The sequence below is a fragment of the Pelobates fuscus genome, chromosome 12, assembly GCF_036172605.1.
Source record: "Pelobates fuscus isolate aPelFus1 chromosome 12, aPelFus1.pri, whole genome shotgun sequence".
Classification (NCBI taxonomy): Eukaryota; Metazoa; Chordata; class Amphibia; order Anura; family Pelobatidae; genus Pelobates; species Pelobates fuscus.
The window spans coordinates 98,612,310-98,756,488 of NC_086328.1; the positions used below are offsets into that span (position 1 = coordinate 98,612,310).

Genomic DNA, 144,179 nt, shown 5'->3' on the forward strand with positions numbered 1-144,179 from the left:
GAGTATGCTTTCCTGGCACTAGAGTGGTCCTTTAAATCCCAAACTATCCTTATATTCTTAACTTCACTGCGAGCAGGCCCCCTTTCCCTCACCACTATTACAACTACTCCTAGCAGATCCCCTTTCCATCCTTGCCATCCCAGCATTGTAATAATTCACTGGGCAGGTCCCCATTCCCTCCTCACCCCTCCACCTCATGCAATTTACCCATCACAGGTCACCTTTCTTTCTTTATCCCCCACCGAACTATAAATGTTCCTGGAAGACCAGTTTTCCCTTGTCATCCCCCAATATGGCAAATGTTCCCCATCCTTCTTTATCCTCCCCACCACAGTAAAATGCCCCTGTAAGCTCTCTCCACCCTGTAAAATAATTGTACTTTTCCCTTCTTGTTTCTCCCTCTTCCCGCATGCCATCATCCGTTCTTAATCCTCAACTCCTCAGAGTATTCACCCACCATTGTTAACATTTAGAAGGCAGGGACTTCATGGTGGCAACATTTAGCTGGTCCGATTTGGCAGGCAGGCTAATGTATCAGATGGTGCATATACCTGCTAGAAGAGGAAAGAGAGATGACATAAGTCATATACTGCTACATGTGAAAGATTTTGCATACCCCAGGTGCTTAATTCAGTTTCTGGCCAAGTTCTCATTTGCTTCCAAATATTTCATCCAGCCCCGAGTTGAATAGAATATTTATACATATTTCATATGGATATTTCAGCAGCATTCTGCTATCTTATACTTATTATGGAGATTGCTGTCAAGTCTATTTTAAAATAAAATATCCTCACTTATGTGAAACCATGATTTTTCATAGTACAATATTATATCATTCAGTAATGAAGACAATGAATAAATGCACAGTTTTATCTTTCTCTATTAGCCCTGTTCTGTGATTATCATAATTCCATTGGTGAATGTGAATGGCACTACAAACCATGCGGACATCGATGCATGAAAACCTGTAAGAATCCCCAAGGTGAATGCCAATATGGCTTACCTGGTTGTGAAGGTAAGAAACAACATCAATATAGATAAATCAAGAAAAAAAACTAAGAGGCTTTTTCCAAAACTCAAGAGTAAGATTATTCACCTGTTTTTCTCTTCTCCCTTTCAACTAATTTTTACCAGTGGTGGCTGGTGAAGTTTTAAGATGATAGTTCTCCAGACTCCACGTCCCCACTTGACTTGAGTATACAAGATAAGACAATAATGGAGGTTTACCTGGAAACTTGTTTTAGTCTGGCAGTATGATTTAATAGACACACACAGAGTTATTTACTAAAGCGAGAATTGTCAGGAAATCAAAGTGCATTCAAAATGAATTTCACATTCAAGGTTAACTAGAAACATAGGAGACTTGGAGATTTTTTTCAGGCTGAGTATTTTAATTTAAATTTGAAAGGCAAGTCACTTTTAGTTCAGTTTGAATTCCTGTCAATTCTTACTTTGGTGAATAACCCTGACAGTGCTGGGACAAGGAGAAACTATTTTAGAAGGCACCTAGTGCTGGAAATTGTGAAACACATGATCATCAGACATACATAGATAAGGGATACATTTCTAGAAGGAACACATTATTGACTTTGGATCACATATTAATAGAAGACACACACAGTGTTAGTGAGTTATACTGGTTTACATGTTTCCCTGTAATAAAGTAAAGTAAGAACTTTTACATTTCAGCCATGTATCCAAGGATTGACTCTTGGTATGGGAATAAAATAAAATAAAGTTAAATCAAGAATTTTACCAAATCAGCTCAAAACATCCCCTGTTTCAATGCAGTAAATACACATGTTTACACGGACCAACATAAAGTAAACCTATCAACTCTAACATGTTCACTCCACAGAAACTAAATAAGTGAACTTAATCTAGTTTGTCCAAATTTCAGGAAGAGCTTTCACTAAAAATATGTAGATAATCTTAATTGTGTTAATTACATTGTGGAGACAAAGAATGAGTAGAAAAAAAACACACCAAACCCCCCCCCCCCCCCCAAAAACAAACAAAAAAAAAAAAAAACACATTGTAATGCAGGGATTAACCCCTTAAGGGCCAAACTTCTGGAATAAAAGGGAATCATGACATGTCACACATGTCATGTGTCCTTAAGGGGTTAAAATCACTAGCATTTTAATAATAAAAATAAATCACCATGCAATATTTGAACACTCAACCTTTTTAGGTTATTGTACATTATAAAATGGGTTATATTATAAAATTGGTGCTCACTTCAGAAAACTGGAGATTAAATATGGCACTTCGAAAAACATGTCTAGGTGCAACTGAGCATGTTTGATGTGCACAGGTGTCCAGGTTGAGATGCTCAGACTCAACAGATTTCATACATTCTCCACATGCCCAGCTGCTCCAAAAAGCTTATCCAGACAGTCTTCATTCATTATCAGTGCTGTAGTTTGTGCTGTAGTGGAGGAAGGGAAGGGAAAGTCATAGCACTTTAGTACAGTATGGTATAAATTTACTATATATAATGGAGAGATGCAGGTTAATATATGACCAAATATATGACCAATATTACCGCACACTTACAGTGAAAACCAGGTGCATCAAAGACCGGGTTGGCAAAACTCAATTTAGTAGATAATAGTAGAAAGTAGGTCCAGGCACTCAAGGTTTCTTCAAAGAGGCAGATTTATTGAGAACTGAATTCTCATAATTTCGGCCTTCGCAGAGGCCTTTGTGAAGGCCGAAATGTTGCAAATTCAGTTCTCATTAAATCTGCCTCTTTGAAGAAACCTTGAGTGCCTGGACCTACTTTCTACTATTACCTAATATATTCCCAAAGGGAAACAATGTCAATAGTGGTCGTATATATATATATTCTTTTTTTTTTCTTATAACAACAGTTATAAGCAGCAAAAACCTCTACAATATACCCAATCAGCAATATGCACCAGACTTTATAATGTGAATGTTGTATGTTATTAAAAAAAAAGTGACCTGTTGGAAGATGAGATCTTGAGACCATAGACATTTAATAATGTATTTTGGCAGATGGCTTTCTCTAATCGGCCACTACACCTTTTCTTTGTCTCCCTGTATTTCTTATAGGCTGCTATCCAGATTGCCCTGCCTCCAGACCCTATTTCAATGAAGAAACGTTAAAGTGTGTTGCTCAGTGTGGCTGCTATGACAAAAACAAAAACTTTTATAATTATGGTGAAAAAGTATTGTCTGAAGAAAACTGCCAGTCTTGGTAAGTGCTATAAATATAATAGAGTTAAGAAAAAATCATAATAATTGTAGTATATTTTTCATATTTATGTTTGAATGGAGTGCTTATTGCTCTTTATACTTTCTGTTCTTAATGTAAAAATACTTATCACCTTGCTTCTGTGGCTTGGGCTTATTCCAGAGCTAGAGAAGCGAGAAGATTAGTGATGTCCCGAACGGTTTGCAGGCGAATAGTTCCTGGCGAACATAGGTTACTTAATCCACCAATCAGAGTGTGATGAGTCAAATTACGCTGTGTAAAATGACACAGAGCACTCTGATTGGTGGATTTCAAACCAACCAATCAGAGTGCTGTGACAGGTAAATGTAGAGACTTACCTGTCAGTCTCTTCATTTACCTGTCAGAGCATTCTGATTGGATGGCTTAAACCCACCAATCGGAGTGCTCTGAGCCTAATTGCAGGGCGGGGAAAGGCTTTGTAAGCCTTCCCCCGCCCTGCAGAGCTCAGTCTGCGCAGAGCCCTCGCCGGGTGAAGATGGATTATTATTTTTTTCCGTCAGTTTTTTTTTTTTTTATTGCGTCGGTTATTATGGATTTTAATTTGGCTTTTTCTGGGGCTGAAAAAAAACATTGAATGGTAAGTGTATTTTTTTTTTTAAAGGTACTTAGTTAAATGGTCCCCCCTCATTATTTTTAGGGTGAGGGGAATAGCTAGGAGTATATTTTTTTGGGGGGGAGAGGGTGACTAGGGGTTTGGGGACCCCTAGGCACCTGGGGGAGGGGGGTTAAATATATATTTAGGGCCCCCAACTGCCGCTCAGGGGTGGGGGCCAGGGTGGAGGACATTAGGTCCTCCCCCCTTACTTTTGTTTAGGGCCCCCACCCACCGCTCAGGGGTGGGGGCCAGCGGGGAGAACATTAGGTCCCCCCCAATTTGTGTTTAGGGCCCCCACCCACCGCTCAGGGGTGGGGGCCAGTGGGGAGGACATTAGGTCCTCCCCCTTACTTTTGTCTAGGGCCCCCACCCACTGCTCAGGGGTGGGGGCCAGGGGGAGGACATTAGGTCCCCCCCAATTTGTGTTTAGGGCCCCCACCCACCGCTCAGGGGTGGGGGCCAGGAGGGAGGACGTTAGGTACCCCCATTTGTATTTAGGGCCCCCACCCACCGCTCAGGGGTGGGGGCCGGGGGGAGGACATTAGGTCAACCCCCAATTTGTATTTAGGGCCCCCACACACCGCTCAGGGGTGGGGGCCAGGGGGGAGGACATTAGGTCCCCCCCTTATTCTTGTTTAGTGCCCCCACCCACCGCTCAGGGTGGGGGGACCCTTTTTTTATTTATTTTTTAACAGTGAGCAGCCACAGACTGCTCACTGTTTAATAGACGTGCCCCTACTCGCATTATAGCAAGTAGGGGCATAATTTACTAATACTAAGTAATTTTTACTTAGTATTAGTAAATTTGTCTGAAAGACCAATTCAGGTCTTTCAGCCTTTTAGTAGATAGCTCCCTAATACCGTGGGAATTAGGGAGTTATCTACTTATTAATTCCTGTCATTACACTGACTGGCTTAGTAACTTAAATTTTATATGAATGTGTGTTACTTGATTGTTGTAAATGTTGCAAATGCTTACAGCTGAATCCTGTCTATGTTTGTATACTTTTTATTTGAAATTGTATACAGTGTAACATTCTTCTTCTTTCACTGGGTAAGTATATTCGTACTTAGGCAATACTGTGCTTCGGAACTTCGGCACTTTGACACCTCGGAACTTCGGCAACTTTGGAACTTCAGCACTTCAGCAATTCGGCACTTCGGCACTTCAGCAATTCGGCACTTCGGCACTACACTTCGGAAATTCGGTAATTTCGGCACTTCGGGACTTCAGCAATTCGGCACTTCGGCAATTCAACTATTCGGACATTCGGAAGCACCTGAATGTCCGAATTATCTGAAATTCAGCCGAATTTTAATTCGGACCAAAACAAATTGCACATGTCTAGTATATAGTGATCATGATTTTTAGCGATATTTTTAAGGTGGTCCCAGTGCCACCAGTCATATCTGGTGTCACAATAGCTTGCATTTAAAAAAAAAAAAAAAAACTTTTTTGACTGAAATATAATAGCAGTCAGTTTCCTTCACACGTGTGCGTTTCAGGGCCTGCCAGGGCACAGTGTCACACCAGTGCAACTCATATCTGGTGTAACAGTAGTGTACATTAAAAAAAAAAACTAGAAATTTGACTGTGAAATAATAGCAGTCAGTTTCCTTCACACGTGTGCGTTTCAGGGCCTGCCAGGCCACAGTGTCACACCAGTGCAACTCATATCTGGTGTAACAGTAGTGTACATTTAAAAAAAAAATACAGGGGGCTTGTTGTCACCTTTCGTGGACCCATGGTGTTGTACGTGGCTGGGTAGAGGAGGAGACCTTCAATGACATCAGTGAGGACAAGGAACGGGACATGGCTAGCTTGGTATCCAACCTTGTGCAAATGGGGAGTTTGCGGTTATGCAAATGGACTGTTTGCGGTTGTTTGCGGTGCGTTAAACGGGGAGTTTGGTCTGTCACTGTGAAGCGGGCATAACCCTTACACTACCTGATCAATACAACATCATACCTGATGTTTTTTTTTTTTTTTTAATTCTTTATTTTTGTAGTGCGTAGGCAAATGACAGCTTGCTTGTGAGGTACCCCAAAGGCAGTCCTCTAGCACAATACAAACAATTGAACATGGGTACATGGTAGATCGAGCACATTTTTTATATATATATAACAATAGAAATGGTATAGCTTTACGTGTTTAGGTATTTGGTAACACAACATAGTGATATCGTTTAACTTTCTAGGCATGTGATGATTATGCAGTGGCAAGAGCTATTGAAGCTATGAGTAGTTCACCACATGCGGTAAAGTGAGGGGAGTGATTCAGGTTTAGGTTTCACGTTTGGTTGGGTGGGCAACATGCATTGATATTCGATTACAGGAGCAATAGCTGTGGCACATGCAAAGCTTCTGGCTTGTCTAACTGGCGTTGTGCAGGCTATGTGAGGTGTGTGTGGCTAAGTTAGACTGCAGGCTAATTGTGTTGCGAGTGACTTAGCTGCTAAAGCACCCACACCGGAGCGGGAAGACAGCTTGGCCGCACAGTACAAATGAGTCCAGCGTGTGGGTTGGCCCGCCATCTTGCTGTGCTTTTTTGGGGGTTATAAAGTCCCGGCCAAGCCCGTGCCTCATCTCGGGATCGGTGTGGGAAAGTGCGGGGCAGGGTATTGTCAAGTCCCCCCTATAGCCCCGGGCTTGCTTGAAGGCCTGCACCTCAGGTCCGCGAACCGGGTAACTCACGTGGGAAGCCGAGTTCTTCCCCTGTGCGGGGCTGCTGTGGGTGTTTTCCAGCATAGGCGGTCGGTGCTCTGGGATTCCACCCTCTTCGGTCTTCAGCCCAGATGGGCCCGTTATGTGTGTCAGCCTTGTTGCCTGGTAGAGAGTGCCCAGGGAGGTCCCGTCCTTCCCCCGCTCTTCCTCTATCTCCGCACACTCCCCCGTTTTTTGCACGGGTGTCGCCAGATGGGCGCAGGGCTTGGTGAGGGAGCCGCTGCTGTTCTCCGTCATGAGGTGACCACTAGACTCACTTGTGCGCTCTGCTCGGTGGTTGTGTCTTGTGGCTGTTGGTCGGCCATCTTGGTGCACTCCGTCCGTTCCTTAATGCTCGGTCGGAGTGGAGATGTTGCGGTTTGCGGTGGTGGTCGCCCGTGGGGACCGGGATGACCCCCCCGGCCCAGAGGGGGGGGGGAGGGGGTTGGCAGACCGCCGGTCAGAGAACTGGGTGAGCGGCCGTCCCACCCAAGCTCAAGCTGTAGGCCTCAGGCCTCGATCGGGTGACTTTGGTGCCTTTGGGGGTCCTGTCGGGTATCCCCGGAATCGCCATCGCCTGGGGGATTTAATGATCGTGTTTTCAGGCTATGGTTTGCTCATGGCCCGCGGTTGGCTCCGATTTTCCTAGCTCCGAGGCAGGAGCTCAGACACAGCGTGTCTGATCCGACCGGCGGCCAGGCCCCGCCCCCATACCTGATGTTTTAAAGCACGTCATTCCAAACAATTTAGGAATGTTAGGTTATTTATGCCCTTTATGGATTAAAACCAGACTCTGCATCAACTATGTAATTTTCCATGGGAGTTTTGCCATGGATCCCCCTCCGGCATGCCACAGTCCAGGTGTTAGTCCCCTTGAAACAACGTTTCCATCACTGTTGTGGCCATAAAGAGTCCCTGTGGGTTTTAAAATTCGCCTGCCTATTGAAGTCTATGGCGGTTTGCAGGTTCGCCCGTTCGCGAACGGAAAATTTAATGTTCGCGACATCACTAGAGAAGATATATGTCCATCAAACTTGTGATTTTTCCATGTGACATTCAGATGTACAGAAGTTGGTTGATAAAGGAGGAAGCAAATTCCTGCTTTCGTGTCATTAATCCAGGAGGCAGTTGCATTTATAAGCCACTTTGTTTAATGAAAGAACTATTGATGCAAATGTGATATGATGCTTAGAGTGAACATGTAATAACTAGGATCTTTACTTGCCTAGAAAATGTAAATGGCAATAACTTGTTCACACATTCCAAAATATGTATGTTCTGCGGAAACCCTTTGTAAATTTGATCTCCTCTTTGTCGGTCTATCTTTGTCTATGAACTCTGATGTCTTCTGTCAGTATAGATTGCTTTTAATGGTGATATTTTCTTTGTCTAGTTTCACAATACTAATATGCATACGTATACTTTGATAAAAGGGACACTATAGTCACCAGAAAAACTACAGCTTACTGCATTTGTTCTGGTGAATATAATCATCCCCTTAAGGCTTTTTTGCTGTAAACACTGTCTTTTCAGAGAAAGTGCAGTGTTTACATTACAGTCTAGTGATAACTCCACTGGCCACTCCTCAGATGGCTGCTAGAGGTGCTCCATTCAGTGTCTCCACCCTCTGCATGCAGACACTGAAGTTTCCTCATAGAGATGCATTGACTCAATTAATCTCTGTGATGAGATGCTGATTGTCCAGGGCTGTGTTTGACTTGTGCTGGCCCTGCCCCTGATCTGCCTCCTTAACAGTCTCCGCCAATACAATGGGGAAGCATTGTAATTGGCTCAGGCCACCACTTCTGATGATGTCAGCAGACGGGGCAGAGCCAGCAGCTGCAGTCTTGAATACAAGTACGATTTTACTAGGGAGGCAAGAGTAGGGGTCTAGATGGTGGTTTTAACACTATCGGATCAGGAATATATGTTTCTGTTTTAAGGCTAACTTCATTTTGAATGCAGAATATTGCCATCTGTATCTCAATAAAACTATAGCTGACATATGAAATAAAGATGTACAAACACTATGATCACTGTAAATAACTGTGTCTAAAAATACTTTAATCACTGTGACAGAAGCTCTAATATCATGGCCTCCTGGAAAGGCCACAGACCCACAGACTATGTGTCACGATTCGGGGAACCCAACACGCTAACACACACAAAGACACACACACAGAAAGTGTGCAGTACCGGACCTTAGAGTGGCCGGGCTAAGCACACACAGAATAGTCAGGAGATAAGCCGAGTAAGGGGAACCAGAAAACAGAATAACGAGAAACAAGCCGAGGTCAAAGGGTAGGAGAAAGTCACAAAGTCAGTATAACAAGCCAGAGAGTACGAAACCAGAAAGCACATGTTCAGTATCAATACATAAAGCAAAGACCACAACAGGGCACTGAGAGGCAGGAAAGGTAAGTATAAATATCCTAACCTTAATTCTGATTGGATAACTTCCAATCAGAATTAACAAACACACGTGGGGGGTATCTATACCCCCCACTGTGATTTTTGTACTGTCGCTTTAACGCCGGGTCACGTGAGTGACCCCGGTGTACTGATATGGGTGCCGGCTCCCAGCGTGCAGCATTAGACATGCTGCCGCTGGGGGGAGGAGAAGGAGAGGACGCGAGCGGCGTGTCAAGAGGAGAGGACGCCGCTCGCCGAACGGTAAGAGGAGGGGGGACCGCGGGCAGCGACGGACCGAGGGTGAGTGCTGCGAGCGGATTGCAGCCTCCCCTCACCGCTGCCCGCGGAGCCCTGACACTATGGACTTAGTCACAGGAGAACTTGAAAGAAGTGTGGAAATTTGCATTATGCTGGTACTCAGGCTACCGGAGTCCGAAAGGTTCGAGTGCATGGGAGCGCATTAGAACGCATTAGTGACACCATCTACATAGTAGCCCAATGTAAAGTTCAAAAGGCCTTCCATGTACACATACTCAAACTATACCTAGACAGAATGAAAGGAAGTTGCGGCTGCAGGTGTGCCTGCTTCAGAAGATAGTGAGAACCTCCCTCTACCCAACTTCCCCAGTGACGACCCAGAGTTAATAGCACAGATCAGTCTAGTGGTCGAACTCAACCCTGAGGAAAGGGAACATGCCACCTGTCTACTAAGGGATCACCAAAGTATGTTTTCTGCCGTACCAGGATACACCATCCTAGATGTCCACCAGGTAGAGACCCCAGGACAGACCCCCCTACAGAGGTAACCATACCGCATCCTAGAGTCAGTGTGGGAAAACATGCTTAAACAAAATCAGGGAAATACTTTGGAAAACCGGTTTTCAGTGGAGCCTGGCCTTGCAAGCCTACAATTTTACTATACAGTATCGGCCAGGCAAGCACAAACACAATGTGGAAGGTTTGTCCCATCATACTGAGCTGGAGAATCAGACTTGCCTGTTCCTGGACAACCACACGCTGATCTGCCAAGGTCTAGCGGGGTATGCCAAGCCATGGAAATGGGAGGGGAGCAATATAAAGAACTGCATCTAGAAAGACTTTAATCACTGTGACAGAAGCTATCATGTCATGGCCTACTGGAGAGGCCTCAGAACCACAGACTATGGACCTGGTCACAGGAGCCCCTGAAAGATGTGAAAATTTGCATAATGCTGGTATGCAAATGAGGGCAACCACATGATTAAATGTACATATTATTGCTTTTTATTGTGTTTGGAAATGTTATTTGTTTTATATAGTTTATGTATTAATTCTAACTGATTATTTTCTAATGTTCTATGTATTTGTTTTTTATATGTTTGTCACCACATGTTTTAGGATTAGTCCCCAAAGGCTAGTCCTTGTCCAAAAAATAACATTTTGTATGTTAGTTCCTTTTGGAACTTTGTGTCCTGTGTACATTTTTAGGGATCCCAGGACCTGTTGGCTGGCTGCACAATCTTTCTAGCCCTGGGATAAATCAAGAGAGCTAAGCCTGAGAGACGCAAGTGCCTTTGTAAAGGCAATAGCAATCACTATAAGCAAAGCTGCAGAGAAATAGGCAGAGGGGGCGACACCTGCCTGGAAGGAAAGCATCAGAGGAATAGGCAGAAGGGACTATACCTGCCTGGACGAAGAGTCTGGACAGGTGAAAGAGTTCTGGAGAGACCCCAGTCAAGCTTTAGCGACAAGGGAAGAAGCGTTCCAGGCTCCCTTCCCAGCTGCTAGGAAGCGGATTTGGCGGAGGTACTCGGTCAAAGTACAGGAGCTCCGTCACAATCACATTAATGTCTGACGATGTAATGCCACATAATTAGGGCCCCCACTGACCACTAATCAGTGGTTATCAGTTGTACACTAGGTCCTCCCCCATGAATATTAGTATATCCCCCACCCATTGCTCACAGGTGAGGGCACAGGTGGACTGTGCCCCCTCCTATTATTTCACAAGCCCCACCCATATAGGATGCAAACTAGCGAACAGTTTTAAAAAAAATCTGCGGTAGGTCCGAAGCCTCCCGGCCCAAATGTAAAAAAAAAAGCGTATAATTTCTTCTTGATGTAAAAAAATATCTAATAACAAAGTATATAATATAATGATGAGCTCAGCGTCCTTACAGAGAGAACCACGTCGGTGTCAGTACCATTCTTTCCCTATGCTACATTATCTACTCTGGAGCAATAAGCAGGCAAATAAGCAGGAAACGTACTTCGCAATCTTGTTGAATATAGGGAATACAAGGGAATGACTGAATTGCCTTTACTTTTCTCATTTCTTTTCGGGGGACTAACACTCTGATTGTATTACAAGGCGATCTAGCGGCATAACTTTAATTAGCAACTGCTATCAAAGTTACAGGGAGAAGGTTGTCAGTATTATTATATTAGATAGTTTGTTTTTACATACATTTTTTTACAGCAATAAGAAACTATATTTTTGTTTAAGCTTTTATTTTAACTCTATACATTTTGAAAAATTTATCATTTGAGGTATATACCTTTTTTAAGGCAAATAATAACAGTTTTTTTGTTTTTTTCCATAGCATTATTCTTCCTATTGTTTCTCTCTATTTAATGGAGGGTTTGGAATCCCTATTTTGCTAGATAGCTTTCTAGTTTAAATTCTTCACTTTATTCATTGACAATTAGTTATTTATCATAATAGAAATAGTATAACTAAATATGATAAATAAGTTTCCAAAATTATTGGAATTCAATGATGAATATTAAGTATTTGAACACAGAAGTGTGCAAAGATGTAAATATTACATAACAGAAACAGTTATCTACATAACCATATATAAGTACCAAGCAAATCTGCCAAAAAAGACCAATAAAATTCTCAAAATTCTCAATTAATAGAACTGGTCAGACACTGAAAACATGATATATTAGCACGATTGATAATGGAACAATTTGTACAAAGTACAAGAGAACAACTGTTTCTCCAACAAGTTTTTATAGGCTAACGTAATAATATTTAATCAGAAGAATAGATTCAGTAGGAAAAGAACAGTCTCGGATCTATACAATAAAATGAATGACTAAGAGCCAAATACAAGATTGTTCTAATGCTGTAATGTAAAACATTGCAGTTCCAGAGAAACTGCAATGTTTACATTGCAGCACTAAGTCTGCCTCCAGTGTCTGTCTCCCAGACAGCCGCAGGAAGGATTTCCTGGAACCTAATAGGCTTTTGGTTCGGTAACTGAAGCTGGATGTCCTCATACTCTGCAAGATGGAATCCAGCATCAGCTATTTCCGAAATAGGAAAGCATTGATTCTATACTTTCCTTTTGGGAGGCCTAATGCGTACATGGCACTCTCCGCACATGCGCATTACCGCCACCACTCATTGAGAGCCGTCAGAGGAAGCGGAGCAGAAACCCAGACTCAAGCAACATCGATGCTGGAATCAGGTAAGTAAATAAAGGGATGTAACCCTTTATTAATCGGTGCCAGGTGGGGCACAAGGGAGGAGGGGGGCAAAGGGAGCCATAATGCCAGGAACACAGCTTTGTATTCCTAGCACTATAGTATCCCTTTAAGAAAATGAGTAATGAGAACACTTTATATAATATTCATATTTTTATTCAAACTAATACCTTCTAAGCAAGTAATGATATTAATGCAAAAACATATATGTTTTGCTTCCTTTTTAGTTGGTGTACCATGGAAGGCATTTCATGCAATTATGATATCACAGGTATGCATCTAAAAAGCTATTGCACAAATTAAGGTGTAGAAATGTTTTTGAATACTAAATTATGAAGCAAATAGATAATATTGCAAGACAAAACTCAGCATAGAATACCTCCAGTATATCATCTGAGATAAGACATGCAACATTTACATTTGTAGCTGCATAAATTGAGCAACATACACACACTTTTCTTCTTAAGTTTCTTTTCAAGTTGTCATGGGAAAAGTAGATGTAGTAGGGGGCAGGGCAGGGCAGAATTGTGACCTTTTATATATCATGATAATGTGAAATTTGCTTCTCAAAATATAGTTATTTTTCAGATATATTATTTACTCGTATGATTGTAATGCTTGCAGCATGCATAAAGGAACACTATAGTCACCTAAATTACTTAAGCTAAATAAAGCAGTTTTAGTGTATAGATCATTCCCCTGCAATTTCACTGCTCAATTCACTGTCATTTAGGAGTTAAATCACTTTGTTTCTGTTTATGCAGCCCTAGCCACACCTCCCCTGGCTATGATTGACAGAGCCTGCATGAAAAAAAAAAACTGGTTTCACTTTCAAACAGATGTAATTTACCTTAAATAATTGTATCTCAATCTCTAAATTGAACTTTAATCACATACAGGAGGCTCTTGCAGGGTCTAGCAAGCTATTAACATAGCAGGGGATAAGAAAATCTTAATTACATAGAACTTGCAATAAAGAAAGCCTAAATAGGGCTCTCTTTACAGGAAGTGTTTATGGAAGGCTGTGCAAGTCACATGCAGGGAGGCAGGCCTGGACTGGTCATCGGGCAAACCGGGCAAATGCCCGGTGGGCCTCGATGGCCACGGGCTGGGGAGATCCAGCCGGTCTATGCAGGGCCGGCGCTATCCGAGCGCCGGCCCCGCTGTGTTGCATGAAGGGCCGGTGGGGAGATCAAAGATCTCCCTCACCGGCCCACATGCAATCAAACGCGGCCGCCGGCGGGGGAGAGAGGGAGGGAGCCAGCTTGCCTGGAGAGAGGACCCGGCGGAGCTCTAACTTGCAGCTCCGCCGGGTTTCTCTCGCGAGATCCGTCCGTTGCCATGGCAACCGGCCGGGTCTCGCGAGAGTGAACTCTAGCCCCAAAGGGCTAGAGTTCACTTACCACGAGGACCACCAGGGATGGATGTCAGCAGCCCCCCCTCCCCTCCAGGCTATAGGTAGGAAATTAAGGGGGGTATAATGTCTGTTGTTTTTTTTTAAACTTTTATTATAAAAAAAAACACATCAGTATTGGCATTTACCTGCCTCCCCCAACACATTAGTAATACTAATGATTTAACTACTGGAGGGGTTAAAATATATGTTTATTATTATCATTGTATGAGGGCGATGCGTGTTAGGGTATTATTTAGGGTACATCACCCTCATACAGCATCCTAACACACATCACCCTCATACAGCATCCTAACACACATCACCCTCATACAGCATCCTAACACACATCACCCTCATACATCACCCTAACACACATCACCCTCATACAGCATCCTAACACACATCACCCTCATACAGCATCCTAACACACATCACCCTCATACATCACCCTCATACAGCATCCTAACACACATCACCCTCATACAGCATCCTAACACACATCACCCTCATACATCACCCTCATACAGCATCCTAACACACATCACCCTCATACAGCATCCTAACACATACCACCCTCATACATCACCCTAACACACATCACCCTCATACAGCATCCTAACACATACCACCCTCATACATCACCCTAACACACATCACCCTCATACAGCATCCTAACACACATCACCCTCATACAGCATCCTAACACACATCACCCTCATACATCACCCTCATACAGCATCCTAACACACACCACCCTCATGCAGCATCCTAACACACATCACCCTCATACAGCATCCTAACACACACCACCCTCATACAGCATCCTAACACACATCACCCTCATACATCACCCTCATACAGCATCCTAACACACACCACCCTCATACAGCACCCTAACACACACAGCGTCCTCACAAATCACCCTAACACACATCACCCTCATACAGCACCCTAACACACACAGCGTCCTCACAAATCACGCTAACACACACAGCACGCTAACACACACAGCGCCCTAACACACACAGCGCCCTAACACACACACCACCCTAACACCCAACACACAGCACCCTCACTCACACACACAGAACCTTCACACAGCACCCTAAAACACATCACCCTCACACAGCACCCTAACACACACACACCACCCTCACACAGCATCCTAACACACAGCACACACACACACACACACACACTGCACACCTCACACACACAGCAGCCCCCAAACACGCTGCACCACTCACACACACTACACACCAAACATATATGTATATATACTACAGAACCCCTCTTACACATACTGCACCCCTAAACACATTAAATTCCAGACAAACCATAGATTCCTACCCAACTCTGGATATCTACAGATATACACACACTAAATCTCTATATACACTCTGAATCCTCTATACACGCACACACACACACTCACTAGATCTCCTATACACACTCCTGAGTCCTTCAAAGACACACTAGATCCCCTACACACAGACGCTGCACCACCTACACACACACTACATTTCTGACATACACACTCTGGATCCCCTATGCACACACTAGATTCCATGAAAGCAAACACATAGTGTCTCCATAAATGGGATACAGTGAGTGGGAGACAAGTTTCAAGCAAACAATGCAAGCATGTTATTAAATTTGCTTGCACTGTGCAGAACAAATACAGGGCCTTTTTCTCATGCCCTGGAAGAGCATTGAACCAACATGCTCACTTTGACATGGGGCGTGCTTGTCATTGGGGATGACAAAACACACCCTATCTGGCCCCGCCCCCTTTTCAGTGGGCCGCTGTGAACAAAAAATGCCCGGGCTGAATTTTTTTCCCAGTCCGGCCCTGCAGGGAGTTGTGACTAGGGTTCATAAACAAAGGGATTTAACTCCTAAATGGCAGAAGATTGAGCAGTGAGGCTGCATGGGGCATGTTCTATACACCGAAACTGCTTCATTAAGCTAAAGTTGTTCAGGTGACTATAGTGTCCCTATAATTAGAAGCATGTCTTTGTAAAATTAAGGACACCCTAGTGGTTTATTTATTATAGAGTGATTTACTTGTGGTAAATTGATAAATATATCTGCACATTTTAAACCACAATAATTCAATTGAAAAATATTCTTCAAATTTTGCTTTATTCCAAGTCTGGCCATTTTGAAATACATTTTGAACATTACTACAATTCACAGATTAACACATGGATACTGTTTAATTTTCTTGTATTTCAGAATGTCACTGTAACTATGAGGGTCAATCATTTCCACAGAATGAAAGCATTAAAATAATGAATGATACAACTGGAGAATGCAAAAATGTTACATGCACTGACAATGGAACAGTTATAATCTACACTAGTCAATGTGCAAGTGTTTTTATAAGTGAGAAACCAATAAAACTCTATACAACTTCTCATAAAGATATTTCAGAAAACACATTATCTTCCAGTAAAGTCTTGTCAACCGACATGAAATCTACAGAAACCGCATCCAAATATTCACCTTTTATAAAAACACAGAAAATCTTTTCTACAACTAAGTCAGCAAATGAAGAAAAAACAACATATCATCAAACAGACACAACCAAGGTTACTACCTCAGTCACATCATCTTCAAATGCAGCATCCACTATTTGCCAACCAGTGTGCAATTGGACTGAATGGATTGACGAGAATCATCCAAACTCACAAAATGAGGGAGACAGAGAGAGCTTTGAGATAAGTCTAGGAAAAGGGAAAAGAGTTTGCAAAAGCAAAGTGCACCTTAAGGATATTAGGTGCAGGGCAAATATTTTTCCTGAAGTTCCACTTACTGAATTGGATCAAGATATAACATGTGATTTACCATCAGGACTCACTTGTATGAACCACAAAAATGCAAGACACAAAACGTGCTTTGATTATGAAATTAGTTACTTGTGCTGTGATGATGACCGCCTTTGTTCTACAATTTCACCACCAGTTTCTACTCCTTCCACTCCTGTTACAAAAACACTCTTTCAACAAGGATTAACCTCCTCCCTGTCTCCACCACATATAAGTGGTAAATCTACAGAAACCTCATCCAAATATTCACCTTTTATAAAAACACAGAAAATCTTTTCAACAACTAAGTCAGCAAATCAAGAAAAAACAACATATCATCATACAGACACAACCAAGGTTACTACCTCAGTCACATCATCTTCAAATGCAGCACCCACTATTTGCCAACCAGTGTGCAATTGGACTGAATGGATTAACGAGAACCATCCAAAATCACAAAATGAGGGAGACAGAGAGAGCTTTGAGATAAGTCTAGGAAAAGGGAAAAGAGTTTGCAAAAGCAAAGTACACCTTAAGGATATTAGGTGCAGGGCAAATATTTTTCCTGAAGTTCCACTTACTGAATTGGATCAAGATATAACATGTGATTTACCATCAGGACTTACTTGTATGAACCACAAAAATGCAAGACACAAAATGTGCCTTGATTATGAAATTAGTTACTTGTGCTGTGATGATGACCGCCTTTGTTCTACAATTTCACCACCAGTTTCTACGACTTCCACTCCTGTTACAAAAACACTCTTTCAACAAGGATTAACCTCCTCCCTGTCTCCACCACATATAAGTGGTAAATCTACAGAAACCTCATCCAAATATTCACCTTTTATAAAAACACAGAAAATCTTTTCAACAACTAAGTCAGCAAATCAAGAAAAAACAACATATCATCATACAGACACAACCAAGGTTACTACCTCAGTCACATCATCTTCAAATGCAGCACCCACTATTTGCCAACCAGTGTGCAATTGGACTGAATGGATTAACGAGAACCATCCAAAATCACAAAATGAGGGAGACAGAGAGAGCTTTGAGATAAGTCTAGGAAAAGGGAAAAGAGTTTGCAAAAGCAAAGTACACCTTAAGGATATTAGGTGCAGGGCAAATATTTTTCCTGAAGTTCCACTTACTGAATTGGATCAAGATATAACATGTGATTTACAATCAGGACTCACTTGTATGAACCACAAAAATGCAAGACACAAAACGTGCTTTGATTATGAAATTAGTTACTTGTGCTGTGATGATGACCGCCTTTGTTCTACAATTTCACCACCAGTTTCTACTCCTTCCACTCCTGTTACAAAAACACTCTTTCAACAAGGATTAACCTCCTCCCTGTCTCCACCACATATAAGTGGTAAATCTACAGAAACCTCATCCAAATATTCACCTTTTATAAAAACACAGAAAATCTTTTCAACAACTAAGTCAGCAAATCAAGAAAAAACAACATATCATCATACAGACACAACCAAGGTTACTACCTCAGTCACATCATCTTCAAATGCAGCACCCACTATTTGCCAACCAGTGTGCAATTGGACTGAATGGATTAACGAGAACCATCCAAAATCACAAAATGAGGGAGACAGAGAGAGCTTTGAGATAAGTCTAGGAAAAGGGAAAAGAGTTTGCAAAAGCAAAGTGCACCTTAAGGATATTAGGTGCAGGGCAAATATTTTTCCTGAAGTTCCACTTACTGAATTGGATCAAGATATAACATGTGATTTACCATCAGGACTCACTTGTATGAACCACAAAAATGCAAGACACAAAACGTGCTTTGATTATGAAATTAGTTACTTGTGCTGTGATGATGACCGCCTTTGTTCTACAATTTCACCACCAGTTTCTACTCCTTCCACTCCTGTTACAAAAACACTCTTTCAACAAGGATTAACCTCCTCCCTGTCTCCACCACATATAAGTGGTAAATCTACAGAAACCTCATCCAAATATTCACCTTTTATAAAAACACAGAAAATCTTTTCAACAACTAAGTCAGCAAATCAAGAAAAAACAACATATCATCATACAGACACAACCAAGGTTACTACCTCAGTCACATCATCTTCAAATGCAGCACCCACTATTTGCCAACCAGTGTGCAATTGGACTGAATGGATTAACGAGAACCATCCAAAATCACAAAATGAGGGAGACAGAGAGAGCTTTGAGATAAGTCTAGGAAAAGGGAAAAGAGTTTGCAAAAGCAAAGTACACCTTAAGGATATTAGGTGCAGGGCAAATATTTTTCCTGAAGTTCCACTTACTGAATTGGATCAAGATATAACATGTGATTTACCATCAGGACTCACTTGTATGAACCACAAAAATGCAAGACACAAAACGTGCTTTGATTATGAAATTAGTTACTTGTGCTGTGATGATGACCGCCTTTGTTCTACAATTTCACCACCAGTTTCTACGACTTCCACTCCTGTTACAAAAACACTCTTTCAACAAGGATTAACCTCCTCCCTGTCTCCACCACATATAAGTGGTAAATCTACAGAAACCTCATCCAAATATTCACCTTTTATAAAAACACAGAAAATCTTTTCAACAACTAAGTCAGCAAATCAAGAAAAAACAACATATCATCAAACAGACACAACCAAGGTTACTACCTCAGTCACATCATCTTCAAATGCAGCACCCACTATTTGCCAACCAGAGTGCAATTGGACTGAATGGATTGACGAGAACCATCCAAAATCACAAAATGAGGGAGACAGAGAGAGCTTTGAGATAAGTCTAGGAAAAGGGAAAAGAGTTTGCAAAAGCAAAGTACACCTTAAGGATATTAGGTGCAGGGCAAATATTTTTCCTGAAGTTCCACTTACTGAATTGGATCAAGATATAACATGTGATTTACCATCAGGACTCACTTGTAAGAACCACAAAAATGCAAGTCACAAAACGTGCTATGATTATGAAATTAGTTACTTGTGCTGTGATGATGACCGCCTTTGTTCTACAATTTCACCACCAGTTTCTACAATTTCCATTCCTGTTACAAAAACACTCTTTCAACAAGGATTAACCTCCTCCCTGTCTCCACCACATATAAGGACACAACCAACATATCCACTATCTATTGCATCATCTGCTGTTTACAAACAGACATCTGAAGCAAATACCTTTCAGACTGGGACAACTTCTACAGGTATGGTTTACATTTTCTTCAACACAGTGTAAAAAAAGCAATATATTTAAACATATGCAATATAAACTTTGAAATTAGATTATCTGAACTATAATATATAATCATAAAATATGTTAAAGATTTTGATATGCATAAGAGCTGCATGAGTACCACTCATATATCATTTATTGAAAATCACAAAATGAGGGAGACAGAGAGAGAGCTTTGAGTTAAGTCTAAGAAAAGGGAAAAGAGTATGCAATAGAAAAGTACACAATAAGGATATTAAGTGCAGGGCAAATCATTTTATGGCAAGACGGGAGGCTTCATATTTGCTTATCTTTCTGTACTGAAACTCCCAACAGCAAATAAACAGTTAACAGTAGTGAGAAAAAAACATTAACCAATCAGAGTGTACAGTCATGGAATATATTGTCATCAAGCTCCTCCCAATTCCTCTTTCTTTGCTGCTTGCCTCCCAGGTGAGTCTATTCCAATTACATTCCTTTGACAAATGTTTATTAATGTGTATATTAAACTGTATATATCAATAGTTTTCACATTTTGTTGTGATTTACTTTATTTTACCACTCTGTCTTTATAATTCACCTTAATTTCTACTTAAATGATTTTGTCACTATTTTAATCCACTTCCCCTTTAATTTGACGGTCCTATTAGGCTCCGTGTTTCTCCCCACACATCTCTGTGCATCTATGTTTATACAGAGACCGCAACCCACTTCCTCCTCAGCCGCGGACTCTATTTCCCAAGAGTCCGCGGCTATTTTCAGTAACAGCCCTCTTGCGTCTCGTAACAGTTGGAATCTGCTCCTCAGCCGGTTTTAAAGGTAAGTGGTTAATTTTTTCCTAAGCACAAATTTTGTGCTTTACTTCAATTAGAGGGATATTTTCCCCTCACCATTTGCTAAAAAAATTCATCTTTTTCTTACCAACTGTAACAGAACTCCCCATATTCCAACCAAGTACCTTCTGTTGATGGACGCTACCTAGCTTGCGCCGAGGACCACAAGCACCGCACCGGACACCACAACCGCCGCAGACTCCACAACCGCCATAGCTTAACTGGAGTCTCGCCATCTTCCTTCCACCCTGGATCATCCTCTGTCCTCCAGGACCATGTGGGAAAGACCTTAACTCCAGGAGAGCGTATCAGGAACAACTCTTAGAAGAGCTAAGTGATTAAAGCTCAAGGGAGTATGCAGAGCATAGCAATCCCCAGTGTGAATACAGCTGTCCCCTCCAATCACGAGACAAGACTAAGTGTTGAGGGTCAAGAAGATCTCTTTTAATCAGCACCAAAGGACTTTCTTTTATGCAGGTTCTTCACACATAGTCCCACCCATAGGGTTCCATAAAACAACCAATAAAACATGAAACACACAGCAAAACACTCCCACTCATTCTCACAAAATCCTCCCCCTCCGCCTGTGACACAACCACTGCACACAATGGGTAAATGCAATCATCACAGGCAGGAAAACACACACTTCCCACACATCCACTACAACTCCAAAACTATACATGCAATCTCCACAAAAATCACACATTCCCACTCAGCACACTATAAACACAAACATCCAAAATCCAGGCAATTCCTTCCAGGGGTTAAAAAGCCAGCAGGAAGTCCTTTGTGACCGACCGCAAGCACATTTTCCTGCCCAAAACAGTTCCATACATTTGGGCTGTGCGGTCAGTCAATTTCACCCAGAAAAATGACCAAGTCCCATTCACATGCACGAATGAATATCAGGAACAGCTCTTAGAAGAGCTAAGTGATTAAAGCTCAAGGGAGTATGCAGAGCATAGCAATCCCCAGTGTGAATAAAGGGGCACCGTTCGTGCAAATAGCTTAGTCCCACTGTGTGTTCAAATCGCCGAATGGGACCTAGACGCTGCAGCTGAAAACTGAATGGAGGAGAAGGCAAGGGTCAGCAGTGTTCGTGCAAATGGGTTGCCAATTTCAGTTCCACGGATTTGGCTGCACAAACCGCTGACCGCGTTCGACTAACAAAGATTGCCGCCGTCACGTGTTCGCCTGCACGAACGGCGGCCACCCAGTGGTCGGCAATCCACCCACAGCAGCCTCCCAGCCTGGGAGGCAAACCAGCCGCACGCCTCCACCTCTGTGCAGTCTGCCCATGTAATAAATGGGTTGGTAAGCCCCAATTACCGAACCATATGGGAAAAAAACATGTACAAGTTATTTTTAAGGTCTTGGGACTCAAAGGGGCACTGTTCCAACAAGTCTCATAAGCCTAAATACAGTTGTTAAAGGCCATGCACGGTCCAATAAAAGTCCATAAGCCCCAATAATGTTTCCAAAGGGCCATACACCCCCGGGCTACAGCCACAAGGCAGGAGGCTGGCAAGCAGGCCTCTCCAGGACCAAGCGGTGAAGGGCACCTCGTCACACATCTCCCCTTTGGGGGGAGACCAATCAGGCACCTGACCTTCTGTCGGTCAGTGCCTAAGTTAGTCGATCCACCCACCCTCAATAAGCAAGCGCGAGAGCAGCCCACCCACAATAAGCAAGCGCAAGAGCAGCCCACCCACAACAAACAGTCACTGCATCTGGGTATTCCTCTGGGGTAAATGGACAACACTCTGTGGGGGCCTGGGGGCAGAGGTCAGCTTCGCTCTGCCCCAATGCCAGCACCTCCGCTGGGTAGCCTGGCTGGGGAGGGGAGAGATCACTTACCCCTTCCTCCTGGTATCCCCACAAAGGTAGCTGTAGGTCGGGCACAGAGACTACGGTCCCATCTGCGCCATCTGGGAGGTCGGCATCTCCCCTTGCTAGGGTAAGCTGCCGCTGGGGAGACAGGGTGCTGTGCTCCTCTCCCTGGAACATAGGCTGCCGCTGGAGAGGGAGACCGACTGTCTCCACTCCCATAACATTGTCCCACTGGTGGGGAGAGAGAACGACTGTCTCCACTCCTCGCAGGACACACCGCCGCTGGGTAGCCTGGCTGGGACCTGGCTGGGGAGGGGAGAGATCACTTACCCTGGTATACCCACAAAGGTAGCTGTAGGCCGGGCACAGAGACTATGGTCCCATCTGCGCCGTCTGGGAGATCGGCATCTCCCCTTGCTAGGGTAAGCTGCCGCTGGGGAGAGAGGGTGCTGTGCTCCTCTGCCTGGAACACAGGCTGCCGCTGGAGAGGGAGACCGACTGTCTCCACTCCCATAACATTGTCCCACTGGTGGGGAGAGAGAACGACTGTCTCCGCTCCTCGCAGGACACACCGCCACTGGGTAGCCTGGCTGGGACCTGGCTGGGGAGGGGAGAGATCACTTACCCCTTCCTCCTGGTATCCCCACAAAGGTAGCTGTAGGCCGGGCACAGAGACTACGGTCCCATCTGCGCCGTCTGGGAGATCGGCATCTCCCCTTGCTAGGGTAAGCTGCCGCTGGGGAGAGAGGGTGCTGTGCTCCTCTCCTTGGAATATAGGCTGCCGCTGGAGAGGGAGACCGACTGTCTCCACTCCCATAACATTGTCCCACTGGTGGGGAGAGAGAACGACTGTCTCCGCTCCTCGCAGGACACACCGCCGCTGGGTAGCCTGGCTGGGACCTGGCTGGAGAGGGGAGAGATCACTTACCCCTTCCTCCTGGTATCCCCACAAAGGTAGCTGTAGGCCGGGCACAGAGACTACGGTCCCATCTGCGCCATCTGGGAGATCGGCATCTCCCCTTGCTAGGGTAAGCTGCCACTGGGGAGAGAGGGTGCTGTGCTCCTCTCCCTGGAACATAGGCTGCCGCTGGAGAGGGAGACCGACTGTCTTCACTCCCATAACATTGTCCCACTGGTGGGGAGAGAGAACGACTGTCTCCGCTCCTCGCAGGACACACCGCCGCTGGGGGGCGAAGGACGCATGGGATGCATACTGCCGCTGGGGAGGGAGACCGATTGTCTCCGCTCCCTGTAGGGGACACTGCCGCTGGGGAGAGAGACCGGTTGCTTCCTCTCCCTGGGACTCACCCTGCCGCTGGGACGTGAGACCGATTGTCTACACTCCCTGTAGAGAACATTGCCGCTGGGGAGAGAGGCCGGCTGCCTCCCCTCCCTGCAGAACACACTGCCACCAGGGAGAGAGACCGGTTGTCTCCTCTCCCTGGGGCTCACCCTGCCGCTGGGGAGTGAGACCGATTGTCTCCACTCCCTGTAGGGAACACTGCCGCTGGGGAGAGAGGCCGGCTGCCTCCTCTCCCTGCAGAACACACTGCTGCTGGGGAGAATGACTGGTTGTCTCCTCTCCCTGGGACTCACCCTGTCGCTGGGGAGTGAGACTGATTGTCTCCACTCCCTGTAGGGAACACTACCGCTGGGGAGAGAGGCCGGCTGCCTGCTCTCCTTGCAGCTTACACTGCTGCTGGGGAGAGAGACCAGTTGTCTCCTCTCCCTGAAGGACACGCTGTCGCTGGGGCACAGGGACGGAATACTTTGCCATCTCTGCCCACCATTCTGCTTCCTTCTGCAGATCCTCGGCCAGTTCTCTCCTCATTTTCTGTACACGTTCCCCCGTTTGGCTGGGCCCATAGAGAGCCAACGGCCCCTTCAGTATAGCGTCAAACCATACTTGACTGTACCAATACTCCAGGATTGCTTAGTGTTCCCCTGGATGTTGCTCCTCGCACTAGGAAAGCCATCCCACCGCTGCCACCACTGTAACAGAACTCCCCGTACTCCAACCGAGTACCTTCCGTTGATTAACTTTTCCTAGCTTGCACCGAGTACCACAAGCACCACACCGGACACCACAACCACCGCAGACTCCACAACCGCCGTAGCTTAACTGGAGTCTCGCTGTCTCCACCCTGGATCAGCCTCTGTCCTCTAGGACCGTGTGGGAAAGACCTCTCCTCCAGGAGAGTGTATCAGGAACAGCTCTTAGAAGAGCTAAGTGATTAAAGCTCAAGGGAGTATGCAGAACATAGCAATCCCCAGTGTGAATAAAGGGGCACCGTTCATGCAAATAGCTTAGTCTCACTGTGTGTTCAAATCGCCGAACGGGACCTAGACACTGCGGCTGAAAACTAAATAGAGGAGAAGGCAAGGGTCAGCGGTGTTTGTGCAAATGTGTAGCCGATTTCAGTTCCACGGATTTGGCTGCACACACCGCTGACCGTGTTCGACTAACAAAGATAGCCGCCACCACGTGTTCGCCTGCACGCCACCCAGTGGTCGGCAATACACCCACAGCAGCCTCCCAGCCCAGGAGGCAAACCAGCCGCACGCCTCCACCTCTGTGCAGTCCGCCCGTGTAATAAATGGTTCGGTAAGCCCCAATTACCGAACCGTATAGGAAAAGTAAAGGAGGAGACTATATTTAAAAGAAGAAAAACTACCACAACAAGAGGACAGTCTTAAATTAGAGGCGCAAAGGTTTAAAAATAATACCAGGAAGTATTACTTTCATGAGAGGGTAGTGGATGCATGGAATAGCCTTCCATCTGAAGTGGTAGAGGTTAACACAGTAAAGGAGTTTAAGCATGCGTGGGATAGGCATAAGGCTATCCTAACTATAAGATAAGGCCAGGGACTAATGAAAGTATTTAGAAAACTGGGCAGACTAGATGGGCCGAATGGTTCTTATCTGCCGTCACATTCTATGTTTCTATGTTAAAAAGTTATTTTGAAGGTCTGGGGACTCTGGGGACACCGTCCCAAAGGGGCACCGTTCCAACAAGTCTCACAGTCCAATAAAAGTCCATAAGCCCCAATAATGTTTCCAAAGGGTCATACACCCCCGGGCCACAGCCACAGGCCTCTCCAGGACCAAGCGGTGAAGGGCACCTCGTCACACCAACAGATATCAATTAACACTTCAATACTTCTGCTTGCATTTATATGCATAATAAAGGAGGGTTTTTGTGGGTGACCCCCACTTATTGATTTAACTCTGTGTATTATTGTGGGTATAATAATATTGTGGGTGAGCCCCACCTTTTTCTGCGCATTCAAGTACCTTACAGTGTATTTATACTTACTGTCGTTGAACCCCACAATTTCTTCATATTAACTATTAAATTACTTTCTTCATTTTGTGTATATGCACACTCATTTACATTTGCAGTTAACCATACTGCAGGTTATTAATAGTGGCTAAACCCACTCAGAATAAACCAGTGGCTAATCCCACTATTTTACAGGTGTCGCACTTAATATTTCTTATATACTAGTGGGTGACCCCCATTATATCGCATACTGCCTGTTCCTCAACTTAGTGCCAACCAACATAAAATGTCTGACCAGTCTGAGCCCGCTATTTCTTAGGAACCTCGTTCCTGGCTCATGTCTATATCTGCTGAATCAATCCCAAAGGCGCAAGCAGCCTTTCATGGAAAGACCTCTACAGAGGCTAACCCCACTATACGATTGCCCTCATATTCCAAAGACTCCCAACCTTCGGATCTGGAAGAGGCATCACGCAAACGCCCCTGGAAAGGGGATAGTAGGTCTGCTGGCAAGGCTCCCGCTAAAGCCCTAAAATTATCTGTCTCTCGCCCCTACTACAGACCCCTTGGAGGATACTACATCTATGGCAGACAATGTCTATCCTGGCTATTTGGATGGGGAGTCTTCAGCGAATGCGCTACGAGACCCCTCATCCGAATTTATCAAGGAAACTTATATTGATGTTTCTGACTCCAAACACTCAAGACCCACGGAACCCGAGTCAGACACCCTGCTGGATGCTTCGGGCGTTCCTTTCTTCGACCCAAAGGTCATTAAACACCCACGCTCTGCCGAATGGGCTCCACGACCTCACGTCTCTAATTTCTGTAAAATGTGGCTTCGTAAGCCTTTGGATAAGGAGATCAGAGCCAAACTAAAAGCCGAATGCCCTTGGCCGACTATACCAAATAAAATGGCGCTTACGCCAGAATTTGACCCTTTGTTGGTAACTTTCTTAACGAGATCAGGCAAAGACCCCTGCAAGGGAATCAAACAGGGTCTTAAAACAACACAGAACAAGCTCATGGATATTGCAGGCACTATTGTTCAAATTTTTATTTTGCCCGATGACGCCATTACCAGTGGAGATTTTGATCCGCACACCGTTCGAGAGTGGGCTCAGAGGGCTTTATGCTTTTTAGGAAATGACAATGTGGCCATGTCCACAGAAAGGCGTAAGGCGGAACTGTATAAGATAGATGCTAAGCTTGCTGACTTAGGTTCCTGAGAATTGGGACCAGAGGTCAATGGCTTACTGTTTGGAGACTCTTTCATAAGAGATCTGTCAAAACATGTTTCGGTCTTTACGAACTTGAATAAAGCCCAATCCTCCCTATGCAGAGAATTTCGATCACAGCCCCATCGTTTTTCTGGAAGGGCTGATCGTTACAGGGGCCGAACGACCAGCAGAGCTGCCTTCACAGGCTACAGGTCTCACTCCACAGACAGCTGGAATATGGGAACCACCCGACCATACCACCGGCAGCTGTTCACAAATAGGGGATCCATCTGAGGACGTGGATCTGCTTCCCTACGCGGACGCACCGCTTCAGGTAATAACTTTACCTTCTTTCAATGTTCCTATAGCAGGACGATTAACCCATTTGTTCCAACAGTGGGAACTACTTTCACAGAATCTATGGATCCTAAACACAGTCAGGGGTTTAACCCCTTAAGGACACATGACATGTCTGACATGTCATGATTCCCTTTTATTCCAGAAGTTTGGTCCTTAAGGGGTTAAAGATAGACTTCATCTCCACCCCTTTCCAAAACACACCACCTACACCACTATGCATGTCTATGACAGACAACCTCAAACTACAAACCGAATTACACATACTAATAGAGAAGGGTGCGATCGAAAAATCGCCATTCCCACAAATCTTTCTTAGCAACATCTTCTTGATTCGCAAGAAGACCGGAGATCTTCATCCGATCATCAATCTAAAAGATCTGAATCAACAGATCACATATCGCCACTTCAAGATGGAGTGTATCCATCTTCTCAGGGACCTCCTTTGTGTGGGAGACTGATTCTCCAGATTCAACCTCATAGATGCCTATCTCACAGTTCCCGTTGCTCGCACCCATCGCATGTTCCTTCAGTTCCTCTGGCAAGAGGAGATTTGGCAGTTCACATGCCTCCCTTTCGGTCTTTGCTCAGCGCCTTGGTGCTTCACAAAACTAATGAAGCCAGTGATTTGTTCCATCATTTATTTGGACGACGTCCTGATTATGGCCCAGTCTCCAGACCTACTGCGACAGCACACAGTAACGGATCACCTGGCACCCCGGCTGGGTACCTCCGTTATTGGATGCTCCTAGCGCTTCCTGAGGGCTCCAAGCACTCCAGCCGACACCATAACCACTGTAGACTCCTTCCGAGAGCAAGACAGGAACAAGCTCTTGAAAGAGCTTAGAAGTGATTATCCAAGGGAGCATGCAGAGCATAGCAATCCCTTGTAGTGATATAGCAATTCCCCCAATAAGAGACAGGACTCTAGATTGAGGGTGAAGAAGAACTCTGGTTTAATGACACACACTCTGCTTTTATGCAATTGTCCCATGCAAGGGAGACGCCCACAGACAATTATACATTAGCCAATCAAGCAAGCACATTTTCCTGCCCGAAACAGTTCCATAGATTTGGGCTGTGCTGTCGGTCAATTTCACACTGAAAAAATGACTAAGTCCCATTCGAACGTGGTTTCGAATCTTCGAACGGGACTTAGTCTATGTGGCTGAAAAAAGTGCAGGAGAAGGTAAGGGTCAGCGGTGTTCGTTGAAATGTGTAGCTGATTTCAGTTCCATGGATTTGGCTACACATACCGCTGACCTCGTTCGAATTAACAAAGATGGCCGCCGCCACGTGTTAGTTTGTCGAATGGTGGCCACTTCGACTACTTCGGCACTTCAGCTGTATCCGAAGTGCCAATTTAAAGTTGCAACACTGCTCCAAAGTAATTAAAGGGCCAGAAACAGCATTATAAAAATCCATTATGCCCAAATACAGTTCTTAAAGGGTCAATAACAGTATAATATAAGTCCATAAGCCCCAACTCAGTTCCTAGAAGGGCAATACATCCCAGGGCCATAGTCGCAGGGCAGGAGGCTGGCACACAGGCCCCTCCAAAAACCAGTGGCGAGGTTACTTTCGCCACACACACCGACATGACAGCCTCCCTACTACAAAACCTAGGGTTTGTCATAAATTTTCAAAAGTTGGAACTAGAACCTTCCCAGACGGTTCAATTTCTTGTTTTTTTTAATAGATTTGATACAGGCAATTTGCAATTATGCCCCACAAAAATCAAATCCATAAAGAGAGACATTTGAAAGTTACTCTCAGCCAAACAGATTCGCTTATGCGACTTGGCACATACGATAGGTCTCCTTTCAACCTCTATCCAGACTATCTAACCGGGACCCTTACACTACCGGGCCATGCAATGTCTCAAGACATTCTACTTACACCGGTCAACCTCCTACAACCAGTTGATTTCTCTGATGGATGAAGTCCGTATAGAACTTCACTGGTGGCTACACAACATGGAGGCCTGGAATGTCAAAGCTTTATTCGGCTTGCAACCAGACTTTGTTCTGGAGTCCGATGCCAGCCTTCTCAGGTGGGGTGCAACGTGCTTGGGAAATTCCACCGGGGGACTTTGGTCCCCCTCAGAACGGGCTCTCCATATCAACTGCTTGGAATTAATCGCAGGATCTTTTGCAATCTGCAGCTTTGCAAAAGATTTCTTCAATTGTTAATTGGTCCTACATATGGACAATGTCTCCGCAGTGCGTTATGTAAATCGATTGGGAGGATCCTGATTGAAATTACTCTCCGGCCTCACGAAGGACCTTTACTAATTCTGCCTTGAGAGAAATCTCTCCATACGAGCGGAATACCTGCCGGGCATGAACAATTTTGTTGCAGACTGGTTCTCCCGTCATTGGAGGGACGTCAGCGACTGGAAGCTGGACCCAGTCCTGTTTCATCAGATCCACTGTCTTCGCGGGCCCCTTACGCTGGACCTCTTTGCGTCTCGGCTGAACCGCCAGACAGAGGCCCACCATTTTCCATGATCCAAGTACCCTCTATCGGGTTAAATCTCTAGCAGTGACAATAGTCATAGTAACATCTTTGTGGAGGGCCCAGACCTGGTTCCCGACCTTGCTAGAACTATCGGTGAATTATCCGATCCTACTGCCTCAATTCCCCAACATCCTCAAGAATCCAACAGGGGACTGTCATCCACTCGCTTTCCAAGAACGACTCCAACTAGTAGCTTGGACCATTTCTGGGGATCTTGCAATGTCTCGGGACTTTCAACAACAGCTCAGTCTCTCATATGGGACTTCTGGGCACCAGGCACTAGACGGGCCTACCTATCCGCATGGCATACGTTGGTCGGCTGGTGTTTGGAAAGGGATATTGATCCCTTTTCAGCATCTCTCACAGCCATTCTAAAATATATCTCTACCCTTTTTGATCAAGGTAAATCCTATAGATCGATCAACGTGGCTCGATCCGCTATTTCCGCAGCTCACAACTCTATTGACAACTTATCAGTAGCGAAACACCCTTCGGTTTGCCGACTTTTATGGGGAATTCGCTTAGCCAGACCCCCTAAACCTAAATACTCCAACTTCTGGGATGTCAACCAGGTTTTTTCCTGTTTAGAGTCTTGGCCTTCTAACGAGACCTTGACACTACGCCAACTTTCGGCTAAAGTGGCACTACTCCTTTGTTTGGTATCCTTCCGTATGATATCGGATATTTGAGCATTTGACTATAATGCCATTGTCTTCACGTCTGTGGGATTTAGGTTCCATATCACCAGACGTACGAATACTAATTCCTCTTTAGTCTTCTTCCCTTACTTTCCGGACAGACCGTCGCTCTGCGTGGCACGTGTGTCCGACACTACTTAGATACCACAACTACTCTATGTCCCTCTATGGGACCCCTTCTGGTTTCCTACGTCAGACCGGTCAAGCCGGTCTCCACTCCCACCATTGCACGATGGATCAGGTGAATACTCGCCCAAGCGGGGATCAACCCCACCTTTGGAGCACATTCAGTCAGAGGAGCAGCCGCATCTTCAGCCTTTCATTAGTATTTCTGAATAAACATACAACATATCACCACTTATATTTGATGTCCACTACTGAGAATGACTACTCATCGTATGTGTTTCATAACCTTGTACCTCTAGTTAGAGAACCTATACTCTCATGGAATTCTCTCTGTTTCCTTCTAGTGTGAAGACCCAAGGTGGTCACTACAACCCTACAAGGGAGTCGACAACCCAACCCTCAGTTTACATGGTTGACTACAACACGGAATCTGCAGTTTGGTTTCCTGTTTACATGATTCTTCGGGTTACACGGTTGATATCTACTATAATCGGCTACAGCAAGAAAGAGGAATTGGGAGGAGCTTGATGACACTATATTCCATGACTGTACACTCTGATTTGTTAATGTTTTTTTTCTCACTACTGTTAACTGTTTCTTTGCTGCTGGGAGGTTTCAGTAAAGAAAGATAAACAAATATTTGCCTCCTGTTAATAAAATGTAGATTATTCGGTTACTAAAGCTAGAATAATCCCTAATTATCCTGAAGTTCCACTTACTGAATTAGATCAAGATATAACATGTGATTTATCATCATGACTCACTTGTCTCAACTGCAAAAATGCAGGACACTTCAAAATGTGCTTTAATTATGAAATTAGTTACTTGTGCTGTGATGATGACCGCCTTTGTTCTACAATTTCACCACCAGTTTCCACTACTTCCACTCCTGATACAGAAACACTCTTTCAACCACATATAAGGACACAACCAATATATGGATATCCACCATCTACTGCATCATCTGCTGTTTACAAACAGACATCTCAAGCAAATACTTTTTCGACTGGGAAAACTTCTACAGGTATGGTTTACATTTTCTTCAACACAGTGTAAAAAAAGCAATATATTTAAATATATGTAATATAAACTTTGAAATTAGATTCTCTGAACTATAATATAAAATCATAAAATATATTAAAGATTTTGATATGCATAAGAGTTGCATGAGTATGACTCATATATCATTTATTGAAAATCACAAAATGAGGGAGACAGAGAGAGCTTTGAGATGAGTCTAGGAGAAGGGAAAGGAGTTTGCAAAAGCAAAGTACACAATGAGGATATTAAGTGCAGGCCAAATAATTATACTGAAGTTTCACTTACTGAATTCGATCAAGATATAACATGTGATTTATCATTAGCACTCACTTGTCTCAACCGCAAAAATGCAGGACACTTCAAAATGTGCTTTAATTATAGAATTAGTTACTTATCCTGTGATGATGACCACCTTTGTTCTACACTTTCACCACCAGTTTCCACTACTTCCACTCCTGATACAGAAACACTCTTTCAACCACATATAAGGACACAACCAACATATGGATATCCACCATCTACTGCATCATCTGCTGTTTACAAACAGACATCTCAAGAAAATACTTTTTCGACTAGGAAAACTTCTACAGGTATGGTTTACATTTTCTTCAACACAGTGTAAAAAAAAAGCAATATATTAAAATATATGTAATACAAACTTTGAAATTAGATTCTCTGAACTATAATATAAAATCATAAAACATGTTAAAGATTTTGATATGCATAAGAGTTGCATGAGTTTGACTCATATATTATTTATTGAAAATCACAAAATGAGGGAGACAGAGAGAGCTTTGAGATGAGTCTAGGAAAAGGGAAAGGAGTTTGCAAAAGCAAAGTACACAATAAGGATATTAAGTGCAGGGCAAAGAATTATACTGAAGTTTCACTTACTGAATTGGATCAAGATATAACATGTGATTTATCATTAGGACTCACTTGTCTCAACTGCAAAAATGCAGGACACTTCAAAATGTGCTTTAATTATAAAATGAGTTACTTATGCTGTGATGATGACCGCCTTTGTTCTACACTTTCACCACCAGTTTCCACTACTTCCACTCCTGATACAGAAACACTCTTTCAACCACATATAAGGACACAATCAACATATGGATATCCACCATCTACTGCATCATCTGCTGTTTACAAACAGACATCTCAAGCAAATACTTTTTCGACTGGGAAAACTTCTACAGGTATGGTTTACATTTTCTTCAACACAGTGTAAAAAAAGCAATATATTTAAATAATGTAATATAAACTTTGAAATTAGATTCTCTGAACTATAATATAAAATCATAAAATATGTTAAAGATGTTGATATGCATAAGAGTTGCATGAGTATGACTCATATATCATTTATTGAAAATCACAAAATGAGGGAGACAGAGAGAGAGCTTTGTGTTAAGTCTAAGAAAAGGGAAAAGAGTATGCAAAAGCAAAGTACACAATAAGGATATTAAGTGCAGGGCAAAGAATTATACTGAAGTTTCACTTACTGAATTGGATCAAGATATAACATGTGATTTATCATTAGGACTCACTTGTCTCAACTGCAAAAATGCAGGACACTTCAAAATGTGCTTTAATTATGAAATTAGTTACTTGTGCTGTGATGATGACCGCCTTTGTTCTACACTTTCACCACCAGTTTCCACTACTTCCACTCCTGATACAGAAACACTCTTTCAACCACATATAAGGACACAACCAACATATGGATATCCACCATCTACTGCATCATCTGCTGTTTACAAACAAACATCTCAAGCAAATACTTTTTTGACTAGGAAAACTTCTACAGGTATGGTTTACATTTTCTTCAACACAGTGTAAAAAAAAGCAATATATTTAAATATATGCAATATAAACTTTGAAATTAGATTCTCTGAACTATAATATAAAATCATAAAACATGTTAAAGATTTTGATATGCATAAGAGTTGCATGAGTACGACTCATATATTATTTATTGGAAATCACAAAATGAGGGAGACAGAGAGAGAGCTTTGAGGAAGAGTTCAAGGTCTTGCCTTGACATCCAAATTTCACAGATCTCAATCCAATTTAGCATTTCTGGGATGTGCTGGGACAATAAAATCCATGGTGGCCCCACAGCGCAATTTGCAGAACTTAAAGGATCTGCTGCTTATATCTTGGTGCCAGATATAACAGAATACATTCATTGATCTTGCGGAGTCCATGTCTCGATGTATCAGAGCTGTTTTGGCAGCACAAGAGGAACCTTTACAATATTAGGCAGGTGGTTATAATTTTGTGAATTAGTGTGCTCTGGTGCAACAACAGCTACAATGTTGCCTAAAATACTATCCTAAAGGTTAGACCATACCAGGCATTTCTACAATACCAAATCTTAGTCTATTAATCACACCACAAGATTTGGCTGGCAGGATGAAACCACTACAATGATTTTTTTTGATTTTTTTAAAATAAATAATGAAATCAAAACATTTTACTAACAAAATTAACAGTTTATTTATAAAAAATAAAATCAGTTTAGTATAACTTAGACTGAGTATTTCTTTAGAAATTTAACTTTTAACAATAACAATGAAACAGGCTGCAGTATTATTGATGGACATGATGGAAGGGGTCCCGGAGAGGCAGTTCATGCTGTAAGATGGGTTGAGTATGGGTTCTTACAGAAGAGAAGAAAACATCTATGGTAATACAGTTCCAGGTTCATTCCATCATGAATTTCATAGTCACGTACAGGGCTATCCACAAACATCAGTGCAAATTATTGAATTCCAAAACCCAATGGCAATTTTCATATTTACTAAAGACAATTCAGTTGGGTCTAACAAATTTGAAGCAATTGCCTAGATGGTTTTGGTGTCCAGATTTAATAAATATCCAGATGTTAAATGGACACTGTACGCACCTAGACCACTTCAGCTCATTGAAGTGGTCTGGGTGCTGTGTCCCTTTTGCACTTTATGCTGCAATGTTAAACATTGCAGTTCCAGAGAACTGCAATGTTTACATTGCAGCTCTAAGTCTGTCCACAGTGGCTGTCAACTAGACAGCAACTAGAGGGCTTCCGGAATCGTAACAGACTTTTGGTCCGTTATCTGATGCTGGACATCCTCATGCTCTGCAGCGTGAGATTTTTTCACCATAGGAAAGCACTGATTCATTGGTCTAATGCACGTGTGGCATTTGCTGCGCATATGAATTAGACCCCGCTCATTGTGGGACAGAGGAAGGGGCGGAGCTTCGACCCATTGCCAAGGGATATTGGCGCTGTGATTAGGTAAGTAAATAAAGAGTTTTTAACCCTTTATTTAACAGGTAGGAGGGGGTGCGAGGGAGGGGGGAGGCAGAGGGATACAGCTTTGAATTCCTAGCACTACAGTATCCCTTTTGCAGTCAAAATCGCCCTATACAAAGCAGAATGTTTTGAGGCTGCAATGATGTTTTTAATATTGTTACAAAATGCCTTTTGTAACTGTCTCTTTAAGTGACAAATTGCCCTACTTCCCTGTATTATGGAGAAGTCTTATTTCCAGCCTCCTTCCACATGACTATGGCCCTGGTGTGTATGGCCCTTTAAAAACAGTCTGTGAGCTTATTGGGGCTTATGGACTTTTATGGGACCTTTAAGCACATTTTTGGGACATAGGGAAAATTGGGACAATGCCCCTTTAAGACGGTGTCCCCAGACTTGTTTAGGACACTGCTCCTTTAAGCATGTGTCCCCAGTGTCCCCAGACTTGGTTAAAGTACTTTATTTATGGCTTCTTTATACTTGGTTCAGTAAATGGGGCTTACTGAACCAAGTACTACACAGGCGGACCACCCAGAAGTCGAAGATGCAGATAATTTACCTCCCAGGCTGGGAGCCTGCTGTAGGTAAATTGCCGACCGCTGGGTGGCCGCCATCTTTGTTCATTCGCACGCGGTCAGCGGTGTGTGTAGCCAAATCCATGGAACTGAATTCGGCTGCACATTTCAACGAACACTGCTGACCCTTACATTTTCCTCCACTCAGTTTTCAGCTACAGAGACTAAGTCCTGTTCCGCAGTTTGAACTCACTGCTATACTGAGCCAATTGCACGAATGGTGCCCGTTCGTGCATTCGAATGGGACTTAGTCATTTTTCTGCTTGAAATTGACCGACCGCACAGCCCAAATCTATGGAACTGTTTTCGGCATGAAAATGTGCTTGCGGTCGGTCAGAAAGGACTTCCGACTAACTTTTGAACTACTGGAGGGATTTGTATGATTTTTTTTTTTTTCAATGTATGATTTTTATTGAAGAATTTTTCATACAAAAATATTAGTAGGGGGGGGGGGTACAGAAAGGAAAAAGGGGGGGGGAGGGGGGGCAATAGATGTAACAAAATACACACAGTGAAGCGCATTGTTCTCAAATCACAGATGTAAGGCAACTGTTAAGCATAGAAATTTACAAAACCTTTTTTACTATGCAGGGGTTCAGCCTGCATCATACAACCTTTGTACCTCTGGTGAATAAAATGAAATAACATTCTAATACTAGAAATTAAGTTAAGTCCGTAAATTAAGTGATGTCCGTTAACGAGTACGGATTACCAATGGCTTCCCAGTTATACCACATTGCATTAAAGGAATCCAGGTTTTTTCCCATTACCCATTTTTTTTCAAAGACATAAATGGAGTTGACTTTGGTTATTACCTCCTGAACTATGGGACATTTTACACTTTTCCAATGAGTGGCTATGCTAATTTTTGCTGCTACCAAAATGTTTAATACCGCTGCTCTTGATGAGAGGTCGCCTAAATCAGGTAGTAAATGGAGCAGGTAATTGGCTGGTTTGAGTGGAATATTGTTGCCACTAACTGATTTGATCAAAAGTCGTATTGAGTCCCAAAACGTGTGTAGAGCTGTACAATCCCAAAATATATGTTTCAACGTACCATTGGGATCAGCACATCTCCAACAGTTAGGGGTTGAGCCTGGATAAATTAATCCTAACCTGGAAGGAGTCAAATACCACCTCATTAATATTTTGAAATAGGCTTCCCAGTGAGTAACACATTGTGAAGATTTTTTAGTGTATGTGATAGCGGTTTCCCAAGTGGATAGGGGAAATATTTCACCTAGGTCTCGTTCCCATCGGACCATGTATGGCAATTTGTTCTCGTTTGGATTGGATGATAGGGACGAGTAGCAAAAGGATAAGGATCTTACAGAGGGTGTGCTTTGGCGGGCCAAGAAGCACAAGTGCCCTAGCCTGCTCCACTCTCGTGGGTTGATGTATTCGATGGATCTGGATTGCAGAATATGTTTCAAACGTAAGTACACAAAAAGGTCTTTTGGTGGCAGCTGGAAGAGTTTTTGTAAGGTAGGAAATGGCATTAAACCTGTCTTTGTATATAAAGAAGACACATGTGAAATACCGCTGGAGATCCAACGTGATAGTGGCAAGTCTGGGGAGATAGCCGTGAGCGCCTGCAAGGGAGCCGCGAAGAGTAGCTCCGTGCAGGGCCCCAGCAATGAGCTCCAAGACCTCCATGATTTCAATAAAAAAGTTGTAGTAGACAGCATGGTTGGTGATGTTGGATGTGTCATTGATCATAAGTTGTAACTCAGGGGGAGTGAGGTACCACATTTAACTTCCAGATCTAGCCATACAGGTGTCGACTTGAGTGTCATTATATCTATACCTTGAGCCAGAGCAGACGCTATATAGTAGTTTTTAACGTTAGGAATTTGAAGGCCACCTTTTTTAATGGGATACCACAGGGAACGGAAGGATACCCTTGGGGGCTTTTTTTTCCATACATGAGCATTTAAGGTCATTTGAAAACGTTTTAGCAGGGCATTAGGAAGGGCTATAGGCAATGTTCTGAATAAATATAGGATATGCGGTAAAGCCATCATTTTTAGGGAGTTAATTCTGCCAATCCAGGAGGCATTTGCCCCATCCCATGATGCAATTTGTTTTGAGATTTTCGCTAGTACCACTTCGTGATTTTCTAGGATAGTTTGTTTCGTTGTTCGAGCTATTTTGACACCTAGGTAGGAGATAGAAGTTTTGCGCCACTCGAATGAATATTGGGTTTGAAGTGTGTGTAACAGCTGTGTATCCAGGCTAAAGGGAAGAATTTGTGTTTTAACTATATTGTTCTTATAGTACGATATTTTGCCATACTCTAGCAGTTTGTTTATAACATGCGGAATTGAATGAGACGGTTTGGTAAGAAATAACATGATATCATCTGCGAAAAGTGCAGCCTTCTTTTCACCTGCTGGCGTGAGTATGCCAGGTATTAAGGGATCTTGTTTGATCGCTCTGATCAGTGGTTCCAGGCATAGGATAAAAATGTGGGGAGAAAGGGGGCATCCTTGCCTAGTCCCATTAGTTATAGGAAAACTGCGAGAAAGAAAACCAGTGTTGAACACCTTGGCAGAGGGCGCTGAATATAGGGCTTTAATGCTATTAATGAAGGGGCTGGAGAATTGAAATGCCAATAGCGTACTTTCCATGTATGACCAATTTAGGCGATCGAACGCTTTTTCAGCGTCTAATGCCATAAAAACGCCTTGTACTTTTTTCTTCATGGCCCATTCTAATATATCTACGCAATACCTGGTGTTATCTCCCACCTGTTTACCTGGGACGAAACCTGCCTGTTCTTCTGAGACTAGATTGGGCAGTAAAGGTTTCAATCTGTTAGCGATGATCTTGGCATATAATTTAACATCAGCATTTAGGAGTGAAATCGGCCGAAGGTTACTGCAGATCGTAGGGGGTTTGTTTGGTTTGGGTAGAGTTATGATGAATGCCTCCAGCATTTCTTGCGGGAAAGACCCAGATTTTTGGACTGCATTGAACATGTTTGTAATGTGAGGGGACAGAAGTGATGCCATTTTGATGTAATAATAATTGGAGAGGCCGTCAGGGCCAGGGGCTTTATGTTTGGGGAGGGAGCGGATAGCCGTTTCAACCTCTTCGGTCGTGAACGGTGTGCTCAGCAACTCGTTTTGCTGCGATGTGACCTGCGGGAGAGTTATATTTGTTAAGAAATGCTTAATTTCTCCTATAGTGGGTGTGTGCGTGTCAGTGTGTTTACCCAGATTGTAGAGGTCTTCGTAGTAGTGGGATAGTTCGTTAACAATATCGTTAGGATTAAACAATTTCACTCCATCTCTGGATGTAATATAGGGAATTTTAGTCTGGATGTACTTAGATTTTAATTGGCGCGCCAGCAATTTGCCGGCTTTATTACCCATATGGTAGAAATGTTGTTTCAATTTTCGAGCATGGTTAATATATTCGTCTGCATGTAGATGATGAATGGCCTCTTGTATTTTAGCTATTTGTTTGGATATGGACTTGGAGGGGGAAGTTTTATTGGATTTTTCCAATGTTTCCAGCTGTTGGGTAAGTTTAATCATGGAGTTTTGGATGCGTTTTTTGTTTTTTGAGCCCAGTTTTATAAATGCACCCCTAATGACTGCTTTATGGGCAAGCCATTGTGTTTCAACGGAGGTGTGTTCGGTAGAGTTAGTCTGAAAATAGTGGTCTAATTCAGCAGCAATTGTTTTAAGGTTATTCGGACAGTCTAAAAGTGATTCGTTTAACCTCCACTTTCCCCGACCCTTGGCGGGGTACGGGACCTCGATGATGGTTTCAATTGGGGCATGGTCGGACCAAGTGCGCTGGCCTATGGTTTGGCTGACTAGATGTGGTAGAGTAGATTTGTCTATGATACAAAGGTCTATACGCGAGTAAGTTGTATGGACGTGTGAGAAATAGGAGTAATCTCTGCCCGTAGGATATAAATTTCTCCAGGCATCATATAAATCAGATGTGTGTAGAAGGTGGGTAAATAGTTTGCCATTCTGTATAGATGCCTTAGTGGGGGGTTTTTTATGCGTGCGTTGGGTGTCCAACTGTGGGTCTAAGGCGCAATTGAAGTCACCGCAAATTATTAAATGTCCTTGTTTAAGCTTGGAGATTTTATTAAAGGCTTTTTTTAAGAAAGGATATTGAGCTTCGTTAGGTGCATATAGGGATACTACTGTAGCTTTTATTCCGTTCATTTCACCCACTAAAATTAGTAATCTACCCGCTGGGTCTACATATTGCTTGTACAATGAGAAAGCCCAGTCTGAGTGGAAGAATATGGCAACTCCCTTGGTTTTGTTTGGTGCATGTGCGTGAAACCCAGTTGGGTAACGTGGCGAGTATAGTCTAGGCGGGCCTTTTTTTTGGAGGTGAGTTTCCTGTAAGCAAACGATTGCAGCATTAGAGGCATGCATGTCTCGTAATACCTGCCGCCGCTTGTTTGGGCTATTAAGCCCTTTAACGTTGAGGGACATAATCTTCATTGTATTACGAGTCATAACAACAACAGTATAGAGAAAGTGCTAAAGACAAGACCGAAATGTCCGATGGGCAAATGAGAGAATGAACTGTAATTTGAGTGGGTGTTTGTTTTACAGATAAACCGCCTTGCGAAGTGATCGGGATGCGTTTGTGCCTCCCTCGCAAGCCAATAATGATGAATGCATCTTCCATTGGTAGCGTGTACAGGAGTGTGGAAATTGCGGGGGGAAGGGGAAAGAGGGGAAAAATAAAGGGGAACAGCAAACAAAAGTATATACAATTATCTCCCTTCAGAAGGAGATGAGAGAGGGTCATATAGAGTGCACCGAAAGATGCACTCAAGAGGTGACCTGAAAAGTTGGTGGGAACGTGGGAACGTGGAGCTCCTACCGTCCTGGTGGTATATAACTCAAAAGCAGAAAAAGAGAGAACGTGTTTTCCTAGCGGGTAGTATCATGGCGGGTATGCCGCGCCCTGCTCATGTTAGGAAACATCACTATAAAACATCAACATAACAAGTGATTCGAATAAAGTACGGTTGGTATCCACAACAAATATATATGAACCTGGGTCCAACTGCAGTACATAGTAACAAGTTAATTTTGGTCTTAGTTCGGAGTCGTTATAATCGTTAGGTTGTATTGGTCAGGGTGGTTGTATAACCGAGCTTAGCTTTAAATTTAGGTCAAAAGTATACACTGAAGCTAAACATTAAAATTTAAAATGGAAGTCTGGATATCAGACGGAGCCTACGGTTATGACACGTGAGTCGTAGAGCGACCTGTGCACATATAAAGCACATTGAAAGGGCCAATGCTACATTAATCACGGCAGTAAAAGAATAAACAGTATAAATAAAACATGAACATTGTGTTTAAAGTTGAACCATCTGCATGGCCAAGGGTGCGGGTCGACTTAAGCGTCTGCACGCCTTCTAAGGGGACAATACGTGTGACATAGCCCATGATGGTAACTTCAGACCCAAGGCCTGCAAAGTGATTAATATTTCCGACCAAGACTAAATAAATGGTGGAAGTTGTAACCATATTGACAGGGTGTAAAATGCTGACATTCGCTTTTGCTCTTTTTTCTATGGTCCTATAGCAAGACTTAGCCGTGGTATATGCACTAAGTTACCAGGTGGGTGTACACATACAATATAGGGACCTCTATGGAGCATACAGTGGAATACTATACCAATATTGCTCGAAATATGTGGTGCATGATAGCTGTAAAAGTTCATTTCGCTGTGTTTCGGTCTCCTGCCATGTGCCACTCATTTTGGATTTTCTTCGGAGATCTCTCCCCGGATGCCACTTGATTTTCTCCTGTTGGTCGCCATAGTCCCCATTCGGAGAGAGTCTTCATACCTTCTTTAGGGTCGCTGAAAATACGGGTTGATCCCTGTCTCCAGACGATCAACTTTGTAGGGTAACCCCATTTATAATTCACATTATTGTTCCGCAAAGTTTTTGTAATGGTAATAAATTCTCTGCGCTTCGCCATGGTGGCAGCAGACAAGTCTGCATATAAAGCAATTGCAGAGTGTGGGTCTGGAAGGTTCGCCGTTTTCCTCGCTGCTGACAATAGGGATTCTTTATGTACATAATAATGAAATTTTACTATCACGTCTCTGGGCGATTCAGGAGGTAGACGAGACGGTCTAGGGAGTCTATGCATACGATCATAGGCCCAAGCAGAGTCTGGTAAGTCCGGGACCAGGGCCTTGCAAATAGAAAGAACATACGCTGGGAGAGCATCGTGGGAAATGTCGTCGGGAATACCCCGGAATCTTATATTTTGCCGCCTGGATCTGTCCTCCAGGTCAGCCAGCTTCAGTTTTAGTGCTTCATTTTCATCTGATAGTAATTGGAGCTTGTCCACAACTTCGTTATGGGCGTTGCATAGGTCTCCTGTTTTATTCTCCAGGTGGCTAGTCCGGTCGCCTAGGCTCGTGATTTCTTTCCGCAATTCTTTGTCGATACGCTGGAAATCAGCTTTTATGGTAGCTCTCAGTTCTTGCAGCATTTTATGGAGGCTCTTCTCCGTTACTGGAGAGTCCGTATATTTGGAAGAGATGGATTCTTGATCGGAAGCTCCGTCCGACATAGTTTCTGTCTCCTCGCCGCCATCTTGGGTAAGTACTTGGCGGTCTTTTTTCTTTATTTTGGCCGATTCTCGAGTTCTCGGCTGCTTGGGATATGACATGTTTCTTACACCGAAGTTCTGCTATGATAAGGTAAGGTAATCTGTTGAGTTATCGCTTTAGGTAGCTCGAATTGTAGCTTTCAGGACGGTTTAACGCCGGAGCTCCTACTCCATGCGGCTGCTCACACCGGAAGCCAGACACGCCCCCGATTTGTATGATTTTTGAGAGTGTTTATGTTTAAAGTATGATTAATAATATGTGGAGATTGGATGTGTAGTTTTAAAGTTACAGTGTATATATTAAAAGTATATTTTCCCTGCCTGTGATAATTACATTGTGTTCAGTAATTATATCACGGGCAGAGGGGAGGATTTTGTGGGAATGAATGGGAGTGTTTTATTGTATATTATGTGTGTTATTGGTTGTTCTGCAAAACCCTGTGGGCGGTACTGTGTCTGTAAAACCTGCATAAAAGAAAGCCCTTTGGTGTCAATTAAAGAGAACTACTTGACCCTCTAACTCGCAGCCTCGACTCGTGTTTGTACGAGACAGCTATAATCACTACAGGGATTGCTATGCTCTTCATACTCCCTTAGCTATTGAGCTCTTGTAAGAGCTATTGTTCCTGATCCTGCTTCGCTCTACAGAAGGAAGAGGTTCACCCACTGGAACCTGGAGCCGGGTCATAGGTCCAGGGTGGATATCAGATGGTGAGATACCAGCCCAGCAGCAGCGGTTCGTGGAGTCTGCAGTAGCTATGGTGTCTACGGTGCTGATGGTCCTTTGGTGAGCGCTAGGAGTATCCTTTCTATGGTCCAACTTCCAGCCAGCCTGGAGGCAACCTTAACACATATCTCGAATTGTGTTTTTTTGTTGTTGTGCTTAACTCAAACTTTCTTCCTCAATAACTTAATAGAAACACCTGTGTGGTGAAAGTGGCCTTGCCACTGGTTTCTGGAGGGGCCTGTTTACCCGCAGGCAACCCCAGCAGAAGTGCTGGCAACTGGTCAGAGTGCAGTTGCCTTCCTCTTGTCCTTAATCCTGGAACTGGTGTCCCCCTCAATTACCCAGCTGGAATGCTGGCTGCGGGGCAGAGCACTGCTGGTCTCTGCTCACCAAGTAGCTACAAGAAGCCAGGAGTACCAGTATTCACTTATGGGTGGGCTACTCGACTAACTCAGGCACCAACGGACAGGAGATCAGGTACCTGGTTAGTCTCCCCTTAGGGAGGGAGATATGTGGCGAAAGTGACCTTGCCACTGGTTTCTGGAGGGGTCTGTTTGCCAGCCTCCTGCCCTGTGACTATGGCCCTGTGGTTAACTTTGGGCTAAAAACACGGTTCGTGCTTTTTTCCCCTCTATGGTGCAGTATATGGGGCTTACCGAATTGATTAGGCTTATGGTGTTCGTTTACTGAATAAAATGTTGAACAAGTTGAGTGTGCAGCCTGTTAACCTTCCAGAAGCTGTGGTTAACCACAGCTTAATTGACGAATGGCTGGATGGTCGCAGTTCGTATAGTTGAACAGGTGGCGCGGCCATCTTGTTTAGTCGAACGCGTCCAGCTGTGTTTTGTCGTCAAGAGTATGGAACTAAAATCGGACACTTGACGGCACAAGTACTGCTGGGACTTCCACCTCCAGTTAGGTACAACTGGAATTGCACCAACGGAGTGCTGTTCGGTAGATTTAATCTACCGAACCAGATACACTCACTGACTCTGTGCACGAACGGCTCCGTTCGACTATTTGAACATTACTTCGACTGTTGAAATAGACCGGTCACACAGCCTAATTCATGCGTGCGGTCGGTCAAAATGAGACTTCCAACTAACTTTTGAACCCCTGAACCTATTTGGGTGATTTTTAAGTATGCTGTTCCCCCAGATCAGTGACCTTTATGGTGATATGCTGTATTTTGGGGTACTTATTGGACTTTATAAAAATGTGTTTTTTTTTCTGCCTGGGGATAATTAAGTTAATTCATTATCTGCCTTAATTATATCACAGGCAGAAGGGAGGGATTGTGTACTGTATGTGGGAGTGTCATTCATTGTTTTCATAACTTTTTTCACTTTGTGTCCTTGTGCCCAACAAGGTTCACCTGGGCGTCACCCTTGTTGGGAAACCTGCATAAAAGGCAGTGTGCCGTCATTAAACCTCAGTTCTACTTCACCCTCAATCTAGAGTCTTGTCTCTTATTGGGGGGAATTGCTATATCACTAGAAGGGATTGCTATACTCACTATACTCCCTTGGATTCCCAGAGCTCTTGTAAGAGCTATTCCTGCTTGACTCTCTGGAGGAAGAGAGGTTCACACACTGGAACCTGGAGCCTTGCCGTAGGTCCAGGGTGGGTAGGAGACAGCGAGACCCCAACTAAGCTGTGGCGGTTCATGGGGTCTGCAATGCTGATGGTGTCTGGTGGAGTGCTTGGGGGCCTCAAGGAGCACTAGGTGCATCTGTCGTCAGAGGTACCGAACCGGGGTACAGGAAGCTCTGCTACAACCTCATTCATGACAGATTCTGATTGCCATACTCTTCCTCCCAAATACCCACAGTCTAAGCTTCTAATAATGCTACCCCCATCAGACTTGTGCCTTGTCATCAATCCTTTATGAAGTCCCTTAAAAACACCATCTTCAGAATAGCCTATGGACCCCAAAGGTAAATACAATGTATGTACTGAACATATATAGAATTTATGTTTATAAACAGCATGTAGAATATAAGTGATATGCACAGGATAGCAAATTATAGAGTGAACTTCATGTAGATCACTCCATATTCTACAGTATGCATGTAGAATATAAGTGATATGCACAGGGTAGCAAGTTATGGAGTGATCTTCTAAACAGCTGAAAGATCAAAATTAAGAAAAGTCCATTTCTTATTTTGATCTTTTAGCTGTGTTTAGCGATAGCTCCCTAATTTGGCATCCTTATGTGGGATTGTCATTTTAAGGATACCAAATTAGGGAGTTATCTACTAAGTGCAGCAGCTCCATAATTTGGTACCTTTATGTTGGATTGCCATATTTAAGGATGTTAGGGTGCTGTTTAACAGATAACAGATTTAACTGATATCCTAAAGTATGACAATTAACGTCACAAATTGTTTGCCTATGCACATCCCTAACATACATATTCTGATGCTTCCGAATTTGGAGTCACATTTTAGTCATCAGAAAAAGGGGGAGGGCAAGGGAGGACACATAAGGGGCTTAGTCTGCCCAATGATATGAGCTGCATCACCTTTACAATCAAAAGGTGTTAAAAAAGATTGATGGTTAGGGATCAGTCACTGAATACTGATTTTATTCATAGATCAGATAAGGGCCAATATATTGAAAAAAAGGAAACCATTAACAGGCACACTCACCCATACCTTTATGACCGACTTCAGATACGCCCAAATCAAGGATTATGTCACTGCAATACCACAACAACCTGATATCTATAGAGATCTCACACCCTTTGAACAACTATGTCAGGATCCGGATCCTATCCCCCATAGTGTCTCCTACCTATATTCGATGATGCAACAACAACAGGGGCTCCCTCCACCCCCTTTCATGTTTAAATGGGAGATTGCCCTCAGGGAAACATTCATGGGGAACCAATGGCATAAACTCTATGACATAGTGTATTACTGTGCCATAGCTAGTAAAAAAACAACAACAGGAAATGACCTATAAGGTTCTTACACAATGGTATTTGACACCGGAACCCCTGCAGAGAGTACACGCTGATACCGATGGTTTTTGCTGGAGGTGTGGGAGGGAAATGGGATCCTTCTTACAAATATGGTGGGAATGTCCAATCATAGTACCGTTCTTGAAAAAAATTGCGTCCATCGTGGACCTGTTTACAGATAACTCACCACCTTTCTGACCAGTTCCCTATCTACTACATCACACAACACCCCCCGCATCCCGATACAAATGCTCCCTGACCATTCGCATCCTTAACATAGCAAAACATGTAATACCATTGTATTGGAAAAAAGACACGGCTCCACCTTTGACCCTATGGTATACCAAAATGGAGGAGCTATTAGGTGGTACTAGGTCAATGACCGGGCACACGTGCACAGAGACATATTGGCACCATGGTTAGTGCGGTCTCTTACAGAAGAGTTCCGGGTCGGATATCTTGGGTATGATGGGGGGAGGGGACATGGCCCTGGGGAGTCCAGCTTGCCACGGCCGCAGGAGGTGGGACTTGATGATCCCTCACTGGAGGACAAAGGGAACCGGGTGCACTGATCAGCACCCGCTCTGACCACGCACTTTCCTTTTGCTCTTCCTTTCATTCCCTCTTTCCCTTTTTCTAATGAATACTTCTCTTCGCTTTACCTATACTCTGGGGTTTGGAGTGTGGCCCAATTGGCAATCACAATGCGGCAGACCCACTTGCTCAATGAAAAACGCACTAAATATATGCTCTATCGGAAACAGAGTGGCTGGGGTCACACCGTTTCACCTTCAAATAATGTTGTTAGTAACCGAATTTGATATCATAATGATGTTGAATGCACTTGAAAGTATATGTATAATGGGACCTGCGCATCCATTCTCATAATACTGTGGGAATTGTGAGTCCTAGGTTATACTCTTTAAATGTAAAAAAAAAAAAAAATGTCATTAAAAAGAAATTTAGAAAAAAAAACCAACATTTATATATTTTGAAAAAAGGAAGAGTAGCAAAACAAAAACTATACTTCAAAGCAACTTCAAGGAAACACTTTGACTTTAAGGGCACTATAGGCACAAAAACAACTTTAGCTTCATGGAGTCACTATGGTATAAAGACCTGTTGTTCTTTGCCATTCAGGAGGAAAATCACTTTGTTTTTGGAGACCTAGTCATACCTCCTCTTTATTGACTTACACAAACGTTTTATATATTTCCTGTTAAGATAGATTTATTGTTTAAACTTAATTTATTGTATCATTCACAATTTATTAGCTCCTGCTCTGTTTACAGTCTGTTAGCGCATGCAGAAGCCTGGTGTGTGAGTAAAGGAACATGAACACAAACATGTATTCCTGATCCTACAGCATTAAAAGTCCCCGTTGCCCCTCTAAATATAGTAAAATCTTACCTTTATTCCAGTTTGCAGCAGGGGCGGATCCAGAACCTAATCTCTGGAAGGGCAATAACCGCTTCATCTCTCTGTACTGGTTATGATGCCAGGAGTGCCATTGCACCCTCCCAGATTAAGTAGTCAAACCAAAACACAGATTGACAACTTACCTGGGGTCTACTGGGATAGGGGCAGTAGTGTGTGTTGGTGTGTGCAGGGTGAAGTGTGTGTGTGATGGGTGCATTGTGTGTGAGGGGGCAGTGTGTGAGAGGGTCAGTGTGTGTGAGGGGTGGAGTGTGTGAGTGGTGTAGTGTGTGTATATGTGGGACAGTGTGTGTGAGTAGTGTAGTGTGTGTTTGAGTGGTGCAGAGTGTGTGAGGGGTGTACAGTGTGTGTGAGTGGTAAAGTGTGTGTGTGAGGTGTGTAGTGTGTGTGAGGGGTGTGAGGGATGTAGCGTGTGTGTGTATGGGGTGCAGTGTATGTGTGTGAGAGGTGCAGTGTGTAAGGGGTGCAATATGTATGGGGAAGCAGTGTACGTATGGGGGGCGGTGTGTGTATGGGGGCAGTGTGCATATATTTCGGGGCAGTGTGTGTGAGGGGTGCATTGTGTGTGAGGGGGCAGTGTTTGAGAGGGGTGTAGTGTGTGTATGTGTCGGACAGTGTGTGTGTGGGATGCAATGTGTGTGTGTATGAGGTGCAGTGAGTGTGTGTGTGGGGGGGTGCAGTGTGTGTATGGGGCAATGTGTGTGTGTGGGGGAAGTGTGTATATTGGGGCTCTGTGTTTGTGTGTGGTGCAGTGTGTGACAGTGTAAGGAGTTATTGTTTGTGTGAGGGGATAGGGGGACAGATTAAAGATAACGTGTATATATATATTTCTTGATTAAAATAAATATAGTTTATATCCTCCCTCCCTTCTTACCTGTGGCCTGGGAGGTGGGACAGTGCTTCCAAACCCTGGTGGTCTTAGTGTTAAGAGTGAACTCACACGAGAATGGAGCGTTGCCATAGTAAATGTGGTAATGTTCCGAGCTCGCGAGAGGAGAACCCACCAGAGCTGCATTAAAGAGCACTCCCTTCCCCTCCGGCTGCCCAGTAAGGTGCCTGTGGGTCGGCGAGGGAGATCGATGATCTCCCCGCCAGTCAGTGAAGGCAAACAGCAGGGCCAGCACGTTGATAGCACCAGCCCTGCATGGGCCAGCATGGGAGACCCTTGTCCTCACTATTTCCTTGGAGGGACTGGAAGGGGTGGGCAACTGGTCTGCTGGTGTTGACTCTTCCCCTGATCTGCCTCCTTGGCTGACATCATCAGAATAGTGATCTTAGCCAATCACAATGTTGTCCCATAGAAAGCCTTGGATTGGTTGAGATTGTCAAGGAGGCAGATCAGGGTCACAACCACCACCATTACCACCCCCATCAACATCACCAATACCACACCATCAACATTTCAATTAGCATTAATAATCTAAGTGCTAGTATATAGGCTAGTGATGTGACAACTTCCACTAGTGTTGTGACAGCTTCCACTGCCCCTGGTACAAGTCCACCTGCATCTTCAGCAGCCACAAGGCAAATGGTTCAGGTTAATATATTGCAGCAAAAAAAAATGTCACAATCACGTTAAGTGCCACTAAGAAAGCCAACTTGCAACATGCAAATCCCATGGAAAGGAAATGAATAGAGGAGTCCACTAGTTCTGTATCTGATTCTTCACAACCAAATACCAACAGCAATACCTCCGGCCATTACTACTAAGGCCACCATTAGGCAGAGCAATGGAAAAAGGGAGAATAGTCATAGTAGTTGGCAGAGACAAGTTGTACAAGAACAGTTGGACCCACTTCATCTAGTGAATAAATTGAGTGCGGCAAGTATTTATTTTAACGCTCTGTAGAAAAAAAAAAAAAGGATACTAACTTGGTGGTTGTTGTAACGTTTTAAAATTGTATTCATTATAGTTATTTGGTTTAGGGCTGCCTGTCTTGTGATGTAACTACACGTATAACATCCACAAGTTAGGAAAAGCTAAAAGGACACTGTTTTTCCCCCACACTGAAGGATGGTTACTGACGATTAGAGATGTCCCGAACAGTTCGCCGGGAACTGTTCACCGGCGAACATAGCTTGTTCGCGGTCGCCGCGGCGGGCGAACATATGCGATGTTCGGTCCGCCCCCTATTCGTCATGGAGGTGGGAGGATCTGGGAGGGAGGGTCTGCTACTGATTGGCTGGAATGTGTCTGCTGACTGTGAGGTGCAGGGTCAAAGTTTACTCAATGATGACGAATAGGGGGCGGACCGAACATCGCATATGTTCACCTGCCGCGGTGACCGCGAACAAGCTATGTTCGCTGGGGAATAGTTCCCGGCGAACTGTTCGGGACATCGCTACTGACGATACATACTGGATGTGTGGGATAGCTTTCATTCTTCTATTGGTGAAAGGCGTGAGTGGGTTGACAGTTGCCCAGTGCCCACTGACTCATTCCTTTATTTTTTATTAAAAACAATGTTTAAAATTGAATGACTCTTGTTGACACTCATTTTTTTTATCATGCCTTTCATTGTAGTGGTTTTACATTGCCTGGTTGAGTCTTATAGTGTGACTATGCGTGCCACCTCACTCAGACTCGGATAATCTGATAGGGCAATGTTTTTTCCACGCTGAAAAGTTTGTCACTTCTTTTTTACAGGACAAAGTGAGTGGACATGGGCAACTGTCAAGCAACTGAGAACAAAGCTTTCTCACACTTCCAGGCTGTAGCATGAGTGACTGTTCTTCAGTTTGAAAGAAAACAGTACCATAACCTCAGCTTCACTTGATTGTGTCTGTGGAGGTAGCAGGCATTACAAAACTCAACCAGGCGGTTTAAAACCACTACAATTAAAAGCAGTTTAAAAAAAGTGGAGCAGTCACAGTAGTCATTTATTTTGAAAAACAGAGGATTTTTTTAATTAAAGAAAATGTGCGTTGGCAACTGATGGCCCAATTTTTCAAAATTAATGACTCCCTGCTAGTGAACAGTTTTTTTTGTTTTGTTTTGTTTTTTAAAGTGAAGAATGGTCACTGATGCTACAGACTGGATGTGTCCAAAACCTTTGGTTTTCTCAGGGTAGAAGGGGCGAGTGGGTTGTCAATTGCCCATTTACCTTTTTTTTTTAAGTTTAAGTTTATAGAAAGACTTCCCTTTTTTAAACCTAAAATTACTCCTGTTGCAACTGCTCCCCATTATTCATTAATATAAGTTCCAAAAGAAAAAAACTATTATCATTCTAAAACAAAGTTCTCTCAATTTGTATAGAGATATAATGATGTAATTATGGCATGTTGACAACTCAGAACTGTAAATGTAGCCATTTTTGCATTGCAACACATTAATAGTCACTTTTTTTCCTCACGCTTTTGGCATGTCTGAATTTGTTCCCGAACCATCACAGGGACAAGTGTCTGATGTCTTGAACAAAATTTAAATATGAGGAAAAATTATATTGCCTTACCGTACTGTTGCACCTTGCTATTCTGCCTAGTCTGTACTCACTGTATCACTCCCAGTAAAACATAGAACAAAAGAGACTTTCTAATGTACTCATAAGCTAAGAGCTGTGAGGGATTGGCACAGATTTCTAATTGTTTGCCAAGGAGGCATGTGAGGGTACTCAAATAGAGTCTCTCTCTCTCTCTCTCTCTCAATAGGGAATGGGTACAGAAAAGAAAAGGGGGAAGGGAAAGGGGGGTGGGTACATTGCATCTTGCATCTTTGGGATATTGCAATACACTTACAGCTGAGCAGCAGTGCTCTGTGTATGCTTAACAGTAAAGTAATAAAGTAATGAAGTAATGAAGTTTCGCCCTCTGTTTGGTTTCAACATGGTACTTAGACAGGTAAGTTCGAGATTAGGATGATAGAGTATACAATCATCATGTGTTACCAGATTTCCATGTGCACCAGAGTTCCCATGTTTTCAGATAGAGTGTAGAAGGAGGGATGAGGGGTGTATAGGAAGTCTCATATATCCATTGCTTATGCAGTTCCCCAAGTAGGTCCTCTTTCTTGGGGGGTACAGGAGGCTTCCATTTCCTTGCTATTAGTTGCTGTGCCATCAGGGCAATGTGTGAGATCGGTTTTCTTTTGTGCTGGGGTATCTCCACTGGGAGATCCAACAACAGGTATATTTGGTGGTTAAAGAGGAGGATGTTGGCCGTTACGTCTTGGGCTAGATTGTGTACTTCTGTCCAGTTGTGGCTCAGCTGCGCATATTGTTATTTTTTTAAACTATTTGCGTGGACATATTTAAGAATTCAATATACTAAAACTATTTTTGAAACTGTGATAAATGCAATAATGTATAAACAATTCTAACAGTATATTTTCTAATAAACAAAAATATTCAAGGGAAACAGACATAGTATTGCATTTTCTACTTAAAAACATTTTGTCCTACAATCATACAAAAATATATCTTTATTAACAGAGCAGTCAGGTGTCTGTTTGTTCAATGGCTCTACTATTGCGGTAAGTACCCTCTATAAGAAATATCTCTATAAATATCATTACAGTTTTATCAGTTCAATTACTTTTTATCTTGCAAAAATCATTCTCTGAATTTCTTATCACAATGTCTTGTGTAGAATAATCAAAGAGTTACTCAAACCAAAAAACATAGATTTATTCACTAAACACCAGATTACCAGAAAATCTGGTAAAAAATTACTGAATTCTGACCACATTGGCAATTCACAGGTTTACTAAAGCCAGTTCTGATTGAAATTTAGTTGGTTCAACTAAATTTGACGTAATGTCCTGGATACATTTGGTTTCCGGATTTAAAATGGTCCTTTCACATCTGAATCCTATGCAAAGTATAGAATTCATTTGATTCACAAATCTAAAATTTAACAAAATTTTAATTCATGTTCCAGGCTGGCTTACAACACCCTAATGACACCGCCTGAGATAAAGCTTCACATCCAGCAGCAATCTGCTTAAACTCTGTATGTGCAGCATTTAATGGCAAAATGCTGCACATACAGACTCTGGGCACCTTGGCAACTTTAAATCACTGTAGTGGTTATGGTGCTTGGAGTAACCTTCTAAAGTAAGACTCTGAGCAATGTAATCATATTATGTCTTGAAGATTATAATGCAAGTATTTCTATATGTCTCTGTCACCACACATTCTGTTGTTTAACAGTCCTAAAAATGTTCGAAAGAAAATACAACTCTTTATTACATCACTTTTTTACCCAAACACGGTTAAACGATTGCCTGTCCTTGGTGGTGAAATAATGTTCTAAGATTGTACTAGACCATTACATAAATTAACTAAAAATAATGCAAAACAATCAAACATCAGCTCTAATTTGAGTCTGTTTATAATATAAATTTGGCCTTCCAATATTGTGCAAGTAACATTGTTATAATTACCTTTGCATTCTATGTATTTGATTATTATTGGGCAAAAATTCATTCGGATTGCACACATTATTTACCTAATTATTTAGCTTAGTATAATAATAGAGAAAATTTATGCCAAACTTACCGTAATTTTCTTTTCCTGGCTATTTCTCATGGCAGCATCACTTATGGGTAGCTCCTCCCTTAGCAGTCACAGGACAGGAATTAATTAGATTAATTAATTAATTAGACTGATAGGTATAAAGAGTCCCTCCTCCCCTTACACCACAGTCCAATTATAAAGCTGAAAATAAAAAATGGGCGGGAACCCTGATGCTGCCATGAGAAATAGCCAGGAAAAGAAAATTACGGTAAGTTTGGCATAAATTTTCTCTATTCCTGGCTAATCATGGCAGCATCACTTATGGGTAATACCCAAGCTCACAAAATTAGGGTGGGAATAAAATTATGATAAAAACACACAGAACAAATTATTATGCTATGACTGAATTTAATATCCACGGGACAAAGAAACCGTAGACAAGACACTCTTCCCAAATGAGGTGGAAGGAGCATCCACATCAAGTTTGTAGTGTTTCATGAACGTCATCGGGGAAGACCAGGTGGCTGCCTTGCAAATGTCATCGTATGGAACCTCTGCCCAATTAGCCCATGAAGTTGACAATGCTCTGGTTGAATGAGCCTTTATCTTCAGCGGAGGAGAGCGATCTTTATTGAGATAAGCCTTTCTGATTACAAGAGCAATCCAACGCTTCAATGTAGATAGAGAAGCTGCCTCACCTCTCCTGGCCCCTGAAGGCAAAACGAAAAGCTGGTGAGTTTTCCTGTAAGGAGCAGAACGTTCAAGGTACATAGACAGGCAGTTCATGACATCCAAACGTCGCCACTTGATCTCCTCTGGTGAAGAAGGATTGGGGTAGAAGGATGGCAGGACCACCTCTTGAGATAGATGGAAACGAGAGACCACTTTAGGCAGAAATGCAGGATTAGGTTTCAGGCACACCCTATTGTGGTAGAACTGGAGACAAGAAGGCAGGGTGGAGAAGGCCTTGATCTCTGAAATTCTCCTAGCGGAAGTAATTGCTACTAAGAACAATGTTTTGTAAGTTAGGAGGACAGCATCCAAATTCTCAAGAGGAACGAATAGATCCTCAGTCAGGTAGTCGAGAACAAGCGGAAGGTCCCAAGGAGGGGTAGTGGATCTCGAAGGTGGTCTCAACTTGAAAGCTGCCTTGAAGAACCTGGAGATCAATGGGTCTGATGACCAAGAGGTGTTGCACAAAGCTGACAGGGCCGAAGACTGAACTTTAAGAGTGCTGATGCTAAGACCCTTATCCAGACCTTCTTGCAGGAACTCCAAGATTTCAGTGTTGCGAGGGCGTATGAAGTCAACTCGCTTGGCCGAAGCCCATTCCTGAAACACATCCCAGATTCTATGGTAGCATGAAGACGTAGAAGCCTTCCTTGAGTGTAAGAGAGTATTGACCACTGCTTCTGAAAGGCCTAATTGTTGAAGTCTTTCTTTTTCAAGACCCACACCCCCAATTTGAGGCGTTCCGGATGAGGATGGGATATTGGACCCTGCGTTAGCAGATCCTTCAATATAGGCAGGGGCCGAGGCTGTTCCTGGCTCAGCGTTGACAGTAGGGGAAACCACGGCCTTCGAGGCCAAATCGGGATTACGGCAATAACCGTTTTCCCTTCTGCCCAAACTTTTCTCAGGAACCTGGGTATCATGGGTAGGGGAGGGAACGCATACCCCAGATCGAACGACCAAGGAAGAGATAGAGCATCCTGGCCCAGTGCCTGACTCTCTGGGTGGAGGGAGTAGTAATTCTCCACCTGGCGATTCCTGAACGAGGCCATCAGGTCGATCTGGGGCATGCCCCACCGACGGGTGATCCAAGCAAAAACTGACTGGTGAAGTTTCCATTCTCCCGGGAGAATTTCTGATCTGCTGAGAAAATCCGCCGCTACGTTCTCCGAGCCTGGGAGATAGATAGCCTTCAGTCCCTGGAGATAGGTCATGGCCATCACCATTAGAGGAGCTAGCTCTTTTAAGAGCCGCTTGCTCCTTGTGCCTCCCTGGTTGTTTACATAAGAGGCCACCGCTCGGTTGTCCGTCTTGATCAACACCCAGGAATTCCTGATCTTTGGAAGGAACACCTGAATGGCCTTGGAAACAGCTCGCAGTTCTCTTAGGTTCGAGTGAAGCCGACTTTCTTCTCGAGTCCACCACCCTTGAGTCCATGAGGAATCGAGGTGGGCACCCCAACCAGAAGAACTGGCATCCGTCGTAATAACGGTCCACGGAGGTTCTTCCAAGGGAAAACCCTTTGCTAGGTTCTTCCCGTTCCTCCACCAGTCCAACTCTCTTCTTACTGGCAGGGGCAGAGAAATTTCCTGATCCCAATCCGTTTTTTCTCTGTCGAACTGGAGAAGAAAACAACTCTGTACAGGGCGAAACTTCCATTGGGCCCACTTCACCAAACCTATCGTAGACGTCAAAGAACCCAGGAGACTCATGACTTCCCTTGCCGAGGCCTTTTCTAGAACCTGGAGCTTCTTGACTTTGTCTTGTAACTTCATGACCCTCTCTGGAGACAAAAACACATGAGCAGAAATTGTATTTATCACCGCTCCGAGGAACACGATGGTCTGAGATGGAATCAGGGAGCTTTTTTCTATGTTGAGAAGCCACCCGTGATCTTGCAGGATGTTCATTGCCATTAATGTATGAAGCTCCACTATTCCTTGTGAAGGCCCTACGATGAGTATGTCGTCCAGGTAATGGAATATCTCGATACCTCTCATCCTTATGACGGCAATCAGAGAGACAAGGACCTTCGAGAAAGTCCTTGGCGCTAAGCTGAGACCAAACGGAAGCCCTCGGAATTGGAAATGTCTTCCTAAAGCCCAGAACCGAAGGAACTGCATGTGATTGCTGTTTACAGGGATTTGGTAGTAGGCGTCTTTTAAGTCTATGGAGGTCATCCAATCTCCTGCTTTTACGCACTTTAGGATAGTCTGTAAGGATTCCATTTTGAATGTCCTTACGTCTAGAAAGGCGTTCACTCCTTTTAGGTTCAGGATGAGACGCCACTTTCCCTGGGGCTTTGGGGCCAAAAACACAGTGGAATACATCCCCTGGAATCTTTCGTGAGAAGGGACTTCCTCCAACACCTTCTGTCCCAACAGAGTGGAAATGCAAGTCCTCATGGCCCTTCGTTTGACACCTTCTGACACTTTTGATTTTCTGAAATGGGCAGCACGTGGACGAGAGGAAAATTCTATCCTGTAGCCTTCTTTTATGATTGAGGTGACCCACTCGTCTGTGACATTTGCGGCCCACACCGGGTAAAAGAACTGCAGTCTTCCACCCACCGTACCCGGATGGGCCCGAGGACCTTCAGAAGGTCTTCCCGGAGGTCCTGGCACCTCTACCTCTGGAAGCCTTATTGGAAGAGGAGTGAGAGAAGGACTTCCACGAAGAGTTCCTGGAATACTCCCTTCCGGGCTTGTAGCTTCTACTGTCCCGAAAGGACCGATCCTTAAATCGCCTGGTTTTCCAGGAGGAGGAAAAACCCTTTCTGCTGACTTGTGGAAGAAACGCTTTTTTCCCATCAGCCGCTTTCTGAATGGCATCCTCCAGGATCTTACCAAACAGGAGGTCCCCTTGGAACGGTAGACCACACAAGGACGCTTTGGAGGCATAGTCCGCCCCCCAGGAATGAAGCCATAAAGCCCTTCTGGAGGCCACCGATAGGGCCATACCTTTGGCAATCATGCGAGTGATGTCCAGGGAGGCTTCAGAGCAAAATTCAGTAGCAAGGCACAAATCCTTGAGACTTCCCAGGAGATGTTCTCTACGGACACCTTGATCAATATCTTCCTCCAAATTAGCGAGCCAAACTCGTAAGGCCCTGGAGAGAGTGGTCAGCGCCACTGCCGGATGAAGGGCAGAGCCTAGCGCCAGATAGGCTTTAATTAGGTCACCATCCATACGCTTTTCCATAGGTTCTCTTAAGTATGCCATGGAGTCTATAGGAAGCGTGGTCTTTTTAGCCATATGGATCACTGCGGCATCAACCTTGGGAACCGAATTCCAAAGGCAGCAGTCCATGGTAGAATAAGGATAAGTCCTCACGAACTTGTTTTTCAAGGTGGGCTTCCTCTCCGGCTTATTCCACTCCTGAAGGATCATGTCCTTTATAGAGGAATGCACTGGGAACGTTGGTCTATTAGGTTTCAAATCCTCAAAGAACCTGTCAGCCTCTCTCAATTCAGACTTCTCTTCCGTGAGGCTAAGAGTGTCTCTGAGGAGGTGTAATGGTTACTTATTGACAATATGGATCACAACTGTAGATAACTGAAAATTGTTTATTAATGTTATAATTGAAATAAAGTAAAATTCAAGTTGAGCTGTCTCTTTAATTCCTTGTCAGAAAATTAAGCAGCAGCAGGATTTGCAGAGAAGATTAGGGTGAGGCAATATTTAGTCTGAACAGAGATGAGATTCCAATGTAGAATTGTTAATTGGCAGCAGAACAATTAGTTAGGGTGAAGCAAAAGAAGGTAAGCAGAGATGCAGGATAACAATACTCCTGTTTAGGCAGATGAGTTCTACTTAGCTTTGTAGGGGTGGTAATCCGGTTTGATGAGAGATGTTTCTCAGAGAGGATTAAGTAGGCTGCAGACAAAAGAGTATCCAAAGGCAAGTCAGTGGTCGAGGAGAGGAGAAGGCAGGTAAACGATAAACAGTCCGGGTCCGATACACAGGAGAGGTAAACACAGATACACTTAGCTTGAAGTTTTCGCGGGAGGCTTTCAAATTGATCCAGCACTGAGGTGTTGCCGCGGTCTCCCTTTGTATCCTGGGAGTGACCGCGTCAGAGGAGGGGGAGTGGCCGCGCTCCGTCTACCCGGAAGTCCCCGGAGTACGGATGCCGGAAGGTCTGACAGGAGGGTAATAAGCCGATCCACAGACTTAGAGTCCAGAGACCTGGAGGCATAGTCAGCCTCCTCCTCCCCCTCATCAGAGACCTCCCACAGGTCCGGATCCTCCTCAGAGCTGGAAGACTGAGGTTCCGCTCTGCGTCTCTTAGGAGGGCCGCCACATCCCGTGGTAGACTTAAAGCCCTCAGCAATTGCACGGGAAATCCAAAGCTTAAGGTCGTCCTGCGGTGAAGTCTTACTGGGGACATTAGCCGCTTCCGACAAGCATTCCCTGCAGAGGTTCCTTCCAGGTGGAGCAGGTGATGAACAATTGATGCATCTGTTGGTCTTTTCTCTGGATTTTCTCGCTGGAGAATCCAACTGTTTGCTGGGGCTGAAATAAAGCCATATATAACATATATTACAGGCTCAGCATGGCACTCTTTTAACAACCCCCCCCTGAACAAAATAAATGGCTCACCTATGTTTTCTAGAGAGGGATCTAGCAGAGGCAGAGGGAGAATCCATACTATAAAAGGAACAAAGGCAAATCAGAAACACATTCCTAATAAGTCCAAAAGTGCAAACTGGAAAGCAAACCCAAAGCCCCCAGCAATAACCATGGAAACAGGCAATCCTACCTCATAACGGCAGAAAACACACTCCAGGCAGCCAGGAGACAGCAAGAAGGAGAACTGGCAAAATACAGACCGAAAATCAGAAGTTCCGAACAGCTGACAGGCAAGTGTCAGTATTCCCCTGTTTAAATACCTCTGCGCCCGGTCCGCGCATGCGCAGAGCGCTGGAACGCACGCCATGCGTTCCAAGCCTCGCGGCCGGCGCGAGGCACTTCCGGGTTCGGCAATTCCGCGGCTGGAACGCACACCTCGGCAAAACAGCAATGCTGGCCGAGGAAGAGCTGAACACAGCCCCCACAAGGACAGCAACTCCCAGAAAGCCCTCAGGGGCAACCCAGGGCGTGCAGGCAAGAAAACACAACTCCCAATAGAACACAACAGCACCCTTCATTAGGCAGACAGCAGTATGGATCCCCAAAGCACTGCCAGCAAGGTAAGGGGGGATTTCAACCCCAATTACTAGGGGCACTTCCAGAACAAGGGGAAATTTTTAAGGATAACCAACCCCAGGAAGCTTAGAACAGTGTCTCCCTCAAACACTAGATATACATCCCACGCAGCAGTTCAGTACTTACTCTGAACCTGACCCAGTTAGTCCTGCTCATGCAGGCTGTTTACTGGGTCCTTCAAATGAAGAGAGGCTGAACTTCATTTGGAACGAACCCACGACAAACGCAGGAAGGTGGCCATAAAATAAAAAGTAAAAAGTCCTGTAGAACTTGCTAAGGACAGGAAAAAAGACTGTGGTGTAAGGGGAGGAGGGACTCTTTATACCTATCAGTCTAATTAATTAATTAATCTAATTAATTCCTGTCCTGTGACTGCTAAGGGAGGAGCTACCCATAAGTGATGCTGCCATGAGAAATAGCCAGGAATATATGAATATCACTGCTAGTTTGTTTTATAGAGATAGGTATATTTGTGTGTTAAAGACTAAACATAAGATGTTAAGTATAACCTAAAAATAACATTATCTAAAAAAATAAAAAAAAAAACCCATCTGTCTGTCATAATTATCAGGGTTATTCCGTAAAGTTAGAATTCAAAGTGAATTTCAAATGTAAGACCAAATTAGCTGAACTGGAAGCATAGTAGACTTAGAGAATGTTTCTAGTTTGGCTATTTCTGCCTTGTATTTGAAATTCCCTTTGAATTCTCACTTTAGTAAATAACCCTGTATATCTATACTTTCTTCATCTACTCCCTTATTGATGGCTGAAAATTATGCTCAGGGGCTGAGCTATTAATCACTGTTCCACCATCATTAAACTGCAACAGTCACCACTTATTTGAATATGTATCTAATCTGTTCATGTATTTCACTGTTGTAAGAAGTCTTGCTTATCAGAGAACTGCTACAGTGGGGGTGCCCAAAATGTAGATCTCCAGATGTTATAGAACTACACCTCCCATGATGTTTTGCATGCGTTTAGAATGACAAAGCCTCATGGAAATTGTAGTTTTAAAACATCTGGGGACCTACCTTTTGGGCACCCCTGTGCAACAGTAACAGACTGGAGAAAATAATGAAATATTCAAACAAAAACATAGCTCATTGTATTCTTAGCATGCAGGAGGGGGCGAGGGGAGCACTTGCCCTCCTCTGGATTTTTCCACTTGTGTTAGTGTGATTGAGAATAACCTGCAATACCAGTGTGTGTGTGGAGAGAGGCAGGGATAGGAAGGTACATCTTATCCCTGCTTCTCTCTCCTGACTGAATCCGTGGGGGAGCAGCACAGAGTGCAGCCAGCAACTACCAGACTGTAGAGACAGCCTACAGATCAGGTAAGTGAGGGATGGAGGGACAGCCTACAGATCAGGTAAATGAGGGATGAGGGGCAGCCTACAGGAAGGGGTAGCAAGGAGCACGAAGGTACAGAAGGAGCACAAAGGTAAAGGAGCAACAAGAATAAGAAGGAGCACAAAGGTAAAGTAGGAGAATGAGCAGAAAGGGGGCAGAAATGGGCAGCAAGGAGAAGAAAGGGTCTGCAAGAAGCAGAAACGGTCTGCAAGGAACAGCAACGGTCTGCAAGGAGCAGAAGGGAGCAAAAGTACCAGAAAGGGATCAGAAAGGTAAAGGACCAGAAGGAATCAAGGAGGAGAGAAGACAGTGTCAGAAGAAAAAGAAGAGTGTGTTCATAGGCGTGTGCATGGGGTGTGCTGTGTGTGCCTGGGCACACCATAATCAAGCCTCAAAAATCACCTCCGTGCTGCACTGCCATCTTTAACGCAATATTTTCCTCCCATCCGATCCTTCACTATGCAGGTTTAGTTGCAAGGAAGAATTCAGAGCAGAGGTTGTTGAAATTAAATTTTCCTTTATATATATATATATATATATATATATATATATATATATATATATATATATATATATATATATATATATATATATATATATAAACAGTACATGTGCTAATCCAGTAGTAATTAGTCAATTGTAATTATAATAATTTATATCTTGCATTGCATTCAGGTGGGATCAAATGTGACATATGAAAAAGATAACTGTGAAGTCTGTGAGTGCATAACAACCTCAAATAGACCTGTTATGGCATGCAAGCCAATAGTATGCCAGGAAAACTGTCAACCTGTAAGTATTTTTTTTTTTTTCATTAAAGAAAACAGGGACGTTTAGACTATTTCTAACCACAAAAGAGAATAGAACATCTAAAATCACATAGATTTCAAGATCAGAGACAACATGGGTATACTTCAGGGAGGTCATACCAAACTGATATTATTGATTTTTTGATTAGGTAATTAAAATAATACATCAGGATGGTGCAGTAGACATTGCTTACCTATATTTCAGTAAGGCACATAGAATGCTTAACAATAAACTGCAATCTTAAAGTTTGGATTCCAATATTGTTGAATGGGTAAGGCAGTGGCTGAGTGACAGGCAACAGAGGGTTGTAGTCAATGGAGTATATTCGAAGCAAAGTCTTATTACCAGTGGGGTATCTAAGGGATCTGTACTTGGATCCATTCTCTTTAATATTTTTATAAAGGATATTGCAGAAGGTCTTGATGGTAAGATCTGTTGTTTTGCTGATGATACTAAGATATGTAACAGGGTTGATATTCCAGTAGGGATAAGTCAAAGGATTTAGGTAAACTAGAAAAATGGTCAGAGTTGTGGCAACTGACATTTAATATACATAAGATAATGCAAGATAATGCAACTTGGATGTAAAAACCGAAGGGCAGAGTATAAAATATTTGATAGAGTCCTCAACTAAACATCTGAGGAAAGGGACATAGGGGTAATTATTTCAGATGACTTGAAGGTAGGCCGACACTGTAATAGAGCAGCAGGAAATGCTAGCAGAATGCTTGGTTGTATAAGTAGAGGTATTAGCAGTAGAAAGAGGGAAGTGCTCATGCCATTGTACAGAACACTGGTGAGACCTCACTTGGAGTATTGTACACAGTACTGGAGACCAGAAGGATATTGATTCTGGAAAGAGTTCAGAGAAGGGCTACTAAACTGGTGCATAAATTACAGGATGCAATTCACATGGAAAAGTTAAAGGAGTTTAACATGTATAGCTTGGAGGAAAAATGAGACAGGGGGGATGTGTTAGAAACATTTAATTACACAAAAGGAATCAACAAAGTAAAGAAGTAAACTGTATTTAAAAGAAGAAAAGCTACCACAACAAGAGGACATAGTATTAAATTAGAGGGGCAAAGTTTTACAAATAATATGAAGAAGTATTACTTTACTGAGAGGGTAGTGGATGCATGGAATAGCCTTCCAGCTGAAGTGGTAGAGGTTAACACAGTAAAGGAGTTTAAGCATGTGTGGGATAGACATAAGGCTAACCTAGCTATAAAGCCGGGACTAATGAGCATATTTAGAAAATTGGGCAGACCTAGATGGGCCGAATGGTTCATATCTGCTGTCATATTACATGTTTCTATGTTTCTATCACACTGCTTTCTGCTGTGGCACTAGAGTGGTAAATAAAATCAACAGAATGTATGGCAAGTCTGAAGCCAGACCGGTGTTGTATATCTTATGGCATGACTCATTTGACAGATGAGTTAAACAGAACACTGTATTTTCTATTTCTTGACATTGCAATGTCACACTGCATAACTCATTGTAATAGAGAATTTAAAAAACAAGCCTATTCCTAGGTTCCCGGACAATGTTATTATGCATTTGAATATTGAAACATTACAATATAAGGAAGCATTTATATTCATTCAGTTTATGTTAGCAGTTAGAATAATTATAGCACGCAACTGGAAAATGTCCACACCCTTTTCTTTAGATAAAGTGATAACACAAGTTAACTTTCAACTAAAGATGGAAGCAAAAAACTAAAAGAATACTCTCGCTACGGGATAGAATATCCAGATGCTTACAGTATGCACTGGAATAAATTAGAATGAAATACTCGTAATAATGGTTAATAGTAAAGAGATAATTACAGTACAGCATAGAAACCCATTACTCATAGTCAGAGTCCAATGAGTAATAATCTTGCCTAATGGCACACCTCCACATACCCTAGTCACAGGAATATATAAATATATATCTCTATAATGCTACAGACAGCAGACTTTAATTATATCACGTGAGGTCAATGTCTGAAAGCTAAGAGATTAAATCGTCATGTCCCTGAAAAAAACGGACATAAAAATATATCTAGGGAACTGGTCAAGAACCAAAAAGCTAGTTGTATGCCTGAAAGACTGTCGGTAGCTATAATGAAAAAAATCTCAAAAACTACCTTATAAGTCACAGATAGACTAATATAGTTGGATGAAAAACCAGGTTTATAAGAGCATAGCTACAAAATGCACCAGCATAACTAGAAATTAAACTGCTACAATTGAAACAAAAGTCCAACTTAAATATAATGTATCTTGTTGTCACAGTTTAAAGTTAAAGGACCACTATAGTGCCAGGAAAACATACTTGTTTTCCTGGCACTATAGTGCCCTGAGGGTCCCCCCACCCTCAGGGATCCCCTCCCGCCGGGCTCTGGTGTGAGGAAGGGGTTAAACTTACCTCTTTCTCCAGAGCCGGGCGGGGAGCTCTCCTCCTCCTCTCCGCCTCCGACCCTCCCTTTCGGCTGAATGCGCATGCGCGGCAAGAGCTGCGCGCGCATTCAGCCGGTCTAATAGGAAAGCATTTACAATGCTTTCCTATGGACGCTTGCGTGCTCTTACTGTGATTTTCACAGTGAGAATCACGCAAGCGCCTCTAGCGGCTGTCAGTGAGACAGCCACTAGAGGATTTGGAGGCTGGATTAACCCTAATATAAACATAGCAGTTTCTCTGAAACTGCTATGTTTATAATAAAAAGGGTTAATCCTAGAGAGACCTGGCACCCAGACCACTTCATTAAGCTGAAGTGGTCTGGGTGCCTAGAGTGGTCCTTTAATGGCTGAGCTGCTGCAGCACATCCTAACATTGTATCAGCCTTAAACGTTAAACTTCACACAGTTATGTTCAAGACCAGTGAAAGGAGGTGAAAAAAGTAAAATTACAATGTGCTAATGTGCAGAACCATACTTAGAATGTTGGTTACCTGCACATATCAACAGGAGTGTCCAATTAGGTGTTTTCTCTACAAGTGTGGGTGGGATCGTGTTTGGACCACCACTTGTGGATCTTTCACTTTAAAGATGGAAGCACAATTATATAAGTCACAAGGAATGGACCCAAATAAAAAAAGATATTAGTGAGTTTTGGAATGAAAAAATGAAAATATGATAGGTAGGCATCAAGTACCGAATGGGAGCCCACACACAGAGGGTCGTGTGGCTCCCATTAACCGATTGCAACATTGTAGCAATCGGCTGCTAATTGATTTCCCGGGTGGCCGTCGTTCGGATAGCGACCACGAGGCGGCGGCCATCTTGGATTTTCCTTTTGCCCAGCTGTGTTTGGTTAAATTAAATTAAAATAAGAAAAACTGAAACTTTGATGACAGCTGTCATTTAGGAAAAAGTACTACAAACCTCTAAAGCATATTAGCTGGTTGAAACACTTTAAGCATTAACAGAGTGTCCCTGCTTTCTCATTTTAATTAAAGGGTTGAATTCAGGAAAAATTGCCATGTTTTAGTAAGTCTATTGAGTTTCACCTTATCGTCAGTCAGGCAGGAAGGAGCATGCTTTTCCTTATGACTTTGAGCACTAGCACAAAGTGGATGAGAGGTCTTCTCCACGTGAACTTCTCTATAAAGAATTGGATTGGCAGGTATATTATCTAGAAATGATCTCCCAGAGGTGAAGAGAAGAGGTGGTGAGGGACTTTCTCACCTCTGAAAAGGTGGTTAATTCACTGCAGTGTGTTCCTTTAATAGATTTAAAAGAAAATGAATCACCTCATTTTATTTAATGGTATAAATTCCAGAGAAGTTACAATCTCCCTTTAACACATTCTTTTTAATCCTTGGTCATAAATTGTTGTATCAAAATGACAGAAATATGTATTCTACTTGTCCTGCAGGGATATACATATGTTACAAAAGATTCAAAATGCTGTGGAGAATGTGTAAAGACATCGTGTCTGCTAAATGACACAGTGGTGATCGAGGTATGTTTGATTTTATTAACATTGAGGATTGTTGTAGTTGTATGATTATGTAAACTCAAACCATTTCATTTTATGATTTTTTTATTTTTTAATAAAGGAAATGCTATGTTATATTGGATTCCTTAGGGGACATTCAAAACCACTTTAGGTTTACATAGAGCACGAATCATAAGACATTGAAGGACCACTATAGGCACCCAGACCACTTCAGCTCAATTAAGTGGTCTAGGTGCCAGGTCCCTCTTGGTTTAACTCTGCCTGCTTGGTTTAACCCTGCCACAGTGAGAAGACGCCAGCGTCCATAGGAAAGCATTGAGAAAGCTTTCCTATGGACTGACTGAATGCAAGTTTGTTTTCCTGGCACTATAGTGGTCCTTTAAGCTGCAATTTTGTTCTAAAATGTAAATGATAATCATGTAGCCATTTCTTTTGAATGAGACAAAAAGGATGGGAAACAAAGAATATGCTTATGTAGGAAAAGTTTAAAAATGAAATATACTTATGATAGAAACAAAAATCACCACTATAATATTTTACAAGTCAATTTTCAACTCAACACAATTCCAGGCTTATCCAATAACATAAACTTATACAGCAAGCCTGTCAAACTCAAAGGCTAACATGGGCCAAATAAACCAGGTTTAAGTTTATGTGGGTCACAAAAAAAAAAAATATTTCAGTTTTCAGTCCAATGTTTCAGTCCAACTATTTGACATATTAAGAAAAGTTTGGTAATGGGACTGAAATGGTCAATGTATGCTGTTGCACAGCTGTAAAAAACAAATGACATTATCTTGTTGATTTTGAAATCCTATGAGTATGTTTTTCACATCAGCTGAGATCATCAAACTTGAATGTGGGCTACCTATTAGTTTTTTACATTATTCTAGCATGTCATATTCATATCCTACCTCTTAGACATTATTGGGTAGCCTGTGCTGTTTATTTAAGAAAAAAGAGGGAGAAATGCAGCATTTTCATCATGTCATGTTACTTTTACACCTTCTTTTTCCTATTTTTTTCCTACTCACTCTTGCTCACATGATCTTATAAGCATGTTTGTATACCAATGACATATTCTCTGATGTGTTTATTAGCTTGTCGTACACCTAATTTACGGTACTCAGCTTGCCTGCTAGAACACCTTAACTATAAAATGTGTGCAATTGCTCTGTATGCCATGTTATAATCGTATACTGTGTTTTTCGTTTGTCCTGCTGTTGTGGTGCAACAAACTTGTATGTTACTATTTGCACAACAAAAATAAAGAATTTAAAAAAAAAATCTCTTGACACGTCCTCCCCTTCTAACTATCGTCCCATATCCCTGCTCCCATTTTCCTCAAAGTTTCTGGAAAGACTGGTCTTTACCCGTCTGACTTGTTTCCTCAATTTCAACTCTCTCCTTGACCCTATTTAGTCTGGCTTCCACCCCCTCCACTCTACTGAGCCTGCTCTTATTAGAGTCACTAATTACCTAATCACAGCTAAATCCAAAGGGCACTACTCCATTCTAATTATTATTTACCTCTCTGCTGCCTTTGACACTGTTGACCATGTTCTCCTTCTCTAAACTCTTCAATCACTCGGTCTCTGGACACTCTCCTCTCTTGGTTTTTGTCAGGATTACAAGTTGATCCAGCACGCAGTACTGTGTCACACCTAGGACTAAGGATAATGTATAACCAGACCTTAGAATGGCCAGACTTAACGTCTCCAAGAATAGTCAAAATACTTGCTGAGGTCAGAGACACAGAATCAGACACAAAGATGAGGGAAAGCCAAAAGTCAAGGATACCATATATCAGGGAAGTCAAAACAAAGTCAAAATCAAATACCGGAAAATCAAGATCCATAGGCATGAAACCACGGCAGGGCAATGAGCAGGAGGAGAGTTGGGTTAAATATCCCTCCTCTGGATCCAATTGGCTGTAACCGGCCTTTGACTCCAAAAGCAATTACCAGGTGTGCATGATTGCTGATTGACACAACTTCTCCTGTCAGGACGGTAATGTTGCTCGGCACAACTTTTCCTGTCAGGACAGTAAATGCCAATAACCACATTTTTATGTGTGGATGACTAAGTGACAATTTTCCTCCTATCTCTCTCAACACTCATTCAGTGTCTCCTTTTCTAATGATACCTCCTCCCTTCATCCTGTCTCTGTTGGAGTCCCCCAAGGCTCCTTAGTTGGTCTCCTTTTATTTTTTCTTTACACTGCCTCTCTTGTCAAACTTATTACCTCATTTGGATTCCAATACCAACTGTACACTGATGACACTCAGATATATCTCTCCTCCCTGGACCTCTTCCATGCCGTTCTGCAACGTGTCACTGCTTGCCATTCTTCTATCTCTGATTGGATGTCCTCCTGCTTTTTGAAACTCAATCTCTCTAAAACTGAACTCCTTGTATTTCCTCCTCCTAAGACTCCTCCTAATATAACGCCAAGTGGGGGAACACTTGGGGGAACCTATTTTCAGTGTCCACACTGTTCTATTTAGTGAAGGTTCAGCACATTCTCTCCTTTTTCTTTAGTAATGGTTAATTTATTATAATTGAGCCAATAGCTACAGCTGATATCTACTTCTTTCTGATACATCCCTACAATTGGGAATACAGGTTGCTACTGAGTTTCAAACAATATTTACTTATTATTGTCAGCACCTTTTAGATAGCTATAGAGATTGCTACTGTTACATCTTGTTAAGGGCTCTCTCATTTGTTACTTTTAGCATTTAGATTTAGCGGTCTTTTTATTCTCCACTTGGGAATTACTGGGTGGTTTTCACTGTTTTTTTTTTTTTTTTTTTTAATTCTTTATTTTGGTCACTCAGCAGATTGTATAAAGTAATCATTACAATACGAAATGTGGGCTAGTGCCCATAACGTTCTCATGCATGTACAAAAGCAGTAACACTAGGTTTAGTGCAGTGATCTGCCGAGTGTTTTTTTTTTTTTTTTAAAAGAGGTAACATGTTAAATGACATAATATACAAACTGTAATACAAAGAAGACCCCTTGGGACATACATATGAAACAATCGAGAGATGGTCTACTGGCTATGGTGACCCAGGGATCATAGGAGGCCCCCTCTGGGGTGACATCGGGTTCAGTTTACGGAACGAGCTTAGTGAGGCAGGGGGGAGGGGGGTCTTGTAACAATGTTGTGGTGGGCGCATCTGGGTCATAATAGCATGGCTGCCCATGTAAGGCCCTGTGTGGCTTGGTCGGGTACTGGTGTGTACTCTGCAGATGGATATAATTAAAAAAAATAAAGGAAATAAAAATAACAACGGAGAATAAGGGTATAGGACTATGGGTGCAAACAGCAATCATTTACATAGAGTCCAATAAGCAAATTAACAGGTTAATGCGTGGTGTGTATAGTCACTGAGTGAATCGGCGGGGTCTGCGGCATTCAATGGGCTTCCTGCCTATATTCCACCTTCAGGTTGTGCCGCCCGTGATGTTGGCACGCCGGGGTGTTCTGGGCACAAACTCCTTGACTGTTGTGGGGTCCACTCTGGCCAGAGCAGTCGCAGTGTCCTTGTGTGGTGGTGTCAGGCTCAGCTGTGTCAGGTGGGAGTCCAATTCCTGTAGGCTTCTTGCCCTGTAAGTGGTTCCTTGGTAGTTGAATGACACTAGCCTCGGTGTACCCCAGCGGTACTGGATATCTTGTGATCTAAGGTGTTGCAGGCTCGGTTGTAGCCCTTTGCGCCAGCTGAGTGTGCTCCTGGTTCGATATGGGAACAATTGTAAATTTGAGTCCTCAAACATTATTGGGGTTTTCCCCCTGCAGGCTGCCAGGACCGTGGCTTTATCTCTGTGAGTTTGAAATCTCACTATGAGGTCAGCTGGGGCATTGGAGGGTGCCGTGGTTGATTTGGGTAGTCGGAACCAACCATCCAATTTCACTTGTTTGGCTTGCTTGGGTTGTAATAGCGTAGCCATAAGGCGCCGCACATAGTGTGGGAGGTCGTCGGTCCCGACGGTGTCCGGAACCCCTCTGATTTTCAGATTTGTCCGTCGTCTGTGATCCTCAAAGGCTTCAACTTTATCTGCAGTATCTTGTTGCAGTTTGTAAAGGTCTGTCATTCTCTGCTCCAGAGTAGTGAGCCGGCCGTCGTGTGCATTGGTATTTGTTTCCAATGTGGTAAGCCGTGTATTAGCCCTTTCCATAGCCTCTTTGAAGGCAGTTCTGTCTGCCGCTAGGTCTCGCCTGAGGTCAGTGAACATCTTTGTTAGGAGGGCCGCTGTAACTGGTTCCCCGGCTGGGGGGGTTTTAGTTGTGTGTACCTTAGGTTGGTTTGCCGTTGCACCTTCACCCAGGTCCGGGTAAAAGTCTTCTGAGGAGTCAGAATACTCAGCTTCCCCCAGCGCCATTTTCTCCCATGCGCCTTCTGTGAGTTCCGCAGGAGTTCGCCTATGTCATGGCTGAAAGGGGGCTTGTCGGGCCTCGGTTTTTGGTTTTTCTTGCCCATTGCCTCTTCCCCTGCTAGATGGTCGAATGTGGGGTAGGTAAATGCCCAATCTCCGCCGGTAGATCGGTTAATTTGTGCCGTTTGGCTCGGAGCTCTGCACGATGCGTCCGTTCTGTTCAACAGCTGGCTCCGCCCCCGGTTTTCACTGTTTTATGCATATATATATATATATAACTATCAACATTCGCTAACTTTCAATCTTCTGGGATTACTCCTGTTAACAATGATTGGTTAAATAAATCTGTTAATGGTTTTGCTAGTACACCACTAAGCTCTTTTAATAACTTTGGGTGTATTCCATCAGGTCCCATTGACTTATTTGTCATTACTTTTGACAGTTGAAATAGAACCTCTTCCTCTGTAAACTCACATGTAGTAAATGACTCATTTGCCCTTTTTCCTAACTGAGGTCCCTTTCCTTAATTTTCATCTGTAAATACTGAACAAAAATATTCATTGAGGCAGTCAGCTAGAACTTTATCCTCTTCTACATACCTTCCTTCTTTGGTTTTTAATCTAACTAATGCTTGTTTTACTTTCCTTTTCTCATTTATGTATCTACAAAATGTTTTGCCCCCTTTTTTTTACTGACTGTGCTATTTTCTCTTCTGTGTGTGATTTGGAAGCTCTTATAACTTGTTTGGCAAAATTAACATTGCCACTTGGGCCTGGAGAGGACTAATGGCTAGCCTCTTGCCTTCTGACTATGGCCCCTGTGTTAAATTCTGCATCAGGACTGGGGGAAAAACTGTTGTTCGTATGTTTTCCCGGCACTGCTTCAGTGAATGGAGTCTGTCGAATGGATTATTCTAATGTGGTTCATTTTACCGAACAAACTGTTGAATGACCGACCTCCCTGCATGTGGAGCGTGCTGCCTGTTAACCACCCAGAAGCTGTGGTTAACTGCAGCTTAATTGTCGAATGCCTGGGTGGCCGGCGTTCGTATGAACGAACACGTGGCGGTGGCCATTTTGTTTAGCCGAACGCGCTCAACGGTGTTTGGTCGTCGATCTCTTGGAACTGTTTTCTGCTACTAGTTTCACAAACACCGCTGAGCCTTCTATCTTCCATGCGTTCGGCTAAAACCATACGAACTGAGCGCTAATTTCAGGGAATAAACTGTCGAATTAACTGATTGCGATGAAAGTATGCACAAACCGATACGTTCATGCAAAGTGTACTTTATCTGAAGGAGAAGATAGACCAACCGCACCGCCTAACCATATGGATCTCTTCTTGGGCAGGAAAGCCATGCTTGCGGTCGGTCAAAAGTGACTTATATCTATCTCCCGAACCCCTGAACCGATTCAGGTTATTTTCTTTTATATATTTGTCCCCTGGTTATGCTTGTTCTGAAAATGTAAGTTTTATTTGAATGTGATGTGTACATTTGAAGTTATAAGAATTGTATAAAAATTGTATATGTTCCTACCTGTGATAATTACTTTAGCCCATTGTGTTTAGTAATTATATCTCAGGCAGAGGGGAGGATTTTGCTGTAATGAATGGGAGTGTCTGACTGTATTGTACGTGTTTGATTGGCTGTTCCACAAGACCATGTGGGTGGTACTGTGTGTGTAAAAACTTATATAAAAGGATGCCTTTTGTGTCCATTAAACAGACCTGCTTGACCCTTTTTTGAAGCCTTGGCTCATGCTTGGGGGATGGGATAACTACACTCTGGGGATTGCTATGATCACACTATACTCCCCAGGGTAAGCTCTTGTAAGAGCTGTTCTTGTTCCTGCTCTCTGGAGTAAGAGAGGTCTTCCCACTGGAAGCTGGATCCTGGCCTTGGGTCCAGGGTGCTATTGTTGCCTAGATTGTGGCTCCTCAACGACTTGTTTTAGAGACGATCCCAGTAGGGAGTTTAGAATATGTGTGCTCCTGGCACAAGCAGCTATTTTTGTTTTCCAATTTACATCAGGAAGATTAAAGTCACCCATGATGATAACTTCCCCCTTCATTGCTAAGGATTAACTCTGCTAATATTGATTATTTTCTTGTCCTGGTAAAATATTTTATTAACAAACAAACAAACATACAAGTAGTGTCTATGAAGAGCCATAGACCTCGATATGGAGTTTTTTTCCAGTTCCGCTATGTGGTTTAAACTTTAAAGTTCACCTTGCATTCAGTTTACATTTACAGCAATTCACACTTCATTAAACAAACTAAATTGAAAATGTAATTTAGAAGTAATAGTAGAAGTAGTAAACAAAATGTTTTAGTTGTTTTTATCGTAGAGCAGTTATGTTGGTCTAGCGTTTGCACATTTGCAGTCAATTACTAAAATCAATTCTGATATGAAAAAAGGGTTTCCTTGTAATAACAATAGATTATGGACTGTGCCCAGGCCCGGACTGGCCATCGGGCACACCGGGCAAATGCCCGGTGGGCCGCGATGACCGTGGGGCCGAGGCCGGCAGGGGAGATCACAGGATCTCCCCTGCCAGCCCCTGCAGGGCCAGCGCTACCCGAGCGCCAGCCCTGCATAGTGCCTCCATGGGCCGGTGGGGAGATCAAAGATCTCCCTCACCGGCCCAGAGACACTCAGGTGCGGCCGCCGGCTGGGGAGTGTGGGAGGGAGGGAGGCAGGAGAGAGGACCGGCGGAGCTCTAGCCAGCAGCTCCCCCGGGTCCTCTCGCGAGGTCTGAGCGTTGCCGCGGTAACCGCGGCAACGCTCAGATCTCGCGAGAGTGAACTCTAGCCTGCAGGGGGCTAGAGTTCACTCTCACCACAGGACCACCAGGGAAGAATGGCAGCACGGCACCCCTCCTCCCCCCAGGCAGAATGGACCCCCCCCTCCTCCCCCCAGGCAGAATGGACCTCCCAGGATAAAGGTAAGAAGGGGGGGGGGATATAACTTTTTTTTTTTTTCTTAATACAAAAATATATTTAAATAAAATATACATTCACATTCACACACACAGCACCCCCAGACACACACAGCACCCAAACACACACAGCACCCACAGACACACACACAACACCCAAACACACACAGCACCCAAACACACACAGCACCCAAACACACACACAGCACCCAAACATACACAGCACCCAAACATACACAGCACCCTCACACACACACAGCAACCAAACATACACAGCACCCAAACATACACAGCACCCAAACATACACAGCACCCAAACATACACAGCACCCTCAGACACACACAGCACCCTCAGACACACACAGCACCCTCAGACACACACAGCACCCAGACACACACAGCACCCAGACACACACAGCACCCAGAAACACACAGCACCCACAGACACACACAGCACCCACAGACACACACAGCACCCAGACACACACAGCACCCAGACACACACAGCACCCAAATACACACAGCACCCAAATACACACAGCACCCAAACACACACAGCCCCCACAAACACACACAGCCCCCAAACACACACAGCACCCACAGACACACACAGCACCCAGACACACACAGCACCCAAATACACACAGCACCCAAACACACACAGCCCCCACAAACACACACAGCTCCCAAACACAGACAGCACCCAAACACACACAGCACCCCCAGACACACACAGCACCCAAACACACACAGCACCCAAACACACAAAGCACCCCCAGGGTTCTGTGTGTGTGTTTGGGTGCTGTGTGTGTTTGGGTGCTGTGTGTGTTTGGGTGCTGTGTGTGTCAGAGGGTGCTGTGTGTGTCAGAGGGTGCTGTGTGTGTCTGAGGGTGCTGTGTGTGTCTGAGGGTATTTTTATGTGCCGTCACATTCTAGGTTTCTAATTTTCTTTGTCTGTTAACTCACTGAGGGTTATTTTATATATTATATATATATATAATATATAAAATAACCCTCAGTGAGTTAACAGACAAAGAAAATTGCACAATAGTGGATGTTTTAAAATCTCACAAACCCCCAAACGATTATATTCAAGTTACCAGTTTTATGCAGCTTTTCTCTCTGCTACCATTTACAGATTATATTTTTATTAGTGTTGCGGTCTTTATCACTCATTCTAATTTGCCTACCTAAATAAAGGGGGGGGGGGGGGATAATATGTTTTGTATTGTTTTTTTTTGTTGCATACAGGCTGTTTAAAGGCTCTTCTGTGTATTTATTTATTATGCGATGTGTACAACACACACAGCACCCAAACACACACAGCACCCAAACACACACAGCACCCAAACACACACAGCACCCAAACACACAAAGCACCCCCAGGGTTCTGTGTGTGTGTTTGGGTGCTGTGTGTGTTTGGGTGCTGTGTGTGTCAGAGGGTGCTGTGTGTGTCTGAGGGTGCTGTGTGTGTCTGAGGGTGCTGTGTGTGTCTGAGGGTGTTTTTATGTGCCGTCACATTCTAGGTTTCTAATTTTCTTTGTCTGTTAACTCACTGAGGGTTATTTTATATATTATATATATATAATATATAAAATAACCTTCAGTGAGTTAACAGACAAAGAAAATTAGAAACCTAGAATGTGACGGCACATAAAAACACCCTCACATACAGCACCCCTCTTACATACACACACTGCGCCCCTCACACATACAATACGTCCATATATATATATATATATATATATATATATATATATATATATATATATACACACACACACACACACACACACACACACACACACTACAGCACCCCTCACACTGCACCACTACACACATTACGCTCCAGATACACGCTAGATCCCTTACCCTATATGCACTCTTAAGCCTCTACACACACACACACACACACACACACACACACACACACACACACACACACACTCTCCTATACACACTGGGTCCTTTACACACTAGATCTCCTACACACACACTACATTCCTTGTCAGCAAACACATACAACATTCTCTAAACACACCCTCTCTACAACCCCTACACACACTACGTCACCTATACACACACACTACAGCCCGTATGCACACACTCGCTACATCCCCTATAACACTATGCCCCCTATATACACGTACGGCTTTTTACCTTCAGAGCGGGTCATAGGCCCTCCTTAATCCTGTTACCCGAGCAAGGCAGAGCCCGTTTGTTCCATGAAGGTCCCCGTATCTCCTGCCACCTAAATATGGGAGAAACTGTCTGAGCAGTTGTTCACAATGGTCTGGATATCCAAAAACAGAAAGCAATCCTCTGCTTTTTATGGTGCAGAATATACCCAAACCTGCACTCACATAATACCTGAGTTCCATCCGATAGCCGTACCATCTCCAGGCATGTGTATAAATAAGTGGGAGTCACCCCTCGTTATACCACTGTGAGAATATCCCTCCATTACAGGAGATAGACTAGAGGGATCCAGTCTACCTATGGATATCTTGCATGACCAGGCAGTCCTCTATATCGAAATCAGTAGCACGGACGTCAGAACTACTTGAATGCAGGAGGGACGCCCCTCCATGTAGTCATCGGTGTCTTGCACAGGTACAAGTCTGTGTGATGAACAAATGGATGGCACCGTAGAGCGTCGAGTGTATGAGAGAGCCGCGCTCTCTACTAATGTGATCAAATATCGTGCTAACGTCCGGCTGATAGCCTGAGCGGGCCGCACCCGTAAATAACCAAACAGTAGAGTCTGCATTCGTGACCGTTCATCTCTATGAGAATGCTTCCTCCAAACATGACCCCTGTATCCAGCTCAGTCTCTGGCTGAGGTTGAGGGAGGGCTGCGCCCACTAATAACAAATCAGTGTCCGGTAACGTATCTGAGAGTGGTTCGCTCTCTGTTCCAGAAGATAAAATATTCTCGGATCGAAGTGATGGAGGGTCGCACCCTCCTGTGATCCAAGCTAGAGTCCCTAGAGACTCAGGGTGACCAACTATAGGGTACACCAAATACGAGTATCAGCATAAGGCTGAGGGTAATCTACGGGAAAACTATGGAAAACTATCAACTGACCGTCCGGATCCCGTGCGCGCGCGCGGGGTCCAGGCGGATAGTCGGTAGTCTGAGGAAAGCTGGAGACATTCTCCGCAATCCACGAGCACCCGGGAGGTCGGAGGAGGTCAAGTCAGGCCTCTCGACGACCCGAGCGAAAGGAAAAGGAAGTCACGAAAACGAAAAAGACAACAATAATGTAGATACGAGTAAAAACGCAAATTCTATCTCAGCTAGAAGGCAAAAAGCAGGCCGGAAGGCAAGACAAGTAAGCCCCACTGAACAGGGCCAGGAGCTAACCTTACGCAGGAATAACTACCGATAGCCATATGGATACCGGGAGGCAGATACGGAGTTAGTTGATAAAGACAAGGAAAAAAACACCGCGTTCTCCTGTAGGTGTCTGAGTACCGGTCCTTGCCTGTGTAAAATTCTCCTTGGAGATGTGCCGTCGCCGGTCTGGCGCAAACCGCGGGTGTGTGTCCGGGGTCTTTATAGGAAAAACTTGCCCTTCGGGTCTGAGGTTTAGGGCCTTCACCCTACCTACCATATCCAGATGGCCGTATATTGGCGTCCTCTTGGATAGTATGGCAATGGTGCTTGTCCGGACACCTGCCCATTTCCATGTCACTGGTGGGCACTGGCTTCTCCTCAGTGATATACCCCCAGGCCTGCGGCCAAAAGGGGTTCGGCACCAATAGAGCAGGCCCAGCAGGCCAAACTAATGGACACAGAATAGTTGGTCAAGCAAATAGGCACCGACATAGTAGGCCGTTCAAATAGGCACCGACATAGGAGGCCAATAAAAGGGGGCACCGGCATAGCAGGCCGTTCTTATGGGCACAGACATAGCAGGCCGTTCTTATGGGCACAGACATAGCAGGCCGTTCTTATGGGCACAGACATAGCAGGCCGTTCTTATGGGCACAGACATAGCAGGCCGTTCTCATGGGCACAGACATAGCAGGCCATTCTTATGGGCACAGACATAGCAGGCCGTTCTTATGGGCACAGACATAGCAGGCCAATCTTATGGGCACAGACATAGCAGGCCAATCTTATGGGCACAGACATAGCAGGCCAATCTTATGGGCACAGACATAGCAGGCCAATCAATGGGGCACAGACATAGCAGGCCAATCAATGGGTTGTGTATTGCCATAATGTTATTAATAACATGTATTTATATATAGCGCCTTCCAATTCCGCAGCGCTTTACAGTGGGCATCGAATGAGAAACGAGGACCTCTGAGATCGGGTAGAGGTCCCCAAAATGGTAGATCCACAGGGCATCTTGTGACCTAGGAGCCTTAGCCAATCAACCCTTTTTGACAGCGTAATGCTGCGTGAGTAACTTGAAACCGGGACCGGCAGTCCCTAAATGCCCAGCAGGTAAATAGTGGTATTCCATCTGTATTGGGTATGAGGGGAAGTTGTACCAGTGACTATCACGTCCATGAATGTAAGATACACTAGCGATACTGCCCTTGAACTGCGAATAGGCATATGTTCACACAGATCTGTTTGAAATTCCTCAGCATTCTATAGACACCATCATCATACCGCTTGAAGGGTCTTGTAACCATGGACTCATCCCGGAGTAGGGGATAGACCATAACCCTCAATGAGCACCCCCAATGACCCGATAAGATTGCACAGAATCAGCGCAGACTGGTCTCTCATATCAGTCTGAGTCAGAGCCAGGTCTGTTAGCTTATATATACGCCATGGACAGATAATGTATCTCAGGGTAGTCCCATCTGAGGCCTCAAAGCAGGACCAGAAAAAATATCTACTGAGAGGGATATGAAGCCTGGAGTTAACTGACACAGCATACACCCTGTGCAGAGCCTGTATAACCGAGTTCATATAAACCTGTAACTCACAGAAATCTGTGATTTACCCTGACAGAGAACGCACAGTAGACAGCAATATGCACTGCCCGCAAAACTCTCAGTAAAACACATTGCCGTTAAATCTCACAGTAGCCTGTGATGTACATGTCAGGAGAACTAAATCTTGAAGCACACTGGCAGGAAAAACTAAATCTGTGACATACCCTGTCAGTAGAGCACACCGCAAAAGTGTAAACTTAAACTGTGATACACACTGTCAGAAAAAAACAACAGCAGTCTGTGGAATACACTGTCGGCAGAGAAAGCACCGAATCTGTGATATACCCTTGTCAGCAGGATTCACTGCAATTTAGGAATATAAAGTCAATAAAACCCACAGCAGTCTATATGAAGTCTGCTATCTAAAAGGTAAAAGGATGAGCTATACATGTAAGAACACACAATGCATATAAAAATGTGGACTATAGAAACATAAAGATTGAAACACAAGTCCTAATGTGGAATGGCACAGAAAACGTATCCCATAATAACTAAAAATGCCCCGTGTGGTTTGCAGACTCTGCCAGATAGGGGGAGACTAATTAAGCTGATCCGCGCTCAAATCAGCATTGACACGTGGCAGAAGTTGCATGGTAATATAATTTACTAGAGCAACCAGTATGCTACTGTGCCAACTATAGTCCTGAAATAAAAAACAATATACACATAGGGGAAGTGAAGGCAAACCTGATAGTACTCCGCCGGCCAGCAGGGCGACAAAAACGAGAACCGATCACCGTGGGACGGAGGAGGGGTCGCGGGAAGGCGCACTCTCCTCCACCCGGTCGGCTGCCCGCGGCTCCGAGAGGGGGCTTCGTGCGGCGGCGGCCACGTGGCGCGCGGGGCGGCCACGTGAGAGAGCGGAGCGGTCGCCGGTAGATACAAAGGTTTTCGGGGAAAGCCAGAGGCTAGTCTCCTGATAACCCCGACGCAGTACATACAGCCCGCAGATAGGAAAGGCGGGAGAAAAGGAGTGGGGTAGCGAGGGGAGGGGGAGGAAAGAGATAGGAAGGAATCCCCAAGAAAAAAAACCTCAAACCCCTTACAGAAAAGGAAAAGGTCTCCCCAAAGAGACAGGGGGAGCAACAATCTGAAGGAAAAGGATCTCAAATAAAATCAATATATCTATATACTATACAACCCACATAAGCAGGAAGAAGTAAACATATATAGCATAAATATACAGAAGGAGATAAATGATGTCAAATATCAATTAAAAACAGTATAACAAAAACGTAAATACACTAAGATAGCAAAAATTAATCCCAATAAATCAAAATAAAACCCAAATCCACCAACTAGAAGCAGGAGGCAGTGGTACTCTGACCTGTACTGATGCGGAGCAGCAAAGAAAGAGGAAATGATGCATGGGGAGGGGAGTTTTATAGTACCTAACTTTTTTCTGATTGGTTGTTTTTCTGTGCTGCTGTGGAGTTCTAGTAAAGAGAGACTTAAGCAAATACGAAGCCTCCTGTCATGTTATAAAATTAGAGATAACAACACATGAGAAGTATTTGGGAATTGTTATAGACCACAAACTAGGCAACAATATGCAATGTCAATCTGCAGTTTCTAAGGCCAGTAAGGTATTGTCATGTATAAATAGTGGGAATTAATTCTTGGGAGAAGAATATAATTTTGACCACGCATTTGATATGTTGTGCAATTTTGGGCACCTCTTCTAAAGAAGGATATTATGGCACCTGAAGAATTTCAGAGGCGGGTTACATAATTGATAAAAGGAATGGAGCATTTTAGTTATGAAGAAAGGTTAGCACATTTAAATTTATTTAGCTTGGAAAAACAGCACATCAGAGGGAATATGATTGCATTATACAATATATTTGGAGCCAATACAAACCATTGTCTGGTAATCTGTTCATAAACAGGACTATACATACAAGGTTATGCATTTAGACTGGAAGAAAGGAGATTTAGCCTAAGGCATTCTGGGGTTAAGAAGAATTATTTTCCTAGTTTGCTGTGAAATTGGAAGTGCTTCAGACTGTTCTTTTTTATGCCTTCTTTTGGCTCAACAGCAAAAACAAATGCGAGAAAGGCTTAACTTGATGGACACGTCTATTTTCAGCTACGTAACTATGTATGTAACTATTTAACTAAGTTTGTAAAATATTAAAAAGTTTAAAACTTGTATGTCTAAGTATGTTATATTCTTTACAGCCTGGAAATTTATGGAGGCCCTCTGGAGATAAGTGCACTTTTTATGAATGTGAACCTGGCACATTAATGGTTGTCAAGAAGGTTGTTGTTTGCCCAGAGGAAAGTTCTGTAACATGTGAAGAGGTACAGTATGAAGAGAATATATAAATAGCATTATACATCAAAATGAACTATGAAAAATCAAACTTTCTACTTTTTACTTTCTATAGAAACAAACTACAGTTTGTTGTTACATTAATTGTTAGCATTACATCAGCATTCCAGAGATCGATACAATGGCTTACAAAAGTCATTGGCACTTTTTATACTACATTTATTTTAGAGATATATGATTTAACTGTATTTATTGTATGTGGCCATTATGCTTTTTACATTCCATTGCTATTTTCAGTAAGCTGTACTGTGTAAAATATAGCAAGATGAATGACATTCTTTACACTATACTCATACCTATCCACCTTTTCTCACTTTCTATGCTTCTGCTCCTGGCACCTGGTGATATCTCTCCAAACCCTGGTTCCGCCCCTCCCTAACTATCTTGTTTCCAACCCATAAACCTCTCCAATCTCATATTCATCCCATGTAACTCTCCCTTTAAGCCCTCCTTCCAATGTGCCCTCTGGAATGCACACTATGTGTGCAACATAACAAAATCTACTTCTATCCATGACTTATTCATCTCATGCCCCCTAAACGTAATTGCTTTAACTGAAAATTGTCTCTCTCCTTCTGACACTGCTACCCCTGCCTCACTATCCTATGGTGGTCTACAGTTTACGCACAACCCAACACAGTCTGACAGTAAAGGTGGTGGTGTAGGGCTTTTCCTTTCTTCCTACTGCTCCTTAAAACCTCTGTCCATCCCCCTTCCCTCTCTTTCTCCTATTGGCGAGAGTAACCTCGCCACTGGCTTTTGGAGGAGCCTGTTTGCCAGCCTCCTGCCCTGTGACTATGGCCCCTGTAATAGACTTTGGTTAAATAGTGTGTGCCTTTATTTTATTATGTATGGCTACACTTCGAGCTCCCGAAGCGGCACTTCGAATTATCGAACAACCGCACAAACCAGAGACCACCCTGGAGCTTGTTAACACCTATTAACAACTTGGAACGTTTCTCACCGCAGTGTTCTAATTGTTCGTCTGGGTGGCCGTAATTCCTATGGACAACCACGGGGTGGCGGCCATCTTGTTTGCATGAACGCAGGCAGCGGTGTTTGGGCATCTCATGGAACTAAAATCGGACACAGAAACTCCTGAACACCGCTGGACTTCCATCATCATCTGCGTTCATTTCTATACAACTTAGAAGGGCACTGTTCGGTAAAATCATTCATCTGGATGAGGGAAATAAGCTCCAGGGTAAGACTGTTTGGTAGTTTGTTCATTTTCAAACTACTGAACTAGACCGACCACAAGCCCTGATTTCTTTGGAACTGTTTTGGACATGGGACCATGCCTGCTGTCGGTCAGAAATAAGGCTTCCATCGAACTTCCGAACCCCTGAAACGATTTGGATGATTTTTTTTATATATTGCTCACCCAGATAGGGGCTATCAGGGGATGTGTTTTTATGGGGATTATATGAGTTATTGGGGTATTTTCATGTTGTCTCTAAATTATGTTCTTTATTGCCTGGAGATAATTGAGTTGATACGGTAATTGACTCAATTAACTCCCAGCTAGAGGGGAGGGATTGTATGTGGGAGTGCCATACAGTGTAACCCTGTTATTATCGGTATTGTAGTTCCCCACAAGGTCCATGTGGGAGTACCCTTTGCATGGGGAATTGCATAAAAGGCCAGTGTGGTTACTATTAAAACCAGTTCACTTAACCCTCAAAACGCAGCCTCATCTTGTGATTGGTGGATACTGCTATAACCGCTAGCTCTTATAAGAGCACTACAGCTCTATTGGATTCATGGTATGCTTGAATATCGACTGGAGAATACTGCAGCGATACTCATTCTAGAGGGAAATTATATATCTGGCGGTAGCTACCCCTCCTCACTCCATCACACTGCTCCTCACTCCATCACACTGCTCCTAAAATTCACTTAATTTGCTTATTCAAACCCATATCTGTAAAGATTGCAGTTATTTATCGGCCCTCAGGTTCTCCTCATCTCTTCCTTGACCATTTTGCTGCCTGGTTTCCTTACTTCCTCACAAGCAATATCCCATCACTAATTTTAGGGAATTTCAACATTCCCATTATCCCATTCTTGTCCTCAGTAGCCTCAAAACTTATTTCAATCTCCTCCTCCTTTGGGCTATCACAATGGGCTAATTCACCCTCACATGTAGCTGGCAATACCCTAGATCTTATATTTTCAACTGCATGCTCAGTCTACAATCTTTGTAATTCTCCATTTCCTCCATCAGATCACCACCTCCTATCATTTTTTCTCGAATGCCCCAACACCCAATATCCTCAACCTAACCCCCCTGCAACTCAGGAGGAATCTAAATTCTCTTGTCCTCCAGCAACCCTCAGCTGATTTCCATTCCAAACTCTCATCCATACCTACCTTCTCCTGTCCCTCTCTGGCTATCTCTTCATATAATGCTACCCTCACCTCTGCCGTAAATGCTGCAGCCCCACTCCAAGCACGCTCCTCAAGGAGGGCGAGTATCCAACCGTGGCACACTAAGTCAACCCACTACCTGCAGAGATGCTCCCATTCAGCTGAATGCTGCTGGAGGAAGTTTTGCAGCCAGTCAGACTTTCTACACTATAAATGTGTCTTGTGCTCATACAGTGCAGCCCTTATCCTTGCTAAACAGTCCTACTTTTCTTTTCTCATTAGTTCATGTTCCCGCAATCCTAGGCATCTCTTTAATACATTTAACTCTCTTCTTGGCCCTGCTGTGGCCACCCCACAAACTAATCTTTCAGCTGATAGCTTTGCATGTTACTTTAATTACAAGATTAAACAATTAAGGAATTCATTCTCCCCCCTTCTTCCCTTTCTATCTCAACCTCACTTGGACCATTTCATCCCTACCCTCCAATACTTCCCTCCAGCTACTGAACAGGAGGTGGCTGCACTTCTCCTCTCCTCTCATATCACCACCTGTCTGCTTGATCCAGCACTTCATCAGAGCTCTCACCCCTTGTCTTGTACCATCCTTAACACATATCCTAAACTGCTCTCTTTCATCTGGTGTTGTCCTTGCTCCCCTTAAGCTTGATACCGTTGTACCCATCCTAAAAAAAGCCATCCCTAGACCAGTCTTCCACTTCCAACTACCGTCCCATATCCCTGCTTACTTCTTTCTCAAAGCTCTAGAAAGACTTGTCTTTACTCGTATGACTCACTTCCTAAATTCCAACTCCCTCCTCGATCCTCTTCAATCTGGCTTTCACCCACTCCACTCTACTAAGACTGCTCTTATTAAAGTTACAAATGACCGGACCACAGCCAACTCCAAAGGCCACTACTCCCTACTAATTCTTCTTGACCTCTCTGCTGCCTTTGATCATGGCCTCCTTCTCCTAACCCTTCAATCTCTTGGTCTCTTTGACACAGCCCTCTCATGGTTCTCCTTCTATCTCTCCCAATGCTCCTTTAGTGTCTTCTTTTCCAACAGCACCTCCTCTCCTCGTCCTGTCTCAGTCGGAGTCCCTCATTGTTCAGTTCTTGGCCCCCTTTTGTTCTCTCTCTATACTGTCTCTTTTGGCAAACTCATTAATTCATTTGGATTCCAATACCACCTGTACGCTGATGACACCCAGATATATCTCTCCTCCCCTGACCTCTCCCATGCTGTCCTACAATATGTCACCATTTGCCTTTCTCTGATCTGATGTCCTCCTTATTTCTGAAACGTAATCTCTCTAAAGTTTGAGTTTCTTACTTTTCCTCCTCATAACACTTATCCTCGTCCGTTACTCTCCTTGCAGGTTGACGGTACCTTCCTCACCCCATCCTTTCAAGCTCGCTGTCTTGGTGTCACTTTTGATCATGGCCTCACCTTTGGGCCTCATGTCCAGTCTGTTGATAAAACTTTTCAATTCCAACTTAAACACATTGCCCGCATACACCCCTTTCTTACACAAGATGCTGCCAAAGAGCTTGTTCATGATCTAGTAATCTCTTGCATTGATTACTGTAATTCTCTCCTAATTGGACTTCCTAGAAGTCATACAGCACTCCTACAATCCTTGGTGCATGCTGCTGCCAGACATATCTTTCTCTCCTGTCGCTCCTCTCACACCTCACACCTCTGTCGACCCTTACACTGGCTTCCTGTGTCAATTTAAAATATTAACCATTACCTATAAAGCTCTAACCAACTCTAGCTCCTCTTACACATTCACTAATTCATAGGTATGCCCCCTCTCGGCCTCTCCGCTCTACTGCAGTAGCGGATCCAGAGCCTGACTTCGGGAGGGGCACTTGCAGATTATTTAGATATATAATCCAGACACAATACCCACTACAGCTCAGTGTAGTGGTTATGGTGCCAGTAGTGTCGAGACCCCCTCCCAGAGTAAGTAGTCAAACCGTTTAAGAACAGTTTGACAACTTACCTGAGGTCTGCTTGGAAATGGGGCTGTAGTAGGGCATAGGAGCAGGGGTGCAGTGTGTGTGTGTTTGTGTAAGAAGGACTGTGTGAGCAGTGTGTGTGTGTGTGTGTGTGTGTGTGTGTGAAAGTTGCAGTGTGTACGTGAGGACGGCAGTGTGTGTTAGGGGGGCAGTGTGTGTGTGTGCGTTGCAGTGTGAGTGGGGGGCAATGTGTGTATGGGGGAAGATTGTGTGTATGGGGCAGTGTATGTGTGTGGGGGGCCAATGTGTGTCTAGGGTGTGTGTGTGTGTATTGGGGGGCAGTGTATGTGGGCAATGTGTGTGTATGGGGGAAGTGTATGTGTGTGTATGGGGGATGTGTATGTGTGTGTATGGGGGCAGTGTATGTGTGTGGGAGCAGTAGTGTATGTGTATGGTGGGCAATGTATGTATGTGGGGCAATGTGGGTGTATGGGGGCAGTGTGTGTATGTTGGGGCAGTGTGTGTGTATGGGGCAGTGTATGTATGTGGGGCAATGTGTGTGTATGGGGCAGTGTATGTGGGCAATGTGTGTGTATGGTGGAAGTGTATGTGTGTGTATGGGGGATGTGTATGTGTGTGTATGGGGGCAGTGTATGTGTGTGGGAGCAGTAGTGTATGTGTATGGTGGGCAATGTATGTATGTGGGGCAATGTGGGTGTATGGGGGCAGTGTGTGTATGTGGGGGCAGTGTGTGTGTATGGGGCAGTCTATGTGTATGGGGGCAGTGTATGTATGTGGGGCAATGTGTGTGTATGGGGCAGTGTGTGTATGGGGCAGTGTGTATGGGGGCAGTGTATGTATGTGGGGGCAGTGTTTGTGTATGGGGCAATGTGTGTGTATGGGGGCAGTCTATGTATGTGGGGGAAAATGTGTGTGTGTGGGGGCAGTGTATGTGTAGGGTATGTGTGTGATAAGGATGGGGGGCTTTTTAATGTTTTTTTTTTAATTTGATAAAAAAAAAATATATTTTATTTAAAATATACATAATGTCCCCCCTCCCTTCTTACCTTTGTTTAGGGAGGAAGGGGGACATTTCTCGATCCCTGGTGGTCCGGTGGGGAATCCCTGGTGGTCCATGTGGTGAGAGTGAACTCTAGCCCCGGTCTCTAGCCGTGTCAATGCTCCGTGCTCGTGAGAGAAGGACCGGGAGGAGCTGCAGACTGAGCTCCCCTGGGTCCTCTCTCTCTCCCTCCCCTGCTGGCGGCCAGCAAACAGTGCCTGCGGACCGGAGAGGGAGATCATGAAGGCACATTGCAGGGCTGGCGCTTAGACAGCGCCAGCCCTGCATTAGCCGACAGGGGAGAGGGAGAACCTCGGATTCTCGGGGGGGTAGGCAATTGCCCCGTTGCCCCCCCTGGATCCACCAGTGCTCTACTGGTGACCTTCTCCTGTCTGCTGGTCACACCCTTACTGCAAATTCAAGACTTTGTCGATCCTTACACTGGCTTCCTCTGTCAATTTAAAATATTAACCATTACCTATAAAGCTCTAACCAACTCTAGCTCCTCTTACATTTCTTCACTAATTCATAGGTATGCCCCCTCTCGGCCTCTCCGCTCTACTGCAGTGGCGGATCCAGAGCCTGACCTCGGGAGGGGCACTTGCAGATTATTTAGATAAATAATGCAGACACAATACCCACTACAGCTCAGTGTAGTGGTTATGGTGCCAGTAGTCTCGGGACCCCCTCCCAGAGTAAGTAGTCAAACCGTTTAAGAACAGTTTGACAACTTACCTGAGGTCTGCTTGGAAAAGGGGCTGTAGTAGGGCATAGGAGCAGGGGTGCAATGTGTGTGTATGGGGGAAGTGTATGTGTGTGTATGGGGGATGTGTATGTGTGTGTATGGGGGCAGTGTATGTGTGTGGGAGCAGTAGTGTATGTGTATGGTGGGCAATGTATGTATGTGGGGCAATGTGGGTGTATGGGGGCAGTGTGTGTATGTGGGGGCAGTGTGTGTGTATGGGGCAGTCTATGTGTATGGGGGCAGTGTGTGTATGGGGGCAGTGTGTGTATGGGGCAGTGTGTGTATGGGGGCAGTGTATGTATGTGGGGGCAGTGTATGTATGTGGGGGCAGTGTGTGTGTATGAGGGCAATGTGTGTGTATGGGGGCAGTGTATGTATGTGGGGGCAGTATGTGTGTATGGGGGCAGTCTATGTATGTGGGGTCAATGTGTGTGTGTGGGGGGGCAGTGTATGTGTAGGGTATGTGTGTGATAAGGATGGGGGGCTTTTTTTTAATGTTTTTTTTTTTAATTTGATAAAATTATTATTTTTTTAATTTTATTTCAAATATACATAATGTCCCCCCCTCCCTTCTTACCTTTGTTTAGGGAGGAAGGGGGACATTTCTCGATCCCTGGTGGTCCGGTGGGGAATCCCTGGTGGTCCATGTGGTGAGAGTGAACTCTAGCCCCGGTCTCCAGGGCTAGAGTTCACTCTCGCGAGATCCGGAGGGTTGCCGCGTCAACGCTCCGTGCTCGTGAGAGAAGGACCTGGAGGAGCTGCAGACTGAGCTCCCCCGGGTCCTCTCTCTCTCCCTCCCCTGTGGCCAGCAAACAGTGCCTGCGGACCGGAGAGGGAGATCTCTGATCTCCCCTCCGGTTCATGAAGGCATATTGCAGGGCTGGCGCTTGGACAGCGCCAGCCCTGCATTAGCCGACAGGGGAGAGGGAGAACCTCGGATTCTCGGGGGGGGGGGGGGTAGGCAATTGCCCCGTTGCCCCCCCTGGATCCGCCAGTGCTCTACTGGTGACCTTCTCCTGTCTGCTGGTCACACCCTTACTGCAAATTCAAGACTTCTCACTGGTAGCTCATTTTCACAGCCTGCCTACCTTAGAACAGCCTGCCTACTCTAGTCTTCAAACCTTTAAGAAGTCCCAACACATCTTTTCAGGAATGCTTATGGCCTCCAAGAGTAACTTCTATCTCTCAAACCTTCCTCTCGCTCTCTCCTATAGGGTCACACTCAACTCTACTTTCCTACCATGTCTATTTGCTGTTTCTCTTAATACCCTTCCTATTGTTTTTTTTATACCCCAACTCCTCTAGACTGTAAGCTTGTTTGAGCTGGGTCCTCAAGTACCTACATTTTGTTATTGTCTCATTTGGAAAATTCCCCTTTTATTGTAAAGCGATGCGTAATAAGCTGGCGCTATTTAAATACCAATAATAATATTAATTCTAACACTGTCTAAAGCTTTTTCTTTCCCCAAAAACTCTATAATAGACTAAGAAATACATTTAAAAAAGGTCTTTAATAAATGTGTATTTCAAGCAAATGTTATGCTAATATCTGATAAGCAAAAATTGATGGGTAACATAGGGGATAATATACAAATTGTAATATAATCAATAATTTAGTGAATTATTTTTATTTAATAATTTGCTCATATTCTTCATGACACTATATGATTTGTGGCATATATTTTATAAAGTCATGACATTGTATGTTATCATCTCTATGGATACTTTAGTATAAATCAAGACAGAAAAATAAGACCTATAATTTCCAATCGACCTAGGTTGTATCTCTGATGTTTATTTATGTAACAAACATACATAATGTATATAAGATATTTGTTGTTTTTCTAGGGTACATTTGTTGAATTTACGAGCTCTGATAAATGTTGTAAGACACTTATATGTGTCCGTGGTAAGTAAATCATATTCTCTTTATATAATTCAATAGAGACAGAAGTTGTATTATTTGTTCTATTTATTTTTGTAAATATTTGAATCAAAGAAAAAAGTTACCTGCGCTCTCTCCTTAATCCCTATGTATATTTAACCCCTTAAGGACCAAACTTCTGGAATTAAAGGGAATCATGACATGTTACACATGTCATGTGTCCTTAAGGGGTTAAACAAATGGAGGTAATTTAGTTACTCCAATGGCCACTGGAGGCAATGCCCGCCTGCAAACATCATGGCAGACCCCCCCTAGACGGGTCCTACTCTGACCCTTTACCTTGTTTCCTTGAGCTTCTGGCAAAAATATCTCTAATGAGACAGAAAGGGGTATTTTTTATATACACCCCCTATGTACTTGTTAACCCTTAATAGGGAACACATGGGATATTTGAATGCCTTAGTCACAATATGATAAATGGACCTGAGTAGGCATTTTTGTGAACTAGCTAAAATGAAAATATTAGACTTGTGCACTTGGCTTCACATGTATCACAATTTGTCCGATCGACAAGTTGTGTGAATTCCGCAATTCTGAATTGCCATATGGATGAAAGAACAGAGAAACATTTTGTTTGTTTTGTGATTCAGAAATGCACATAAAAAAATAATATATGTAAAAAAGCCAATGGGGGCTAAATCGTATAGGAGAATTACAAACCTTCAGTATGCCCCCCACCCAGCATGTCAACTAAGCAGTGAGCAGTCAGTAACTACAAATATTTGGCTGGGCACTTGTTTTTATCCAGTCACTAGAAAGGCCACATCCCACAGATATAGGACCTGTAAATTATATGGCACAGTCCCCGCATAGACCCCTTGTGGTGCCATTATGTGGGGGCTTAAAATGCAATAATGGGGAGTGGACAGTTCACTATCCATTCTCTTGCCCCCAACCATGGCCAATGGATAGGAACTATATTTAAAAAAACAGGAGAGCATTTTTAATACAAGACAACCCCATATTTTACTAGCGGCTGGGCAGCAATAGTTGCCTAGTCACTAGATTACATTACTGTTTCATAGCCATTCCCGCATCCACAGTATATCAAGTGGGGTCATTTTGATCTTAATAGACTTTTGATGAGCTGGCTGGCTAACATGTGCTGGTCTGTCATCACATAAGTTAACCCTCATGCCATCAAGATGTTTATTTTCATAACTTATGGCAAATAGTCTAGACTTTTAAAATACAAGTCTGGATTTTGCACCATACTGCAGCAAATAGTTTTACCCCTTTTGGTAAGAGGCTATTTGGACTTCAGTGAATAACCCTGTAGTAGGTGCATGTTTGCACCTTTCTGGTTTGTCCAATTAGTTTTTCTGAAAAGGATCGTATGGATGAAATTCAAAATGGCACATGGACAAAATGTGGTTCATTCAAACCAACTTTGTTTTGAGAGACACATTGATTCAGACAAGCCATTTCTTTTACAGGGCTAAAAAAATATATAGTCTTGATATATAAAACATAATTACTTATAAAGATAGTTTATCCTAAAAGTACTGTGTTGAGTTGCAAATTAGAACTTTGAATATCGTAATAGTAGCAGATGATGTACAGTTAAAGAAAGTACAGCTTAAAGTATTTTTTTTTTGTTAAAGCAAAGCAAACATTTATAAAAACATTTTTTCACAGATACATGTAGTTTAAAGACAACATGGGCGATTATGGAACAACAGGGCTGTGTAGCCAATGTCTCTCTAACACACTGTGAAGGTCTCTGCAGCTCCACCTCCAGGTAAAAAAAGAACTTTGTGTAATTCTTTTGTCATAATATACTGACAGGCAAGGCAGAATCCTGAACTCTTTCAGCACAATGTGCCTCACAAAAACAACTCATAATTTCAATTGGTACCTAACACTTACTTACTTTTTGTTTCAATGAACCCAGTGCACTGAGATAATGAGCTTCTTAACACTCGGTAACTAAAGACCCGTAAAGACCCGTATAGAACATGCATTACATTATCTATTACATTAGATTTGAAATAAATAGGCGTTACATGCAAATTGTATAATTTTAATATACAAATGTAGAACTGCAAATATTGCTATTTTAAAATGATAATACGTTTGTACAGTTTATGTATGTATTTTTAGAGTTGATTCAAATTTTACTAGCCACTGATTACTATTTTATTATAAGTATACAAAACAATTGAAATCAACTGAATTTAATCAAAATTAAAGCCACATTATAAGCACCAAATCAACTGCAACTTAATTAAGTGATTTTGGAGAATGGAATATGTCCATGCAGTCTTATTGCTGAATTATCAGCCATTCAGTTAAATCACTCTGTTTATGCAGCTCTAGCCACACCTCCTATTTCTATGACTTAAACAGCCTCCCTAAACACTTATTGCAAAGAGAGATTTCTTTTTTTAAACCTAATTGTAGATTATACTAGTGTAAATATAATCTTCATTTTTATTAATGACAGGAGGCTTCATATTTGCTTAAGTCTCTCTTTACTAGAACTCCACAGCAGCACATCAACATAGAGAGAAACAACCAATCAGAAAAAGTAAGGAATCATAAAAGTCCCCTCCCAATAAACTACTTCCTCTTTCAAGCTGCGACAAAAAAAGAACAGAATTAACATATCCACATAGTAGTAGCAGAAGTATGCAAACGAAACAGTCGATGACAATCATCCTGGACCAGGAAACCGAACGTGGATCAGTCGATGAGCCATAACTTTATCCAGAAGAAGGTCTTAAATGTGGATCTTTAGACGAACTATTAAACTGAAACGAGACAAACAGAGTTGAAAACTCCGGTTAGTGAATGAAATGTACCCTGACTTCCTTAGGAAGATAAAACAACTGACACAGTCCTGGAAAACATACTATCAACTAACGGTGTTAAAACAAGGTAAATAAATAACAGTATCAGGGTAGGGAAAACTGTGAGGGAAATATTCGCCTCCTGACATTAATAAAATTAAGATTATACTTACACTAAAGCTAATATAATCTACAATTTTATAACATGAAAGGAGGCTTCATATTTGCTGTTTTAACGCTCAGACAGCAAAGCAAAAGAAGCATGATCCACGGGCCTAAAATAAAATTGGCAGAAGGTGTCTTCTCGGGTCCAGTTGGCCGAACGCAGGATGTCCTGGAGAGAGGTGCCCGCAAGAAAAGTGCCAGAAGCCGCCGCACTCCTGACCGAATGTGCGCCCAAGGTCGACTCCACACCCGCCAAAGACAACAACCATTTAATCCATCGTGCCAGGATAGGAGAAGAGACCAGTTTGTGAGGTCTGACATAAGAAATCAACAATTGACCGGAACAAGAAGGACGCAGTGGAGAAGTACGCACCACATAGCGAGACAGAGTCGTCGCCACACAGAGCTTAGGTGAATCGCGGAAATATGGGTAGAAAATGGCCGTCGAATCTGACTTAGTACATCTAGAGACCTTGAAGGTGACCCCTTCCAGAGAAAAGGGAAAGGCATCGACATCGAAGACCCAGACTTCGGAAACTCGTCTGAAAGAAATTAGGCATAGGAAAAGCGCAAATTTGATTATCAGGTCAATCCTGGAAAAATGACAAAACCCTGCGTACATCCCAGAGGAAAGAATACTTAGGCCTCGGAGGTCGCGAAAATCTCATGCCTCGGAGAAGTCTACAAATCAGCGGGTCCTGACCAATGGGAAAATCTTGAAGTGGAACATCGGCAGCCAAAATCGCCGACCTTGCCACGTTAACTGACCGATACGAGCATCCCAGGTTAAACAGATGCGACAGAAAGTTCAGAACACTGGTTACAGGGCCCATAAAGGGATCGGTATTGTCAGGGTACCTGTGGTCTCTACCTCCGAAAGAGGTAGAGACTTAGCTGTTCCTCCATCCAGACGGTCTGATGGCTCCCTTCCCCGCGGTCTATCCGGTCATGCTAGGCCGGCCGCGAGGGAGTGACTGCCTTTTACAGCATCTAGGCAGGAAGTAGTCATCAGGACACTCCCCCGGAACGACCTGTCAGTCAATTGCTGCAGGACCAATCAAGACGCCTCGGAGGCGTGGTTACTGCTCTGAACAGGGTATTTAACAGAGCTTCTTTCATTAGCTCATTGCCCTGTCGTGATCCTAGCTTGTTCTAGTCACTCAGTGCTTGTGTATTCTATTATCCCTTTTGGTTTTGACCCGGCTTGTTTACCTTACTCTGCTTATCTCTGTTACCCTTGATTCGGCTTGTCTCTCGCTTACCTGTCTTCTGTTACCCTCGACCTCGGCTTGTCTTTGACCATTCTATACTGTGCTACTTACGTTAGTCCGGCCATTCTAAGGTCCGGTATACGTATCTGGCTACTGTTTGTACTCTGCGTGTTGGATCCCTGTCCCGATCCTGACAGGTATCCCGTTCCAGGCACCGACGACACCAGGAGTTCCATGCTGACAAGTAGCATCTCCTAGTTCCAGGGGCCCAGGAGTCCCAGAGGAGGTCCTTAGCCGACTGCGATAATGCCTTGACATTCCAGGATCTCCTGAAAGAGTCCAGGCTACTAAGCGGAGGCGGCAGTCCCTCACGAGAGGGTGAGGATTGCCCCGTGTAAAGACCTGCAGTGGTGATGGTGCTGCGGTCTCCTGTTCCTTTCCCAGCTGCTGAGTATTAGTGATTATAGCTCCAGCAGGGGGTAGAGATGAATACAGCTTCCCAGACAATCCTTCCCAGTAGATAGAACATTCCTTCCCCAAACATGAGCCAAGAACTAAGCTTTATTGAAACAGGCTGGCTTTTATGGGGAATCCTCCTGCAAGAGGACGTCCCAGAACAAACAAATACATTCACCAATCACTGTACAGTATTTTACTAATACACGCCCTCCCTCTGCCTGGGAGATATTGAGATAAGTTAAGGAGTAAATCAATTATCTCCAGGCAAAGGGCACACATTTTCCCCAAAAGGTAGAACACCCCTTTCCCCACAAGGTATCCCCACAAAATACATATCCCCTGATAGCCCCGATCTGGGAGACAAACATATCCAAATTTCACCCAGATCGGTTCAGGGGTTCTTGAAAAGTGTGGAAGTCCTGTTTTACCGACCACACACAAGGCTCCTGCCCAAAACAGTTCCACGAATTCAGCGTGTGTGGTCGGTGAATGGGGAAAAAGGCGAAAAGCGGCCAAAATACCGAATACACCCTCCTGGCTCATAATAGCGATTGTCCCCCTGGTCTGTACGAACATAACTACCGAATGCCGTTCTTCTGGCTGTTCGGTAAGTAGGAGAAGCGGGAGTTCGGTAGTTTTCAGCTGTGGTTCGTGAGGTCGAGTGTCCGATTTTAGTTCCAGACACTCGACGACCAAGTCCCGCTGACTCTCCTCGTGCGAACAAGATGGCCGCCGTTTTCTTTTCCACGTGGCGTTCGGCTATACGAACAGCGGCCACCCAGGGAACACTTAATTGTGCTGCTTTTGAACATAACAAGCCAGGAGGGAGGTCGGGGTTCGGTAGTTGCAAACTGCCGAACTAATAATCCATTGTAGGCAGGAAAAATGAAACAAAATACAAAAAAAATAGAAGAAAAGGTCGGATAAAGTCCCTTTTTCTTCACACCCCGGGAGTCCGAGAGTAGCATCAGCGGGGATGGTAGAAGCAGTGGATCCTGATGGGAGAGATCCAGAATTTCCGGAAACCAGGAATGACTCTGCCACAGAGGAGTCAGCAATACCAAAGACACACGTTGACGTGTAGGACACTGGGTATCATAGAAATGGAGGAAACGCATAAGCCAACTGAAGTAGATCAGGACCTGATAATTCGTCCTGGAGGCAAAAAAGGTCCACTGAGAACAGACCCATCCGGTCTGCGATCTCGAGGAAATGGAATGAAAGAGCCTCCAATCACTTGTGCCCCTCCAATGTCTGGAGAACCAATCCGCCATCAGATAGAAGATATTCCACCTGGAGGGTGATGTTGCACTGGAAGCAGAAGCTGTAAATCTCCTCCGTCACCTCTAAAAGTATCCGGGAGCGGGCTCTTCCCAGGTGGTTGATGTATTGTACCGCCGAGATATTGTCCATCCTGAGGAGAACGCAGCAATCGGAAAGGTGACTCGCCAGGCTCCGAATCGCAAATGATCCCGCAATCAGTTCCAGGCAGTTTATGTGGAACTCCGACACCCTCTCCGACCACTGATCCCCCATGGAGCTGGTCATGCATGTGGCTCCCCAACCCCAAAGACTCACGTCTGATGCCAGAACGAAAGCCGGAGTTGGTCCGAAAATCGCCTTGCCATTCCAGGCTGACATGGGGAGAAGCCACCATCGTAGCTCGGTCTTCACGTCTGGAGTGAGGGGGATCACTTGGTCGTAGGAAGGCCTCTTGCGCAGGAAACAGCCCGTGTAGATTGCCTGGATCGAAGCAGAAAGGAGCCAACATCGTGCCAACATCCATAGTGGGATCAGATCTTGCTATAGAATCCTCCTTATTTACTTCCGAATGGTCACTATCTTGGATAGAGGGAGGCGTAGGTGACATTCTCTTGCATCTATCTCAAAGAGGTGGCGGCGGCGGGCAGCACCGGACCCAGTCTCTTCGCCGGAGCCTTACCCTTCCGAGAGCGTGGTTCAGGGCCTTCACCCTTCCAATAGCGCTTCTGCACACTTGCCTGATCTCTCCTAGGAGAGTATGACTCAGCCGAGTTATCTGCTGTATGAGGGGTCCCTTTACAGCCACACTCCTTGTGCGTTTGAGGGATTTGCCTTAGCCAGGGCTTTTTCCACAGAGGCAGCTACCGCTGCATTGATCATTGCCTGCAGGGTTTGTTCCTGAGTAGAAAACTCCATAATCGGGGAATGTAGGCAATGTGGCACCTAGGGATATAAACGACACGTGTCACTAGCAGAGTAAATGGGGCAGCACCCCTATAATGGCAGAAGCAAGTTGGACAGCGCATGCAAGGCACAAGCGAGAGCATGTAACCGCTAGGCCGGGTGTCAAGAGGCAATGGCACAGATAGAGCAGGCCAAATCAAGGGGGCGCAGACAAAGCAGGCCAATCAATAGGTCACTGTCAAAGCAGGTCAATCAATGGGGTACAGACAAAGCAGGCCAATGCATGGGTTACAGACAAGTCAGGCTCCTAAGTGATGTATAGGCAAGGTGGGCCAAGATAGTTGCAGGCAAAGCAGGGCAGGAGGATTGTAGGCCCAGCAGGTAAGAAAGGGCTCTAGGAGAGTAGGCTAAAGCGTAATGGCAAGCAGGTATGCACCAAAACACCCAGAGGAGAAACCCTGAATATCCCTAGGGTGGGCCTCCCACTAACACTCAATATCCCCAGGGTGGGCCTCCCACCAACACTGAATATCCCCTGGGTGGCTTCCCACCCTAATCCAACCTCTAACTTCTCAGAGTTACTGGAGTAAACGAAAGAGTAACCCCTGAGAGGGGAACAGAAAAAACGTGTATAAAACAAACCTTCCCAGCAAGTGCCCAGACAGGGGGGGCCTTGTGGCGTGCGGAAGAAATCAAAACGAGGCTGGGAGCCGTCACTCCCACGTGGCTGGCCCATCCGGTTCCCACCGCCTACGCTACCTGCGGCCACGAATTAAGGAGTTTTCCAGCGGCAAGGGGAGCGTGGGTGAGTGGCAGACTGACGCGGGTAGCTCCTGCGCGCCAGGGAAATCGGCATGCGAGAGCTACACCTGGGACCGCCAGAGTCGTACTCCGCAGTCCCGGCAGTCGAGATAGAACAGGAGGTGGTTCACTGAACCACTCCCCGCCGACCATGTGAAATAGAGGGGAAAAACAGAGCTGCAGGGCAGCAGGGAGGGAGAGAGATAAAAGACAGAGAGGGGTGGAGGGAAAATACACCCTAACAGTCCCCACAGGAAAGAGGGGATAGACAAATAGGCAATAAGATGAAACAAGAAGAAGGAATAAACATATAATAAATCAAATAGCAATTGTATATATATAAGTATATCTCACAACCACCCATATAGAATAGAAGGCAGTGGTACTCTGACCTGTGCTTAATGTGAGCAACAAAGAAAGAGGAAGTAGCTTATTGGGAGGGGCCTTTTATGATTCCTTACTTTTTTCTGATTGGTTGTTTCTCTCTATGTTAATGTGCTGCTGTGGAGTTCTAGTAAAGAGAGACTTAAGCAAATATGAAGCCTTCTGTCATGTTATAAAATGTATAATTTCAGATTAAATAAGATAAGGAAAGTGTGTCAGACACCTCATGAACGTATGAGAGTGAGTGACAAACAGAGGTCAGTTCGGTGGTTCCAGTTCCACCATATAGGGCTTGTACCCAGATTAGAGTATTAGACAAAAGATAAATAGATAGTGTAGAGACTCACCGAAGTGAAGCTCCTAAGCTGGTTTTAATACAATAGATACTGAATAGCTTGATATATATATAAATGACTCAACCAGACGCACTGTATAGTAATGCAGTATCTATATTATCCTGATGTGTAACTCCAGATATAGGGCATAGATTCTAATAAAAACACTTTATAATGTTCCTAACAGAACAGAAATCCATAAGAACACATAATGCCTCTAAGGAGTGCCAACAGGGAAAGATACAATATAATAAGAATTGGAATACACAGGCTGTAGAAGTAGTGATGGATTCTCTAAACAGTGAACGGAATAGAGAGTCCCCCCAGGTAAAATTGGTACACTACAAATGATGCCAGGGAAAGCATAATCCTAGGTCTCCTAGATAATGAGCCTCCAAGGTGTATGAGGCTAATCAGTAGTAAATCTAAAGAATTCTAGAGGTAGAGTCCCAAATAAAAATAGTCAAAAGAGCAAATATGGGGGGGCGTGGCCGACCACGGAGCTACATGGACGCACATTGACTTAGCTCCTGAGGAACCGGGCTCAATCCACAACAATCGGAGACTTTCTTAAGACATGGGTAATCACAAGAAGCAGGGTTCAACACAAGGACAATCGGGGAGGACTCCCTCAACAAAACCGGGAGCCCTGACCCGTTACTTTAAGGAAAACCCAAACCGCGAGGAGGAGGCCGCAACCATAGCTGGCGTAATGGCGGATACAGACCCACATCCGAATAGCCCATCGGCCTCAGAGATCTCACAAACCTCGACGGAACTAACAATAGATACAGATTTAAAATCGATACTGAGGAACTTACCTTCCAAAACTGATCTCCACAGCATGAAAAGCGATCTTCAGAGCTCGATTGATAAATTGGAAGCCTCATTCCATAAGAAAATGGAAGGTATAGGAACGGAGGTCCGGCAGTTGAACCTCAGAGTGGTAGACCTGGAGGAGGAGAGGGATATAACTCAGGCCCAACTGACAAACTTATCGACGACATTAAACTCCTATGCATATAATATGGCAGCCACACAAAGACACATAGATGATAAAAATAATATCAGGAAGTATTACTTTACTGAGAGGGTAGTGGATGCATGGAATAGCCTTCCAGCTGAAGTGGTAGAGGTTAACACAGTAAAGGAGTTTAAGCATGCGTGGGATAGGCATAAGGCTATCCTAACTATAAGATAAGGCCAGGGACTAATGAAAGTATTTAGAAAACTGGGCAGACTAGATGGGCCGAATGGTTCTTATCTGCCGTCACATTCTATGTTTCTATGTTTCTATGATCTGGATAACCGCGGGAGGAGGAATAACCTGCGGATTAGAGGCCTACCAGAATCCCAAGGTGAGAGCCTGGACACTATCTTGTCTGAACTTTTTAATCTCATTCTGGGGGAACAAAGCGATAACGTAATCCTGCTTGACAGAGCTCACCGCTCATTACGCCCCAGAGGCCTAACTCCTGATACCCCTAGAGATGTAATCTGCAGAATTCATTATTTCTCAATCAAAGAAAATATCCTCAAATCACTCAGGGATACTTCCCAACCCCTCCTCTTCCACGGTCACCCCATACAGATTTACCCGGACCTATCTCGCTGCACTTTACAAGCCCGAAGGGCCCTAAAACCCATCACCGAACATTTAAGGAACAGGAATATCAGGTATCGCTGGGGATTCCCTTTCGCCCTAATTGTTAACCACAAAGGCATGCTTCTAACGATATCCTCCATCCTAGATGTCCCTCCATTCCTTCAGGCACTAGATTTACCGAATACCACAGTCTTAGACTGGAACGGGCAACAACCCCAACAAGACACAGCAAGCCTTCCACAGAGACAACGCTGGATTACGCCTGCTAAAAAGAGAAGAAATGACCAACGATTTATATCGCCGACACAAAGATCCAAATTACCTCCGGACGATTCAACCCGCAGGAATCTACAATCTCCGGAATAAGTGACTGTTTGCACCCTCAACAAGAATCAATATATCACGACTCACGACCCATATTACTCAATGGTCAACCAGATGAAGACAACTACATGCTACTCAAACCTCCCCTGGAAGCGGACACTGACCACTCCACCCAACCCTATACTCCCTACCCTATACCCTGTCAAAGCGGAACCAAAAACTCTCCTAATTAACAGTTTATTTTTCCTTAGCTTCCCTTCAGAGGACAATTTGTGCCTTCTGAGATAGTTGAAGGTAAAGCAGACAGAATGAGAAAGACACCTGAACTACCAGCGGGTACAACCAGACTCAACAAGCACCCTCCATTTTCTCTCATCAGGTTGACTTTGCCTGCCTGCTCATTACACAGGTCGTATCCAAAATACTATGAACTGTACAATTTGTGTTATATGCAAAACTTGATAATCCACACCACCAGTGAGACATGCCTCTCTGAGGCCGTTATCACAAACGAATTAATAAGTACATGTATTGCCTACATACCTCTAATAACTTGAATGTAGTTCATTGTATGACATTATCCCCCCCCCCACTCCCTCCCCCCCCCCTCCCCCCTAACTACCTACCATCCAATTTCCTGGTATTCCCACTCCATTTTCCTTCCTGTTCTCTTCCCTCTCCCCCCCCCCCCCCCCTATATCCGCTCCGTTAAGTCTCTGGTATCCGACCTGATTTATTTACATGTCTCCCGAAATAACTAAATGACTGTCCAAATCAAAGGATTGACACACCCGGGATCCTTAGCCATGCCACGGATTTCCCCAATTATAAAAGGGTATCTATCGGTTGCGCCTAGATAGATCACCCATTCTCTCTCATTACTCGAGAGAAAACCCCTATTGTAAGGGGTAAGGTACGTTTAATTAATACAGAACCCCATCCAAGCTACACTAACGCTTGACCACTAGAAAGTGGGTTCTGAGCTCTGGTGGTACTGATCAGGCTGCAGCCCCTCAGACCACCTGCGCTACTAAAGTCGACCTGTAAATCAGATTACTTTCTAAAACTTATTTCCCATTCATTGTACGACAGGGTAACCATTTTCACATATATTACCACTGTTTATCCTTTCAATTGTTAAATTTATACTTGTCTTTTCACTGTTCATTTTTCTTTTTTCGTTACTGTTAACGAGTGATTATATAACATTTTACATCTCTGACTGTTACTTCTGCACGTGGACGTGCATCTCATCTAAACGTATATTGAAGTGTATACCTATCACCACAAGATAAGGAAGTTCAACCATAACTCTGTAACAGACTCCATTCCAGCACACACACCTAATAATGACAACTCTAACAATATTAACACAAAACGCCAAAGGCCTAAACACCCCTGAGAAAAGATCACTGGCCTTGTCTGACTTCCGCAGACAGAGGGCGGACATAGTTTTTGTCCAAGAGACGCACCTCCGCAAGGGCACAAATGTAAAATTACGCAATAAAGATTATCCACAGGGATACTATGGCCATTTCTCAGAATCCAAATCTAGAGGGGTGGCGATACTGATAGGGAAACATTCCCCATTCACTATTCGAGAACATCTCACAGACGACTCAGGTAGATTTTTGTTTGTGAAAGGGACGTTAGGCTCAACTATGGTAACGCTGGCCAACCTATATGTACCTAACAAAAAACAAAACCAATTTCTGAACAAAGTTCTACAGAAACTATCAGGGTTTCAGGAAGGTATCCTAATACTAGGGGGAGACATGAACATTTCCTTAGATGGAAAACTAGACTCCACAGCTAAATCACAACCTCATCTGACGCAAATTAGAAAAAAGATAAACTCTACCCTATACGAAGCACAATTGTTTGACTGCTGGAGGCTGCTTCATCCTTCCCGTAGAGATTTCTGTTTCTACTCTCCACCAGCGGGCACATATTCCCGAATCGACTCATTATTTCTTCAACACAGGTACCTGTCCCTAGTGACTGCTGCCGCTTACGGTCCGATCACTTGGTCTGACCATGCCGCAATGACACTAACACTAACAATACCACATCTGCCACACCCCTCCACTCAGTGGAAATTAAATGACCTACTCCTTAATGACACAGACACCATATCACATATAGACAAAGCAATAAATACATACTTTGAAGAGAATACAAATCCAGACACCACACTACCTCTCCTATGGGAAGCTCACAAAGCAGTCATAAGAGGGGAATTCATCAGAATTGCCTCCTCAGTCAAAAGAAGCAGAGAACGAAGAGTGGCCCAACTAATGAGGGAACTAAAAACACTAGAATCTACTCACCACGATCAGGACCCATCCCTTGACACGTACAAACTAATTCTATCAAAAAGAGCTGAACTCACGACAACTCTACATCTCCATGCTAGACGCAAGGTTACTTTGACTAAACACCTCTACTATACCAAGGGGGGTAAGGTGGGGAGATTGTTAGCGCAAGCACTAAAGCCAGATAAACAAACCACATTCATCTCAGAAATTAAAACAACCGCTGGGAAATTGACAAAAAACATGCCTGAAATTAGCAGAGAATTCCATAAATTCTATACTAGCCTCTACAACATCGCAAAAGTACAACCAACTAGCGAGCAGATACGCACATATTTACAACCGAGAATTCAAAGAACAATCCCACCCAATGAATTAGCGTTCTTGGATGAACCCATCTCAATAGAGGAGTTTCATAATGTAGTCCGATCACTACCTACAGGTAAAAGCCCAGGGCCAGACGGCTATATGGGGAAATACTATAAAACTTTCTCACCAATTCTAGCACGACCATTCATAGAGGCATATAATACACAAAAAATATCAAACCAAATCCCCAATTCTGCATTGGAGGCAACCATCACACTCATCCCAAAACCAGGCAAAGACCCAACTGAGTGTGGAAACTATAGACCAATATCTTTGATAAATATAGATCTGAAGATTTTAACGAAGATTATGGCGAACAGACTTAAAGCTTTTCTCACAAACATAATTCATACCGATCAAGCGGGCTTCGTGCCCGGTAGGGAAGCAAAAAATAACACAACGAAAGTCCTGAACCTGATTCACTGGGCCCAATCACACAAAATACACAGCGCACTCCTTGCCATAGATGCCGAAAAGGCATTTGATAGGGTCAACTGGTCTCTCATCACACATACGATGCAAGCCCTGGGCTTTGGCCCACGATGGATGGAATGGTTGGCAGCAATCTATTCCAGACCAACGGCACGCATACGTATTAACGGCCAACTATCACAGCAGGTCCCAATTACCAACGGGACGAGGCAAGGATGTCCACTCTCACCCCTACTATTCATACTAGTTCTAGAGCCATTTCTCCAAGGAATAAGAGACAACCCAAACATTAGAGGCATCCAAGTAAAGGACCATGAATATAAAGTCATGGCTTTTGCTGATGACCTCCTCTTCACAATAACAAACCCGCTAACCTCCATACCAAAAATCATCTCAGAAATGGAACTATACGGCAAAATCTCCAACTTTCAAGCAAATATATCTAAATGTGATTTGATGCCTATCCACTCTACCAAATACCTGAACACACAACTCAAGAACAGGTTCCAATTCACTTGGCAACCCATTTCTATCAAATATCTAGGAGTACACATACCACAAACAAGTAAACTTATCTTCAGCCTCAACTTCCTCAAATTACTAGACAACATCACCACTGACTTACACAACTGGAACAAACCATGCTTCGGTTGGTTCAGTAGAATCAACATCATCAAAATGAACGTTCTCCCACGCCTACTCTACACTCTTCAAGCCCTTCCGACCCAATTAAACACCAATTTCTTCTCCAAAATTAGGAAAACATTCACTAGCTTCATATGGTCAAACTCACAACCTAGAATTGCATTCGAAACACTTATAAAAAACAAAGACAAGGGGGGTTAAACTTTCCAGATATTGTCTCATACCACAAAGCTGTCCACTTAAGCAGGATCTACGAATGGACAAGGCCCGTGCCAGCCCACCACTGGATCCAGATAGAGAATGAATTCTCAATCATTCCCTTAAAAGACCGTCCATGGCTAGCGAATCCACCAGCCCAATGCGGAACACTCAATGGCCCTCATCCTACCATCACACCTACATTACAACTATGGCACAAACTGACACGAACTACCGAAATATCCCCCTACCCCTCACCATTATACCCACTCACCAATAATCCTAATTTCCAGGGAGGCCAGTCAGGTGGGGCCTATGCTAACTATCACTGTGGCTCCACGCTACGGCTACGGGATATGGTTACTAATAACACACTGAAACCACTGCAGGAATTTTTCCCCTCCAATCCCCCGACCGGTAACCAATTACTACACTACACCCAACTAAAACAGTTTATCACATCCAACGATCTTCTACCATTGGGCAACCGTCCCTTGACTGAGTTTGAAAACATCTGTGAGAAACACAAAATTACGAAAAAACTATTATCCTCTCTTTATCAAACAATCAGGGACTCACAACCGCTAGAACTCCCACAATGTACGCAAAAATGGTCACAAGAGTTACAAATAGAGATTACCCCCAAACAATGGCAAGCTATTTTCAACTCCACGCATAGAACTTCCACCTCTCTACTAACGCAAGAAAGTAATTTCAAACGTATCTCTAGATGGCACTACACACCAGAGAAAATCCAACAAATACACGGTAATGAGAAAGCAAAATGCTGGAGATGTGACAATACCACAGCACATCATGCCCACGTCTGGTGGCAATGCCCAGTCATACATAAATATTGGAGCAGAATACACACTCTTATCCAGTCCATAATGAATATTACTTTCCCACTAGCCCCATTACAGTTCATCTTCCAAGAACTTCCCCCAAACCTCACCCTAAATAAACCACAACGCACACTGTTTAAACTTTTGACCATGACAGCAGCTCAATTGATCCCTAAGTATTGGAATCAACCGCAGGCTCCCACGATCAGGGAATGGATCAGGCGAGTAGAAAATATCAAACAAATGGAACTAATAACGTATGCCATTTTGAAAGAATTTAAAACATTCACCGCTACCTGGGATCCATGGACACGTTTCATGGTTGCAACTAGTGCAACAAAACCCAGTTATACAACATCTCTCCCCTCTCTCAATGACCACACTTCTTAGAGAAATCAGTTATACCGCCCTCATGTCCACGCTAACCACCCATCACAAAAAACACTCCATCAACTTGCTGACAGTTCACAATGACTCTAACTATTATATCTAAATAACATACGAGGTGGCACATTTAAAAATGTTGGGATAGAAAATCTTACCGTTAGAATTATTTTGTCTATTTTCTTTAGGATTTATCCTTCTGTACCCTGTAACCACAAAATGTAATCACTTGTCAGCAATGCATGTTATAACACGTATACCATATCGTACTGGATTATAATTTCTTTGTAACAGTGAAAAATTTGTTATATGTAACTTAAGATTTCATGTAAAATGTATGCCTATAAAAGAATAAAAAACTTACAAATTAAAAAAAAAAAAAAGAGCAAATATGTCCCTGCAACTCCTAGGAAACACCTTCAAGGGTGTTCTATACTTTCCCTAAGAGCGAAAAAAGAGAGATCGTACTACTCCAGTTGCCTCTAGTGATATAACTTCTGATTAGCATCAAACAGTGTCAATTATAACAGGGAAAGAGAGGTGCAAAAAAAGCAAATATATATATATCCCTACAGCTCCTAAGAAAACACCTTCAAGGGTGTTCTATGCTGACCCTAGGAGCTCCAAGGAGACAAGGACATGCTACTCCAAATGCTTTTAGCGTTCCAATTCTTAATAAAAACAGTGCTGTCTGGACAAAAAACCCAAACAAAGTTAAGTTAACCACCTAGTGTTCCCATAGTGCTACGTGAAAAAAATAAATAAAATAAAAGGACCCGACGCGCGTTTCGGTGCATTCTAATGCACCTTCGTCAGGGGCTACCAATACCTCGTCCAAGGAAACGTCTTTTATACCCTCTATTTGCCGCCAAAAAAGTAATAAACCCGAGATTACCGGATCCATCGGACAGGTGAGTGCAGGAGACCTGGCGTGGGCGGAGGAAGTCGAGTAGGTTTCCCCCAATCATCGCTCTGCATACATGACAGCTCTACAAATATCCTCAGGATTCAATACTCTGCAGCCTCGACGTGGAGGCACTTTACAGTTCCATCCTTCATGAAATAGGGCTTAAAAATGTACAGTACTTCTTATTGCAAAGAGGACAACACCTACACCACCATAGTGAATTTGTCATCGAATTATTACAATTCGTACTTACCCATAATTTCTTCCTATTTAATGACACGTACTATCACCAGGTGCAGGGTACGGCGATGGGGACGTCTTGTGCGCCCTCATACGCCAACCTGCACCTGGGATGGTGGGAAGAGAATGTGGTATTTTCAACTAACTCGAGTACATTCACCAGATATATTCTCTCTTGGAAGAGATATATCGACGATATTATGGTTGTATGGAGGGGTACCATAGAAGAGTTCAATCGGTTTGTACAGACACTTAATGACAACACTCTAAATCTGAAATTTACATCTGAAATGGGTACTCCGGGTCTCAATTTCTTAGATCTAACAATCATTCCCAATACAAGGGGTGGAATAAAAACTGACCTATTCAGAAAAAGTACAGCAACAAATAGTCTGCTGAACTGGGGAAGCTTCCATCCAATCCCCCTCAAACGGGGTATACCCACAGGACAATATTTGCGCCTAAGGCGCAATTGCTCTGATGTACAGGATTTCAAAATCAGGGCCAGAGAATTACAATCTATGTTTAGAGCGAAGGGGTACCCAAATAAGTGTTTGAAAAGGGCTTACCATAGGGCCCTTTTAACGGATCGAGAAGATTTGATAAAAGATGTAATACCTTCTCAGAACCAAAATATTAAAAACAAAAATACTTTAAATTCCAAACACCTAAGCGTTATTGCCACCTATGACGCGGGATGGGAGCAAGTGAAAACCATCCTAAACAGATACTGGCCTCTACTCAAACAAGAAAAAGAAATTCTCCCCCCAAATGCTTCGCTTATAGCACGTAGGGGCAAGAATATCAGAGATCACCTTGTACATAGTCATTTCAAGCAGGCCAAAAAGACCAATACCCACTGGCTCTCTAACAAACTCCAAGGGACCTATAAATGCGGCCGTTGCAAGGCCTGCAACTTCATTTGTAAGGATTCCAAAAGTTTTCATAACAGCTCTCAGTTGGATACATTTATATTGTATCTTTCCCTGTTGGCACTCCTTAGAGGCATTATGTGTTCTTATGGATTTCTGTTCTGTTAGGAACATTATAAAGTATTTTTATTAGAATCTATGCCCTATATCTGGAGTTACACATCAGGATAATATAGATACTGCATTACTATACAGTGCGTCTGGTTGAGTCATTTATATATATATATCAAGCTATTCAGTATCTATTGTATTAAAACCAGCTTAGGAGCTTCACTTCGGTGAGTCTCTACACTATCTATTTATCTTTTGTCTATAATTTCAGATTGTCTGCTCTGTTAATAACCTGTTAGAGCTTGCAAGAGCCTCATACATGTGATCAAAGTTCAAGTAACAGAGCAGGAGATAAGAACTTAAATTAGAAGAAGATAAAAACAGTAAATTACACTGTGCTGTGGGAACTGATTGAAATTTAAACCATTTTTTTTTCATGTTGTCACAGCCAGGGGAGGTGTGGCTAGGAAACAGAAAAAAAAGTGATTTAACTCCTAATAGTAAGACTGCAGGGGGGTATAATCTATACACCAAAACTGCTTAATTAACCCCTTAAGGACGTAGGACGGTTCAGGACCGTCATCGGCATTTTTTCATTGCCGACCGACGACGGTCCTGAACCGTCCTAAATTTAAAATGTACTTACCCGATCGCCTTCGTTCCCCCGGCGGCGATCGGCGGTGCTCCCGTTGTGGGGAGACTGCCTGCAGCCCAGACAGTCTCCCCATGGCGAATTAGGACCCCTGTGGCCATGTGATCGCCCAACAGGGCAACCACATGGTCACAATAGGTGTCCATGTGTCTGCCTGCAGGGGGAATGTCTGTGCTGACAGGCAGTCTCCCTGCTAGTGTAAAATAAAAAAAAAAATTAAAGTTATAGTTAATAAAAAAAATTATTATTATATATGTGTATATATATCTGATATATAGACATATATTATACCTATATAATATATGTCTATATATCATATATATAATGTCATGCTAAGTGTATTTTTATATTAATATGTACATATATTAATATAAAAATACACTTATAATTAAATTACACACGTGTATATATAATATATATAATAACTATATATATTATATATATATATATATATATATTATTATAAAATACAAATAATAAGTAATTTAAATTAAATTAAACATGTAATAATAATAATAAAAATGTAAAAAAAATTATATATCTATACAAAATTTTATTCTAACTGTATTTTGATATTAATATATATATATTTATATCAAAATACACTTAGAATGAAATTGTATATATATCTAGGTATATATAAATAAATAAAAAGAATACGAACTATTCATTTGTCCATATACAAAATTACATAAATAATTATATAAATATACACGTAGACTTCAAATATATAAATATGCACACACTGATATTTCAATTATACCTTATGAGTCTTAAAACCTAAGATTTGCATCAAAAATATGATGTTTTACATAGTAAAGGAAGTAAGTCCAATAGCATCAGAAGTGTGTGTTTTTATTCCGAAGTACAGCAGAAAACATTCCTTTCTGTATTTCATTTCTCTTTTCATCTCTTTCTACTAGACTTGTGGATGGCAAAAAAAATTGTTTCAGCCAAACCATTTTTTTCCCAAACATAATTTTTTTTTCGGATCACCAAATTAAAGTTGAATGTCGATTTGAGGATAACTGTCAGCATAACACATATATTATATTATTGTGTAATTTGCCCCCAAAAAATGGGACATGAAATATAAGCAAATGTGTTGGGGGATGAGTAAGATAAACTGTAATGACATGAAACCATGTACAGGAATTGTTTCTTGTGTTGTTTGTAAAAAGTTGGGGATCTGGGCAAATGTATGGTCTACCGTTTTTACCCAGAAAATAAGACGAGGTCTTATATAAATTTTTGCTCAAAAAAACACACTAGGGCTTATTTTCAGGGGAAGTCTTTTAACACAAGTGGAACGCGCTATTGTGCTAACAAGAAGCCACAACAGGGCAACAAGGAATGGGTGAGGTAGGTATATATAGGCATCACTTACATCCGGTTGGTCCTTTTCCATTTGGAATTGACCACTATTCATGGAAGATATTTGACCTTCCTAATCTGACATCTGAATTCATTAACGTGCGCCAAATTCGGCCTACCAAATTGCGCGTTAGGTCTGCCAAACGCCAGATTTGATAGTTTGTTCGGTTGTACATATATACACATTGCACGCAAGTGTGCAGCGTCGGATGGAATGCCGGAGGGGATCACGGCACTCGGAGCTTTGGCGGGAGGTAAGCAGGCAGGAAACCTGACACTATGTTCAGGGAAACTTCTTCGCACATAGATTAGCGAACTAATGACATTCTCAACTACTGCTTATTTTTTAGGGGTAGGGTTTATATTATGAGCATCACCTGAAAATAAGCTTTGGCGTATTTTGGGGGGATGTCTTATTTTTTGGGGAAAAACGGTACTACAACTGTTATTTCATAGAGAAAGCACAGTCAGAATTCCTGTTAGAAGAATTATTAGCTCTTATTAGCTCTTTTGCCAGAGAGGCATTTTTCAGAAGCTCTTTGGAAGTATTGTGAGTGACTCATTGATTGTCATTGATTGACTTACAGTGAGCTCCATTGATTGTGATTTGTTGAATAACCTATTTCATGCTAGTTTCACATTATTACCAAAACCCATGATCAGCATCCTTTTTATACGTACACACAGTGTATTATTAGGCATGTTGCTAGATTATTATCATCATCTGTATAAACTGCTCAAGATGAATGTACGTGCACTATGTTGTGAACTATATTGCAAGTTGTATGTATTCATCTACTATTCCCCTATTTTTCTTTTCTGTATACCCTATGTTATTTTTTCTTGTATGAAAATTCAGTAAATACTAAACATGGAAAAAGAAATACATATTTCTCTGATTACAATGGAGTTACTTTCAGTTGAATTAATTTATAAAATGTGTTTTATTATTTATTTAATAGCTACTCCACTTTTTCAAAAAACATGAAACATGGCTGCTCCTGTTGCCAAGAGTCAAGTATCAGCATAAAGAACATTCAACTACAGTGTAAAGATGGGACCAACATTGATTATAGCTATCATGATGTAGAACAATGCCGTTGCCATACGACCGATTGTGTTCCTTTAGAATCTAACAGTGTGATGTAAAGAACACTATAATAGCCAACATTTATAATCTAACAGATATGTTATATGTTTGCTGCAATGAATTACAATTGTGACAACGATAATAACAAAAACTGTTAAACTCACATAAGAAAATGTAATTTAGAAAATAAGTTGTGATTCTGAAATACTTTGCTTCAGTTATATGTTCAGGTAAAAATACTTAAGAACAATCTTCGTAACATGCTCAAAATAGTGATAATGCAGCTATGCAGAAACAGTTTTCTAAAAATCAAACAGAATAAAATGTTTTTAAGCACTTTAATTTAGTGAGTTGTATCTATGTGTTTGTGGTTTATATGCAACGTTAAAACTCAAACTATACCTGCTATATTGATGACATCCTTATAATTACAAAAGTAGGTTAATAAAGTCTTTTCAAATTCCAGAAAATATTTAATTTATTTCACACCACAATCAAAGTCAGCCTTTTGCACTTCACTACACAGATTTACATTTTGCATACCACCCTCATTGTAAAAGACTGTGTAATATAGATATTCATATTCCATACCAACTGACAGTTTTCAACCCAAGCACACCAAACACTATTTTACATTAAAGCAATAAAACATAGACATATCTGTTGAAACACTGACAAAATGAAAATCTCCTACTAATGATTCAGGAAACAATGTTACCCACCAACATTATGGAAGCATTAATGGAAAGACCACAAAACCCAAAGCAGGAACTTTCTCTCTCTCGTTTTAACACACAATAACTAATTAGATGAGGTAAGAAAAATTACCAGGGACATTGGAACAAAATAAGAGTTTTAAAACTCAACTAACTCTTGCATGCAAGAAAACCCTAAATCAAAGGCAAGCTTTGTGGTGCACCACATCTTACATTTTTCATTAGTTACCGGTATAAAACTCTCTTGTGTGAACGCCACTTAGTGCTGTACTCTAACCATCTTAAAATGAGACTTTGAGCTCCCTTCTGTTTAATTACTTTATAACTTACTTATCACTGTCTTTCTCCTCTGATGTGACATCATTGCATCATTGCATCATTGGCATTGGGGTGGGAAGACATTTAAGAAACATAGACCTCCAGCAGTTGATATCTATAATCTGACAATGATAGTGAGCCTGGGTAGCTAAGGAATGTAAAAACATTTCTTAAAGTTTCTATGAGTTTGTGTCTTTGTAGCTATGTTTGTAGCTATGTTGAGACTTGCATATATATAAACAGTCAAAAACATACAAGTGGCTATATGTGACTGGATTACCTAATGTGGAAGATATAATGTATGCAGGTACCACTTGAATGCTGTAGCTATTGTCCTAAACTCTATTAATTAATAAAAATAAAATGATATGTATCTAAACCAAAGCAGAAGAAGATACAAACTGTACAATAAATATATATTTTGTAATTCCAAGAGATATCCCTCAAACAATCAGGGACGAGATCCACTAAGTGGTGAGGGAGAAATCAATGGAACCAAAATAAAATGTGTATACATTTTTTTTTAACCATATGCAATAATAAATGCACTCAAATCGGTCTAAGGAGACATCCTACATGTAAAAACTACAAGAAGTAAATTAGCAATGAAATAAAAGCACTTATCTGTACGGGGAAGGGGCCCTCCATGGGATCATAAAATGTAGTAGATAGGAAATCCCGAAGATCCGATAACCAGCAAGCTCCACCCTTTAGTAGATTTAGACAGGCATCTATGGTCCCCATAGCATGTTATGCCACCTAAGTAAGCAGCAGGTCGTACCTTGTCAAACAGACCTATTTTGTAGTTACTGGCCACAGCAGCCTTAAAGAAGCAGATCACAAATTCGGCTGTAGATCAACTATATAGACAGTGTGTCCACGCATTTTGTTTGAAACTTTATCAAGACATAGGTCCACAAGTAGTCCTGACTTTTAAATACCCTTTAGAAGAGGCACTTAAAGGGACACTCCAGGCACCCAGACCACTACTGCCCATTGGAGTGGTCTGGGTGCCAACTCCCACCACCCTTAAGTGTAATAATTGCAGTTTTTAGAAACTGTAATAATTACCTTGCAGGGTTAAGTCCTCCTCTAGTGGCTGTCTATAAGAAAGTCACTAGAGGGAGTTCCGTGTTCTTAGAAGATGAAAAGTGTTTTAAACTATGCTGGACGTCCTCAAGATATGCATGAGGACCTCCAGCATCGCTGTAATCCCCATAGGAAAGCATTGAATAATTGAATATTGCTTTCCTATGGGAAGGTCTAATGCACGCGTGCAGCCATTGCGTGGGCGGAGCCTGACCCAGCACCAAGGGACATCGGTGCTGGCTTCAGGTAAGTCACTGAAGGGGTTTTAACCCCTTCAGCAACGTGGGATGATGGGTGGGTGGGAGGGAGAAGGGCACAGCAGGGTATGTTTTCTTCGCACAAGTTACATATTAAAAATCAATACACCAATCAATGAGAATTCTAATCCTAAAAGGGCAATTGGTCTAACTCTTCAATAAGGCTGTGTGGATTCAAGCTATTCAATTTAAAGATACATTTTGATTCAGCAGCTATGAGTGCTCTTTTCTGTTTGGCAAAATCCACAATTTTGGGTATCAGTTCTATCCCCACTACTAAAAAATCTGAGTGGTTGCTGTTATGTTTGGACTGAAAATGACGTGCCACAGACAATTTCATATCATTGTGTAGTATCACCAATCTGTGCTCTCTGAATCTCCTTTTGAGAGATCTTGTAGTTTGACCCACATAATGAAGGCCACATTTGCAAGTGAGGAGATATACCACAAAAGTTGTATTGCAGCTAATCCTACAATTGAAAATAGAAATAAGGTTAAGTTGCACCTAAAAGTAATAAAATGCCAACAAATAAAACCAGTTAGAATAAGAACAGGAAAAGTCCAATATTAGGACCATGAAATATAACATAAAATTAAAAAAATATAAAAAGTCCAAAGCTATTTGGTACAGCAGGCATAATATTCCAAACCTGTTTTCTACAGTTTTCTTCTAGCGTCAGGGGATTGTAGTTTCTACAATCAACCATAAAATAGAAAAAGCTAAAATAGTGTAATATGTCACAGATAATCAGTAGGTATGTACAGTACATAGTAATCCTACTCACGTATTCAAGAGCTAGTACAAGCTCTGGTATGAAAACAAATACAAAATACAGGGTGCGCAATTAATAACACCACCACACAATGTGATATACTTATATCAAGGGGGACCTTACAATTTGTCTCTGGTTATCTGTAACATATAAAACTGTGCAATACTGTATATATACAGATATTTAAGTACAGAGGGAATATGTCACTCACTCTTCCCAGAGAGACGTATAGCAGGCTCTGTCTGTGATGGCGTATCAGCAGATAAAGTTGCTGAAATGAATCCTGGAATTCTGTTACTCCTAATATTCAGGAAACTTGAAGGTTTTTCTCAAATGGATTTACTTCAATAAAGTGCAGAAAACAGGATATAGCAGCAGACAAATAATTAAAAATGTCCAAAGTGAAAGCACAACGTGTTTCAACTGTGTAGGTCTTCCTCAGGTGCATAGTTCCTCATTCCCCGAGTTTGTTAAAATAGTAGTCTGAAGGTGTTGAAATTTGGTGCCATTTTTGCGGTATTCGATCACTTCTGGTTATTATATATATTGTAATATTATTATATATTATTATATTGTTTGTGCAGTGTTGAGTGTTAAGTCTAGATTTGTTTTGAGAGAGTCCCTCACCAGTCTCCATCACAACTCAGGCATAACTAGACCATTTAATATTTTGAATATGCGAACTAGTCCATCGCTGAAGAGAATTTGTATTACTAAGGCACACAATATTCTTCAACAGGTAAATTATCAAAGATTAAGCTTGGGTACACTGTTACTTTATAAGGCATCACCAGAGAAGGGGGTGCAACAAAAGATACACTAACTTACCACTAAAGTACTGGGCAGACAGACACTAACACTCTCACTAAACAGATCACTACACCACAACAAACAGCTACTATATGTTCTACTCAGACAGAATCAACAGGGTATATGCTGAAGTTTCCTGTAGCTAATTCACCTGATATAAATCTATATACTGGGAGTAACACTACAGAAAGACACTAATGAAGGGTATATGGATATGTCTTATGAACGCTGGCATGCACAGACATAGGGCTGCTGTAGCCACCGTATGGGGAAACATCACTCCATTCAGGGAGTAGACACCTAACTCACACTTCAGAATAGACCTCAGTACTCACACTAAGGGAGGGAGAACTTATTGATGCATACTGCATATGCCTTGCAATGTATGATATTGCCTGAAGATTTAACCCATGTTTACCTAAAAACGGTATCAATGCCAGATGACTGGCCACAACACACCCAAAGGGCACCATGGGTATACACCTATATACTCTTAGGCATAGGCCGAAAGGCAGTGAAACGAGGCAAGGGTCCATGCATTCGTATAACAGGCGCGACTCTATCGGGCAGGGCATGCTGGCGCATGCGCTCCAACGAAGACTGGCAATTAGTAAGCCCAGAAATTGTTACTTTTTTTATTTCTTTACTTTATCCCTTATATGCTTACATACTTTCTCACTGGATGTTGGGGACAGTGTGAAAAAATGGACGAGACAATGGCATATGGTGAGGGATACCGGGAGCAACTGTCAAGGGCCGATGAATAGGCTGAGATGGGGGCAGTCTATAGAGGGTAATAGTTATAGCTCATTCACCACGTATCCAAGATGCCTATAAAAACCACCTCCCTAAACATTAAGGGTCTAAAAGCACCAAAAAAGAGGCGCCTATAATTTCTGGAACTTAAACAGATATAGCTTTCCTACAGGAAACCCATTTACTGGCTAACATTAGCCTACTATTAAAAGACCTAATACACCAATAGCCATGAAGCCAGAACACATCATAAAAGGAATTGGGTAGAAATACTTTTCACAAAAGGTGCCCCATCAACGTGACGCGTGTAGAGCCAGACTCGGAGGGACGGTATATAAACATCGCTTTCGTAACGCTATACTCACAAGCTATACACCTCATTAACATATATGCGCCTAACGAGCCGACTCTAGAGTTCTGGGACCATCTCAAAGCCACATTAGAGAGACTAACTCATGGTATGTCGTCGCGGGGGGGGGGGGAGGGGATCCGGCCATCGTCAGGAGCACGAGAAGTGGACAAATACGCTTCCAAGGCAGAGGCACATACATTTAAATGCTCAACAGGGCTGATAGATGTCTGGAGGGCACACCATACAGGCGACGTGGATTTCACATACTACTTGGCACCACACAACAAATATTTGCGCATTGACTATTTCCTGGTAAATTCGGCTGTAGATCAACTATATAGACAGTGTGTCCACGCATTTTGTTTGAAACTTTATCAAGACATAGGTCCACAAGTAGTCCTGACTTTTAAATACCCTTTAGAAGAGGCACTTAAAGGGACACTCCAGGCACCCAGACCACTACTGCCCATTGGAGTGGTCTGGGTGCCAACTCCCACCACCCTTAAGTGTAATAATTGCAGTTTTTAGAAACTGTAATAATTACCTTGCAGGGTTAAGTCCTCCTCTAGTGGCTGTCTATAAGAAAGTCACTAGAGGGAGTTCCGTGTTCTTAGAAGATGAAAAGTGTTTTAAACTATGCTGGACGTCCTCAAGATATGCATGAGGACCTCCAGCATCGCTGTAATCCCCATAGGAAAGCATTGAATAATTGAATATTGCTTTCCTATGGGAAGGTCTAATGCACGCGTGCAGCCATTGCGTGGGCGGAGCCTGACCCAGCACCAAGGGACATCGGTGCTGGCTTCAGGTAAGTCACTGAAGGGGTTTTAACCCCTTCAGCAACGTGGGATGATGGGTGGGTGGGAGGGAGAAGGGCACAGCAGGGTATGTTTTCTTCGCACAAGTTACATATTAAAAATCAATACACCAATCAATGAGAATTCTAATCCTAAAAGGGCAATTGGTCTAACTCTTCAATAAGGCTGTGTGGATTCAAGCTATTCAATTTAAAGATACATTTTGATTCAGCAGCTATGAGTGCTCTTTTCTGTTTGGCAAAATCCACAATTTTGGGTATCAGTTCTATCCCCACTACTAAAAAATCTGAGTGGTTGCTGTTATGTTTGGACTGAAAATGACGTGCCACAGACAATTTCATATCATTGTGTAGTATCACCAATCTGTGCTCTCTGAATCTCCTTTTGAGAGATCTTGTAGTTTGACCCACATAATGAAGGCCACATTTGCAAGTGAGGAGATATACCACAAAAGTTGTATTGCAGCTAATCCTACAATTGAAAATAGAAATAAGGTTAAGTTGCACCTAAAAGTAATAAAATGCCAACAAATAAAACCAGTTAGAATAAGAACAGGAAAAGTCCAATATTAGGACCATGAAATATAACATAAAATTAAAAAAATATAAAAAGTCCAAAGCTATTTGGTACAGCAGGCATAATATTCCAAACCTGTTTTCTACAGTTTTCTTCTAGCGTCAGGGGATTGTAGTTTCTACAATCAACCATAAAATAGAAAAAGCTAAAATAGTGTAATATGTCACAGATAATCAGTAGGTATGTACAGTACATAGTAATCCTACTCACGTATTCAAGAGCTAGTACAAGCTCTGGTATGAAAACAAATACAAAATACAGGGTGCGCAATTAATAACACCACCACACAATGTGATATACTTATATCAAGGGGGACCTTACAATTTGTCTCTGGTTATCTGTAACATATAAAACTGTGCAATACTGTATATATACAGATATTTAAGTACAGAGGGAATATGTCACTCACTCTTCCCAGAGAGACGTATAGCAGGCTCTGTCTGTGATGGCGTATCAGCAGATAAAGTTGCTGAAATGAATCCTGGAATTCTGTTACTCCTAATATTCAGGAAACTTGAAGGTTTTTCTCAAATGGATTTACTTCAATAAAGTGCAGAAAACAGGATATAGCAGCAGACAAATAATTAAAAATGTCCAAAGTGAAAGCACAACGTGTTTCAACTGTGTAGGTCTTCCTCAGGTGCATAGTTCCTCATTCCCCGAGTTTGTTAAAATAGTAGTCTGAAGGTGTTGAAATTTGGTGCCATTTTTGCGGTATTCGATCACTTCTGGTTATTATATATATTGTAATATTATTATATATTATTATATTGTTTGTGCAGTGTTGAGTGTTAAGTCTAGATTTGTTTTGAGAGAGTCCCTCACCAGTCTCCATCACAACTCAGGCATAACTAGACCATTTAATATTTTGAATATGCGAACTAGTCCATCGCTGAAGAGAATTTGTATTACTAAGGCACACAATATTCTTCAACAGGTAAATTATCAAAGATTAAGCTTGGGTACACTGTTACTTTATAAGGCATCACCAGAGAAGGGGGTGCAACAAAAGATACACTAACTTACCACTAAAGTACTGGGCAGACAGACACTAACACTCTCACTAAACAGATCACTACACCACAACAAACAGCTACTATATGTTCTACTCAGACAGAATCAACAGGGTATATGCTGAAGTTTCCTGTAGCTAATTCACCTGATATAAATCTATATACTGGGAGTAACACTACAGAAAGACACTAATGAAGGGTATATGGATATGTCTTATGAACGCTGGCATGCACAGACATAGGGCTGCTGTAGCCACCGTATGGGGAAACATCACTCCATTCAGGGAGTAGACACCTAACTCACACTTCAGAATAGACCTCAGTACTCACACTAAGGGAGGGAGAACTTATTGATGCATACTGCATATGCCTTGCAATGTATGATATTGCCTGAAGATTTAACCCATGTTTACCTAAAAACGGTATCAATGCCAGATGACTGGCCACAACACACCCAAAGGGCACCATGGGTATACACCTATATACTCTTAGGCATAGGCCGAAAGGCAGTGAAACGAGGCAAGGGTCCATGCATTCGTATAACAGGCGCGACTCTATCGGGCAGGGCATGCTGGCGCATGCGCTCCAACGAAGACTGGCAATTAGTAAGCCCAGAAATTGTTACTTTTTTTATTTCTTTACTTTATCCCTTATATGCTTACATACTTTCTCACTGGATGTTGGGGACAGTGTGAAAAAATGGACGAGACAATGGCATATGGTGAGGGATACCGGGAGCAACTGTCAAGGGCCGATGAATAGGCTGAGATGGGGGCAGTCTATAGAGGGTAATAGTTATAGCTCATTCACCACGTATCCAAGATGCCTATAAAAACCACCTCCCTAAACATTAAGGGTCTAAAAGCACCAAAAAAGAGGCGCCTATAATTTCTGGAACTTAAACAGATATAGCTTTCCTACAGGAAACCCATTTACTGGCTAACATTAGCCTACTATTAAAAGACCTAATACACCAATAGCCATGAAGCCAGAACACATCATAAAAGGAATTGGGTAGAAATACTTTTCACAAAAGGTGCCCCATCAACGTGACGCGTGTAGAGCCAGACTCGGAGGGACGGTATATAAACATCGCTTTCGTAACGCTATACTCACAAGCTATACACCTCATTAACATATATGCGCCTAACGAGCCGACTCTAGAGTTCTGGGACCATCTCAAAGCCACATTAGAGAGACTAACTCATGGTATGTCGTCGCGGGGGGGGGGGGAGGGGATCCGGCCATCGTCAGGAGCACGAGAAGTGGACAAATACGCTTCCAAGGCAGAGGCACATACATTTAAATGCTCAACAGGGCTGATAGATGTCTGGAGGGCACACCATACAGGCGACGTGGATTTCACATACTACTTGGCACCACACAACAAATATTTGCGCATTGACTATTTCCTGGTAAACGACCAAGCTGTAACTAAGATAACTAGGTCGTCGATAGGATCCATCACATGGTCAGACCACGATGACATAACTAGAGCTTGATTCCATGGACATGGAAACTAAACACATCATTGCTTAAAGACACAAACTTTGCGGCAACCATCCAAAAATTAAGGAATACTTCCAATTAAACTCCTCGGCCGAACTGACACCCGCGACTATATTGTCCGCCCACAAAATGGTAATTAGGGGATCCCTAAGCAGGGAGCAACTAGGAAAAAGAAAGACAAAACCCAAAAATGTAAAACCCTCCTCAGTGACCTAAAAAAGGCCAAACAGTGGCACAAGACGGACCCATCCCCTGACAAGCTCCATGACTTAAAGACATTGCAACGTCTTTTAAGGGAAACACTCCTTGACGACAGCGCCAGAGTCATGGTTTGGTCCAAATTTTTACAAATATGCAAACAAAATGAACACTATGCTGGCCAGAACACTGCGCCAATGCCATCGTCAGACTTACATCACCACTATCAAAGACCACAGAGGTAAACCTATGACAACACCGGCCGATATAGCAAAGGTATTCACGTTTTTCTATAAGGCCTTATACAACCACACTGCCCAGGAGGATGACAACCCAACTGAGGTTACAGAAGCCATACAAACATACCTACACAAGCTAACATTACCAAAACTAGAAGCGCCGCTGGGGCGACCTTGGGCGGCAAAATTACCACAGACGAAATAGACAGAGCTATATAACTTTAAAGGGACATAAAGCACCAGGGCCTGACAGATTCGAGGGAGAATATTATAAGACATTCTGTGATGACTTAATACCACACATGACAAGTTGGTTTAATTACCTGATGGGGGGGTGGTATTCCTTCCAGATCCTGACATGTCATTGGCTAACATAGTGCTACTCCTGAAGCCGGGAAGAGACGCATCCCGATTGGAAAATTTCAGGCCCATATGGTTAATAAACCACAATACCAGAATCCTTGCAAAAGTGCTAGCTGAACGACTATCCCCCCTCCTGACGGGACTGATACACAGAGACCAGGTGGGCTTTGTACAGGGGTGCTAATTCTTTGAAAACACCAGATGAAATATAGACCTCATATGGAAACAGGCCTCCACCCAGACACCGACTCTCATCCTGTCCCTGGACATCGCAAAGGCCTTCGACAGGTTAAAATGGCCGTATATGTTCGAATTACTGACACACATAAAATTCCCAGAGACATACATGTATACTAATGTCACAGCGCAAATCAGGATCACAGGAGTCCCTACCACGCCCTTCTCACTAAGCAATGGGACACGACAGGGATGCCTTCTGCCCCCACTACTATTCGTCCTCTCCCTTGAACCACTATTGCACGCCATATGCATAAACCAACTGAAACAGGGTATCGTGGTGGGTAGACAGAGATTCACGGTGTCTAGTTATGCGGACGATGTTCTGCTCACCCTCACACACCACAAGGAATCCATGTAAGCGTTGGTATATGAACTAGAAGAATATGATGCGCTCTCGGCTCTAAGGTCAACCTGAATAAATCCAGCGCTCTTCCCATAGCTTTGTCGCTGGAGGACTCGGCACACATCGGCGACAAATACTAAGTGGTCCCTAATGGTATAAATCGTTGCAGAACATGCCTAGCGGAGGTGGCAGAAGAATGGGAAAATAAATGTTCTCCTCAGAATGATCTAAAGAAGTGGATCTCAGAAGCTATTGCAGAAGGCTTTAAGTCCATGTCAGAGAGAATTGTATCTTCAAAACGTCCTAGAGTAGAAAGAAGTTATGCAGACTCCGATGAAGACTGATTTGTTAGAGGATTTCTCAGAAGAAGAAGAGATTACCTCAAAATCCCTGGATTCCAGGGCTGTGGATACACTTTCTTATCTGGTCAGAGACACCTGAAGAAGAAAGTGCAGATAAAAAAAAGAGTCTGACAGATACTTTGAGGATCTTAAAACTAACAGACATATGTTGTTGGTACACTTTGCTATTAAGGATGTTATTCATGAAGAATGGAATAGGTCTGAGAGGAAAGCGACTCTAAAGAGCAAGACGTCCAAATTATACTCTTATGTTCATGAGGACTGCAAGTCATGGATTTCAGTTCTGAAAATTGACACAGCAGTCATTCACATGGCAAAAAGAACAACTCTTCCCATAGACTCCATGGCGTATATGAGAGAGCCAATGGAAAAGCGCTTGGACGCCAATCTTATAAAAGCCTATCTGTCTCTGGGTTCGGCCTTGCATTCAGCGATAGCCCTAACATCTTTATCCAGAGCTTTAAAAGTCTGGATTGAGAATCTGGAGGAATAACTTTTCTTCCCATAGACTCTATAGTATATATGAGAGAGCCAATGGAAAAATGCTTGCCCACCAATCTTATAAAAGCCTATCTGGCTCTGGGTTCGGCCTTGCATTCAGAGATAGCCCTAACATCTTTATCCAGTCTGGATTGAGAATCTGGATGAATTTATTTGTATATTTTACTGAATATTTGCCACCCTGCATGTGGATCTGCTATCTTTTGAAATCCGGACACCACGCTAGTTGTGGAGATATGCCTCATTTTATCTGAAATCTTGTAAGTGCAATATTGTGCAAGAAATGTGTTACATTTTAAAACCATCTGCACTATATATATTTATTTTCTTCCTCCTGATATTCTGAGCCACAAAGGAAACTATGTTGGAAGATAAGCCATCTACTTTCCTGACCCTATGCATGGGAGAAATGCCTGAATATACATCGATCTAGTGAGTTTTCTACCACCCCTACCCTGACATTTTACCCTTACATACTACACCATATGTATTTTTATTTACTTTACAAAATCCATTAAATTGTTTTTCCAGGTTGTATAATATTTTTTTTATTCACCTATTTGGTGTTTGGTTATTTGCCGTCTGTATCTATTTGCCTATAGTTCTGGATGTTTTGTCAGAAGCCCCTTTTGCTCCATTAGATGAGCTGGATATTGTCTTGCTAACTTATAAGACTCTGTTTCTAGTGGCTATAACCATGGCAAAACACGTCTGAAATTCATGCAGTCTCCTGTGATTAGAACCATATTCAAGCTTTCCACTACATGGTGGTCTTGAGAACTAAACAAGAATTTCTACCCAAGGTGGTCTCTAATTTCCACATTCTCCAGGAAATTGTTCTTCCTTCTTTTCATCCATCTTGTTCTTCTCCATCAGAAGTGAAACTTTATCATTTGGACGTCAAACAATGCCTGATCAAGTACCTAGTAATGTCTCAACAATTTCAGAAATCTCAACACCTGTTTGTTCTTCTGATAGGAGCCAGAACAGGAGAAACAGCTTCTGCTTCCACTATGAGGCGTTGGATTGCGAACATAATAATCAAGGCTTATCAATTAAAAAAACCTTACTCCTCTGAGTAGAATTAAGACCAACTCCACAAGGGCTTTGGCAACATCCTGGGCAGAGGTTTCATCTGAGGACATCTGTAGGACAGCAACATGGTCTTCCCTATGATGTTCATAAAGCACTATAAATTGGATCTGACTTCACCTTCTACGGCCTTTGGTAGAGGTGTACTATCCTCTGTGGCGTCTCACTAATAAAATGTGTTGCAGCATAGTCAAGTGTATGATGTTTTTTTTTTCCATCCCTATAGTTGAACTTGGGTATTACCCATAAGTGATGCTACCATGATTAGCCACAAATACAGAAAATGCTATCATTCTAACCGCAATTTTCTTTTCCTGACTATTATTTATGGCAACATTAGCAACCCTCCCTTATTTTGTTTTACAGCTTTTAAACTAGACTGTGGGGTAGAAGGAGGAGGGACCTTTTATGCCTTCAGTCTTGTTCAGATTGGATAAATTTTTCCTGTTCTTGTTTTGAGGCGGAGCTACCCATAAGTGATGCTGCCATGAATAATAGCCAGGAAACGAAATTTGCGGTAAGTATGATAACATTTTCTGTTATATATATATATATATATAAAAATAAATAAAATAAAATAAATATATATATATATATAAAAAATACCAAAATCCCCTGCACTTACGTCTGTGGTGTTCCAATGCCGGGCGCACCACCAGAGCTCCAATAGGTACAACATCCAACAAGAAAGGCTGCTCTCCGGACTTAAAATAAAAGTTTTATTAAAAAAAAATTAAAAATAGTGACCAACGTTTCAGTCCCTGATTGGGACCTTCCCCAGGGTCCTGTTATCTTTGACCCTGGGGAAGGTCCCGATCGGGGACCAAAACGTTGGTCACTATTTTAAAATTTTTGCAATAAAACTTTTATTTGAAGTCCGTAGAGCAGCCTTTCTTGTTGGATATATATATATATATATATATATATATATATATATATATATATATTGAACAGTCCAAAAACAGTCCAGTAAAACCTTTGGATGAGAGAACAATCATAGTTCTATATGAGGTAGAGACGTCTATAGAGTAGTGGGATAGAGGGGTTCGTGGGATCCGGATGAAAGAGAACAGAAAATGTAATAGTGCAACAAAACCCAAATAGGTAGCAGCCAATAAAAGAGGTCTATATGGTCCTACTCACATTTTTGAGAGCTAAAAACTAGCTCTAGTATAAACAGCATACAGTGGTATAATCCCCACTAATGGGATACGTGAGGGTGTGTTGTAAGTAGATATCTCGTCAGATGGGGACCATATGTAATATAAAAAACAACAATAGTGCTCACTGTGATAAAACCAGGAGAGTGTATAAAAATAAAATGTTTACTCACATTTAATTGGGCAGACGCACTGCTCAATGATAGGGATTAAGTGGTATAATCCCCATATAATAATAGAATACAAAGTCAAAAATAACCAAGACCCCCCTTTTATGCCAGTCATTTTTAATTTCAACAATAAAAGTAAAACTATTAAGAAAATGATCAACAAACACTGGCACATTCTAAAGCTGGACGACATATTAAAAGACTTTATGCCAACGAAACCCAATGTAATTTTTAGAGGAGCCCCTAATTTTAGATCTATTCTCACCAAAAATTATACCAAATTATACCAAATACCCTGCTGCTACCAATTCATCATTCCTATCCAAATCAAAAGGTTATTTTTTTAAGTGTAATAGGTGTATTGTATGTAGAACAACAGATCCACACATCAAATCCAAAACCACAAATTTTACTTCCAATAAAACTAATATTAATTATCCTATCAAAGACCTCATATGCTTTAACACCAAGAATGCTATCTACTAGAGTTGAGCGGACACCTGGATGTTCAGGTCCGGCGGGTTTGGCCGAACTTCAGAAAAAAGTCCGGGTTCGGGCTCGAACTTGACCCGGAACTTGACCCCGAACCCCAATGAAGTCAATGGGGACCCGAACTTTTGAGAACAAAAATAGCTCTAAAAAAGTCCTGGAAAGGGCTAGAGGGCTGCAAAAGGAAGTAAAATGGGGGTACAAGTAGGACAAGGGCCCTGCAAACAAATGTGGATAGGGAAATCACTTAAAATAACATAAAATACCTAAAAAATTAAAATGCAGCTGAGCCAGAAAATAGCACTAGATGGAATCTTTGATTTTAGCTTTAGAAGAACATAAATCAAAATCTAAAGCATGGCTGTCAGGAGGATCACCAGAATGATCCATTTGAGAGAGGGTTGGAGTGCAGGGTATTCTCTTTCATTGTTCAAACTAAGCTCAACTCCTGATGCATGGAGAAAACATTTGCGGCCTGCGGTGCATTTTTTGCAGTCCTGATGCATGGAGAAATGCTCAACTCCTGATGCATGGAGAAAAGGCCTTCACAAGTCTCTGCTATTGTGTACATAGTTTATACTAAGTGACCCATAGGTTGAGGAGGCAGTGACCGTGGCGGTGTAGGTGGAAGCGGTGGTGGAGGAGGAGGAGGTAGCCAACACTGTTTTTTATTTGTTTGTATGGTTTTATTTGGTTTTTTTTTAATTGGGGTAGCCCCCAAAATATTGGGAGATAAAAAAAAAGAAACATTTGCGGCCTGCGGTGCATTTCTTGCAGTCCTGATGCATGGAGAAATGCTCAACTCCTGAAGCATGGAGAAAAGGCCTTCACAAGCCTCTGCTATTGAGTACATAGTTTATACTAAGTGACCCATAGATTGAGGAGGCGGTGACCGTGGCGGTGTAGGTGGAAGTGGTGGTGGAGGAGGAGGAGGTAGCCAACACTGTTTTTTATTTGTTTGTTTGGTTTTATTTGTTTTTTTTTATTGGGGTAGCCCCCAAAATATTGGGAGATAAAAAAAAGAAACATTTGCGGCCTGCGGTGCATTTCTTGCAGTCCTGATGCATGGAGAAATGCTCAACTCCTGAAGCATGGAGAAAAGGCCTTCACAAGCCTCTGCTATTGAGTACATAGTTTATACTAAGTGACCCATAGGTTGAGGAGGCGGTGACCGTGGCGGTGTGGGTGGAAGCGGCGGTGGAGGAGGAGGAGGTAGCCAACACTGTTTTTTATTTATTTTGTTTTGTTTTTAATTGGGGTAGCCACCAAAATATTGGGACATATAAAAAAATAAACATTTGCAGCTGTGGCGAAACCGACCTCGCCACGTGTCCTTGGAGGGGGCTGATGGCCCGCCTCTTGCCTTTGGACTATGGACCAGACTTTATGGGAATGTGATACCCCAGATAGCCATACCATGGAGCCTATTCATATAATGAAAGACTATGGGAAAGACTTTAGCTCCATGGCAATTGTACTGTGTGAGTAGGATCTGCGCGCTATTCGGTAGTTTTGTGCGTGCAGATCCCAGCTATCTGGGGATAGGTGAAATGTCTGTGTGCTATGTGTAAATGTGACTTTATGTATTTTAAAGTGTTTTATGTTGTTTTGCAACCATGTGGTTAATGGAGTCTGCCTTTAGTCCTGGGTAATTGGATTACTTCTCCAATTAACTCCAGGGCAGAAGGGAGGAAACCAGGGTGCATTGTGGGGATGTTTTTCTGTCAGCCAGAAAGGAACAAAAGATACTTTTAGTATCTTTTGAACCCCTGGTCGGATTCATGCCATTTTTTAATATGTTGTTCCCCTGAATGGATTGATTGTGGATATGTATTTTTATGTGAATGTGATGTATGGTTTTAAAGTTATGAAAGTTGTGTAAAAGTATATTTTACACTGTATGCATAATGGGATTATGTGTCACACTAAGGGGAGGGGATGTGTGGGAGGTAACATCTATGTCATTGGTTCTTTTATGCCTCCCCCTGGGTGTGGCCTGTATGTGTGAGTTGGAAATAAAAGCCAGGCTGGATGAGCCAGTCCAGAGTTCCTGTTTTACCCTCAAAGTGAAGTGTCGTCTCATTATTGGGGGAAGGATTTATTGCATGCTGTTCCAGTTGACTGCTAGGAGTACAAGCCTATTCGTATGGTTCCTATTCAATGGTCTACAGCATTCATATGCTTGGGAGAATTTAAAAGGTTTCTCGGATTCGGTGATTGTGGTGTCTGCCAGAGTGCTTGGAGTCCTCAGGAAGCACTAGGAGCATCCATTAACGGAGGTACCAAGTCGGGGTGCCAGGTGATCCGTTACATTGGTGGCAGCGGTGGGATGGCGTCCTAGTGTGAGGTAAAGCAGCTCGGAGACACAGTTCGTTTGGAGTTACAAAGTAAGGGTAACGCTAGTATTCATACAGCACCCCTGGTCACAGCAAACATGACCTATCGCTTTGAGGGCGACGCGTACCGGGACGAGGTCATGAGATGATTAACCAGATATGGCCCGAATCCTTCAATAGAGGCGGTTATGGCAACCGTGCGCAAGTTGGATGCGGAGAATCGAGCGGCATGGGAATGTGAGTGCCGATTGCGGAGATTGGGCCTGTGGCCAATTGGTCTCTCTGCCCAGCGGCAGTGTGAGTTACAGGGAGCTGAAGGTGTCGTCCTTCCTCCCCAGCGGCAGTCTACGGTTCAGGGAGAGGAGCCTGTTATTCCCTCTCCCCAGCGGCAGCGCAGCTCACCAAGGGGAGACAGTAAGCCCCTCACCAGCGCAGATGGGACCGTGGTCTCTGCGCCCTGCCTACAGGGAGTACAGGGGGTCAGCCCTGCTCCCCAGCGGCTGAAAGTGTGTAAGGGAGAGGAGTTTGTTACCCCCTCTCCCCAGCGGCAGCTTAGCACACCAAGGGGAGACAGTAAGCCCCACACCAGCGCAGATGGGACCGTGGTCTCTGCGCCCAAGTTACAGGGAGCTGAAGGGGCCGTCCTCCCTCCCCAGCGGCAGTGTGATTTGTTGGGAATTGGGAGCCCAGTCTCCATTCCCCAGCGGCAGAGTATCCAGCAGGGAATGGAGAGCCCAGCCCCCTTTCCCCCTCAGCAGGACTCTGTGCTGGGAGGAGAGACAGTCGGTCTCCCTCCGCAGAGACGGGAAGTATGTATGGGAGAGGAGATTGTTACCATCTCTCCCCAGCGGCGTATCATTAATGTACAGGGAATAGAGAGCCCAGTCTCCATTCCCCAGCGGCAGAGTGTTCTAATGGGAGAGGAGCTGGTTACCACCTCTCCCCAGCGGCAGCTTAATGTACCAGGGGGAGACTGTAAGCCCCACACCTGTGCAGATGGGACAGTGGTCTCTGCACTTCCAGCACAGGGGGTAGGGACGGTCGGTCCTGCCCCCCCACGACAGGGCTGTTTAGCCAAAGGGGAGACAGTCTGTCTCCAGCAGCAGAGCTGTGTACCCAGAGGGGAGACGGTCGGTCTCCCCCTCCCACAACCAGGCTCCAATCAGGCTACTTCAGTGGTAGCGCTGGCACCAGGGCAGAGTACCGCTGGTCTCTGCCCACTCAGCAACCCACCAAGGCAGACTACCAGTCCCCCACACAGCCGTGGTGAGGCACCTGGACCTGGACAAAGTTCTCCTCTACCCAGGTGTAGTAACCAGTTATTGTGGGTGGGAGGTACTGCTGTTTGTGCTTCATGGGTGGGTTGCTGGACTAACCAGGGCACTGACCGGCAGGAGGTCAGATACCCTGTTAGTCTGGGGGGTAAAGGGGAGAAGTGTGGCGAAACCGACCTCGCCACGTGTCCTTGGAGGGGGCTGATGGCCCGCCTCTTGCCTTTGGACTATGGACCAGACTTTATGGGAATGTGATACTCCAGATAGCCATACCATGGAGCCTATTCATATAATGAAAGACTATGGGAAAGACTTTAGCTCCATGGCAATTGTACTGTGTGAGTAGGATCTGCGCGCTATTCGGTAGTTTTGTGCGTGCAGATCCCAGCTATCTGGGGATAGGTGAAATGTCTGTGTGCTATGTGTAAATGTGACTTTATGTATTTTAAAGTGTTTTATGTTGTTTTGCAACCATGTGGTTAATGGAGTCTGCCTTTAGTCCTGGGTAATTGGATTACTTCTCCAATTAACTCCAGGGCAGAAGGGAGGAAACCAGGGTGCATTGTGGGGATGTTTTTCTGTCAGCCAGAAAGGAACAAAAGATACTTTTAGTATCTTTTGAACCCCTGGTCGGATTCATGCCATTTTTTAATATGTTGTTCCCCTGAATGGATTGATTGTGGATATGTATTTTTATGTGAATGTGATGTATGGTTTTAAAGTTATGAAAGTTGTGTAAAAGTATATTTTACACTGTATGCATAATGGGATTATGTGTCACACTAAGGGGAGGGGATGTGTGGGAGGTAACATCTATGTCATTGGTTCTTTTATGCCTCCCCCTGGGTGTGGCCTGTATGTGTGAGTTGGAAATAAAAGCCAGGCTGGATGAGCCAGTCCAGAGTTCCTGTTTTACCCTCAAAGTGAAGTGTCGTCTCATTATTGGGGGAAGGATTTATTGCATGCTGTTCCAGTTGACTGCTAGGAGTACAAGCCTATTCGTATGGTTCCTATTCAATGGTCTACAGCATTCATATGCTTGGGAGAATTTAAAAGGTTTCTCGGATTCGGTGATTGTGGTGTCTGCCAGAGTGCTTGGAGTCCTCAGGAAGCACTAGGAGCATCCATTAACGGAGGTACCAAGTCGGGGTGCCAGGTGATCCGTTACATTGGTGGCAGCGGTGGGATGGCGTCCTAGTGTGAGGTAAAGCAGCTCGGAGACACAGTTCGTTTGGAGTTACAAAGTAAGGGTAACGCTAGTATTCATACAGCACCCCTGGTCACAGCAAACATGACCTATCGCTTTGAGGGCGACGCGTACCGGGACGAGGTCATGAGATGATTAACCAGATATGGCCCGAATCCTTCAATAGAGGCGGTTATGGCAACCGTGCGCAAGTTGGATGCGGAGAATCGAGCGGCATGGGAATGTGAGTGCCGATTGCGGAGATTGGGCCTGTGGCCAATTGGTCTCTCTGCCCAGCGGCAGTGTGAGTTACAGGGAGCTGAAGGTGTCGTCCTTCCTCCCCAGCGGCAGTCTACGGTTCAGGGAGAGGAGCCTGTTATTCCCTCTCCCCAGCGGCAGCGCAGCTCACCAAGGGGAGACAGTAAGCCCCTCACCAGCGCAGATGGGACCGTGGTCTCTGCGCCCTGCCTACAGGGAGTACAGGGGGTCAGCCCTGCTCCCCAGCGGCTGAAAGTGTGTAAGGGAGAGGAGTTTGTTACCCCCTCTCCCCAGCGGCAGCTTAGCACACCAAGGGGAGACAGTAAGCCCCACACCAGCGCAGATGGGACCGTGGTCTCTGCGCCCAAGTTACAGGGAGCTGAAGGGGCCGTCCTCCCTCCCCAGCGGCAGTGTGATTTGTTGGGAATTGGGAGCCCAGTCTCCATTCCCCAGCGGCAGAGTATCCAGCAGGGAATGGAGAGCCCAGCCCCCTTTCCCCCTCAGCAGGACTCTGTGCTGGGAGGAGAGACAGTCGGTCTCCCTCCGCAGAGACGGGAAGTATGTATGGGAGAGGAGATTGTTACCATCTCTCCCCAGCGGCGTATCATTAATGTACAGGGAATAGAGAGCCCAGTCTCCATTCCCCAGCGGCAGAGTGTTCTAATGGGAGAGGAGCTGGTTACCACCTCTCCCCAGCGGCAGCTTAATGTACCAGGGGGAGACTGTAAGCCCCACACCTGTGCAGATGGGACAGTGGTCTCTGCACTTCCAGCACAGGGGGTAGGGACGGTCGGTCCTGCCCCCCCACGACAGGGCTGTTTAGCCAAAGGGGAGACAGTCTGTCTCCAGCAGCAGAGCTGTGTACCCAGAGGGGAGACGGTCGGTCTCCCCCTCCCACAACCAGGCTCCAATCAGGCTACTTCAGTGGTAGCGCTGGCACCAGGGCAGAGTACCGCTGGTCTCTGCCCACTCAGCAACCCACCAAGGCAGACTACCAGTCCCCCACACAGCCGTGGTGAGGCACCTGGACCTGGACAAAGTTCTCCTCTACCCAGGTGTAGTAACCAGTTATTGTGGGTGGGAGGTACTGCTGTTTGTGCTTCATGGGTGGGTTGCTGGACTAACCAGGGCACTGACCGGCAGGAGGTCAGATACCCTGTTAGTCTGGGGGGTAAAGGGGAGAAGTGTGGCGAAACCGACCTCGCCACGTGTCCTTGGAGGGGGCTGATGGCCCGCCTCTTGCCTTTGGACTATGGACCAGACTTTATGGGAATGTGATACTCCAGATAGCCATACCATGGAGCCTATTCATATAATGAAAGACTATGGGAAAGACTTTAGCTCCATGGCAATTGTACTGTGTGAGTAGGATCTGCGCGCTATTCGGTAGTTTTGTGCGTGCAGATCCCAGCTATCTGGGGATAGGTGAAATGTCTGTGTGCTATGTGTAAATGTGACTTTATGTATTTTAAAGTGTTTTATGTTGTTTTGCAACCATGTGGTTAATGGAGTCTGCCTTTAGTCCTGGGTAATTGGATTACTTCTCCAATTAACTCCAGGGCAGAAGGGAGGAAACCAGGGTGCATTGTGGGGATGTTTTTCTGTCAGCCAGAAAGGAACAAAAGATACTTTTAGTATCTTTTGAACCCCTGGTCGGATTCATGCCATTTTTTAATATGTTGTTCCCCTGAATGGATTGATTGTGGATATGTATTTTTATGTGAATGTGATGTATGGTTTTAAAGTTATGAAAGTTGTGTAAAAGTATATTTTACACTGTATGCATAATGGGATTATGTGTCACACTAAGGGGAGGGGATGTGTGGGAGGTAACATCTATGTCATTGGTTCTTTTATGCCTCCCCCTGGGTGTGGCCTGTATGTGTGAGTTGGAAATAAAAGCCAGGCTGGATGAGCCAGTCCAGAGTTCCTGTTTTACCCTCAAAGTGAAGTGTCGTCTCATTATTGGGGGAAGGATTTATTGCATGCTGTTCCAGTTGACTGCTAGGAGTACAAGCCTATTCGTATGGTTCCTATTCAATGGTCTACAGCATTCATATGCTTGGGAGAATTTAAAAGGTTTCTCGGATTCGGTGATTGTGGTGTCTGCCAGAGTGCTTGGAGTCCTCAGGAAGCACTAGGAGCATCCATTAACGGAGGTACCAAGTCGGGGTGCCAGGTGATCCGTTACAGCAGCCTTCAGTGCATTTCTTGCAGTCCAATAACGTCATCAGGTTTTTATAACTGTCCGTCTCCACCAGACGGAATTACAGCATTTCAAAGGCCACAAATTTTGAAATGCTGGCATTCAGGGCCAGGGATTGCGGGTGGCTAGTGGGGTACTTCCTCTTTATCTCCAGTGTTTGGGAGATGGACAGCTGAATGTTTCCATGGGACAGTGTGGAGATGCTGGACAATTGTGTACCTGGCCTATGCTGGTGCAGGAACCCACCCTCTGAGCCACTTGTGAATGACTGGCCTGATAACCGTGGAAATGACCCCGCTTCCTCCTCCTCCTCCTCTTCCTCCTGTGCCACATCCTCTTCCATCATCGCCCAAAATGTTTTTTCAAGGAGACATAGAAGCGGCATAGTAAGGCTGAGAACGGCGTCATTGGCACTGGCCATGTTGGTGGAGTACTCTAAACAGCGCAACATGGCACACAGGTCTCGCATGGAGGCCCACTCATTGGTGGTGAAGTGGTGCTGTTCCGCAGAGCGACTGACCCGTGCGTGCTGCAGCTGAAACTCCACTATTGCCTACTGCTGCTCACACAGTCTCTCCAGCATGTGCAAGGTGGAGTTCCACCTTGTGGGCATGTCGCATATGAGGCGGTGAGTGGGAAGGCCAAAGTTACGCTGCAGCGCAGACAGGCGAGCAGCAGCAGAGTGAGAACGCTGACAGCGCACACAGCCGCTACAGTGAATGTCACATCCTGTTCCAAGTTGCGAATCAGTCTGGTGATGGCTTCTGGTATCCAGTACTCTTTTTACTAAAGCTGCATCAGGGTCCTGGTATGTGGCTGCACAAATGCTGGTGCTCAACACCAGGGGGCGTGCAGTTACCCTACACCAGACCCTGCTAATCCATTCCACACTGTGACTCCTAACTTCAACATCAGGCATACTGGGTCCCGGTCATCCGACTGCCGCCCAGACAGTGTCTGGGTCCTTTGTATTTGTATTCACTTTTGCATCACACAGCTAGGTTGCAATGCTGCTGCCCATCCCATGTGTTACCTATTAAGGGTTAATAAGCATGTAGGGATGTCTCATTAGAGATATTTTTGCCAGAAGCTCAAGGAAGCAAGGAGAATGGTTAGCATAAGGAACCACCTAAGAGGTCTGCCTTCACGTGGCAGGTGGGCATACCATCTCATGGCCATTGGAGGTAACTAAAAACCTCCATTTGTTTAAAAATACATAGGGATGTGGAAAGAGCGCAGGTAACTTTTTTCTTTGATTTTTACTATATTTATTTTGGCTGATGTGTACTATAGTCATTGCTGCCGCCCAGGAGTAATGGGAGTTTGAGCGCAGGACTAGTTTCTTTGTATTAGTTTTCCCTATAAACTGACCTCTCAGTTTGACTTGTGAGGGTGTTGCCCCCGAATTACAATATTGTTATATTGGTCTATTTGACTGTCAGCTATGAAGTGCAGGCCACAAATGTACTATTTAGCACCCAAAAAAATTGAATTGGTCAAACTGTGCTGTAACCACAGTATTTGACGGTTCTATTTGACTCCCAGATATGAAGTGCACACCCCAAATTTACTTTTTATCACCCAAAACTATTTTAATTTTTCAAAGTGCGCTGTAAGCACAGTGTTTGACGGTTCTATTTGACTCTCAGATATGAAGTGCACCACAGGACGCAAATGTACTATTTAGCAACCAAAACTATTAAAATTTTTCAAAGTGCGCTGTAAGCACAGTATTTGATGGTTCTATTTGACTCTCAGATATAAAGTGCACCGCAGGACACAAATGTACTATTTAGCATTAGCACCCAAAACAATTAGAATTTTTCAAAGTGCGCTGTAAGCACAGTGTTTGACGGTTCTATTTGACTCTCAGATATGAAGTGCACCACAGGACGCAAATGTACTATTTAGCACAAAAAAGTGTGATTTTTTAAACCAACAATGTAACAGTAGTATTTAAGGGTTTTATTAGACTGCAAGAAATGCAGTACGCAAATGTACTATTTAGCACCCAAAAAATTGCAGTATTTAAAAATGTCTAGATGTTGCCCACTGAGCTACCAGCTAAGCGGACAAGGGCACATGTAGGAGTGTGGGGATACATGCGTGGGAGTGTCTTTGGAAGTGTGTTTGTGTGGGTGGGGTTAGGGCTATGTGAGCTGGTAGAGGGGAAGTCTTACCTCAGTGCCACTTGGGATTCGGGCCAGCAAACAGCTTCCTGTCCTCCAGCTCCTGTTTGCCTGGGCCTGTAGTTTTACACAGCTTGAGGCGATCCAGGCATCCCTCAGGGCTGCTGCAGCGCTGGATGGTGGCCGGCAACTGAGGGAGCAATTTGCAAACATTAGTGGAGGTATGGCTACCGGTGTGGTCCCCCCCCGTGGCCTGCCTCCCCCTGGAGCACCCCCTGTGGTCTCCCCTGCTGCCTCCTCGGACCCGGTTGAGGACTGGGAGCCCGGGCCCGAGGCACCGCCAGGACCTCGTGTCTGGGGCTCCAGACACGTGGCCTACCACTAGTGGCCGTGATTTGCGGCCTTCTGCGGCCACGCGCGTGGCACGGCCTTCTGCCACGAGGCCTGCCACTGCCGCGCGGCCTGCCACCTCCATTGCCACACGGCCTGGTACTCCCACGCCGGGGATGTGGCCTACTACCACCGCGCGGCCTCCTAGTGCGGCTGCCACGCGGCCTACACGTGGGTCTCCTTCCACACCATCCGCCCCAGCTGCCAGTGCTGGTTTGTGGGCCGGGGGCGGTGGGCGGCGGATGCAGCTATCCGGGTGGTGGGCGGCCGCCCGGCAACGGTCCAGGTCCCCCCGCGGCCGGCGGGGAGGTAGGGCGGTGAGTAGGCCCTTGCGGGACGTGCGGGGTACCTTAGTATCACCGTTGAGGGTACGGGGAGGGTCCCCTTGCCCGTCGGGAGCCTCCTCTGCCAGTGAGGAAGGCTCCCAGGGCTCTGTCTCCCCTGTCCCCCCTCTTTCCCCTGTCCGTTCTCTTTCTTCTTCCAGGGGGCCCAGCTTACCCTTTCCTGTTCCCCCTGGTCCCTCCTCCTCTTGTCTGGTGTGGCGAAAGTGACCGCGCCACTGTTTTTTGGAGGGGCCTGTTTGCCAGCCTCCTGCCCTGCGACTATGGCCCTGGGATGTATTGCCCTTCTAGAAATTGATTTGGGCATATTGTATTTTATTATGCTGCTGCTGGCCCTTTAAGAACCATCTGGGGACATAATGTGGAGTTACTGAGTGGCCACCATTTCATGTATCAGAGGCACATGGTGAGAACAATGGATGGCGGCCATTTTAACTCACAGACACTGTTTGGACTTTTCTACACGGTGCCATCTCGCCGGTATTTGGTGCACAAAGACATTGTGCAGTAGTTTTAACCCCTTAAGGACACAGCTTCAGAAGCTGGACATACCCTTAAGGACACAAGCAATTTTTGCATTTTTTGCTGTTTGTGTTCAACTGCAATTTGCATCTCTCTCATTTATTGTACCAACACATATTATATATTTTTTAGACAACAAAAAGGGCTTTAATTTGATGTGACCTATACATGTTTAAATTCTCATTTATTACAAAAAAAATGCTAAATAATGGGGAAAAAACAAAAAAAACGCTTTTTTCCCCACGTTTTGGCAATAATAATGTGTGCATAATATGTACAGCTTAGAAAAAGTAATTCAAAATCAATTAATTTATGTGTCTTGATTTACAAAGTACATAATATGTGTAGGATTTCAGTTTATTTTGAAAGTTACAGGTCACAAACTACAAGGTCTAAAATAAAATTTCAATGTGAAACAATTTAAGAAGTTGGTATGTTTGTCTTGGAAGTTTAATACCCATTACAGGAAGAAAATTGCTACACAAAAGTATATATTTATATAAAGTAGACATCACAGGCTATTTACCTAAGGTTAGTTTGACACTTTTTGCGTAGCCATTTCACCGCCAATCTCTGCTAAATATTGGAGTAAAATTGTGTTTTTTCTCTATTTTGGCATATTCACATATAACAAGGTTTTTGTAATGTGTATTTCGTAAATCTAGTATGTGCTATCCCTATACAGAACCCCATATTGTGTTCAGCTACATCTGCTGAGTACAACGATACCCCCATTGTATACCTTTGTCCCTATTCTGTGAAGCTACAGTGCCATATAGGAGACCATGCTATTTCAGTTTCTATAGTTGGAATTTTCATAGATGGTCATATGTCTGAATTTGTGGCATTATAGCCATTTGACTGTTCAAATAACCCCATAAAGGCCTTCCATTTGAGAAAGCAGACACCCAAGGGTATGTTATTAGGCATATATTATACCTTAACTTGCCACCATGTTTTCACCAATTTATTTCAAATTTTGTGGTGAGAAAAAAAAAATAAATTTTTTTACATACATGTTGCATTTTCGCTGGGTATTTCTTACATTTGATAAGTGCCACTGTCATAAATTCCCCTAAGTATGCTCAGTTACCTCTTCTGAGTAAAACAATATGCCCAATATATGACCCAGACACTATTTTGTGAAGTTACAGTGCTGTGAAAGAGATGTGATAAGTTCAGGTTTTTAAGTGTGAATTTACATGGAGAGTTTTAATGGGTCCGTATTCTATTTTTAAATATGTTAGCAGGCTGCTTTTTCCAATTACCCCAAAAAGGCATACTATTTCTTAAAGAAGACGCCCAAGGGTATTTCAAATGGCAAATTTTGAACATTAGCGTGGGATAATTTTTCCATTAGCTTGTATCAAGTCAGTGGTAAAAAGCATTTTTTTTTTCCTTTTTGACACACCGTGAGTTTGTACTGTATATTTTGCAAACCTTATGTGTGCTACGGCTTTATAATACTTTATATGTTGCTCAGCTATGTTGTCTGAGTACAGCAATACCCCCGTATGTACCTTTGCCAGTTATATGGGGACGTTGAAGGGGCACATTTCAGACACAGCCATTGCAGGTTTTGTCAAACTTTGAATTTTTACGCTGTGTTGTTACCCCACTTTGAAGTTTTTTAGCAGGCTATATATTCCAACTATCCCATAAAAGCATACTATTTCTTAAAGAAGACATCCCAGGGTATTTCAAAAGGCATATTTTGAACCTTAGTGGGGGATCATTTTTCTGCTAGCTTGTACCAAGTGTAGTGGTAATAAGCATATTTTCTGCTTTTTTGACACACACAATGAGTTTGTACTGTGTATTTTGCAAACCTTATGTGTGCTACAGCTATATAATACTTCCTATCTTGCTCAGCTGTGTCATCTGAGCACAGCAATACCCCCATATGTACCTTTGCCAGGTATATGCGGACATTGAAGGGGCACATTTGAGACACAGCCATTTAAGTTTTTTCAAACTTTACATTTTTACGCTGTGTCCATACCCCACTTTGGAGGTTTGTTTGTAGGTTAATTATTCCAGCTACCCCATAAAGGCCTACCATTTCTTAAAGAAGAGACCCTAGGGTATTTCAAAAGATGTATTTTGAACCTTAGCATGAAATCATTTTTCTGCTAGCTTGTACCAAGTGTAGTGGTAATAAGCATTTTTTACTGCCTTTTTTACACACACAATGAGTTTGTACTGTATATTTTGAAAACCTTATGTGTGCTACGGCTTTATAATACTTCTTATCTTGCTCAGCTATGTCGTCTGAGCACAGCAATATCCCCATATGTACCTTTGCCAGGTGTATGCGGACATTGAAGGGGCACATTTGAGACACAGCCATTTAAGTTTTTTCAAACTTTACATTTTTACGCTGTGTCCATACCCCACTTTGGAGGTGTGTTTGTAGGTTAATTATTCCAGCTACCCCATAAAGGCATACCATTTCCTAAAGAAGACACCCCAGGGTGTTTCAAAAGGCATATTTGAAACCTTACCGTGGTATAATTTTTTCGCTAGCCTGTACCAAGTGTAGCGGTAATACGCATTTTCCCCCTTTTTTAAAAAATGTTTTCAACTTTTTAAGTTTTTTTTTATCTTTTAAAAAGTTTTATTTAGCATTTAACAATTTATTTTACTATTTTAAAACTTTGTTTAAACTTTTCAAAGTTTTTTTTTAACTTTTTATTGTTTCTTTTTTACTTTTAACCCCTAACTAGCCTAACCGTAAATCCCCAAATTTCCCCACTAACTTCTACCCACCTTAGCTAAATAAATAAATATTTTAAAATATTTAAAAGAATTAATTAAATACATTTAACCCCTGAGGATTAAAAAAAATAAAAGTTAACCCTCAGGGGTTAAAAGAAAAAAATCAGATCACAGTGAAATACTGTGATCTGTATTTTGATCACTGCAGGCAGTGATCAAAGGGCAGGGAAGGGGTTACATTTTATTTGAAAGAGGTGAGGGGGGGTGGGATTTTGCTACAAACACTTTTTTTTTCTTGCAGAGAGAAAGATTAGCACCAATCTGTCTCTCTGCTGTTCACAGCTCACATGGAGCTGCAGGGAAACAGATCGGGTTTCACTGCAGCATGTGTGATCACTCTGACTCCCGGTCAGAGCGATCACATGGGCTGTGAAAGTGAAACTGCCCATGGTAGTGTGCCTCCGATAGAGAGACACACTACAGGAAGATTAACCCCACGATTGCCGCGATTGTAGCAATTAGGGGTTAATTTTCATTCATGACGGAAATTTTCCGTCCAGTGTCCTTAAGGGGAGTGCTGCAATGATGGAAAATTTCCATCATGCGTCCTTAAGGGGTTAAACTATACAACAGGGGATACATTATACAGTAATTATTTTCATATAGCCTGTATATGTTTGCATTAAACTGTATCTTCCAAACTACTGAACGGATCTGGGTGAATTTTGGATATGTGGTTCACCCGGAGATTATTCGTATGCTTCTCCGGTTCGTGGTTGTGGTGTCTGCTGCAGTGCTTGGAGTCCTCAGGAAGCGCTAGGAGCATCCTTCGATGGAGGTACCCAGTCGGGGTGCCAGGTGATTCGTTATATTGGTGGCAAGTGGTGGGATGGAGTCCTAGTGCGAGGTAAAGCAGCTCGGAGACACCGTTCATGGAGTTACAAATTGAGGGCAATGCTAGCATACGTGCAGCGCCCCTGGGAGTAGAGGTATCCAGCGACTTGGAGCAGACAAGCATTGAAGGCTCTGGCGATGATTGGCTGGCTGAGGTGAGGCAGCGAGTGGCCCAGTATGGTGATAATGTGCCCATGGATATATTCCAGGCGATCTGGAACCAGGTCACAGCCGAGCAAAACGCAAAGATGGACCGAGAATTCCGGCTGGCGAAAGAGAGAGAATATGCTCAGTGGAAGGAGTGTTACAGCAGCCAAAGAGAGGCGGCATTTGAGGAGGTTAACCGTTTCCCCCTGAGGCGGCCAGAGGAACCCGAAGTAGGGGGTCCTCATAGACTGGTCCTGTGAGGAACCACAACAGGATGCTGGGCAGATCCCCAGCAGCAGCCGGAGTTACCGAGTGCGGAAGCCAGTGGTCCTTGCTCACAAATGTTGAGGGACCTCACAGACTGGTCCTGGGAAGACCCACAGATGGCAGGTGGAGATGGGACCGAGGTCTCTCTACAGGCCCTACAGGGATGCTGGGCAGCCAACCCAGATCTCCAGCGGCAGTGTGAGTTCCAGGGAGCCGAAGGTGTTGTCCTTCCTCCCCAGCGGCAGTGTGAGTTACAGGGAGCCGAAGGTGTCGTCCTTCCTCCCCAGCGGTAGTGTGCGCCCCAGGGAGACGAAGGTGTCATCCTTCCTCCCCAGCGGCAGTGTGAGTCCCAGGGAACCGAAGGTGTCGTCCTTCCTCCACAGCGGCAGTGTGAGTTCCAGGGAGCCGAAAGTGTTGTCCTTCCTCCCCAGCGGCAGTGTGAGTCCCAGGGAACTGAAGGTGTCGTCCTTCCTCCACAGCGGCAGTGTGAGTTCCCGGGAGCCGAAAGTGTCGTCCTTCCTCCCCAGCGGCAGTGTGAGTTCCAGGGTGCCGAAGGAGCCAACCTTCCTCCCAGTGGCAGTGTGAGTTCCAGGGAGAGAAGACAACCGGTCTTCCTCCCCAGTGGCAACTTACCCCACAAAGGGGAGACACTAATCTCCCAGAAGGTGCAGATGGGACCGTGGTCTCTGCACCCAACCTACAGGGATGCTGGACAGCCTGTCCAGATCCCCAACTACCCTCGCAGGGACACCAGGAGGAGGGGGTAAGTACTATTTGCCCTCCACAGCCAAGGCCTAACCCAGCTGCCCCAGCAGAAGCACTGGCATCGGGGCAGAGCACAGTTGGCCAGAGATTTCAGAGGAATACCCAGGTGCAGTTACTGTTTATTGTGGGTGGGCTGCTCTTGTACCTTACTGTTGTGGGTGGGTTGTCAGACTAACTCAGGCACCGACTGACAAAACGTCAGGTATCTGGTTAGTCTACCCCCCAAAGGGGAGATATGTGGTGAAAGTGACCTTGCCACTGGTTTTTGGAGGGGCCTGTTTGCCAGCCTCCTGCCCTGCGACTATGGCCCTGGGATGTATTGCCCTTCTAGGGACTGATTTGGGCATATTGTATTTTATTATGCTGATGGCCCTTTAAGAACCATCTGGGGACATACTGTGGAGTTACTGGGTGGCCACCATTTCATGTATCAGAGGCATATGGTGAGAACAATGGATGAAGCACATGGTGAGAACAATGGATGGCGGCCATTTTAACTCACAGACACTGTTTGGACTTAACTACACGGTGCCATCTCGCCGGTATTTGGTGCACAAAGACATTGTGCAGTAGTTTTAACCCCTTAAGGACACAGCTTCAGAAGCTGGACATACCCTTAAGGACACAAGCAATTTTTGCATTTTTTGCTGTTTGTGTTCAACTGCAATTTGCATCTCTCTCATTTATTGTACCAACACATATTATATATTTTTTAGACAACAAAAAGGGCTTTAATTTGATGTGACCTATACATGTTTAAATTCTCATTTATTGCAAAAAAAATGCAAAATAATGGGGAAAAAACAAAAAAAACGCTTTTTTCCCCACGTTTTGGCAATAATAATGTGTGCATAATATGTACAGCTTAGAAAAAGTAATTCAAAATCAATTAATTTATGTGTCTTGATTTACAAAGTACATAATATGTGTAGGATTTCAGTTTATTTTGAAAGTTACAGGTCACAAACTACAAGGTCTAAAATAAAATTTCAATGTGAAACAATTTAAGAAGTTGGTATGTTTGTCTTGGAAGTTTAATACCCATTACAGGAAGAAAATTGCTACACAAAAGTATATATTTATATAAAGTAGACATCACAGGCTATTTACCTAAGGTTAGTTTTGATACCGGAGAAACTGACGGAAGCCAAGCACAGAGAGATGGACACAGGTTTCTTCAGGAAGGAAGAGATTCTTTATTGGATCACCGATCGGGACTCAGAGGGACTAGCGTCACCAAAATACAGCAAAGTCTGAGTACTGAATACATAGAGTACATTCCTTATATAGCACTGTAGCTCCTCCCACAATTAACTACACCCACACATACCCTTAACCTATTTAATAAATAGAGTCTAAACTCATCCATCCGGTCTAACCACGTGGCTCATCTGATACAAAGGAGAGGGACGCGTAATTCCAGTTCTTACATTCCTGCACCTGGTCAGTACAGTGATAACAGTATCTTAGCTACGTGTAATTAACTAACTGATACTACAAACACATATACATACATATGCCTTGTGGCAATCTTAGCCTGCTAAACTTGTATTTTACTGGAATTACATCACATTCCCCCCTTTGATGCCTCTGATATTTCACAATTACTTGAGGCATCACTTAACCTTGGTTTGCATATACCTCAGGTTACCATGAACCAGACCAGACTTATCTTATGATGTGAATCTTTTAACACTCATCTTCCTGCATTGGTTCTCCTTGATCTAGAGCCTTATACTTATATATCGCCATTATCTGTGCAGCAGCCTTCCTCTCTGCTATACTTCCTATCAGGCTTTGCACAGACCTAACTACTAAGGGTATAAGACACGGTAGGAGTAGACACAACAGTAAAATCAGTAGGACTCCACCTACCACTGCCTTAAGCCCTCCAAACCACTCATACCAGCTACCAAACCAACTACTTGGATTGTACCCTTTCCATACCTGAGTAGGCACATGCACTAGTTTAACCATATGGCTAGTAAGCTCAGCTATTGCTTGCCCTTCGTCATCTATTTGAAGACAGCAATTGCTCAGGTTAAACTTCCCACATACACCTCCCTCTACTGCCAAAAGGTAATCCAAGGCTAATCTATTTTGGTACACTGCTGTCCTCATCCTGGTATTATGCTTCGCTAGAAGATTGAGTGCTTGTGAGGTCTCATTAGTAATAATCTCAACCACCGCCTGTAATCTTATAATACGGTTGAGCATATAAATTGGGGTTCTATAACCAAAGGTACCATCTTCTGCCCACGTGGCTGGCCCATAATAATCTATGATACGCTGGGGAGGCCATTCATTATCTTCCCAGGTGCCTATCTCTAAGGGTCCCCTTTTCTTCCTATGATTCACATCATACACTTTAACACCTAAAGTCTCACCTGTTTCAATCGGTAACAAGAAGAAGGATGGTTTGAGCATACCCAACACACATGCCCCTTCCCAGTCCTGTGGCAACTCCGAATAGGCTTTCTTACCACAGATCCAGTACAAATTTGCTGGGGCTCTCCAGGTAGATGTGATGGATAAATCAAACCACACATCCTTTAAACTGGCATATCTAGCAAACGGGTTAGATGGTTCTGAGACATTTGAAGCCGACCACCAAGTTGTATTTTTAGTATCATCATCATAAGCTTTTTGCCCTAGACAAGTTAATTCTCCTACAGAAGTATTATACATTATTCCTTTCCTTGCTATGCAAACATAACCTATGATGGAGGTCTTTAATCTCCACTCAGATTTACCTCTAACACTCAAATGATAATCGGCTTGTGTAGATATTAGTTGGTCAACTGCCTCAGAACCGGACATTACCTCCTTTGCTTCCCAAGGCCATTGGTCTCCCATGTTAGTACCTCCACACACATAGCAGTTGGTAACATTAAGACTACCGGCAATACTTTCAGCTAGGTCAATGAACAGGTTTTTAGCGTTATGGGGGATCTTATTATCTATACTCATCTCTTCATAAAAGGAATGGTATACTTGATGAGTCTGGGAGGATACCGTATCAGTCTCTATTCCTATAAACAATAATGTCCCAGGATCTAAACCCGTCCCGTATATCTGAAACCCAAATAAATTTCCATACTTATCTAGGAACTTGTCGGGGTTATTAATAAGTATATGGACTGGGTTGCATTCCATAGACTTACAATAAGGGCTAGTCGGCAACTTAGTCACTATCATGTCTTTATCTACTGTCTGTCCCCAAGTCGCCCACCCCACACAAGACCAATATGGACAAAAGTTATAGTCTTTATTTGGGCATCTAGGACTCACATATTTATTTTTACTACTGGGACAAATATATTTATCATTAGACCCATACGTCCTCTCCCATCTAAGATCCCCACATACATTCCACGGTTTTCTACCACTTGATATCGCCTTACATGCATCAAATAGCAGAACACCCGAAGAATGTACGGATTCTAACACCGTCTTATTAATTAGGGTCCCCTGAGGATCTCCATTCCTGAGAGTCAACCAAATTGTACGAGGTTGATACTCTGGACTGAAGCACTTAGGTTCTCCTACTCCTAAATGGCACACACTATAGTCTATATTTAGGTATCTACATCTTGATACCTCTCCTTTACATTCGTATTGTGAATGCCAAATTAGGGTTTGGGAAATATGGTTACCTGTTCTCGTAGTCTTAATGCATACCTCACAGCTAGGAGTGTCGGTACCTCTACCTTCCTGAATATAAAAACACATATAAATAAACACAATCAAAAGCACATCTTTCGCCGTCATCCTCAGTCTTCGTCCGTGCGATGGAACCTCAGCTTCCAGGATGTGAGGGCTGCAGGGAATGGAGTTCTGCTCGTCTTCACAGGTGTCCCTTCGAGACTTTCCTGGCTTATACACTATGTGTTGGTAAGCGGACAGGCTTTATTATGGCCTTCTCACTCACACCTGTAACAATAAAATTTGTAATCCACAATAATTCCTCGTTACTCCGACTGAGTAGTGCGTTTCAACCGGATCTTGCAGGGATTCTCTGGATCTGCTGTAATTTGCCAAGAATCGACTGCTGCTGGTTTAACCCTGGAGTGATGTATCCACGGAGTTACTTCGGCTACTTTTATCGCTGTAGGGGTAGACAAAAGAACAACATAAGGACCTCTCCACTTGGGCCCTAACGGTACATTATTCCACTCTTTAATCCACACTTGGTCTCCTGGATGATAACTATGAACAGGGGGATAAATATTCACAGGTAATCTATCTTGTACCCATTTCTGTACCTCCTCCATAGTCTTACCCAACTCTACAACCTGCTGCCGGGTAATTCCTTCTCCCAACTGACTCAAGTCCCCCCTTAAGTTACCAAGTACGGGAGGTGGTCGCCCATACATGATTTCAAAAGGAGAGAGGCCCATCCTTCTGGTAGGGGTACTGCGGATTCGCAATAAAGCTATGGGTAAGAGAACGTTCCACTTAAGTTGGGTTTCCTGACACATTTTAGCCAACTGGTTCTTTATAGTTCTATTCATTCTCTCTACCTTACCAGAACTCTGAGGTCTATATGCAGTATGAAGCCTCCACTTTATACCAAGCATATGAGTCAGTTGTTGTAGGCACTGATGAACAAAAGCTGGACCATTGTCCGATCCTATAGAACAGGGTAGTCCATATCGGGGTATTATTTCTCGTAGCAGGAATCTTACAACTTCTCCTGCTTTCTCTGTACGAGTAGGACATGCTTCTACCCAGCCTGAATAGGTGCACACAATTACCAACAGGTAACGATGTCCACCCGATTTAGGCATTACTGTAAAGTCTATTTGTAGATCGGACATGGGGAGTCCCCCCATAAACTGGACTCCTGGTGGCTTTACTGGTCCTTGTCTTGCATTATTCTTAGCACACGTTACACATCTGCGTACAATGGCCTGAGTCAAGTTGGACAATCTTGGTATGTAGAAATGTTTCCTGAGAGATTCTTCAGTACTGTCTCTCCCAGAATGTGTCCCGTTGTGATAATTTTGGACAATTTCTACCGCTAGTGATGCTGGTATGACTATTCTTCCATCTTCTAGCTGATACCACTTGTTCTCCAAATACTTTCCCGGTTCAGTCTTTAACCACTCCTCTTCTTGAGCTGTATAAACTGGAGTCCATTGGGACAGTGGAGTTGGTATAAGAGCAGCTATATGCCCCACATACTCCTGTCTTCCTGATTCAGCAGCACGCTTAGCTGCACTATCTGCCATCCGATTTCCCTTGGTTACATCACCATCTCCTCTCAGATGCGCTCGACAATGTATGATACCGACTTCTTTCGGCTCCCACACTGCTTCCAATAGTTGTAGGATTTCAGCTGCGTACTTGATTTCTTTGCCTTCTGAATTCAGTAGTCCTCTTTCTTTATACAAAGCTCCGTGGGCATGAGTGGTTAAAAATGCATACTTAGAGTCCGTATAGATATTTACTCTTAAACCTTCAGCCAATTGTAACGCTCGTGTTAGTGCTATTAATTCTGCCTTTTGTGCTGATGTTCCTTTCGCCAGTGGCCGAGCTTCTATCACCTTGTCTATTGTTGTCACTGCATATCCTGCATAGCGGATCCCTTCTTTCACATAACTACTGCCGTCGGTGTAATATTGAACATCGGGGTTCTGGATGGGAAAATCACGAAGATCTGGTCTACTTGAAAATACTTCATCCATTACTTCCAAACAATCATGTTGACTTTCAGTAGGTTGCGGCAAAAGGGTAGCTGGATTTAAGGTGTTTACAGTCTCTAAATGCACTCTTGGGTTTTCACACAACATTGCTTGATACTTGGTCATACGGCTGTTACTAAACCAATGATTTCCTTTGTAATCCAACAACGTCTGTACTGCATGTGGGACTCGTACATAAAGTTCTTGACCCAGAGTGAGTTTATCGGCTTCAGCTACTAGCAGGGCGGCTGCAGCTACGGCTCTTAGACAAGGTGGAAGTCCGCTGGCCACTGCATCCAGTTGCTTAGACATGTAGGCAACAGGTCTTTGCCATGATCCCAAGTACTGTGTCAATACTCCCACAGCCATTCTTCTTTGCTCGTGTACATATAAGTAGAATGGTCGTGTGTGATCAGGTAGACCTAATGCTGGGGCACTCATCAAAGCCTTCTTCACATCTTCAAATGCCGTTTGCTGTTCTTGGGTCCATAAGAAGGGGTCGTGCTCTGTACCTTTGATGGCTGCGTACAGAGGTTTTGCCAGTATCGCATAGCTGGGAATCCATATCCTACAGAAGCCTGCTGCCCCCAAGAATTCTCGCACTTGTCTTCTATTCTTGGGTATTGGTATTTG

General features: G+C 43.5%; 1 protein-coding gene across 1 annotated transcript; it reads left to right on the forward strand.

Annotated features, from left to right (window-relative positions):
• Positions 1-32,852: 32,852 nt before the first annotated feature.
• Positions 32,853-108,689, forward strand: LOC134578489 (intestinal mucin-like protein). Its single transcript, XM_063437482.1, has 8 exons — positions 32,853-32,967; positions 51,819-51,859; positions 60,813-60,929; positions 64,815-64,901; positions 79,367-79,489; positions 87,509-87,569; positions 89,244-89,346; positions 108,155-108,689. Exons 3-8 carry the CDS (start codon positions 60,888-60,890, stop codon positions 108,339-108,341), a joined length of 603 nt encoding a protein of 200 aa, XP_063293552.1. The 5' UTR covers positions 32,853-32,967; positions 51,819-51,859; positions 60,813-60,887; the 3' UTR covers positions 108,342-108,689.
• The last annotated feature ends 35,490 nt before the right edge of the window (positions 108,690-144,179 follow it).

Bases quoted from the DNA above. Each gene is read 5' to 3' on its own strand.
- LOC134578489 (XM_063437482.1), top strand. From the start codon at position 60,888: ATGGCATGCAAGCCAATAGTATGCCAGGAAAACTGTCAACCT. The intron at 79,490-87,508 runs GTACAGTATGAA...TTGTTTTTCTAG, and splicing joins GTTCTGTAACATGTGAAGAG to GGTACATTTGTTGAATTTAC. The intron at 89,347-108,154 runs GTAAAAAAAGAA...TTTATTTAATAG, and splicing joins CTCTGCAGCTCCACCTCCAG to CTACTCCACTTTTTCAAAAA.